Source organism: Mixophyes fleayi, chromosome 1 (genome assembly GCF_038048845.1).
Source record: "Mixophyes fleayi isolate aMixFle1 chromosome 1, aMixFle1.hap1, whole genome shotgun sequence".
Lineage (NCBI taxonomy): Eukaryota > Metazoa > Chordata > Amphibia > Anura > Limnodynastidae > Mixophyes > Mixophyes fleayi.
In genome coordinates this window covers 346,264,019-346,408,197 of record NC_134402.1, presented here as the reverse complement: position 1 = coordinate 346,408,197, position 144,179 = coordinate 346,264,019, and the positions used below count along the sequence as shown (strand labels likewise).

At 38.9% G+C, this 144,179-nt stretch overlaps 1 pseudogene; it reads right to left on the bottom strand.

Annotated features, from left to right (window-relative positions):
* Window positions 1-69,323: 69,323 nt before the first annotated feature.
* Window positions 69,324-124,498, bottom strand: LOC142110012 (uncharacterized; annotated as a pseudogene).
* Window positions 124,499-144,179: the final 19,681 nt, after the last annotated feature.

The window sequence follows — 144,179 nt, the reverse complement described above, 5'->3', positions numbered from 1 at the left end:
TACACACAAAACAGATTGTCTTCCTCTCCATCTATGCATATTGGCAATGCAGCCATCGTCTTTGAATGTATATTACACCCTACACTTATAGTTAAATATGTAAAGAAATGGAAAAAGCCAGTTTGGTTTCTGTCTCTCAAGGCCCCCCTCCACTTGTATAAAATACCAAAAAATTCAGCCATTATAGACTGTACAATATTAATTGACATGGAGAAAGCCAGTTTGGTTTCTGTCTCTCAAGGCCCCCCTCCACTTGTATAAAATACCAAAAAATTCAGCCATTATAGACTGTACAATATTAATTGACATGGAGAAAGCCAGTTTGGTTTCTGTCTCTCTAGGCCCCCCTCCACTTGTATAAAATACTAAAAAATTCAGCCATTATAGACTGTACAATATTAATTGACATGGAGAAAGACAGTTTGGGGTCACTCTGTCTCTCTAGGCCCCCCTCCACTTGTATAAAATACCAAAAAATCCAGCCGTTATAGACTGTACAATATTAATTGACATGGAGAAAGCCAGTTTGGTTTCTGTCTCTCTAGGCCCCCCTCCACTTGTATAAAATACTAATAAATTCAGCCGTTATATACTGTACAATATAAATTGAAATGGACAAAGGCAGTTTGGTATCTGTCTGCATCAGATCCTCTCTCCACTAGGAGTAAAATAGAAAACTATTCAGCCGTTATATAATCTAGAATATAAATAGAAATTGAGAAAGGCAATTTGGTATCTGTCTGCATCATAATCATCAACATCATCATTAGCGCCCTCGTCGCCTACACAAATCTCCCCCTCATCCTCTTCTAATTCCAAAGTGGCATCCTCAATTTGGGTATCACGGGCTACACTCGGGCTATTAAGGCACACATCAGCAGAATGCTCACGATTAGACATCCCACTGTTGGATGGACTCTCCACAGGGATTGTTGTCATTTGTGAATCAGAGCAAATATTCTCCTGTAATGCCTCACTGTTATCTTGCAGCTCGGCTTTGACGCGTAACAGTAGTTGTGCACCAATTGTAGGCTGGGTAACTTTTTGGGATCTGCCACTAATAGCCAAAGGTGAAGGCCTCATTCTCTCTTTGCCACTGCGTGTGTAGAATGGCATGCTTGCAATTTTTTTTTTATCGTCACTTAACTTTTGCTCAGTTACACTTCTTTTTCGCTTCAATACAGTAAATTTTTTTTGGGTTTTTGTTTTTTGCACTAATTTGAAAACACTCTGTTGTTTGACATCGCCTTGGCCAGATGACGTACTGGGAACACTGACATCAGGACTGCTGACAGAACCTGGTTGCTCATTTAGATCATATGTGGACTGCTTTGAATCCATTCTGAGCGCAAACCACTGGGGAGTGCTAAAAATTATTTAGTAGATACTGCTGACAGATATGACTTTTGACAGCCAGAAATATTAATGCACAATTAGGGAGGACACCCCAAAAGCACTGAGGAGTGCTAAAAATTATTTAGTAGATACTGCTGACAGATATGACTTTTGACAGCCAGAAATATTAATGCACAATTAGGGAGGACACCCCAAAAACACTGAGGAGTGCTAAAAATTATTTAGTAGATACTGCTGACAGATATGACTTTTGACAGCCAGAAATATTAATGCACAATTAGGGAGGACACCCCAAAAACACTGAGGAGTGCTAAAAATTATTTAGTAGATACTGCTGACAGATATGACTTTTGACAGCCAGAAATATTAATGCACAATTAGGGAGGACACCCCAAAAGCACTGAGGAGTGCTAAAAATTATTTAGTAGATACTGCTGACAGATATGACTTTTGACAGCCAGAAATATTAATGCACAATTAGGGAGGACACCCCAAAAACACTGAGGAGTGCTAAAAATTATTTAGTAGATACTGCTGACAGATATGACTTTTGACAGCCAGAAATATTAATGCACAATTAGGGAGGACACCCCAAAAACACTGAGGAGTGCTAAAAATTATTTAGTAGATACTGCTGACAGATATGACTTTTGACAGCCAGAAATATTAATGCACAATTAGGGAGGACACCCCAAAAACACTGAGGAGTGCTAAAAATTATTTAGTAGATACTGCTGACAGATATGACTTTTGACAGCCAGAAATATTAATGCACAATTAGGGAGGACACCCCAAAAACACTGAGGAGTGCTAAAAATTATTTAGTAGATACTGCTGACAGATATGACTTTTGACAGCCAGAAATATTAATGCACAATTAGGGAGGACACCCCAAAAGCACTGAGGAGTGCTAAAAATTATTTAGTAGATACTGCTGACAGATATGACTTTTGACAGCCAGAAATATTAATGCACAATTAGGGAGGACACCCCAAAAACACTGAGGAGTGCTAAAAATTATTTAGTAGATTCTGCTGACAGTTATGACTTTTGACAGCCAGAAATATTAATGCACAATTAGGGAGGACACCCCAAAAACACTGAGGAGTGCTAAAAATTATTTAGTAGATACTGCTGACAGAAATGACTTTTGACAGCCAGAAATATTAATGCACAATTAGGGAGGACACCCCAAAAGCACTGAGGAGTGCTAAAAATTATTTAGTAGATACTGCTGACAGATATGACTTTTGACAGCCAGAAATATTAATGCACAATTAGGGAGGACACCCCAAAAGCACTGAGGAGTGCTAAAAATTATTTAGTAGATACTGCTGACAGATATGACTTTTGACAGCCAGAAATATTAATGCACAATTAGGGAGGACACCCCAAAAACACTGAGGAGTGCTAAAAATTATTTAGTAGATTCTGCTGACAGTTATGACTTTTGACAGCCAGAAATATTAATGCACAATTAGGGAGGACACCCCAAAAACACTGAGGAGTGCTAAAAATTATTTAGTAGATACTGCTGACAGAAATGACTTTTGACAGCCAGAAATATTAATGCACAATTAGGGAGGACACCCCAAAAGCACTGAGGAGTGCTAAAAATTATTTAGTAGATACTGCTGACAGATATGACTTTTGACAGCCAGAAATATTATTGCACAATTAGGGAGGACACCCCAAAAGCACTGAGGAGTGCTAAAAATTATTTAGTAGATACTGCTGACAGATATGACTTTTGACAGCCAGAAATATTAATGCACAATTAGGGAGGACACCCTAAAAACACTGAGGAGTGCTAAAAATTATTTAGTAGATACTGCTGACAGATATGACTTTTGACAGCCAGAAATATTAATGCACAATTAGGGAGGACACCCCAAAAACACTGAGGAGTGCTAAAAATTATTTAGTAGATTCTGCTGACAGTTATGACTTTTGACAGCCAGAAATATTAATGCACAATTAGGGAGGACACCCCAAAAACACTGAGGAGTGCTAAAAATTATTTAGTAGATACTGCTGACAGAAATGACTTTTGACAGCCAGAAATATTAATGCACAATTAGGGAGGACACCCCAAAAGCACTGAGGAGTGCTAAAAATTATTTAGTAGATACTGCTGACAGATATGACTTTTGACAGCCAGAAATATTAATGCACAATTAGGGAGGACACCCCAAAAACACTGAGGAGTGCTAAAAATTATTTAGTAGATTCTGCTGACAGTTATGACTTTTGACAGCCAGAAATATTAATGCACAATTAGGGAGGACACCCCAAAAACACTGAGGAGTGCTAAAAATTATTTAGTAGATACTGCTGACAGAAATGACTTTTGACAGCCAGAAATATTAATGCACAATTAGGGAGGACACCCCAAAAGCACTGAGGAGTGCTAAAAATTATTTAGTAGATACTGCTGACAGATATGACTTTTGACAGCCAGAAATATTAATGCACAATTAGGGAGGACACCCCAAAAACACTGAGGAGTGCTAAAAATTATTTAGTAGATACTGCTGACAGATATGACTTTTGACAGCCAGAAATATTAATGCAAAATTAGGGAGAACACCCCAAAAGCACTGAGGAGTGCTAAAAATTATTTAGTAGATACTGCTGACAGATATGACTTTTGACAGCCAGAAATATTAATGCACAATTAGGGAGGACACCCCAAAAACACTGAGGAGTGCTAAAAATTATTTAGTAGATACTGCTGACAGATATGACTTTTGACAGCCAGAAATATTAATGCACAATTAGGGAGGACACCCCAAAAACACTGAGGAGTGCTAAAAATTATTTAGTAGATATTGCTGACAGATATGACTTTTGACAGCCAGAAATATTAATGCACAATTAGGGAGGACACCCCAAAAACACTGAGGAGTGCTAAAAATTATTTAGTAGATACTGCTGACAGATATGACTTTTGACAGCCAGAAATATTAATGCACAATTAGGGAGGACACCCCAAAAACACTGAGGAGTGCTAAAAATTATTTAGTAGATACTGCTGACAGATATGACTTTTGACAGCCAGAAATATTAATGCACAATTAGGGAGGACACCCCAAAAACACTGAGGAGTGCTAAAAATTATTTAGTAGATACTGCTGACAGATATGACTTTTGACAGCCAGAAATATTAATGCACAATTAGGGAGGACACCCCAAAAGCACTGAGGAGTGCTACAAATTATTTAGTAGATACTGCTGACAGATATGACTTTTGACAGCCAGAAATATTAATGCACAATTAGGGAGGACACCCCAAAAGCACTGAGGAGTGCTACAAATTATTTAGTAGATACTGCTGACAGATATGACTTTTGACAGCCAGAAATATTAATGCACAATTATGGGGGACACCCCAAAAGCGCTGGGGAGTGCCAAATATGAAGAAAAAATAATAAACCTCTATCCTCCTCTCTGCACTAGCGATTTTGGTTAGAGCAATTGCAAGAACAATATTGTATTCTCTGTCCCTGCTCTAATTAGCCTATGACTACACCCTGCTCTCTCCCTCTGTCAAATGGCGATGGATTGCTGTGGAGGCGTGTATTTATAAAGTTGAAGTATCGCGAGAACCGAGTCCCGAGATCCGACGACGTCACAATGACGTTCGGCCTCGATTTGGATTCGGAATGGGCGGGAGAGTACCGAGCTGCTCAGCTCGGTACTCGGATACCCAAAGTTCGGGTGGGTTCGGTTCTCGGAGAACCGGACCCGCCCATCTCTAGTTTTCACAGACAACTTTTAACTCTTCTCAACTCATCATATATGCAGCAAATCTGTATAGACAGCATTGCACAGTAGAGTTTATTACTCACATCCACATGGTTCTCTGAATCCACTGTTGCTGTGCATAAACAATCCAATATTTAGCTGCTTTTCTCCATATGACAAGACATACATGTATTTCTCAACGGTGTTTGTCCCCTTTAAACTTTCCAAGCACACACACAGAGCTGGTTTCTGTAAGTATCTCCAAGACTGCTGCTATTCTTGATCTGCGCAGATCTTTGCAAGCCAATTCTCCACCATATGTAGCATAATCAGGGGAACAGGTGTCATCTCCTGGGTAAACAGCAGCAGTAAGACACACGAGTCCAGGAGTTTCTGAATAACAGCCACTGCCAGTTTATTCACCAGCTTGAAAATAGTCTCGGGAGGCACTCACCTCTCCCAGGTCTGAGACACTGGCTGCATATTCCAGCTGCCTTATTACAAGCACCTCACAGGTGCATCCCTTGATCAGTCTGTTAGAGACTGATAGAACAGAAGACCCGGACTGGGCCTTATGTATACAATGCTAGAAGCCTAGGACACATACCTCTATATCTAGCCTCCTTCCAGTGAGTCTGTCACAATATATATATATAATTTACTCCTGATGAAGTTCATTGACTGAACGAAACGCGTTGAGCCTCTATACCATATCTGGAAGACTACTGGCTATACTGCTACACCCTGAGACACATACCTTTAGAATATCTTGCACCGAGCTTCTGTGTGGAGCCTGCTGAGAGATTTCTACTACCTAAGGGGATGAGACTGCAGACCAGTTACTTACAGATAAGCCTACTTAAAGCATATATATTGTGAGTTTGCACTCTAAATGCTATACTTGATTAAAATGTTAATATAAAATACTACACCATATGGCTCTTTATATATTTCCTTTTTATGATGAGCGGATAAGTTTGGTGTTGCGGTTGTTTTAGAACATACATTTTATCCATCGCTAAGGAGATTTGGTTGCAGATCATACTCCGGGATTTCTAAGGAGCTACTATACAGATAAGCGTTTTGATTTTATATATCTGGTACGCACACCACCTATTATAATTCTGCACGATCAATATACAGATCAACTTGATGCTTTTATCCTGCACTTCAGTTTTATGAGTCACTTGCGGTGCATTTATACAGACACCGTCCTGTCAGGCCCGGCGCTCCCATTAGGCAAGGTTAGGCACTTGTCTATGGCGCCGGGCTCTGGAGGGCGCCTGGAGGGCGCCACAGTATTCTAAAATACTTTAAAACTGTGCGGCGACCGCTGACCATACCTGTCACGGCCGCCGCACAGCATTCAGATGGACGGGGAGGGGGGGGAAGAGGCTATTTTGTCACCACCGCCGCCTCTCTGCTCCGTCTCCTCCCCTCCACTTACTAGTGTCAGTGAGTGGAGGGGAGGAGACAGAGCAGAGAGGCGGCGGTGGTGAGACAAGGTAAGGAGAGGAGGGAGGAGGGAGGAGGGCGGCTTTTTTAAAAATGCCTAGGGCGCCGTGGACCCTAGCACCGGCCCAGCGTCCTGTTATAACTACTCTTGACTATTTTGTGTACATTTGTGTTTATATATATTGTATACACCTGAAGGTGCCGCCCTTCCCTATATATACTTTACTATGTTTTTCGGACTAACCATCCGTTTCTGAGGGTTGGCTGCCACACGCACGTTTGTGGAGGTGTTACTTTTATTATTTTTATATATTATACTATTTGAGTACCTTATACATTGTATACACATATGCAAATTTGTATTTGTATTATCATCCATACATTGGGTTAAGCGCCACTTGTAGATATCTGGTTTGTTTTTCTATATATATATATATATATATATATGTATATATATGTATATATATATATATATATATATATATATATATATATATATATGTATATATATATTAAGAACATTTTCAGAAAAGGAAAGCCCTAATGCGTGGGCAGTCTGGACTATTCACACTGCGAGATAAACCCTGCATTGACCATTCTATTCGTCGGAACAAGGATATTTCTGCTGCACATGCACAGCACTGCTGAACACAGCTCCCAAGTACCCACGGACATCTACATTCATTGCCCCTGCTTACAAAGGGGAGGTAAGAGGACAATCCAGCAGGGAAGTGACAGCGCTATGTTAACAGCAAATATGTATGTCAAGCACCGCTCATTGACTTTTATTTTATCAGCATTAGAATACTTTCCAGCATTTGAATATCAAATCAGCATTGGAGTACATTTCAGAACTGATTATCAACCAGACTTATATACCTATACACAGAGATATGAAAACAGACAATTCTTTTATTTGATACTGGACTGTAATACTTCCAATATTTTCTGGACAATATAAGTAATATATCAACAGCTATACCCAAGTAAGAAACATTGATTACATATGGACTATTGATCTATATCACATCACACCAGGATTTCTTGATAAGTACAGTTGAAAAAAGTGAGCAAGTGTGGTATACATTTATAATTTGCAGACTATTTAATTGGTCTTCATGTATTTTTATCATTTACTGAATGCAGTTTGCATTACAAATATTTGTGTTCTGGCAGGAACAATCATGATTGATTAAACTCTGCTAGTAAATGTATTGTATTTATATCACAAAACGGCTATTCATACTAATACTGAATAATAAGCCATAACCATTTCGTATTGAGGATAGGGATACTATCCGTTTTTCATAGGCAGCACCAATAGTTTTCACTCTCAAGACTTATTACATAGGACAGAGCTGGGTCTTTGCTTTATAGAGACTATTTGAAAGGCTGGCCCATCCCTTGTGACCAGCCACTTTATTGCTGCAGATCTATAGACCTGTTCCTCCCCTCCCTTATACACTGTCCATCCTGTCCCCCTATTTCATGGGGTGGGCAGCAAACAGTGCACAGGAAATAAGAAATGCAGAAAGAAGAGTCTACCTCTGAAATCTATAGAGTTGAATGGTAAAAAGTAAGTGTTGGGGGAGGGCACATACTGTAATAAGGGTGGAAGCTGGTATTAATGTAATGATGAGGGTGGGAAATATATTGTTTTTGATGGTGGCAATCACTTTGATGGTGTAGACTGTTTAGTTTAATAGTGGGTAATAACAATGACTATTAATTTAAGGTGATGCAATGGCATTATTTAATTAACGCTAGGGTGGTTTGGGATTATTAATTTAATGTGAGACTGAGTTTTGGGAGGAGGACTATTTATTATTTGTGTACACCAAATTTTTCATATTGGGGTAATTTAGGGGAAATCATTTTAATTGCACTGGTTAACAATGGTTTTGTTAAATGGATTATTTAGACCAGGCCTGTCCAACCTGCGGCCCTCCAGATGTTGTGAAACTACAAGTCCCAGCATGCCCTTCTAGCTATCAACTGGTTGTCTACCAGCAAAGCATGCTGGGGCTTGTAGTTTCACAACATCTGGAGGGCCGCAGGTTGGACAGGCCTGATTTAGACTGATTGTTATGTATTTTCTGGTGCTGATTCCAAAAATTAGGTCAGAATTTGTCCTTAGGGCTCCATTTTTTTTTAAACCAACATACTTGATTTCTAAAATTATATATTTTGCTCAACACAACCTAGTGTATAATTAATTTTTTAAAATGATTTATTTTTGTTTCATGACTTTCATACTGAGCAAACAATCATGTTAAATGCATTAGTCATTCCCTATGAATCATTTATTTATGTATAAGCAGAAAAAAAGAAAGATAAATCTGCTGCGTACAAGAAACTTATGAGTCACTCCTATATTTTCAGTTTCAGTTTATAAATATACGGCATGCATACATCCACAAAATGCCTTGTAGTTGTATAAGTCATCCAAACAATTTTTGTTACATGTGGTGAATTAACTTTCAAGACGCAAGAACAAAGAAACATTACACCTTTGGTTAGCAAATCTTATGAGCACTACTTTGGGTGTAAAATTGGAATTTGGGACCCCCATATTTGTTGTGCTTCATGTGTAGCTTTGCTTAATATTTGGCTGAATGAAACTTGTCACATGCCATTTGCAGTTCCCATGGTATGGAGAGAACTGATGGACCGTTCCACAGACTGTTAGTTTTGTATCACACAAATTAGTAGAATCACAAGCAAGTTTAAGAATTCAGTTAAATATCTTGATATTCCTTCAGCCATCAGGCCTGTTCTTCACAGGGCAGAGCTACCAATTTCAGTGCCACCAGAAGCATGGAGCTTAGATTCAGAAGATGTTGGTGATGTAGAGTTTTCTAGGATAAGTGATGCAAAAATCAAAGAGGGGATATTTGTTGGGCCACAAATACGAGAGCTCATGAAGGATAAAGATTTTGAGTGAAACTTGAACGAGTCTGAGGAAGCTGCATTAGGATAATTCCAAAAAGTTGTGAAAAACTTCCTGGGAAACAAGAAGGCTGAGAACTGCAAAAAACTGGTTAGTGAATTTCTTAATAACTACAGAGCTCTGGGATGCACTATGTCTTTGAAAATTCATTTTTTTAGATTCGCATTTGGACTTTTTCCCAGAAAATCTTGGAGATTTAAGTAACGAACATGGTGAACATTTCCTTTAGGATATGTCAACGATGGAAACTCGGTACCAAGGAAAATGAAATCCAAATATGCTTACAGGTTACTGGTAGACACTAAAAAGTGATGTTCCTCAAGCTAAATACAGCAGAAAAAGCACTAAACGTTCATTTTATTTGAGTTAACTGCATATGTATTATATTGTGAATATTAAAGGAACATTTAAGTTCAAATTATTTTTAAAAGTATGTAAATTTGGCAAGCAGATTTGAAACAAGCACATAAAATGCTATAAGAACCACCCTATCAGATCAATTTAACATTTGAAAAGTAAAGTTTTGTAGACCAGTGTTATTAAATGGGAATACTAATTATTTAATATTTGGGCTGTTTACGGGTGAACAGATGTATGGGAGGCCTAATAATTAAACGTAGCTGCTATTGCATGAATGTCAGATCTGGTTGATTGGAGGTAGACCTAAATGGTTCACTCACTGTTAGACTTTTCATAATTTATGTACCTATCCCTTTTTTTCCAAATAGGGACCCAATATTCCAGGATCTAGACAAGCAGCAATTGAGCTTAAAAGACAAACAGCCCAGTTAGTGAAAGTTTCAAGAACAGATTGGAGACAACAGGACAGTCTGCCAACTGTCCTGACTCTGGTAGGGCAGTCCCGAATTTGTGTGACTGCCCCACTCAGTCAGGACCTTGTCCTGACTATAACAATAGTTGGGAGGTATGTCACCCTTCACACTGTTCTGCTCTTTAAGAACAAGCTGCATGCACTACAGTTATATGCAAGCAGCTCACTCTTAATAAGCAATAAAGTGTGAAGCAGAACAAATATCCCAACTATCCTTGCAAATGGAACAAATTCCTGATTGAGCTGGACAATCACACAAACTCGGACTACCCAACCAGAATCAGGACAGTTGGCTACCATTACCTGTATATTTAAAGGGGATGGAAGAGTGGGAGAGCAGTCTAGCATGGTTTCAAATCATAGCCAAGCCCCTTGCGTACACTCTGGACACATGGCATGAAAATCCCCCTCTAGAAACCATGTGTTTGACTCTGCATAATAAGATATGCAGTGCTAAAACATACCTGCATAATGTATTTTATGTACAGTAGAAATTAAGAAAATCTTGATTTATGCACTTCATCTAAAAAAAGACATTTTTTTTTAAAACAAAACATATTTTTAGTAATGATTATAGTATTAAGAGTTCTGATGGGACTATGTTGCAAATATGCATGTGCGTATCCTGCAGTCTGTTCTGTCTGTCTACATACGACAAGAAATGTATAGCTAGAGTGTACTTACCCAGATTCCAGTTGAGACGTATCTTGAGATTGGCTTGTATTTGAATACAAGCTTATGTGCGTACAAGTTACTTGTAGGTTTTTCAAACGAAAGTTGACTTTACATAGCTTTCAAAGAAGAATCAGACCCTTTGCGTTCTAGAATGCTGGGATGTACGCTGTTGTCTGTAGAAAAAACACACAAAAAGGTGACCACACACTAATATATATGGAACAATTAAGTATAATATCTACAAAATCATCCAGCAGCAAAATTTGCAGGAGATTTTACTATTGTCCTGTATATTCATTGACGTTTAGGTGCACTCATTCATTACAATTGTTAATTTTAACAAAGACTCTGGGATTTGGTAATTTTTGTTTATTTATATTGTTCAATTAAATATATGCATGTGTAGATATATAATAAATACAGATAAGCATTGTATATTTTCAATACACGTGATTTAAGATTTAATTAATAGACAGTGTATTCCTGATTGGTATATCAAATAACATTGCTTCATTAGTAGCAACATCTTCGAAAAAGTCCGCCTGCATAGGATGAAACACATTAGAGAAACAACAACAACCGATTGGGAAATCTATTTAATTGATGGACAGAGTGATGCCGCTCATATGACTGCTTTGTCAGAGAACCGCTCATTACAAACACAGAACATCGGAGAAAACATAAACTAAATGAGAGGATGCCATAAGGTTTGATATTTTTATTCTCATAGTAAGCTCCCCACTTCCGTAAGAGACTTCCTACTTGCTTAACTTAGCAGTCCCATCTATAATGGACAGACCCGCTATAAACAGACACAGGTAATTATAAAGCTGACATCTACAGCTGACTATCAGTGCAATCTAATTTATTAATCTTATTTTTCATTAAAATCCCCCTGAACATGGCAGGTTTCGGGGGACAGGCGCATATTTAAGGATTGTTTTAATTTATTATTAGGGCCTCACAGCAGATATCTTCAATATCTGCTGCAGTCCCACTGTCTTTGAACGCAACAGTTCCCATAGCTTTCTATGGGGATTGCAATTTTGCACTATTTAACAAGTTCCGAAAATCAAAGATTTGTGCCCAATGGCTAATGCCATCAGAAAATGGTGTTAGCCATTGAAGCCTATGGGGTGAACATTGCAGTAGAAGGATCTTCAGTGCTAATTTATACACATACACTTTGTAAATATAGTGGAAGATTACTTGCATTTTTCTGTTGTGCAGTACACTATCACAGTAATGAAAGACTTCATAATGACAGCTTAAAATACAGCTCCACCTACTGTCCCTCCAGTATAATCACTCAAGTAATACTTAGCTTGTAGCCATTGTTATACTCCAACAGCATTAAACTATTAAATCTTTATGGGCCTACAGGCTTTAGATGCAAACTTGCATTGCAGAAGCCCAACGCAAGCAATTACCATTTGGATTTGATCAATCTACTGCTTGAAAAAAAAAATGTTACTATGAGTCACTGCACTATGTAAGATTTCAACTATGTTGGTAAATAACTTGTATTGTATTTGAGAACATAAGACTAAAAATAATTTAGTACAAAAAAAATGAGAAAGCAGAAACTCTGACATTTTTTTGTTAAGGTTTGTCAGTTTTGTTTATGACAGTCACCATACCCAAATCAGTACCTTTTATCTCAAACAGTCCCATTTTACTGGAAAATAGGCATGACACAAATATTTTCATCTTAAACAAGCTAGATTGTGGGCATGTCCACTTGGATCAGGACAAACCCTGTGATGTTCTCTTATTTGTTCTGATTTGTTTCTGGAATTTGGCAGGTACTATATGCATTTATTCCAAAAAACAAACATCCCAGAAAGGAGGATAAAATACATAAGACTCTTCTTTCTATTTCTGTTTCTTGTGTCAGGATTGGGTTGCCTAATGGTGATGTTTCTAAAAGCAGAATTACATTCTGTTTGCTAAGAGTGCTGTATAAACAATGTACTGGAAATAGTGTAACATCCATGTCCAAATCCAGTGCAGCTCCAGCATTATAAACACAGCACATTTCCTAAAAAAAATACAGTTAACCGTACTAGTGCAGTGTGATATAAGAAACAGCGAGCACTAATAACAGCAGTATAAAGCTATGACACACTCTAGTAATACACAATTGCGTAAGTATGATATGCTGTTTTCAGATTCAATTGTAGGTATATCATTAGGCGCCAATGGTTAAAGGTGCCTAAAACATTAAATGAGTGACTTAATGTCACTCATCCAGTGATTTTAATGCACTTGTGGTGCCCCCAAATGGATGCTCCATGTCATGTTACGCTGGGAGTGTAGTGCTTGGTTAAGCACCATACTCCCAATCTGAGGAGCCTCCACCTGCCAAGGAAGCAACAGGGGTGGGGGCGCTGCTTCCAAGTGGGGGTGGGGTGCTGCCACCAGCCCTGGGTATAGCTAACTATTTTCATAATGTCTATTTTACCAGATATGTTTATTTTTTAATCAACTTTTCATAAACCTTCCTCTTTTTCTGAGAAATTGAGTTACCTTCTGTTAGTTCTGATCTTACTTGGCCTATCCTGCTGCTCATAGATAAAAGATCAAGGAAACTATCTTCTTAAACATATTTCCTACCCAGGATTGCTATTAATTTCGCTCTGTATTCACTATTTATGTAATTTTAGATTTTGGGGCTTATTAGAGGGCTCCCATAATTTTGAACTGAACCCATGGACCCCTTAAAGTTTTTTTAGGCCCCAGCTAAACTAAATCAGTTATAGGAACCAAGTCCCTCTTGCTCTGTTAGGTTAATCAGGGTTTTAAATTATAGAAATATAAATATTGCGAGTTAAAGAGTTTTGTTAAAAAAATGTAGATTTCATGAGAAAACCTAGGCACATGGAAGCCCTATTTATATTTTCTTGCCAAATAAGGGCAGATACCAGGCCTCATTCTGAGGGGGTACTATGCCAGCTAGCATGGCGCAACTTGTGTGATTTAAATTTGTGCATGCTCGGAAAGTGAACACAAGCAAACGCACACATCCAGGCTTGGGCAAATCTGACGAAGGGAAAGGGCTAACATAGGAGAAGTACAGTAAGGACATGTTCATGCAAATGCGGCAAAAACAAACCAACACTTTTGCCTATATGAGCCTGTTAGGAGGCATAGATTTTGCACCTGCTACAAGGCAGGTGCAAATCCACAATGCTGCTGCTGCTGATGATGATGAATGGCAACATTACCTCATCGCTTCTGATTGGATGATTGCAGAACATCTCAACAGCTGATATTATATTACCTGACAGTCAAAACAAACTCAAGGTTCAAAGGTGAGAGAATCTGATTATGTGGTGAATGTATAGTGACCAACATACGGTCAATCATAAAATTTGTATTTTATTGGGTTAGTACCCAGAATTGAAAAAAGCATCTAATTAAACACACAATGCAATGTTATGGAATGCAAATAAATAAAACCTCAATTTCTGTACACAGATATCATAATTAAGATATTAAATAGGCCATAAATATCAAAATTTGAATAACACTAAAAGAGTGTCAACATTCCTATGCAAAGTTCAATGTAGAGTCCGGCAGTGACTGCAAACCAATATTCCATTATCTCTAAAATCTGGTAATAATAAATAAGGGTCTCAAAAGGCTATCCAGATCTTCTGTGTACAAGTGAAGGATATGGCAAATTCCAGAGGCTCAGAGGTCTTTTCTTATTCTCCTATAGGCTACATTCTCTCTTACACAGATAAGGATTCCTACATCCAGGGCCAGACTGGGACTAAAAATCAGCCCTGGCATTTAAAGCACATAGGCCCAGCTCTGTTCCAGATTAATAATAATTACAGTACATTTTGCAAAGCTCATTGTTATACGGTGTCCCGTGAGATATTAATGTATTGCGTGCAGCTTGACTCTCTATTTGCAGCATAGGGCGCACCAGTATCGGATAATGGTATGCACAGGACTGGCAAGAGAAATTTGGGGCTGGGGTACAGTGAAATTTTGCCCTCCCCACCCCCACAGGTGCACAGGAAGAGAGATGTATACCAACGCGCAGCGGTGTCGGTGAAGGGGTGTGGTCGCATAATGTTGGGCACGTGGTCAATATGGAGCGTGGCATAACATATTGGGGGAGACTCAATTGCTGGTGATGTGATACATGGGTATCGCGCAGCCCACATTGCTGGCAATTACGGTAGAAATCTCTGCTTATTTTTCCTTAAACGGAAAAATGAACAGTGATTTCTGTCAAATTTCAGCCGCAAAGTGTGTCACGGATGTGCACTTTGCAGCTAATTGAATTCCCATTATGTATTAAAATGGTGTTGCTCTCACCTACCGGCTATTGCAGCTTTCACAACCTGGTACTGGATTCTTGCATAGATCCTGGAATGTTGGGACCTGTTGGAAAATGTATATATGGAAAACCGAGCAATAAGTGAACATCGTACATGACACAGATCACACAGTATAAGATACATACATTATAATAAAATATTACATTTATCACCAGCTACATAACGCCACCCCTCAGACACATCACGCCACATCCTGCATCACGCTACCCCATGCCACATCACCCATCACAACACAACACCCCCCCAGACAAATCACACCATGCCACCCCGCAGACAAATCAGGCTACCACCCAGTCACATTATCATGCCACCCCCAAGGCACATCATCATGCCACACAAGACATATTATAACCCCCCGAGACACATTATGACACCCCCCCAGCCTGCTGTACTTACCTATGCAGCTGACATCAGAGTAAAAAAGAACGCCTTGCAGAGTGAGCAGGTAACTCTTGTCTTGTGAGATTTGGAGCTCCAGGTCTGCTCTGCAGGCTGCTGGACAGTATATGATGACATGCGCTGTCACCACACACTGTCCGTAGACAGCTCCCCCAGAGTTGGATTAAGACTTTGGGGGGCCTGGGGCACTTAAGACAGGGGGCACTATGGTCTAAAATTAAGAGCATAGTATCATAATTCACAAAAGAGAGTGTTACTAACTAATACACAATGTAGAAAAATGTACCATTCAGTCGCTTATCAAAAATTATTAAAATCAGAATTTTGAGGTTCAGGTTCAGTTAGGTGGCATCAATATTATTATTTATTATCGTAGATTTCTAAGGCACCACAGTGCTCCACAGAGCCATACAGTAGGGAAAATAGTACATTCATAAAACAGGTACATACTAGGTAGACTAAATAAATGAAGACTTGAAAACAAAGGTTATGGAGGACCCTGCTCATTAGAGAGGAACAAGAGGAGCGAGTGTTGTTCAGATTGGAGATTATGTCAGTTGTGAGGGTGCATTAGTGTGAATAGTGTTTTCGAGGATAAGGTCACCTCTAAAAAAAGATAGGTTTTCAGAGAGTTGTATGTAAAAATGGATAGAAACAACAGCGCTGATAAAGATATATGGCAGCCTGTATGTGACTACTCCTATCCACAAAGGAGTAAGAAAAGGTACAATATGTATGGTATAATGTCACAACCAACGGCGCCTAATATCATACACAAACTGTTCACAATACAAAAGTCTAAATAAAATCAGCTCTCCAAATCGTGTAATCTCAAATATGTGACTTTTTGGTAATAATACATTTCATCCGGATCCAAACGGGAAAAATTCCCCTCAGGGAGATGTACTCACCAAAAGTAGGTAGTACATCAGCGTATATCACTCTCCTACGGACCCTCCGTTTATGCCGTGAGCTTCTCCACAAACTGTGATCAGGATGACGGCCTCTGTTATAAATCCAATCATCGGACAAGGGCAGAAGGTAGAGGGAGTGGTCACGTCTCCCGTTCTTTAATCGATCCACGATCCTCTATTATAAAACCGCTGTTTTCTTTTAGTGTCCTCAGCAGATGTAATGTGTATATATCTCTCCCGCAATCACTTGCCTCAGTTCGGGTACAAATCCACCGAATATAACGTGAAAACGGGGAATACAAAAAAATGCTAATAGTGCATTAACTCTTACATAAAAAGGTTTATTTAATAAAAATGGACATGACATAAAATGTGTGATACAATCAACACTCCTCTCATCCAATGTACCCTTACCAGCACAAGATAGTATATATGCAATGTATATGTGTCCTCGGAATCACCGGCAACTCACGGGAACAGCTATATCAGGTAAGGGACATGTACCATGAACCTCCAGCCAACGCGTTTCGATTCGATCTGAATCTTTCTCAAGGCTTCTGGAGGGTGGGTTCTTCCTTGTTATTTATACTAATAGATAATCTTATCTGCAGGTGTGATATATAGTCTGCATAGAGGTAATTCTCACAGAGCCCATGAATCAGGGCGGCTCAGCTGACACACGCTATCAGTCTATTAAATAGTCCATTAAACAGTCAAAACAGCACATAAAAAGATAATATATAAAAAGGACCATATCCAGAGAGATTGCGGGAGAGATATATACACATTACATCTGCTGAGGACACTAAAAGAAAACAGCGGTTTTATAATAGAGGATCGTGGATCGATTAAAGAACGGGAGACGTGACCACTCCCTCTACCTTCTGCCCTTGTCCGATGATTGGATTTATAACAGAGGCCGTCATCCTGATCACAGTTTGTGGAGAAGCTCACGGCATAAACGGAGGGTCCGTAGGAGAGTGATATACGCTGATGTACTACCTACTTTTGGTGAGTACATCTCCCTGAGGGGAATTTTTCCCGTTTGGATCCGGATGAAATGTATTATTACCAAAAAGTCACATATTTGAGATTACACGATTTGGAGAGCTGATTTTATTTAGACTTTTGTATTGTGAACAGTTTGTGTATGATATTAGGCGCCGTTGGTTGTGACATTATACCATACATATTGTACCTTTTCTTACTCCTTTGTGGATAGGAGTAGTCACATACAGGCTGCCATATATCTTTATCAGCGCTGTTGTTTCTATCCATTTTTACATACATCTCTACATTTGTCCACAAAGATAGAACTAGCTGCAGATATTAAGATGTTTAATTACAGAGAAAATAGGAAGAAGAAATTAGATAATTTATTTAATCATCAGTCTTATGGAGAAAACTCCGAATTTTTTGAAGAAGACTTAGAAGGAATAATGCTGAGATTAGAACGTAAATTAATTAAAGAAAGTAAAGTCTGGTGGGAGGTAGCTACGCTAGAAAAATATCTGGCAGAGAAACTGATACCCAGAGGTTTAAGAATGAATAAGATCCCGGCTTTTGAAACAGAGGCAGTGGAATTTACCACAAAATGGCAGAGAATCTTAGACCAATGTTCCTTCTCCCTTATGGAACTGATCATCAATGAAAGACAGAAAGCACTCAATGGAGTGGCTCGGGAGATAGAAGACCTTAAATCCCTTGTTGTCCCATTCTCAAATTTGGAGGATTTCAAGTATATGGAGCAGGAAATTGTATATAAAATTAACAAACAGGAGAACATGATTATAGAAAGGAAGCAGAAGAAATACAGGAGAGATAAAGATGATAAGAACAAGGGAATCACTCATGATTTTAAATCTAATACAGATAAAAAAGAAGACAAGAGAGGTCAGGAGAATTATAGGTATGAAAGAAATACTAATAGGTGGAAATATAATACATATCAGAATGATATTAGTAAAAGAAGAGAGATGACCCCTGACTTTAGAGATGTCCCCAAATATCAAGATTACTCAGAAAGAGGAAGTAGATATGATGATTGGCAGGAGGTCAAGAGAAATAAACGTAACACCAGAAGGAGTCCTGGACAAAATTTCAGACAGGTGGATTATAACGATAGAAATAGATATCCGACACAAACTAGGAACAGATTTGAGGTCCTGAAACAGCAAAATGTTTTTTTAGGAGAATCAGATTGATTAATAAGAAATGTAACAGAAAAAGAGGTAAAAGAGCAGGGAACCATGTTAAGAATAAGAATAAAAATATAAACAATGAAGAGGCAGCTGGAACGAAGGAGAAAAATATTACTCACTATAATCAAGAAAAGAAAGAAGTTGTTTTGGATAAAGGGGTCAAAATATTTAATTTAAGCAAATACGTTATATCAGAGGCTGAAAATAGAATATTAACTAAAGGATTAAAGTTCGCTCCCTCTAATGTACCGAATAAATTTAATATTTTTGTAGACCTCCAGAAATTTATTAGGAAAATTTCGTTAAAGAAATTCTTTAAGAAACAGATTGACCTACAAGAAATAGAGAATAAGGATACAAAGGGACATATTTTTAAGAAAAAATCTACATTTTATCCACATCAGTGTAAAGGACCATTAGTAGAAACATTTGAGACCCTGGTGAAAGAGGATCTGAGAAATATGAAATATAAAAAAGGTAGATGTAATGTCACAAAAGCAGAACGGGTAGCACTTAAAGAACTAAGTAATAACGAATCTATAGTAATAAAACCAGCCGATAAGGGTGGGAGTATAGTCATTTTAAACCTGGAAGATTATAATCAGGAAAACTACAGACAACTTAATGACCCCCAAACTTACAAAAAGCTGAGAATGGATCCCACTGATGGGATCACAAAAAAGTTTGATCAGTTATTGTTCAAATATGAGAGTAATAATATCATATCACCTGAAGTTAAAGGATTCTTGAAAATTGAAAATCCATCTATCCCTGTGTTCTATACTTTGCCCAAAGTACATAAAAGTTTAACATCTCCTCCAGGGAGACCCATAGTCGCCGGGATAAATGGAATAACTTCCAACTTATCCCATTTGTTGGATCATCATCTACAACCTTTTATGTCCCATATTAGATCATATCTAAGGGACACTATGGATATACTCAATAAATTAAGAGAGATAGAATGGCATGATTCTTACATCCTAGTGACAGCGGATGTAAGTGCCTTGTATACAATTATAGAGCACGAGAAAGGTATACAGGCAGTGAGATATTTCTTAAATAAAACAGATATGGATGAAACTTTAAAAATGTTTATTTTGGAAGGTATAGAGTTTATTCTTAAGAATAATTTTTTCTGGTATGATGGAGGTTTCTATTTACAAAATCGTGGTACAGCCATGGGGACCAGATTCGCTCCCAGTTATGCCAATATTTTTATGGGCTGGTGGGAAGACACCCATGTGTGGAACCACGCAGCCATGGGGGCGAGTCTGGTCTCATGGTTTAGATATATCGATGATATATTCTTTATTTGGAGAGGGGATCAAGAATCTTTAAAAGAGTTCTGCGAAGAGCTGAATTCCAATATGTTTAATATTGTATTAACATATGAGATTAGCAATAGTACTGTCCACTTTCTAGATTTGGAAATTAAAAATATGGACGGTAAACTAATTACAGATATATATAGAAAACCTACGGATTCTAACTCATTTATTCCTATGGATAGTAATCATTATCATAAATGGCTTGAAAATATACCAATGGGCCAGTTCAAAAGAATTAAAAGGAACTGTACAGAACCCCAAAGGTTTCAGGAAAGATCACAGGAATTAAAAGTCAAGTTTATAGAAAAAGGGTACAATGGGGAGGAATTAGAACAAATAATTGAAAAAGTCAGGAAGATTAATAGAGATCATTTACTTATCCCTAGAACAAAAGGTAAAAACCCCAAACAAAAGGACTTGGGAATTCCATTTATATCTCAACACTGCTCCCATTCAAAGGAGTTTGAAAAAATCATAAAACGTCACTGGCCTATCCTTATAAGAGACCCTGGGCTAAATGGGGTCATTCAACAGTATCCCAAGTTTATATATAGAAGAGCTCCTACCATAAAGAACCATGTAGTAAAAAGTTGTTTGAAACAAAAACAGAAAATGACCATTAAATCACAGGGTTTCTATAGGTGCGGAACATGCTTATCCTGCCGGACAGTTAAGGGAAACGGGAAAAAATGTGAAGAAGTAAGATCTTCCGTTGCGGATTATGTGCATAATATAAAAGATTTTATTACGTGCAATACTACGAATTGTATCTATGTGGTGGAATGCACTTGTAATAGACAGTATGTTGGGAGAACATCTAGAAAACTCAAAGAACGATGGAGTGAGCACATTAGAAATATTAAAAAAGGTTATGAACAACATTCATTATCGCTACATTTTAAGGAACAGCATAACTGCGACACGAAAGATATAAAATATTTCTGTGGGATACAAAAGGTATGGGGAGATTGGAGAAAAAAAGATTCAGCAGTACAGTTAGCACAAACAGAAATGAGAATTATATATCATATGGATTCTCTTATGCCGAGGGGTCTTAATAAAGATTTTGAGACTAAATGGTTCTTAATGTAATTTTGATATACAGATCTCTCCCTACCATATGTTTGTGATTTTATGGATTCTGTATATCTTCTATATATTTGCTGTGAATTGTTGGTCCATGTATATGTATTCGTTTACACATAATACATGCCCGTTCAGATATACCATCTTATAGATCTTCATGGACACTAATTACCATATCTGTGGATTTACTTAGTTTTATGAGTACTAGCATGTTTTTAGGGACATAGTCCTTTTATATGTGCCGTTTAGACTATTCAGAAGATTATCCCGAGGGTTTTTTTAAAGAACTAGAGACTGTACGGTTCTTTATATAATTTTGATATATAGATCTTTCTTTATTATCTATAGAGTCTGTACATTTCCCGTATTCTCTGTTAAGTATTTGTTTTCACTATGTATAGGATGCATTTTATGTTTAACTTTTATGCTGTTGGTTTGCATACATTTATCCGTGTGGATATACCGCTCCACAGATCTTTACGGATATCTGTAGATATATTTAGGTTTATGATCATTAGGATTTATAGAACATCTCTCTGGATATGGTCCTTTTTATATATTATCTTTTTATGTGCTGTTTTGACTGTTTAATGGACTATTTAATAGACTGATAGCGTGTGTCAGCTGAGCCGCCCTGATTCATGGGCTCTGTGAGAATTACCTCTATGCAGACTATATATCACACCTGCAGATAAGATTATCTATTAGTATAAATAACAAGGAAGAACCCACCCTCCAGAAGCCTTGAGAAAGATTCAGATCGAATCGAAACGCGTTGGCTGGAGGTTCATGGTACATGTCCCTTACCTGATATAGCTGTTCCCGTGAGTTGCCGGTGATTCCGAGGACACATATACATTGCATATATACTATCTTGTGCTGGTAAGGGTACATTGGATGAGAGGAGTGTTGATTGTATCACACATTTTATGTCATGTCCATTTTTATTAAATAAACCTTTTTATGTAAGAGTTAATGCACTATTAGCATTTTTTTGTATTCCCCGTTTTCACGTTATATTCGGTGGATTTGTACCCGAACTGAGGCAAGTGATTGCGGGAGAGATATATACACATTACATCTGCTGAGGACACTAAAAGAAAACAGCGGTTTTATAATAGAGGATCGTGGATCGATTAAAGAACGGGAGACGTGACCACTCCCTCTACCTTCTGCCCTTGTCCGATGATTGGATTTATAACAGAGGCCGTCATCCTGATCACAGTTTGTGGAGAAGCTCACGGCATAAACGGAGGGTCCGTAGGAGAGTGATATACGCTGATGTACTACCTACTTTTGGTGAGTACATCTCCCTGAGGGGAATTTTTCCCGTTTGGATCCGGATGAAATGTATTATTACCAAAAAGTCACATATTTGAGATTACACGATTTGGAGAGCTGATTTTATTTAGACTTTTGTATTGTGAACAGTTTGTGTATGATATTAGGCGCCGTTGGTTGTGACATTATACCATACATATTGTAGGTTTTCAGAGAGTGTCTAAAGATTTGAAGACTGTGGAAAAGCTGGATTGAGCGTAGTAAGGAATTCCATAAGTGGGGAGCAGCACAAGAGAAGCCTTGTAGGCGGGAGTGAGAGGTGGCATTGGACATGGTTGTGCACAGGGGAAAAATAAATACTGGGAAATGGTAGAAAAAAGTGAGGAGATACATGTGATAATAGGGGCAAAGACAGACAGACACACAAAGGGGGCGAAGGAAAGGTCAGACACCCACAATGTGAAGACAAAGAGACACAAACACAAAGGGCATAGAGGTGGGGTTAGAGGGTGCACATCATATGTATACAATAAGGCTGTGCACTGTCTATATATAGCATTGTGCAATCCTTTGGGCAGAGGAATGGAGGTGGTCCTGCTGGAGCTACCTATGCGGTCATCCTGACTGACTGTGCCTTGAGCAGTTAGTGTGTTTTACAGAACTGGCAGAGCCCCAGAAACAAAAATATACATATAGCAACCCTGGCTGGTAGTGCAGCTCTAAAACCAACATTTTAAGAATATCACTAACCCCAGCTTACAAACAACCCTGACGGATTATACAGATCATATACAGCTTTAAATACTGGAGACCAATAACTTCATAATAATCAATATCAATAACAAGTTTATTCTGACTTATAAAGTAAAGCAAAATAGATATAACTGTATATTTCAATATCTCAATATATCAGTTAAGTTCAGTGCTAAATAACCATTATAAAAATGAGCTAATCAGTTAATTCTATTCCTTAGTGTTTGCTCATATATAAAAAGAATGCCATTTCCAGATGTTTTTTGTGCAGGGAATAACTGTTAAGTTTTTACATTGTTCATAAAGGCAATAGGGTAAAGATTGGAATATGTTTATTTCTATCCTCATTTATATATGGCTAAAACATAATCTTATGAAATCTTTTTAATGGAGAGGAGTGAAGCTGTGGTAATATCAGAGAGTGTGAAGTTCTAACAATATGATTCTCAAGTTCTGCCTTTGCTTTGCCAGTCCCCATGTATAGTGTCAGGAAACAAAAGTAATAATCAAAGACTTCTCTTTGTAGTCGACCAATCAAAAGTGAGAAAAGTATGAGAAAACCCATGTACTAACCAGGAGAGGGGTCCCATGCTTAGAATTTCCCTGTTATAGTGGAAACAAGTCCAGGCTGCCTAGCTCAGGGGCGAATTGAGAATTTGAAAGGGAGCATGTCGCCCATATATAAGTATATATTTTTTTCATTTTTATCAAACAGTGCACTGTGTATGGAAAGGGTTTCCTCTTTAAATGTATAGGTGAAAGTCTGATGTCCACCAGCTTAAAGCTGCTTTAGAATTCAAGTGATTTTTGTAGAGAGGGAAAAGCAATAGAATATTCCTGAAAATGCTCCTTCTTCACTTATTTCATTACAATACTCTCGATCTGCAAAATTAATGATAAATTTCTGCACTGTTCTGCATTATGAGACACATTTGTGCACCTCTTCCATACTTCAGTAGGTATGACTTGAGTTATTAGTGTTAGTAAATAGGTGGGTAGGATAATGAAGAGTATCAATTACAATAAATAATTGTACATAGCTGTAAAAAGGAAAAATGATTGTTACAAAACAAAAATATATCATTAGAGATGTTTGAATTGTTGAATCTGTGTTATTTTGGGAATTGATGACTTGTGCAGAACTGAGATGTGAAGTGTATATATACACTATTTTTTTTTTTTTTAAACAAAGCTGTAACCCAAATTACTCAGGCACTAAACAATCCCTAAATCTTCCATTTAAGCATCCTCTCTAGCTCTCACTTGCTGTATTGTGTTGCCTAATGCTCCCCCAGAGATTACTGATGGCTGATAGGAAGTGAGCGGTTCAAATCAGAGCTGGGATCTCACAAATTGGTGCTAATGATGATTTTCAAGTAAAATTAAAAAACAAAAAAGAATATTTCTGCAATTTGAAAACTTTGAGAATTTTTACAGTATACTACAGTCCTCTTTTTTTTAAGTTACCTTACCTGTTGTATGCTGCAGGCTTCCTCCTTCAGACACTGGAGGCGGTCCTCAGGAGCATATAGTTACACCCTGCCATGTACTTGGCACTGGAACGCCGGCTCATTCAAGTTCCTGGACCGTGCCCCCTGTAACTCTGCCCTCCCCCCACTCCCACTCGCGGGTGCACGCGCGATCGCGGGTGCGCCACCTGCTGGAGAAAAAAAAAGTACTTTTTCTTTTTAAACACTGCTTGCCCCGGACCATTTAGCCATCGGCCCTTCTGGCATTTGCCAGAAGTGCCAGATGGCCAGTCCGGCCCTGCCTACATCATTCATATTACCTGATAAAACTGACACACACCTGTTGGTGACACTGTCTGCAGTAGGAGTGCTGTCAGGTTAGGTATGTAAATTTGAGTTGTTTTGTGCACAGCAATTAGCAAATGTGTGTCTCACTAGCAAAGCCAGTGTCCGCAAATGTATATGTTAATGGAATTTGAATTATGTTTGCTTTGGCTAATGCAACTCTATTGCATAATCTGTTTTTTTTGCACTTTTCAATTTACTACTATAAACATATAACTATAGTTTGAAATTAAATTCCCAGCACCACCATCACAGATATTTGCAGATTTATGAAAACAACAGTTTGCCATTAATTTAACTATAAAATTGTATTAATTTAGCCTCTGTATAATAGTATTTTTTTTACATATCAGTTGTATTTTTATTATGACATTTATTTGAATTTGCTTTTTTAAGTAACCTTATGGTGTTTTTTTTCTCCTTTTGTTAATAATATAATAATGTCAGATCTATACATTATTAGTTTTAGAGGCATATTTCTCTTTCTACTTTCTGACATATAGAACCTTCTGACAATCATGGCCATTTCATTATAGCAATGATGTCATCCGCCTCAGCTGCCAGGAACTGCAATAACATCTCCAGCCCAGTGGGCATGTCTACAGGTCAAGTATAAGCCTCTTTGGGACACTAGATGTAGAGGTAATACACCATTTTTGACTACCACCTCACATCACCATGGACACTTTGCAGATTGTGTAGAGTGACCTAGAGCCTATGAGCAATACCACCACTGACTAAATTGTTGGCCATATTACATGTCTGTGCATATGGGGCATTCCAGACCACAGTGGCTATCATCAGGACAGGCATATTCCAGACTGCTTTCAGTTGGGCACTCAAATGGGTACTGCATTCCAGTTGAGAATCATTCAGTTTATTCTTCTGTTATTGGATGAGGAGTCCCTTGTTTTTCTAAAAGAGAAGTTTCATAACAATACTGGTTTTCCGCACGTCATAGAGGCAGTGCATGGTACTCATGTGGCACTAGTAGCATCAAGACGAAATTAATAAATTTTTCAGATCAGAAACATTTTATTTCATCAATGTCCAGGCAATATGTACTACATACCTTCTCTTCTTTAGTCTGGTTGCCAAATTCCCAGGAAGTGCCCATGACTCCTTTGTGATGAGGCATTCAGTCAAAGTGGATATGCATGTCTATTAAGTAAGAATGTTTATTGTCATAATATTGGAAATCATAACTTTGGCCATATCAGTATTATTAGCCATACAGCACCATAGTTTTTCCAATGCTCTATGTACGTTTCTATCACTTTCACTATGCAGGTGATCTTTATAGAAACATGGAATTTTCCAGGTATACTTTGACATCTGTAATTCATCAGAAAGGAGACAGTACCCACCCTTTCCATCCTTGCCCCCCTCACTCCTGTTTTACAATTAGCCACAGAACAAGAATTTGCATGCAGTTCTGCACATGGCTCTACCAGTATTGTTACTGACCGGACTTTTGGGCTTTTCAAATTATGTTTCTGTTGCCTTGACCAGTCTGGAGAAGTCCTCATATATGCACTGGACATTGAGTGCAACATTATTGCTCTGTGTGCCATTTTTCATAACATTGCTATTAGGAATGGGGTGTTTTTTGAGGTGCTGGACTCAACACACATTTTACTACGCAGCACATATTTTTAATCTGAGCTTTTGCTCCTCACACAAGTAAAGGATGCTGAGCTTAGAAAATCTAAAAAAGAAAATATATGTAGAAAATATAAAAAAGAAAAAAGTTTTCGAGAGTGCTTCAACACAACTACAGCTGCCCTGTCACACCAAATAGGACTCACACTAGTCCAAAGAATTCAAAAATATACAAAAATGGTGGATGCCTAGGCGCTTTAATCTGTCATAAAGTCAGTCTTCAAGAATAACCTAAGAGCTATCATCCAATATCCAAATAGTAAAATATTCTCTTCTTCTATTATTACTAGTCTTCAAACTTTCAAGTGTTGTTTCCATATAGAAGGGAAAAGGAGATGACCACATATAATGAAATATGTCATAAACTTCCAATATTGTTTCACCATGTGACCTCATCAACACCACACCCCCAGTGTTAGCATCACACTTATTCTCCATGCAATAGTATAAAACCTCCTTCCACCCCTAGTGGTAATGCGCTTACATTAATTGTCCACTGGGGGTTAGCTCTTAATGTACAATCTTTTGATGAAATGACACCTTTACAATATGTTCTCATGGATAAAATCCAGCAGTTGATTGTATAAATTCTAATTAACCCTCAAGTACCTTTTTCTTAAAATAACAGAGGCATTACAATGTGTAATGAACAAGGTCTGGAGTTTAGAACTATTCAATAAGGTGGACCTATGACAGAATTTATTTAAACAAGTCTTATGATACAAGAGTAGCCCCGCGGCTAGACAACTAATCATTGTCTATCTTAACTGAATCTCTGTTTATATCAATGTATGTTTCCATCATCATTTTTTTAATATTTCGCTACTAGACAACTGTTTTTAACCTGATACTAATAAAGATTTATTTTATTAATACCTTACATATCAATATAATAACAATATATATGTTTACACCCATTAATAAGTGCCCCATTCGGTCATTTCCCCTTTTCTTTTTTCTGATAATAAAGGTTACTAAAACTTCATGATCGGGTGCACCCCTCCTTATTAGTTATTTACACCGTATTGGTGAAAGAAGGATTTATATAATTGGAGGAGGTTTAATGGTATACCTGGTGCAGTCAACTCTTTTCTTCAATTATATTAATGAATTAGAAACATAGGTGCATTGGGGGACGGGTGATCGGCAGGAAACCTGGAAATGGATGCTAACTCCTAAAATCTCTTGCTTGAAATCTGTGTATGTGGACTGAAAAGTGGTATGTATAGCTTAAGGGTTTTAAATGATACCTTTAATACAATACAACAATGCATCCCTTGTTGTGGTTTGGATTCTGTGTACTCTGGCAGATGGTGCATTAATCATTGAGCTGTACATGAGGGGCCCTCACAAAACTTTGAATATGGGGCCCACAAATATCTAGCTACACACTTGATACCCCATTCTCTAACTCCATATGAACTATTACTATGTAACAATATATTGCACTTTGGGAAGCTGTACACCGCACTTGTGTGAAGAGTGCATTATCTTTTTTCTCTGATTCATAGCCATATTTTTAAATTAACTGCATTTGCATCTTAATGAAATGCCAATTTAATTAAGTTTATTCTTTTTATGATGCTTTTTCTCCTGCCTTTGTATAAAAGTTGGTGAACAATGTTTCATCTTTTTCATTCCTATTTTCTTTTCTTCTCTATTGAGCAACAAAAAGAACATTGACTTACTAAATTATGTGAAGACCATGCAGGGATAAATGATTTTGTAAAATCTTACAGGATATATGGTAAACACTTTGCTCTAATTAACTAGCAGAATTAATTCTGGAGCTGCCTATGTACACGTAGTGATATTAATTATCACAACAATAATGGAACGGGTAATGGACTGCAATGTGTAAAAAGGCAATTGTCCGCACTTACTCTAACAAATAGCATTCATACTGGATTATCTAAAGCAAGCACTGACTTTAGATTTGTTTTAGAAGTTAATGCTGTTGCATTAATTAATTATATTAATCAAAGTAAATTGAATTGACTTTGCTTCCAGATCCTAGATTTGTTTGTAATACAATGTGAAACTACCATTTTTCATCACACTACTTTTGCCAATATTACAGTCCAGCCTTGCCGGGCTGTGTATACAACCTAGATATTTTTCATGACCATCAATAGTGCCTTGAATCTGAATGTATTGAGACTGGAATTTATAGTAATTAATTTATATTGTCATTTATTAGGAGGAATTGTTCTTATTTTTCTGTTCTGCATACAGTGTATACCTATGTTCGAGCCCACAAACACACTGGGAAGTATGTATGCTCTGGCCCCCACTCCAAATGTGAGATAGTCTGCTAAAAGCTGCTCTCTCATACAGCGGGTGTTGAATCAACATTTTTCTCCGTAATATTTATTTAATGTGGCTTTTGTAATGAAATTTACACCAAATGTCAGCAGCAACCCTTGCAATCCACACATACAAAGAAATCAAACCATAGATGCCCATCATTTAAGTTTTGTGTAATACTGTGAAATGAGACAGGGAAAAAGTATTGAACACGTTTCCTGAAATTTATTTAATACTTTGTACAAAAGGGTTGGTAATGACAGCTTCAAGATGCCTCCTGTATGGAGAAACTAGTCACATGCATTGCTCAGGTGTGATTTTGCCCCATTCTTCAACTCAAATTGTCTTCAAATTTTAAAGGTTCCGTGGGCTTCTTTTATGAACTCTGACCTTTAATTCTTTCATAGATTTTCAATTGAATTCAAGTCAATGACCCTGCTAGAATGGCTGGGCCATTCTAGCAGATTTATTTTCTTTCTCTGAAACCAATTGAGAGTGTCCTTGGCTGTGTGTTTTGGGATCATTGTCTTGCTGAAATGTCCACCCTCGTTTCATCTTCAGCATCCTGGTAGATGGCAGCAGATGTTTATCAAGAATGTCTCGGTGCATTTTTCCTTTCATCCTTCCTTCAAACATATGCAGTATGCCAGTACCATGTGCAGAAAAACAGCCCCACACCATGATCTTCCCACCTCCTAACTTCACTGTTGGTATGGTGTTTTTGGGGTGATGAGCAGTGCTAATCTTCCTCCAAACATGGTGCATATTATGGCATACAAAGAGTTCAGTTTTGCTCTCATCTGGCCAAACTATATTCTCCCAGTATTTCACAGACTTGTCTAAATGTTGTGCAGCAAACTTTAAACGAGCTTCAATGTGTTTAAGTTTCAGCAAAGGAGTCTTGCGTGCTGAGCATGTATACAGGCCATGGCGGTTGAGTGCATTACTTATTGTTTCGTTTGAAACAATTGTACCTGCTAATTCCAAATCTTTCTGAAGGTCTCCACAAGTGGTTCTTGGACAACTCTTCTGATAATTTTTTTCATTCCTCTGTCAGAAATCTTGCGAGGTGCACCTGGTTGTGGCCGGTTTATGGTGAAATGATGTTCTTTCCATTTCCGGATTATGGCCCCAACATTCCTCACTGGAACATTCAGAAGTTTAGAGATCCTTCTGTAACCAATGCCATCAGTATGTTTTGCAACAATAAGGTAGCGAAGGTCTTGAGAGAATTCTTTGCTTATACCCATCATGAGATGTTTCTTGTGTGACACCTTCATAATGAGACACCTTTTTATAGGCTATCAGTTGCAGATGAACCAGCTGGAAGGATTGCTTTCTAATTGCTGATAGATTTCAGCTGGTGTCTTGGCTTTCCATGCCTTTTTGCACCTCCCTTTCTTCATGTGTTCAATACTTTTTCCCTGTGTCATTTAACATTATTAAACAAAACTTAAATTATGGACATCTATGGTTTGATTTCTTTGCATGTGTGGATTGCAAGGGTTGTTGCTGACATCTGGTGTAAATTTCATTACAATAGCCACATTAAGTATATGTTTACTAAGAAAAATGTTCATGTGTTCAATACTTTTTTCACCTGCTGTATCTGTTTCTAAATATGTATTTACTTGCCGCTGCTTATGTTTTCACGTTTGTTGCATAGCACCTACATTTAATAAATAGTATATACAAATACAACATCACTCGGGCTACTAACGACACACAATTAATCGATCTGTGGATGTAATCAAAGAAAATCTCTTTATATAATAAAACGTTATCTGCATAAATATGACACATAAATACAACACATATGAGCTCACATGCATCTAAACATTTAAGATAAACTGATAATCAATTAAGCAGTGCAAATTTAATCAAACAAAGTCAATTGTCTTTTGTATGGAGTGAGTGCTGAAAACAGCATTGTGCAAACTGTCCACAATGGCAAGTATTGATTTCTATTAGGCAAAAAGTCTCAGGAAGCTCATAAGAATATGATCTGCCAATAGCATCTGTGGTCCATAAATTAATTGGCTGGATTCCAAATATTTTACAAGGATAGACCTCTGTATTGATGAAATAAAACATTGTATCACAGTAACCATTCCATTAAAAATTCAAATGTCTGTTTCAATTGATTAGCCTATGGCAATCAGCTAGTAACTTTTTACTTTTCCACAACTAGCCAAACTAGCAGTAGGCTTCTCATCAGTGGAAGATGGTAAAAGATGTGGGATCCATATCCAAGTCATGTAAATGGACCATTCTAATATTCAATTCTGCTTTAGACTGTTGAAACGTATTACTTGTTGCTTGATTCAAAAAAATGTGAAGCTCATAAAACAATGAATAGTGATATATCACTCCATCTTCATCATCATCACCATTTATATATATAGCGCCACTAATTCCACAGCGCTGTACAGAGAACTCACTCACATCAGTCCCTGCCCCATTGGAGCTTACAGTCTAAGTTTCCTAACACACATACCTATACAGACAGACATAGAGAGAGACTAGGGTCAATATGATAGCAGCCAATTAACCTACTAGTGTGTTTTTGGAGTGTGGGAGGAAACTGGAGCACCCAGAGGAAACCCACGTAAACACAGGGAGAACATACAACCACCATCCTATGCGTTTCAATGCCCCCCACATTACATTGACACACCACCACAATTATATGCTCTGCAGATGTTTGAATGCTGTAGGAGGCATATGTCTCTGTCTGCCTCCTACATGGTTTCTCCAAGCCAGCACCCCCCCACCCACCCATGTACTGAAAGATGTGGCTGGAGCTAGCAATATGCAGAGGATGGAAAGGCAGGAACTGAGGTGTATGATATGGGAGGAATGGAGGGCAAAGGAAGGTGACCCTGGGTGCCAGCTAGACCATCAGAGAAGAGGGAGGAAGAAGCCAGCCAGTGGCAGAACTACAATTGATGCAGCAGTGCAGTGCACATGCTCATGCAGAAATGGGGCCTTCTGCATGGGGAACTGGTAAGTTTGTGGGCCCAGTTCCCTCAATTCCCGCTTCCCTGCACCGGGGCCAACAGCTCGCTAGTTCCACCTTTTAAGCTAGCCATCATGAATAGCCAGGGTAGGACCCCTGTAGACCAAGGCCAACCCTGGTAAGACTGGGCCTGGCCAGACTAAGGTACACTTGGCTCCACCCCTTCATGCCATTTAACAAAAATTTAAACATCAGTGGACAGGAAATAAAGTTGTAAAATAAACAGAGGATGGTGGTAGGTCCCTGAATGCCCTGATCTTCAGGTGGTTGCCCCATTTGCCTCACTGCTACATGCTGTATGTGTTCAAATTACACTCCTACTAGCTCCTTCAAACTTCTTGTTTAGTAACATGAGAACAGTTCTGTATGGCTCTTACATATAGTTAGAAGTATCATCCCCCTGTGCGACAGAAACATCCATGATCCTTTCATCATCCTATTCAAAATGTAGTCACTAAGCATATATATATATATATAAATAGGTGCATGATCCTCTAATAGAATGTCATTATGTCCTTACTTTGATTCATAAGGAACCTTTACTGACTAAAATACTGCATATATCACAATATACTGCTAACTATGGCAACTAATGGAATATTTCAATTTGTTTACCCTACACTAGACTCAACAATACAAGCATCTGATTGTGGCTTTATCAATGTATTAATAAAGAAACATTTACATCTGGTGCAGTCATGATTTACCATAGTCTATGTGCAGAGTCCCTACAGATCCTGAGCATAAAAACTTATTTACATGTTATTAGAGAAATTCTTATTATTATACTTGCAGTACCGCCATTATCATTAAATCTTTGCAATTTTTTTCTCGAACAGCTCTTACTATGTTTTTGTTTCTATATTTATGCATCTGTTGATGTGTAATAACATCAAACTGTGTGTGCAAACTACATTTTGTATTATACATCAGGGAATATAAATGTAAACCATACATTTTTTCCCACAAAGGGGATTATGCTAGTCACTTTCTTTCTATACATACAAGCTATTTTAAAGCACTAACTTCTCATTAAATAATTCAACTTTTTTATAAATAGTAATATACCATATGATATAAATCTACTTATTTAGAACCTACAAATATTAAAATACATATTAATTGGAGATCATTTACTCTCTGCACAAATGCAGTGAGTTTGATTTAGCAAATATCATTTTTTTAGGTGTCATGTCTTAAATACCTCCCCCAGGAAGGGGCCATCAGTTCCACCTTTATTTAGAATGTTACAACTAATAAATGTAAATTTTAGATTAACATTGGTTTATTTTTCCATATTAAAGTGCACCCTTGATAAAAGATGCCTATTTGAAGTAACATAGAATGTAATGCTTTCACTGGATACTTAGTTAGCCTCAGATCTTGTACTTTTACTTTAGCTGACCAACATGGCTATAACTAATGACTACCAAAGGGAAAGTGAGGTCAGATAGGCCAAGTGATGTGTAGCAAATAAAATGTTGCAAACTTAGCAACCAAAAAACAGTTTTTTTTCTTTTGCAGGATTATTTATTCTAATTAAGAGCCCTGCCTATGGGGCCCCCTTGCCCGTGGGGCCCCAGGCACCTGCCCATCATGCCCAATGGAAAAGATGGCCCTGCTATGGGTATTTAACAAGCATTCTTAAGGAGACAAACACAAAGAAGGGTTACCGCTGTTACAGCTATGGGTACTGTTTCTCAGCACCATGTCATGAAAAGTACAAGGGTTCTTCCTAATCTACCTGGACTGTGGGGCCAGGGTAATGGGTCCCTAAAATCTCTACCAATGTTACCAAAAATGTTTGAAATTGTACTAATCTATATAGAGGATAGACTCTAGAGGATAAACTACAGTCATGGCCAAAAGTTTTGAGAATGACACAAATATTTATTTTCACAAAGTGTGCTGCCTCAGTTTTTATGATGGCAATTTGCATATACTCCAGAATGTCATGAAGAGTGATCAGATGAATTGCAATTAAAGTCCCTCTTTGCCATGACCATGAACTTTAACCCAAAAGCAACATTTCCACTGCATTTCAGCCCTGCCACAAAAGGACCAGCTGACATCAAGTCAGTGATTCTCTCGTTAACACAGGTGAGAGAGTTGACGAGGACAAGGCCGGAGATCACTCTGTCATGCTGTTTGAGTTAGAATAACAGATTGGAAGCTTTAAAAGGAGGGTGGTGCTTGAAATAATTTTTCTTCCTCTGTTAACCATGGTTAGTTGCAAAGAAACATGTTCAGTCATCATTGCACAACCATTTATCGGATCATCAAGAACTTCAAGGTGAGAGGTTCAATAGTTGTGATCAAGGCTTCAGAGCGCCCAGGAACGTCCAGCAAGCACCAGGACAGTCTCTTAAAGTTGATTCAGCTGCAGGGGAGTACCACCAGTGCAGAGCTTGCTCAGAAACAGGGCCAGATTAAGTAGGCCCCTGGGCTAAGAGAACTTTGAGGCCCCCAGTAATTTGTAAAGGCCCCCACCCTCCCTGCAGCCAATTCATCCACCCCTCAGTCATGTTTTCCTTTCTCAGCCCCAATGTATTACCTCCTTTCCCTTAGATATAAGGAAAAATACCTGACCCTCTCCTCTTCGCTGCAGCCTGTAGTTTATGGGCGACAACTCTTCTTTCTTTTTGCCCTGCTGTCAGTGTGGATGCAGATTTGCTGTTCGCTGCGTCTGCCTAACAAGAATGAATGGGAGGCAATGACAGCTAAAGTCGGGGGGGGGGGGGGTGGGGGGGGGGGAGGGTCGCTCCCGACTCGATCATCCTCATTATTAAGTAAAAAGCTTTGTTAGGCCCCCAGCTGCCCGAGGCCTCTGGGCTATAGCCCAGAGAGCTCACTACATTAATCCAGCTCTGCTCAGAAATGGCAGCAAGCCGATGTGAGTTAATCTGCACGCACAATGAGGCGAAGACTTTTGGAGGATGGCTTGGTGTCAAGAAGGCCAGCAAAGAAACCACTTCTCTCCAGGAAAAACATCAGGGACAGACTGTTATTCTGCAAAAGGTACAGGAATTGGACTGCTGAGGACTGGGGTAAAGTAATTTTCTCTGATGAATCCCCTTTCAAATTGTTTGGGGCATCTGGAAAAATGCCTGTCCGGAGAAGGAAAGGTGAGCGCTACCATCCAAGAACAGTTTGGTGACGAACAATGCCTTTTCCAGCATGATGGAACACCTTGTCATAAGGCAAAAGTGATAACTAAGTTGCTCGGGAATCAAAACTAGAGATGGGCGGGTCCGGTTCTCCGAGAACCGAACCCACCCGAACTTTGGGTATCCGAGTACCGAGCTGAGCAGCTCGGTACTCTCCCGCCCATTCCGAATCCAAATCGAGGCCGAACGTCATTGTGACGTCGTCGGATCTCGGGACTCGGTTCTCGCGATACTTCAACTTTATAAATACACGCCTCCACAGCAATCCATCGCCATTTGACAGAGGGAGAGAGCAGGGTGTAGTCATAGGCTAATTAGAGCAGGGACAGAGAATACCATATTGTTCTTGCAATTGCTCTAACCAAAATCGCTAGTGCAGAGAGGAGGATAGAGGTTTATTATTTTTTCTTCATATTTGGCACTCCCCAGCGCTTTTGGGGTGTCCCCCATAATTGTGCATTAATATTTCTGGCTGTCAAAAGTCATATCTGTCAGCAGTATCTACTCAATAATTTGTAGCACACCTCAGTGTTTTTGGGGTGTCCTCCCTAATTGTGCATTAATATTTCTGGCTGTCAAAAGTCATATCTGTCAGCAGTATCTACTCAATAATTTTTAGCACTCCTCAGTGTTTTTGGGGTGTCCTCCCTAATTGTGCATTAATATTTCTGGCTGTCAAAAGTCATATCTGTCAGCAGTATCTACTCAATAATTTGTAGCACACCTCAGTGTTTTTGGGGTGTCCTCCCTAATTGTGCATTAATATTTCTGGCTGTCAAAAGTCATATCTGTCAGCAGTATCTACTCAATAATTTTTAGCACTCCTCAGTGTTTTTGGGGTGTCCTCCCTAATTGTGCATTAATATTTCTGGCTGTCAAAAGTCATATCTGTCAGCAGTATCTACTCAATAATTTGTAGCACACCTCAGTGTTTTTGGGGTGTCCTCCCTAATTGTGCATTAATATTTCTGGCTGTCAAAAGTCATATCTGTCAGCAGTATCTACTCAATAATTTTTAGCACTCCTCAGTGTTTTTGGGGTGTCCTCCCTAATTGTGCATTAATATTTCTGGCTGTCAAAAGTCATATCTGTCAGCAGTATCTACTCAATAATTTGTAGCACACCTCAGTGTTTTTGGGGTGTCCTCCCTAATTGTGCATTAATATTTCTGGCTGTCAAAAGTCATATCTGTCAGCAGTATCTACTCAATAATTTTTAGCACTCCTCAGTGTTTTTGGGGTGTCCTCCCTAATTGTGCATTAATATTTCTGGCTGTCAAAAGTCATATCTGTCAGCAGTATCTACTCAATAATTTGTAGCACACCTCAGTGTTTTTGGGGTGTCCTCCCTAATTGTGCATTAATATTTCTGGCTGTCAAAAGTCATATCTGTCAGCAGTATCTACTCAATAATTTTTAGCACTCCTCAGTGTTTTTGGGGTGTCCTCCCTAATTGTGCATTAATATTTCTGGCTGTCAAAAGTCATATCTGTCAGCAGTATCTACTCAATAATTTGTAGCACACCTCAGTGTTTTTGGGGTGTCCTCCCTAATTGTGCATTAATATTTCTGGCTGTCAAAAGTCATATCTGTCAGCAGTATCTACTCAATAATTTTTAGCACTCCTCAGTGTTTTTGGGGTGTCCTCCCTAATTGTGCATTAATATTTCTGGCTGTCAAAAGTCATATCTGTCAGCAGTATCTACTCAATAATTTTTAGCACTCCTCAGTGTTTTTGGGGTGTCCTCCCTAATTGTGCATTAATATTTCTGGCTGTCAAAAGTCATATCTGTCAGCAGTATCTACTCAATAATTTGTAGCACACCTCAGTGTTTTTGGGGTGTCCTCCCTAATTGTGCATTAATATTTCTGGCTGTCAAAAGTCATATCTGTCAGCAGTATCTACTCAATAATTTTTAGCACTCCTCAGTGTTTTTGGGGTGTCCTCCCTAATTGTGCATTAATATTTCTGGCTGTCAAAAGTCATATCTGTCAGCAGTATCTACTCAATAATTTGTAGCACACCTCAGTGTTTTTGGGGTGTCCTCCCTAATTGTGCATTAATATTTCTGGCTGTCAAAAGTCATATCTGTCAGCAGTATCTACTCAATAATTTTTAGCACTCCTCAGTGTTTTTGGGGTGTCCTCCCTAATTGTGCATTAATATTTCTGGCTGTCAAAAGTCATATCTGTCAGCAGTATCTACTCAATAATTTTTAGCACTCCTCAGTGTTTTTGGGGTGTCCTCCCTAATTGTGCATTAATATTTCTGGCTGTCAAAAGTCATATCTGTCAGCAGTATCTACTCAATAATTTGTAGCACACCTCAGTGTTTTTGGGGTGTCCTCCCTAATTGTGCATTAATATTTCTGGCTGTCAAAAGTCATATCTGTCAGCAGTATCTACTCAATAATTTTTAGCACTCCTCAGTGTTTTTGGGGTGTCCTCCCTAATTGTGCATTAATATTTCTGGCTGTCAAAAGTCATATCTGTCAGCAGTATCTACTCAATAATTTGTAGCACACCTCAGTGTTTTTGGGGTGTCCTCCCTAATTGTGCATTAATATTTCTGGCTGTCAAAAGTCATAACTGTCAGCAGAATCTACTAAATAATTTTTAGCACTCCCCAGTGGTTTGCGCTCAGAATGGATTCAAAGCAGTCCACATATGATCTAAATGAGCAACCAGGTTCTGTCACCAGTCCTGATGTTAGTGTTCCCAGTACGTCATCTGGCCAAGGCGATGTCAAACAACAGAGTGTTTTCAAATTAGTGCAAAAAACAAAAACCCAAAAAAATTTTACTGTATTGAAGCGAAAAAGAAGTGTAACTGAGCAAAAGTTAAGTGACGATAAAAAAAAAATTGCAAGCATGCCATTCTACACACGCAGTGGCAAAGAGAGAATGAGGCCTTCACCTTTAGCTATTAGTGGCAAATCCCAAAAAGTTACCCAGCCTACAATTGGTGCACAACTACTGTTACGCGTCAAAGCCGAGCTGCAAGATAACAGTGAGGCATTACAGGAGAATATTTGCTCTGATTCACAAATGACAACAATCCCTGTGGAGAGTCCATCCAACAGTGGGATGTCTAATCGTGACCATTCTGTTAGTCTACCCATAAAGAAGGGCCCTTTCAGCAGTTCTGCTGATGTGTGCCTGAACAGCCCGAGTGTAGCCGGTGATACACCAAGTGAGGATGACACTTTGTCTTTAGAAGAGGATGTGGGGGAGATTTGGGTATCCGACGATGAGGATGCGGTTGATTGTGTAAGTCCTGCAGCAGTGTGGCACCAGTGGGAGCAGTTCTGGCATGTGAGGTTCTGGCACCAATATGCACTTTCCAAACACAAGCAGGGATGACGCAGGGGGCAGACCACAACAGTTTGACATCTGGGCTGGTTTGAAGGATTTGTCAAAAAAATGTGTGACCTTGACCATAATTCCAACCAATCCTACTATTAACATGCAAAGGATGGTGGAGGGCCTATCAGGGATTAAACTGTATTTTTCATAATTTTCACTAATAATGTTTGGGTGTAATATACACCCAAAGACGAGTGCTCAATTGCTAAGAGTCATTGATGGAGAGGAAGACAAGCAGGCTTGTCTGTAGAATTTGCAGGCAAATTGTGCTGCGTTATATAGGTAACACCCAAAGAGAAGAGCTCCATTGCTCCATTGCTAATTGTAATTGCTGAAATAGAAATAATAGGGCTGACAGTCTTGGTCTAAATCTGCAGTTACATTTTATTGTACCATAGCTCATTGCGAAACTGGAGAGGTGGCAGGGTTTAGTGATAATCTTCCTCCAACAATACTAATTCATCCCAATATCCCAATATCATAGAAGTCTGTGTAGTATGATGTAATTGCTGATAATGGCCTTCCAAAGGGAATGACTAGTTGATTTTAGGGCAGAGCTGTCACGGTTTTTGGGCAATTCTTTTACAGCACAGCAAATATCAAAATGTTTAGCGGACTCATCTGCATCACCACTGGGTGTCTTGGGAAAGCAATTTCTTTTATTACAAGCAGTTGCCAGAGAAACTGAAGGAGAAGACGTCCCAACAAGATGTTGATAAGTCTGGGATCCTTGCAAAGAAAATTAAGTATTTCATCTACAATTAAAATATAGTTAGCACATTTACTTTGTTTTATTGCACACTATAATTTTATGTAGCACCTTTTCAAAATCTATTATTAAGGCAATCACTTGACTCAAGCTAACTGTGTCTGCACTTTCTTCACAGGTAACTACTTCGCTGGACTAAAGTATATTCCCCTCAAATGCTAGTCTTCTTGCAGCTGCTGTATTCTCCTACATGCTGTTGCAGAAACCACAAATTGACCCTAAATGTTTATGGACACAAACAGCATCTCCTGCATGTCATTTTTCAAAAGTTCTGTAACACCAAGTTGATAGTGTGTGCAAAACAGGAAATGTGATGGAATTCAGCCCCGCTGTAATGCTGGACCAATATTGGGGTCGTAATCAGAAATGACATATCCTCAGGAGACTCCAAGCAGGATTAGCCATCTTTCAATGACATCCCTTAGTTTTTGGAACAGTTTGTCAGCTGTATGCCTCTTAGTGAAGCTGCTGATACACAGAGTAGCCTACTTCTCAAAAATGTGATGCACCTGGGTACATGCTGCTGCTGTCCATGCTGGGGAAGGCGAAAGACCAACCCAGTGGGCTTTCACAGTCATATAATCTTTTGTTTGCCCAGTTCCGCTTGTACACATATCTGTGGTTAAGTGTACAGTGGGTAGAATACCATTTTGTCACCCAATAATGACATTTTTAGGAACTTTCCGGTACAGGAGAGAATAAGCTTTTCTAGTAAAATGGTATAGTGATGACATTTGCTAACAGGGACATAACACCTCAATTAAATGTCTTAAACCAACTGTATTAATAGTGGACATTGGACACAGATCTAACGCTAGCATAGTACCCAGGGCGTCTGTGATCCGCATTGCGACTGGGTGACAGGTTTCATTCTTGCTTCCTCTTGCAGAGGATTGTTTACTTGCCAATTGTTGGGGGGGAAGATTGCAGGTGCTGGGATGTAGATGAGAGAAGGGAGGTAGATTATGCTGGAATGCTTGTTGTTAATTTTTTTTTAACCAAAGTTTCTGATTTTCCCAACAGTTTGCCAATAACTCGCTGAAAAATGACGAAACATGGATGAGGATCCCAGATGGTTAAGGTCCCTACCTCTACTGAGTGTGGCTTTCAAAATGTTACAAATGGATAGACAACTCTTGCCAGGATTCGTGTAAAAATAATTCCACACTTAAGAGGTGGATTTTTGGTCTTATGCCCAGGCATGACAATGGCCTTTTTGTTATCACTGGCAAGAACTGCAGCAATTTTTCTTTTCAAGTGTATGAAAATCATATTGTGACATAGGAGGTGTTCAAAATTGAATAAAAAATGACTGGAAATTAGTGTTACTGAGGTTAATAATAATGTAGCTACAAAATAATACCTAAATTATGTTATTTTAGCACCAATAAATGTAATTTTTATAACAAATTGCAAAACAAAACCAAACAAAACCAAAACCAAAACCAAAACACGCAATGGCGGTTTTGCAAAACCAAAACCAAAACCAAAACACGACGGTAATCCAGATCCAAAACCGAATCCAAAACCAAAACACGGGGGTCAGTGACCATCTCTAATCAAAACATAGAAATTTTGAGTCCATGGCCTGGAAACTCCCCAGACCTTAATTGCATTGAGAACTTGTGGTCAATCCTCAAGAAGCTGGTGGACAAGCAAAAACCTGCAAACTCCAAGCATTGATTAGGCAAGAATGGGAGGCCATCACTCAGTATGTGGCCCAGAACTTAATTGACAGTATGCCAGGGCGAATTGCAGAGGTCTTCAAAAAGAAGGGTCAGCACTGCAAATTTTGACTCTTTGGATAAACATAATGTAATTGTCAGTAAAAGCCTTTGACACTAATGAAATGCACTTCAATATGCCATAGCAACATCTGACAAAAAGGTCTAAAACCAGTGAAGCAACAAACTTTGTGAAAACCATTACTTGTTTCATTCTCAAAACTTTTGGCTATGACTGTATGCTGAATTAATTGCCATATACATACATTTTACATAAGCTACTGTAAGTATCATCTAACAGTGCACCAAACAACATGTTAATCTTTATTCCACACATCATCATCATCATAAGTTATTTATATAGCGCCACTAATTCCGCAGCGCTGTACAGAGAACTCATTCCCATCAGTCCCTGCCCCATTGGAGCCTAGAGTCTAAATTCCCTAACACACACAGACACACACACACACACACACACACACACACATCATGACAAAGAGTGGATTTAGTGCCCTTCAATACTGTAATATAGTTGCCTTGATTTAAATTGTACAACCTGCTACTATAACAATAAAACATTTGTTATGCATTATTTTATATATGAGAATTTCAAGATGTATAATAGAGTAAATATATTCAAGTAAGCTATAGAATATGGTAATTTGTTTGTAAATGTAGAATAATATATACCAAGTCTACATTGTTGTGTATAAGGATTGACTTAAAGAAATCAATTTAGTTTACAATATACAATGCAAATGAATTGCATTTTGTTTGCTCCATTTATTAATGTTCCATTAACTTTTTTTGCGCACCACAATACTGATTTCTATTGTCTTGTATAAAAGCTCTTGCTTAAGAAAATATACATTTAGAGGCCACTTTATTAGGTACATCTGTATTAATGCAAATATGTAAAAAGCCAATTGTTAGGCAGCAACTCATAGTATAAAACCTGCAGACATGGTCAAGAAGTTCAGCTGTTGCTCAGACCAAACACTAGAATGGGAAAGAATTGTAATACTTTATCTGTGGAATGTTGTCGGTGCCAGACAGGGTGATTTGAGTATCTCAGAAACTGCTGATCTGTTGGGGTTTTCACATACAACAGTATCTAGAGTTTACTGAGAATAGTGCATAAAACAATAAGCATCAATTGAGCAGCAGTGCTGTGTACAAAAATGCCTTGTTTAATGATCAAAGTCAGTGGAGAATGAACAGACACATTCAAGATGGACAGGAAGGCAACAGTAACTAAAATAACTCAAACAACCATGTAGAAAAACGTCTCTGAATGCATACCATGTCAAACTTTGAAGTGAACATTGCAGAGGTTAACAGTCAGCTAATAACAGTAAACAGGAAGCCAAGGCTACAATGGGCACCATCACTGGACAGTTGAAGATTGAAAGAACATTGGCTGGTCTAAGGTATCTCAATTTGTGCTGTGAAATGCTGAAAGTAGGGTTAGAATTTGGCACAAAACAACATTAAAATTCTCAACTAAACTCTGGGACTCATATCCGTTGAAACTGAACATCACCTGCCCCGTCTCCAACATATCCTTTCCTGTCAGGGACATCTATGGTTCCAAGATGATCTTAAATTTCCCACCAAGTTTTGTAAGCAGGATCTCCATTGCTGGCGTCCAACAGGGGTCTCCATCTTACACAGTAAGACCATTTGAATTCAAATACAATATTTATTGCACTCTCTAGCTCAAGTCCACACTTTTCTGGACCTCTCCCCATTTGAACGCTTTTGCAGACTCCATCCCACATGCAAGGGAATAATATAATACATTTACAGCATTCTGCCTGAGAGTGCCCCACCTACAAGAAAATACCATGAAGCAGAGAGGGAGAGGGACCTTCTCCCCCTACCAGAAAATGAGGTCTGGAAAGTCAAGGAAACCTGCTAAAAAGTAAGCTATAGGTGGTATTATACGTCATTGAGACTTAGCAAAATGTTTCCTTCCACTTCACCCAACTGTTGGAGAATTTGCAGCCACGGGGGCACCGTAGTCCACATCTGGTGGTAATGCCCCATAATAACCCACTTGTGGGACAAAATCCACACACAACAGTGTATTTGAGGCCCTGTTAACAAATGACCCATGCATATTTCTTTTAAATTCCCCCCTCCCCAAGGATCTTAGCAACAGCAACAGCTAAGAGGCTCCTCTTCACACATACCTCCCCTTAGCGCAAAGAAGCTTGCCCTCTTCTAGACATGACAGCAACAGGCACCTTACTAATCCACTAATGTAAGATGTTAGGGACATCGCTCCGTCTCTATTAGTCCTCTGTACCTCCCGATCCCATCCAACCATTCTCTCCCTTTCCCTTTTTTTAGAATTGGTAACTTTCATTTTTATGTTATTTTTTTAATTATATTTGACCTTGAATATTGGTCTATACCCATTGTTCTGTTGCGCCTTTCTCAACAATTGAAAATAATGAAATAAAAAATAATTATAATAGTTTATTTTTTCAGCAGAACCATCATAATATATGTTGCATTGTAAAATTAGCAGTTGAGATATATAATTACAGACTAAAAACAGACCAGATCTGTAATCACTTCTTTCAAATAATGGTATCACACAGAGAAAAAATAGATTCCTTAATGAAAGTTTAAAAATTTGTCTATTTCAAAACTTGTTTCTTCTGAAAATATTATCAACACAGCCCTTAAAAAAAGAGTGCCTTTTAATAGGAATTTCTAAAATCAGCAGTAATCAAGGGTTCCCCTTTTCACAATACAGTTTAACAGTACATTGTCACACGTCACGCCGGGCTCCTGATCAGGTCCCGGCATACATACCCACCCCAAGGAGGTCTTCCTTCCAGCACCGGGTGTCGCAGTCATCTGATGGTGGACGCCATCTTGGATTCAGGTCCGCACATGCAGATCCCTTTTATAATATTTCTCCTCCTCTTCTATTGGCGTCCTCTGCCTCCATGATATATTTAAGGCACCTGACACTGCAGTCAGGTGCCTGTTCTTTGTGTCATTTCTCTGGCCCGATTCAGACGTGGCTTCTTGTGCTCAGTTCTCCTACTGCTGATTCTTCTATTTGCTGTTCAGTGGAACTCATAAACAGACTATCACCTCCTCGTGTTCAGCATGCTGCCTAATGGTAACCTCACCACATACTGTCACCGCTTGTGTTCAGCTTACTGTTGCAGTGATTTCTCAGTTTGCTGTTCAGTAGAACTCATCCGCAGAATATCACCTCCTCGTGTTCAGCTCGCTGTCTAGTGTAAACCTCTCTGCAGACTATCACCTTCTGTTCTCAGCTCGCTGTTCCAGTGATTCCTCAGTTCCTGCATTCTCCTAAATGGGTCTCTTCTTGCACACTCTCAGAGGATCGCAACCTGCGGGGCAGAGGCTACAAAGTCCATACCTCCTTGCGGAGGTCACTGGCGAAGACAATCTGCCTTGTTAGACTCCACGCCTTTGGGTAGAGTAGAGTTAAGTTAGACAGATCTGTGCATCCTAATCTCTGCTGCGGTTCATGACATAGATTCACTCTGTCCTCTCTATATTTTTAGACTGGCTAACAATCATTCAATGCTGATGATGGACAGCTATTCTTAACTGTCACTGATTGTCCCCCTCTTAGTTTTTGATGGCTATGATCTGTGCCAAATGTTTAGGCATTACCTAATATATTTTCTTTCTTGAAGGTTATGTGACATGTTGTAACTTTTTGTCAAAGAAAAAAGACAATACCCAAACCAACAGGTGTTTCCCAAATAATCTGGACACTTTGAAAATATTGATAAGAAAGAACTGGGGATTATTAATAATAACAATAATCACAACAACTAATTATGTATTCTCTAAGCTATCAGTTAAGTTACTCTGAAAAGGTCTGCAATAATAATAAATTGCTGAAAAAAATAGATCAACATGTTGTTAATATAATTCTCTATAATGTAAAAAAATAAATGGACCAATTGAATTAATAATTTCAATAAATCACAATATGGCATTATATACCTTATTTACTATAATAATCACTGTGCTATAATGTTAAATCTTAACCATTGAGTTTTATCAGCTCAATTCTCTATGAGCAAAATTATGCTATTTATAAACTGGGACCATATTCCTTCAAGTAGTCCATAATCAGTTTTCTTCTTAATTTTGTTTAGCTGCTATCACCATTCCTTGTTATTACTAGTTGTACTGTGGATGAAAGGGCCTTACCCTTATCCTGTAGTCCAGATTATTGCTTTATTACTAGTTTACTGACTAAATGACTAGTAATATTTCACGGACAATTATCATTCTGTCTAACTAGCTGACCTGTCTTTCTCTTTGTGTCAATGTACTATTTTCTTTCACATATAATAATTCCCCACTATACTCTATTGGTTTATTTATGCACTGTTTTTTTGCAATTGAATATTATGCATCTTTTGACCCTTCTATGCATTCTATCTCTTTACATTTTGTGCTTAGTGTTGACCCAAACCCCTTTGACTTATTTATAGAGCTAAACCATTATAATTGCACACATATAAGAAATGCTGTTTTGTGTATAATATATTAAACATAAGGGGTATAGAAACAATCCCTATAGTTCTAGACAGAAATTATTTCATGTGTCAAATAAAAAATATTAAAACTTTATGCACTAATAATAATCATTTATATAATTATTATTATATAATAATTTATAATAATATTTATTAGGACAAAAAGTACACTCCTATTAAATGAGAACAACTGCTCCTGGGGGAATAGAAAGAGAATTTGCTGATAGTAATAAAACCTGCAGATAAAGTGGAAGTGTATTGATAAGAAATGAAGAGGAATAGGTGATGGAGAATATCAGACAATTTGAGAGATACTAGTTTTATAAGCCTCTTTTGAGCGATCCAATAAAACATTTCAATATAAATTTAAACACTCTTTATACCAAGTTCTGCAGAAAGTGATCTCGTGAGAGGAACATTATCTTTTGTTTATTAAGCACCTAATCACACTCATTTTCTAACACTTTCCCAAAATCAACTAAACACTACAATTTTTTCTTTATATTTGCTTCTCTAAGATCCCAAGTGAAAGATACTACTCATATTCTCAATTTACTAAATATTTATTTATGAAAATTTAGTATGTAGACATACAATTTTTTTCCTGACAACTATTGTGCAGACACTATGCATTCATATAACTAATAAAACTGGAGTAGTAGATTTAGGAATCTCAGATAGGCAATATGAATATCTTCTTTACTCTACTGAATTTATACTCCCTCACAATTTTTTATTTGACAATCACTTTTATTTGCTGATACTTGGGATGGCCATGGAAATCTGGTTCACTCTGAGTTTTACCAACTAGTATATGGGCAAGTTTGAGCAGGTGTTTGTTTAGGGAGGCCCATTCAAAGAGAACCTGGGTCTCTATTTCCATTACATTGAAGATCTGTTTATCATTTGGGATGGGGATTCCACTTCAGCACTTCAGTTTGTTTCCTATTTTTAATTCTCATCACTGTAATTTAAAATTTGCTCACACTTTTAACCAGTTTTCAGTAAGCTTATCGGTGCAGGGCTCAAATAATACTTCTTACAATTATTGTAAGAATGTTGACTCCAATAATTATCTGCACTATCCTTGTTGCTATTATAGATCATGGGTCACTAACATACTAGAGCCAATTAAACAGACTAAACCAGAACTGTTCATTACAAACAATTGTTGATTCTTAGTGAAGAAAATGTAATGTTCATTGTCTTTAAATTTAACAATTGAAAATATGTCATTTTAAGACATTCACTCATTGCAAAAACCTACTATAATCTGTCAAAAGAATAATTTAAAAAAAAAATTACACCAAATTATTTTAAAACATAATCCGAGAGGGCCCTCCCTGGTATTGAAAATGCTGTAGAGGTGTATATTGTATTTTGTTGGATCAGAAGAGAGATCCAAAGTACATTCCCATAAAATGCAAAAACATTGCAGGTATGGAAGTCTAGGGCTCCCAAACATTCAAAAGTATTATAAAGCAACTCATCTTATACACCTAGTATTACTCTATACAAATGATCATACAAAATTTTGGACAAAAATAGAAGCTACCATCAGAGTTATTTTTTTCTCCCTATACGTTACTCTGGATCTCACCTAAGGAGAGACCACCATCTAAATAATCATCTCTGGTGTTATGCTTCTTTTTAAAATTGTGGGATAATAGTAAACAAAAATATCATATTTTATCGAACCCCCTAATTTGGTTCCACTTTGGAATCTAGTACTTCTTTCTTTGTAATGTCATTAAATCGTGGAGTTTTCAAAACATCACATTTCTATGAAATATAGCACTTCTTTCCCAAGATATAAGAGTGGTTTCACCTCTTTATCTCAAATTAGTTGCTAAGTACAATAACCCTATTTTCTCCACTAGCGGCATTTTGTAAACTCAAATCCAAGAGGCTTCAGATAATCTCTATAAATTATTATTTGCTCATGGTCAATTTAAAAGTATAACCGTGAATTGAAACAGGAGGAGGACATGAGAGAGAGCCTGGAGAATGAATAGTGGGTTAAATTCAGAGAATTGTACACACCCTTATTGAAATTATAGGTGTTTGTGATGTAAAGGCTGAAATCCAAATAAATAATGTTAGGTCTATTTCCACCTTAATGTGACCTTGCAACCAACAAAATTCAAGTGAAAAATAAATAGTATATTTTTAGGAAAAGTGAAAATAAAAATCTACAATATGCTGGTTGCATAGGTGTACACATCCCTTTATTTTAATGTCAGCCTTTACATCTCAATCACCTGCAATTTCAATAAGGACATGTACACTCTTTACATTCACTGTATAAAAAAGAAATATGGTTTATTTCGAAGAGGTTAAGGGGAGTATGAGAATAGAGGGCTTTTCCGTGGGATTACAATATTGCAAATCCTTATTATCATTCTGTATTTTCACGGCAAGGTTTTGCCTGACTTAAAGTGAGTATTTATTGCATATATGTCTGCTAGATATTAGGTTTCAATATGATTGAGTAATTTTATTATTTTTATTTATTATTATTTATTATTATTCTCCTTCCCCATTTTACTTTGATTAAATAAATGAAGGTGGCTTTGTTTCAATGTCTTATGTGGTTAAATTGTGTACAAATAGACAGAATTATTTTGTAACAAGTGAAATCACATAGTCTGGCTTTTTTTAACATTCAAATACTGTGTGATGCAGGTGCATGTTGATTACAGGCTTCATTCTTGAATCCATTTTCCTCCGTCTCTATGTTTAACTATTCATGCTTTTAAAGGATTTCATCATTATTGGAACACATAAATGTATTTCAGATTATCTCTTCTTTGGTTTGTTTGTTTTTTGCTGTACCTTTGTTTACAATATATATGAGCAGTTAAAAAAGAACTTATGAGGATGCATTTCTCAAATTAAGCTTATTTAAGAGATCAATTTTATTAGTAGTGGAGTCTCTTCTTAAATATGATTGTATTATTATGTCGTAGAGAGTCTCAGCGATATATGAACTTGCCCTCCTAGAACATGCTAATCTAACTATAAAGTCATGCACAACACTCAATCCTGCAACTCGACTTCACACTTCACTGTATAGGGAGATACATACTACAGATGATGATTGTCATCAAGTTGTTCATACTGTAGCTACACCACATTCAGATTTTTTAGACACACCCACACCAAAAGCAGATCTAGAATATTGGTTGGATGTGTCTTGTTTTTGTCATAATTTATGTACTTTGCATGCAGGCTACACAGTTGTTAATCATAGGTGTTATGTCATTCAAGAGCAATCACTTGACAATGCTACTACCATTGCTCCAGTAGCTGAACTTATAGCGTTGATCAATACTTGCAAGCTGATGATAGCCAGATTGTTAATATCGACACAGCTTTGCGCTATTCCTTTGGTGTAATCCATGATTATGGGTAGCTCTGGAAACTGATAAATTTCAAACCCCTGCTGGTGTGCCTATCAAAATATCCCAGCAAATTGAAAATTGCCTAAAGCTACAGCAATTTGTATTAAATGTTAAGCCCACACAGGCTTTCGAAACCCCTTTAGCCTTGCAAATCATAGCACAGAGCAAGATAAAAAAAAAGAAGCAGCTATATAGATCCCCAAGACCTTGTATCCATATTTGTAACACTTGAGCAAGTTGCACTCAATGATTTTACCTTTTAAGCATAATTACAAGAAGTGTCACAGAATAATTGTCATGGTAACAAATAAAATAAACTATGTTACCTTACTCTGGCAGATGGATTCGATGGCTGCAAGCCGGCTAACTACAGAGGAGTTCCTGAAGAAGCTGGCTGGGAAGTGATCCGAGAAGCTGCTGAGATGGTGGTTCCAGAAGAGTTGTTTATACTATTGCAGAAGGTCAGTCAGGAGCTTTCCAAGGTGTTTAAGCTTTAGTGAGTCCAATTGTCTAGAGCTAGGACAGTGCATGGTATAGCAATGTCAGTAAGCAAAGTTCCAAGGGGTTAAACAATAGCGAGTCCAATTGTCCAGAGCTAGGTTGGTAAATGGTTTAGCAGAAGTTAGTAAGCAAAGCTCCAGAGAGTTAAATTGTAGAAAGTAAGTCCAATTGCTTAAATTGAGCCAATTGAGCCAGGTCAGTCCACAGTATAGCAACTCAGTAAGTAATGTTCAAAGGGGTTAATCAGTAGCTAGTCCAAGAAGTCCAAAAGCAAAGTCAAAACACAGAAGTAAGTATCAGATACAGAGGCTGGATAGTAACACAATCACCTAACAGTGCCTGCAACCTGGAGGTGCTTCTTGATGAGGTCAGCAGGAATCTTTCAGAATGAATGAATGGAAAAATCTGCACATGCTCAGAACTGCTATCAATATTTGCTAGGCAACGCAGGAAGCTGGAAGCATATTTTGACGGAGGAGACCCTGGGCAAGACAGGCGAAGGCTGAAGATTCGCAGCAAGCTGTAGGCAGAGGATTCCCCTAGCAGGTAAGGAGGCATGCCTGTCTCAGGGATGGACATGCTGTTACTGTAGTCCCTGTCAGTGGTGACAGTATTCCCCTCTTCAGTGAGCAACTTCTTGATGCTCCAGTCTTGCTTGGGTGCTGTGGAAAGAATGTTTGTACCAATTTGGGAGCGTGAATATTTTCTGCCAGTTCTCATGAGCGTTTTTCTAGGCTGTAACCTTTTAATTTGATCTGTCTGTCTGTGTGTGTGTGTGTGTGTGTGTGTGTGTGTTAGGGAAGTTAGACTGTAAGCTCCACTGGGGCAGGGACTGATGTGAGTGAGTTCTCTGTACAGCGCTGCGGAATCATTGGCGCTATATAAATAAATGGTGATGATGATGATGAAGTGACCTTGATGAATGTGGGAATCCAATATATATATTTTTTTATTTAACAATTTCTTATTGAACAATATAAATACAAAAATGTTCACATATTGACAAATTGACAAATATGTAATGGTGTCTTTCAAATAAAAAAATATAAAACATAATATAAAAAGAAAAAGGATATCTGAACACACAGCATATAATCACTTCGACATGTTCCTTATATCCCAAAAATATATAAATGCCTATCAAAACCAAATATCTGTATTATTTATCAATAGGAGGATCCTCCACTAATACTCTAGTCTCATACCATTTTGTAAATTGAAAACATTTATGAATTTGAAATTTAATATTAGGTTCACTCCCCATAATTGGCATGCGTGATAGGCAGCAATAGTACAGGCTGATTTGTTCACAGCTATATATATATATAGGGAGTTGACTGCATGCACCCGGACCTATAGTTAATTATAGAAGAATTTCTATGTCAGACTTCTAGGCTCTTTAAATCCAGAGCTAGTATGGAGCAATCAGGAGGCAGCTAGTAATTCACTCCTCGCAATTGACATGCTAAATAGTCAGCAATAACCTAAGTTGATCTGCTCACACCTACATATAAGGAGTAGACTGCCTTACAGAAGCATATTTTACTTATTAAGGGCTCATCACTATACAGGGATTTGACTACTTGATAGAAACCCATCCCAGCTCCTCTAACATAGACTACCTACCCTCAATTATACTGGTATTTAGGACTTATAAAGTGAGTGCATCCAGCAATTTTTATTATCACCCTTTTTTCACTTATATTCACTAAACACTTATATTTAGCTATTTTTAGACTATTTTGTTTTTAATGAAGTTAATATAAATTATATTTTAATATTTATGATGTCCACTTAATAACTATGTTCAATGGTAGCCTGATGACAGATCCAAATGTATATGTAATGAGTTGCAGAAGGCTCTTCAGAAACTAAACGAAAATTGTATTCCTCTGTCTGACACAATAGATTTAGGGCACCCATGTAATTTTGAAAATGTGTCTAAGAAACTAATCGCCTGTTTGTGGAGCTGACAGAAGTTTGGTGAGAGGAACAAAATGTGCACAATGAAGATAGCAGTAAATCCATGTGATGGAGATAAAGTCCATTGATACATTTTTCCATGGGCCTGCAGATATAGGTAATGGTTTGTGTAACCTGGTGGGTGGAGAAGCGCATGTTGTATAGGCAGAGATTTGAAGCCTGACATCTTTAGAGAGCTGGGACCACCAAAAATATCTAGAGATGAGATTTAAAGTCTTATCAATTTCAAGGTAACCTGCCAATTTGGAGTCATGACACAATTTTAAGACTTCTAAGCATAAAACAGAAGTTGGTATAAAGATTTGAAGGAATCGGGTCAGATACCCATCGTGGTGTTTTTATAATTCAAGGTGCATTAGTCTGAATTTATGAATACTTCAGAATTTTTGGGTTGCGATGGTGATTTTACTTTTCAGAGACTGAGGAGAAATGACAGTTAGAATCTTTTCTACAGGGGGGGTTAGGCAATTCCCCTTGTAAATGTTGGAGGCATAAATCTCGAGGATAAATGCTTTGGCAGGGTCAGGATAAGCCAAAATGAGAGCAGTTTGAATGATCCTTTTAGCTTATCAAAGGCCTTTTGAGCAGAGGCGAACCAATGGGAGATTTTCCTTGGTCAGAGAGGAAATGGAATAATTGACTTTAGAAATTTTCTTAGAAAAGCGTCTATAATAATTTGAGAACCGCAAGTATTGCTGGACCACTTTTAAATCTGATAGTACTGGTGATTGTTCTATTGCCTTAGTTTTATTGGGATCCATCTTCATTTCTTGGTTAGAGATGATGTGTCCTAGGAATTCAATATGTGTATTCTAGAGCAAACATTTTTTGAGTTCAGCATAAGTTCTAAGGCGCTGTAGAATGATTTTTACATGTCCAAAAGAGTATATAAGCATTTTGTCAAGATAAATTATAATACATTTATCTAGAATATCTCAAAAAATATCATTAACAAAATGCTGAAAAGTAGCCAAAGCATTAGCAAGTTCAAAGGGCATAACGAGATAGTCTAAATGGCCATAGCGGGTACATAAAGTAGTTTTTCACTTGTCCCCTGGGTAAATTATAAAGAGGTTGTAGGAAGCGGAACGTGAGCTGTAGGGAGAAGCTTGCTGAATAGGTAAGAAGCAGCATAAGGGGCGTCCGGGTCTAAAGGGGGTATGATAGCATTGGCTCAAAAATGTTGGTTTAGTACTTTTTTCTGATGTAGCATTTCTATTTTGTAAAGCTTGAAATATTTTTCAACAATATAATGCTAGTAAAGCTATTGAAGTAACTCAAACACACATGCTTGCCTTTTCCGAATGTAGTTTGATTTCATAACAATGCGAAAATGGCAAACATTTGAGTATGCACTGGTTTGCGCAAAATATATACCACCTCTGTTGCACAGAAGTTATCTATAGATCTTGTAAGTTGGTTTGGGATAAAAACCAACTCAGCATTCACGTAATGTAGAAAGAACTTATTATTTACCCAAGAACATAATATGTGTTCAGACAGGTTTAAAATGGGCAAATGCAATATACTGCTTGGGGCACTCATGCCAATCAGAATACTCCCTGTACAAACTAACTTTTACACGGAGTATTCCCTGTGAGAGAAGCACAGTCTAAAGCTGTTGAGGGTGGTATGCATACCCTGCAACCAAGTGATTGAGTCTTTATCAAGACACATTAGAGAATGAATTCCTTATCTCCAAGGTGGAAAGGCCCATATCAGTTGCTCCTCTTCACGGTCAAACCAAAAGGGATTGCAGACTGTCTCACTGCACAAGTTGAGCATCCTGTAATAAACAACTGACGGCTTTATGGTTTTTATGGCCTCTCTCCCTGCACTTATTTAACCAGTCAAGAGGTCTAAAACTAAATGAAACATAGGGAAGAGGTCAGAATAAAAGCCTCTCTGTCCCAATCCCAGTCCTGGTGTGCACAATATTACAAAAATAAATGTAGGGTGCTGGAGGCAGATTAGTGCTTGTTAAGTGTTAGACACCCTCCCACCATTGGATTTCAGAAAGTTATACAATTGTTCTCTTTAACTGCAGCAAACCAGCTATGTATTTCTTCTATAAATAGTCACTGCTTAATTTCAGCTAGGTTTGTATTTTACAAAAATTTGGTACAATTAATGCCTTGCAGAACCCCCAAAGGTGGTTTAAGTATTTCTGACTTCAACTGCTTTCAAGACTAGATTTTGGAAGCAACTAATTTGACAGGGTTCTTGTAATCACATACAAGAGAATATTAAGTTTTTAACTAATGAGCAAGAGCAGTGAAGCTTGCTGAGTTACTGCCATTAAGTAAAACCAATGTAGCATGGAGCAATTGAAAATTTAAACTTCAGTTGTAAAAGACACATGATGACAATTCCTGACTAAGAATGTGCTGGATACATTTTAGAAGCTTATATTTGCTGAGAGATAGTTCTTTAATATCATAGACCTACATAAAAAGCACATACATATAAACTGCAGGACAAGGAAGACCCTTGTTTATAGTCTCCACCAGTCTTCTGCTGCCAGTCAGAGACATAACTAAATATTTATTGCTCTGCTTAAGAAAGGAAATTTTTGGCAGGAGAGATAGTAAGCACCGACGGAGGACCTGTGTCCAACTCACTAAGCGGTTTTGTGTAGCTCATACAGGCCATGGTTAGCCCTTTTTAAGCACTAGATCCCCCTCCAACCCTTCTATGGTCTTCATGCATTCTACACCGATATGACTTTTTATTGAACTTGTGCAATGCACTACATAGAATCAAAGGTCTTTAATAGAGCCATCACATGCCAGCCATAAAAACAAATTAACTGGTTATTGAAATAAAATTCACCTAAACACACTGTACTTCCATGTATATGCATAGCTCTATAACTACAAAAAAATAGTTAATTATCAATAAAACCTAAAACCTATTCTAAATACGTGCCTATTAGTTTATAATGGTGCCGTCCTAGCCTTCAAACTTGCAAGACTAACAGCATCATAGCCTAGAAAGTTACTTGATACTGTACATTGGGAGCATCACCAAGTTGGATTTGAATACCTAAATTAATAATTCACTAGTTTCAGTTTAGTGAAGCTCTGTTCACAAGATGCTACTGTGACACGGACACTCATAAAAATTTACAGAGCTAGATTAATATTTGGGATACACAGCACTGAGTCACCACCATGGGCTGGCTGGCAAATTTTAGCCTGAGGGAGTGAGACTCAACAAAGGAAGGTAGCCCAGTGACTGAGCCCAATATAGGTCACTATGGGACTGGCCTGGGTAGCAGATGCCCCCTAGCCCAGCGAGCTCCTGGTCACCATACAGGTATGAAGTTAAAATTAGTCTATGGTGCTGCTGTTCTACAATCTGTGAGGCTGTAAACTACATGAAACTTGAATCTCTGTCACAATTTCACAATCATTAGAGTATTTTATTGCCAAGTCAGTAACACAATTTTTCATATCAGCTAGAGGCATATTTGACAGGGCAAGCCAAATAAGGAAATCAAAGTCTGAGTACATTTCCAACAGTGTTTAGTAGCATCACTTGCATTTAGAGTGTAAAGTACATAGAGGAAAACTTCCAGAAAACCAGCTCAGTGATCATATGAAAAACTTAATCTTAAACTTTCTCAGATTTTAATATTTCTTTTCCTCTTATGAAATATGAAATTATGGAGGAAGGTCCATTAATTGATCATATATAACTGCATCCTTCTTTATTGTGTTAAACATATGTTGTAGTCATCATCATCATCATCATTTATTTATATAGTGCCACTAATTCTGCAGCGCTGTACAGAGAACGCACTCACATCAGTCCCTACCCCAATAGAGCTTACAGTCTCAATACTCTAACACACACACACAGACCAAGGGTCAATTTGATGACAGCCCATCCTGAAGCTAAGTTTTTGGTTTCCCAGATTGGTCAATCTCTTTTTTTTTTGCGAAAGTTGATTAGGACAACCAATATTATTTAAAATGTGGTCCTACATAAAAAGAATGCATATTAAGTTACAGTTTATTCGCAGCATTAGGTTCTCAGTTGAAAAAAAACAACAACAGTTTCTGCACATGTTCTTTGCAATGTTTTGAGAACTGTTGGCAGTTGCTTACTATATGATGAATACCTGGTCCTCTGGGCGCCAGCCGGCCTGTTGGCCGCCCAAATGACACCAATCTATTACCTGCCCTATGACCAATCTATTACCTGCTCCGCTGTGAGTCTGAGCAGGTGCTTTGTTATAGTAATCTACTAGGCTCTCTACATCTCATACAGGAACTGGTTCTAGAGAGGAAGATGAATGGAAAACTGCATTTAATGGACATTATGAATACTACATGCCCTTCAGACTATACAATGATCCAGTAGTTTTTCAAGATCTTATTAACTAACATTATATATGAGATTTTTAGAGATTTTCTAGATAGATTTGCTGCTGTATATATTGATGATATTCCCATTTTTCCCCTTCCCTTTCTGAGCACCGCAGGCATGTTGAAATTATTTTAATTAAGTTAAGTCTTAGCACCGTATTTGAACTGTTATATTTTAAATTTACAGAATGATTGGTTTGGGGTTTTGCAATAGGCAGAGTTTGCTTGCAATATGTTTCATGTCTCTATTAATATTTCACATTTCTATTGTGTCTATGGACTTCATCCTGAGACATTCTCTTTCTCTGTTGTACATTTGTCCAATGTACCTGAGGTTAAACAAACTGTTAAAATTTATATGGTGAAAGGTTAAATTATCATTGTCACTGATCATCATTATAGGCATCTAAATCTTAGTGTTATTGATAACGTTTGTCTTTTCCATAAAGAATATAGATGCTTGGTCAGCCTGTATTTGAAATTGAGAAGATATTACATTCTTAATATCTTAGAGGTTGCATTCATTATCTTGTTCGTTGGGAGATATATGGTCCTGAGTTCATTCTATTGATGTTCACAGTGAAACTGCTGAAAATATTGTGGCTCTTCCTACACTGTGTCACGATCTGCCTCCTGCAGCTCCTGTTTGCCATGAGCTATGTTTGACCTTCTGGATATATATAGCCTGCAGTACCACCATGCCACCAAAGGGGCCATTGTGGTGCTTGAACTGTTTCCCTTCCTGCTGAACTAAGCTTGTTTTCTCAGGATGGTTTACACCTGCTGCTACTCCTTAAAAGTCAGCCTCTCCCAGCAGTCTGAGCCAGCTCATCAGGTCACTCAACCTGATAGGAAGCATTCTCCTTTGACTCCTGTTCCTGGTTATACTTTCCTGTTCCTATATGGATCTCTGTGCTTTTGCTCTCTGCAACTCATTGCTTCTCAGTGTAACATGTTCAGCTTACTTCCACCTTTACCTGCTGTCTGCTCTCAAGTATTTCAGTATTACCAGGCTACACATCTCTCCACCTTTCCAGAGGTATCCAATCCTGCAACCCACAGGCTACTCATCTGTCCAGCTTTCCAGAGGTATCCAATCCTGCAACCCGCAGGCTACTCACCTCACCGCCCCACAGTAGAATGTCAGTACATGTAAATATGGTTAAACTCATTGCTCCTTAGCAGCTGGAGATCCACAGTCTGACTGTTCTGGCATCTAATTGTCTTATAATTTGTGTGGTTATTTGTGTATTGCAGCTGGACATAGAGTGTACCGCTGAAAATGAAACACATAAAAGAAAATTTAGCTCTTGTACAGTAGTGTTTGTGCACAACAATGTGTTTACCTGGTTATATTTCTGGTTTACACTTCCCTGATGCAGCAGCTTGCCATGTGCAGGAGGTGAACAGTCGCAGCTGGCAGCCAGTGCGTTGCTGCCTCTTTACTACTTGGTAGCTCATCACAGGCTTAATCTATCAACTCTGAAAAAGTGTCTCTTGGTTACATGTAGCAGCAGCCATATTTTTAGATCAATTCAAGTAAACACTATGATCTTGGCACAACTAAAATTGCGCCTGTATTGGAGACAGACTAGAAGAATTTATTGGTATATTACAGTGAGTCTTGTGACTTGGTAATGCGTACCCCCCCAAGTGAGCCCCTGGGTTCAATCACCCTCTACTGTGTGACATTTGCTGTCAGCGTTCCTTAATTCTGGTTCTGGCCTTTGCTTTGGACTTGCTATACGGATTATAGCTTGCCTTGAACTTTGCTTTGACCTTACAACACTCAAAATTGCTGCCTTTTCAGACATTTGCATTGAACCTAACTATTCTCTGAATAGCTGCCAGCCCTAAACTTTATTTTGGACTTTGATTTCTCCATGGAGGATGTCTGATGAGCATATATAACACTAGTCCTGTGTGATTACCTGAATTTTTTTGTCCAGTACTGTACCAGTTAGTTCTGGAATAAGAGTGTTCAACTTTACGGGGGCAGTCAAGAACCGGTGAGTACCGCTCACTCTAAAGGAAAGGGGATTGCTAAAGGTTAAAAACACATTTAACTTGTGGTTCCTTCCAGGAATGTTTACATCTGGTCTCACAAGATTATATGGCACATTACTGGGCACATTTTACTGTTTATTACATGACATACAGTTCCTTGCTTGATATAACACTTATAAGTTTACAGCTTGTGGAGAATATATATGCCTTACAAAATCTTATTAAGAATATTATTAGAGACAATATTAGTAGAAAAATTGCATCTTATTGGAAACGTCACCTGTCATATTAATGGTAGATACAGAAGTGAGCTCCACAACTCGTTCAGCTGTTTGCATAGTGATGGCTGTTCTTTCCTCACTGTAAACTTCCGTTTGGTCTGAATATAATCAGACATGCGGTATTACCACTCCTACTTGAATAATCCAATCTAGATGTCAAGATGTGAAGAATGATGTGTATTTTAGTAAAAAAGAACATGTGAATTTGAGTAGTAAAACAATAACATACACATGGTGGAATGCAATCAGAATATGTACAGATATTATGCAATGGAAACATGAAAACATGCAATAAATGCATAAATTGACAAAAAATCTTACCACCAAAGCAGTGCTAAATGGAGAATATACTGCATCTCTGACTGACCATGTGAATAGCGATGGAGCCCTCCTGTCATTTACCCAATGTGCATTGAGAATTAACTATGGAGGCCTGAGTTGCTTAGTTAAACTGATACTAGGCTTGCAATTAGGTGGAGTTTATACATAAATAAATGCATATGTAAAACAACAATAATGAAAGCATAACAATGGCATCCAATGACTCCAAGCCAATCAACAGTGATTGGCACTGCCTCACTCTCAGCTAATTGCCTAGCAATGACAACTAGTGTTCCTGCTCTGCTATTACTATTCTTACATTGTCTGCCACGGTGGCTAAGTGCTTAGCACTTCTGCCTCACAGCGCTGGGGTCATGCGTTTATTAAAATAATTGTATCGTTTTCAAATAAGCATTGCCCAAGCGATTGTATTGTGTTTCTAACGCACAAAGTGATTTATTTTAGCAGATGTAACAAGTTAACAATTCAATACATGATTGTAATATAATACAGTACAGTACAGCCAATACCAAAAGATAAATACATACCGCTGCAATCGCTGCGCTTCCACGGGTCCCAGTGAACAGTATATCTGTTTAGATAACTGTGGTCAGAGTAGACTGAACACTACATGAGAGCTACTGCTTATATGCAAACAGAGATACAGTGAAACAATGCAGGTGGTATAGCTTGCTTCTATTGGTCCAGGCATCAGGAGGGTCCAGGGGGTTACACATCATAGGCTGATTCAATCCAAGGAATCCAAAGGTGGGGGTCTCTCCAGAGGATGAGCTCTGTTCTTCCCGCCATTTTCCAGCCAAACTCCAATTACAATCAGTCCATTAGCATTTGACAGTTAATATCATATTAAAGGTTTATTCCCTAACATCAATAACTAGAGTATGCAATGTGCGATCTCTTCGCCGAATGCACCGAACAGCTGCTGATGTAAAGGAGATTAATATGATATTAGACATGACACCTTTCCTATAAGCTGAACCTTAAATAACACTGAAGTGTACAAATAATCATATTATAGAAACTAATAATAAACCAAATACTATCTGCTCTTAAATTACAGTGTAACGGACTAGCATGAATATGAATTATATAAATAACTAAATGTTGTAATGCGAGTGTGTACGTGCGTATTTTACCGTACGATCGCACCACGCGCTGTGTTAGGTGGCGTACAGATCTGTGTTACGTGGCGTACGAATCGCAATCGCACGGCAAAACAATATTAACCAATATACTTTCGTTCATCCAATTATACGACTTCGACAGTTCCACCCTTTGATATTATAATAAACTATCACCTTAAAGATGTTATATGCAGCATCTCAGTACCACATTTCATTGTTATGTAATGCAAGTCCCCCTTGGGGTATGACCACGCTGTTTGTAGATCTAAACAAGTTATCATAAAAGAGAGTCTTAATCTTCAAAACGATTTCTTCTTTTACTATAGACTGTACACTTCTGGAGCTTGGAGATAACATTTTGTATGCCCTTCAAGGGTGCAGTAAAACACGTAATACATTATTTGGAAAAGGTACAGAGTACAATAGAACACGTATCAGCTATACAGAATACTCTACTGCAGTTCTTCAAGTTTTACATATTCATCTGTCCTACGCATGTCCTTAAGCTCAGAATACATTTAAACACTTCATGTTCATCAATAGCATCATCCTATGTCTATCAATAAATGCCATTTACAATCTCCTTCAGCTTGCGTTAATATACACTCTTCTAATAATGTCATCAGTTCTTTTCATCAACACTTGTGGGCGGGCTATTGTCTGTTCGTTCTTCCCAGTCTCCCAATACTCAGGTTTAATATTGGGAGACTCCAGACTAAGGGACCTAGGTGTTGTACTTTTCCCCTAGTGACCTCCCACCCATAATTCGGGTACCTCAAGAATATTTAGTGGAAAGAGAACTAATCCTACTTAATATAATCACTGAGGCTCGTTAGAGCACGCCCAGCACTCTGATTGGTCTAAAACCTTACCCTCCCAAGAATGATAATCATTCTCAAGGATGCCTTCTCAAGTCCGAATATTACTGGACTGGCATCGCTGGGTGTACCTCCTTTTAACTATGTGGTCAACGTACTTACAGACGTATTGCTACTCAGACAATAGCCCCTCGCACTTTCTTCAAACTCCAGAGTTTCCAAATTTTCCTTTACCCCTGACTTGAATAGAGTAATTGGCTGGACCGATTATGCTACTAACTTTTCCTTCATCCCTAACTCCTCAATATCATTACCTGAACCAGCCTCTGTCACCTGTCAATAATCAAAAGAATTGACCGTCCTGAAAAGTAAATGTGATGAGAGAAAAACAGAACAGGAAAACTACAACTTCATGATGGACAGCTGTCTTAGCCTTTGGCTCAGGTGCTACTAACTGCATTTGAGGCCTTCCAGAACAGATTCATGAGTGCCCTTGGACGCTTCTCTGAGTGTTGGCTCTTCTGCATTGGGTGGAATGGGTACCAGTGTCTCTGCCACTTTTGGTGCTGGTAGCTTACACCTGGTACCTGTCTGTCAAATAACCTGAGCCTAAGAACTTTACTGTTCCACAACTTTATCTCTCAGTCCAACATCCTGAAAGTTAATGTAACCCTTCAGGAAACAGTGTTCTGAACGTTCTCGGTTGCTGTCTCACTATTTACCTTCCCTCTCAAGGTCTAAACTAGTCTCTCAGTTACAAATTCATCTCAAGAGGGGTCAAGAACATTTCAAAAATCGACAGGTTAAGAGGCAGCTCAGGAGTGGCATTGATAGTGTGGAGGACTAGTGGCTCAAGCTATCAGCCACTTCAATCAAGTTCCAACTCTCATTCTATTCAATTTGTTCTAATTAGTACTGTTACTTTATGTTCACACTGGTTTGTGGCTAATCAAATGCATGTAATTTGTTACCACTACTCATACGTTATACATTTATTATCAATAACATGAATACCCCTATCACCTATTATAACTCTAGGGCTATCACCTAGAATAACAAAAGCTTTGAGTATGACATAGTAATATATTATTAGACACATTTCAATACACCTCTACCTAGCTATATTTTATCGGTACACCAGTGTATACTTGAGGATCCTGCATGGTGGCAATTGGATGACGTGGTTTTGTTTCACCTGGAGAAATTCTTCAGGTAACCCAAATCTTCATATATTAACTAATATGTGTATGTGTGCATGCGTGTGTGTGTTCACATTTTAAAACTAAAACAATACAACGAAAAACAAAACAAAACATAGATTTGTTAGCTGTCACATAAAATCCTGCTGTCTATTTGACAGCTATGTTCGCCCTGGTGTGACAGCCATGTATAGTCGTGTGTGTAAGTGTGGACTTCACTAGCAGCTACTTCAGTTGGTAACTGTGTCACTGTATAAAGTCCTCTATGTAGTGTCCTACTCATGTGCTGATATTGCTATAAAAAGATTTTTCAGTCAACTCAACATCACCCCCTAGACTAGAAAAATGCTGAAGGCCAATGTATATCAATCGATTTTCCCTCTGCCAACTCACATGCCCTTCTCAGTACCTCACATTCAGCTACTTGAGTAAGTGAGAAAGACAAAGGGGTCTATTTCTATAAAACTTTCTTCAATTATAACAGTACCCAGTACATGTCAGTTTAACAGTAAAAAAAATATAAAACACGAAAATTCTACATTTTCTAGGGTTTCACATTATGTTGTATCTTGTGGTAAAAATCCTACTCCAATGTTCTATACAGAGATGCATATCTGTATGCCTATCCTCTAGCAATCTCCTGCCTCCCCCTTTGTGCATCCATATAAAGGCACATTTTTGTACAGGAGGCACGAACCACAAAAACAAAAAAATAAAACAGATATGCAATCTATAAAACGTGAATCGTATTTACACAACAGAACCTTTCTGCTTAAAATCAGCAGTTTCTATACCCATGAAAACAAAACCCCTGACTGTTTCTGTAACTCATGTCAATCTAGTGTGTGTATCCCTGAATTTGTCTTTTGTAGAAAAAAAAAATATGTCTTAGCCCCATTGATGAGACTGTGTCTGTTTTTATCTCTACCAGAGCAGAGAGAGAGAGAGAGAGAGAGACTAGAGAGATACTAGCATATATGTAAAGAATGAGAAATAAGAAAGCCATGAATAATAGGAATACAAATATTTGAATACAAGGGTTTGAAAACAAACATACATGCAGAAAGGGAGATTTTTACAGCAAAAATGACAGCTGGATTGGACTCTATGGGAAAATGGCTGTATTCATTTCACTAATCCCCTTAGCTATTCACCAAACTATGATCCCTCCCCTACTTGACTAGGGGGTCTTACGCAACCGTGCAATCCAGTGTCGTCCGTCATTTGTTCATTAAGAACTCGGTATCACCATAACTACATACCTTTGCAGCGGACTTTCCTAACTTATGATAGAGGAATGAAAAATTTACTCTTAGTGACTCATATTTTCTCTGAAATACATAAAACGATATTTTGGAGCAAAGTATGTACATACTTCATTTTTGGATAATGATTCTCAGCCAAACAAATTATCATGAGTCACTGCAGCCTGAAACAAAGAGTGTTCCAATGAGCCATTGTTAATTAGTCTTTCAAGAGTGATTTTTCTATTTCTCTATCCCACCCCTTAAGCACTAAGTCTATATTTCTTTTGTGTACCCTTTATCTGTGAGAAGAAAAACAAGATAGTTATCTTAAAACAGCAAACGAAACAAACATTTCCATTCTTTACAATCGACCAGCGATTAGGAAAGCAAGCATGTGACAACATATAACAAACAAGCAAAATCAACGATTACCTTTTAAATCAATTTCTTCCTAAATCTGCACTCTGATACTTACCACAGATTAACATTTACCCCGCCTGGTTGTAGGACTACAGGTCTGACCTGAACTCTAGAGTTGGCTATAGTTCTCCCCCAAAGTATTAGTTGCTATGGGGTGTGCAATCAATTGTTGGGGAACCTCTGAAACTTGTGTACGCCTCCTTTGTGGGTGTCTATGTGATTTCCAACCCAGGTATCCCTTTTTCTCTCTACACAGTTCCTACTCATGTGTCCCTTCTTAAGGCAGTAAAAACACGTCCTTGTCATGTCTGCACAACCTTTTGCTAGGTGTCCTATTTTATTGCATTGAAAACTCTTCCTCAACTCATGTTGTTTCTTTTCCTTAAACCGGGTGCTATTATACTGTGGTCGTGTGTGCAGTCCCTCTAGTGCTGGGATACTTACCATCATTACCCTATTACTCTGCGCTTTTTCCTTCTTACATATATTTTTATCATGTTCTACGGCATGTTCTTTAATGGCATTTACTGTGAGACCTCTAGAATTAGGAAAAGAGGTTTGTATCCAAGTCCTTAGATCATCCCGGAGACCGTCCATTAATACTGCAATGGCTACCTCCCTATAATGTGGATTCTCCCTTATATCTCGTATCCCTGTGTACTTAGTCATGGCTGCTAGAGCCCTGACAAAATAGTCAGTTGTAATCTCACTACCTTTTTGTTTGATTGTGAAAATCTTTTTCCATTCCACTATCACTGGAAAATATATGGCCAACTGTGTGATTATACGTCTAATATTGTCCTGATTATCATCCTCGGTTAAGGATTTATCCTCCTCCAACATACAATCCTTAATGAACTTTTGTATGTCAGTATCGAGAGGAAGACAAGCTCTAAACACCACTCGCCAATCTTTAATAGTAGGCTCAAATGTCTAATAAATTTCTGACACTTGGCCAAATCTTTTCTAGGATCAGGGAAATCAGGCATAATTAAAAACATTTCAGACCTAGTCTATGGATCATGTTTTACTACTTGTTTTAAGGGAACTTCACCATCCTTGTCCACCTTCCCATTGGGAACTGCTGTTGTGCGAACAGGATGTAAGCCTACCAAATCACAATGTTCTGAACTAGTTGCTGAAATTGCTGCTGCAGTACAATGGATGTCTCCCCCTGTGTTAACCTTTACATTATTCTCACCACTTTCAGCCGCTGCCCCTGCTGGTGGGATCGTTCCTTTTCTTTGTCCTGAAACATTACTTTTAACATTACTTAAAACAACATACAAGTTACTAGTTACAGTTTTTACATTTTTGGTATTGGCTGTACTTTCCGTCCCGACCGAATTTGTCGGGGGCGTGTTTGCGCTCAGTTCGCCACGCTTTGCAACGCACACTTCCGGAATGCTTGTTTCCGGTATGCTTACATCCGCTGAACACGCGCTTCCTTGCCACGTGTACCCTTCTTGTTTCCAAAATTTTAAACAGCTATCATGTTCAATTCTTGTTTCTATTGATTTAGTCAACCGCACTTTATCTTTAACATTATTTAACACCTCTGATTCAAAACTACCTATGTTTGGAAAAGGTCTCTCACAATCCGTGGTTATCTTGACCCGCTTGTCGCAATATGCCGTTGCGTACGCACCATATTTATTATGCATAACATGCCTTGCCGAACTAACTGGCCATTCATTAGGCAGCACAACATGAACTATCTCTAGCGTTTGCTTCGCATCCATTGTGAAATCAACCTATTTCTCAACGCTACGCAAAAAGACTTTTTACCTGTTCTCTTTTCAAACAGAACCTACTAGAGATTTTTATCCGTGGATGGTTTCACAGGCTACGCCCACACACCTCCTAACACAGAAATATCACTGCGGACTACAGAAATATCAGCTCCTCGATATCCTTGCTCTCCACAAAATCTGTTTTCACCGTATACCCTGTATACTACTTATTCAAATCAAGTACTTCTTCAATACACCGTATGCTACATAAAAATCCACATACTACCATATTATTGTATACCCTGTATACTACCTATTCCCACACCATATACAGCTTAGAATACTGTATATTACCTATAACACCATATCCTACATAAAAATCCACATACTACCATATCACCGTATACCCTGTATACTACCTATTCCCACACCATATACAGCTTAGAATACTATGTATTACCTATAACACCGTATGCTACATAAAAATCCACATACTACCATATCACTGTATACCCTGTATACTACCTATAAAACTGCACCGTATGCTACCTAAAAATCCACATACTACTTATTCAAATACACCGTATGCTACATAAAAATCTACATACTACTTAGAATAGCATTCTTATTTCAAACACAACCTATATATATGTATATATATATATATATATATATATATATATATATTCATATATATATATATATATATATATATATATATATATCTGAGGGAATATATTATTTGCGTGACTATAGGATATATAAGTGGATTTAACAGGGATTTTTAGTAAATTGTACTGTGGGCATCGTGATTCCAGCAATAAGCATATTAACTTGGATTGTAGAGGGTGATTTTAGAAATTATAGGAAAAAGAGAGGATTAAATTTTCACTCACAATGAAATAGCCTGGTTTGGTATTTTCCCTGTGGTAAGCTCTATACTTCTTTCTCAAAAGAATAGTAAATTAGCAATATAAAAATCCTTGATAAAGTAACTAATGAAACATTTAAGGACATACATTTTTAAACTGAGAATTAAGACAAGTAAGAAAAGCAACCTTACAAAATAGAGAAAAATTAGATTTGTGTTAATTACAAAGAGAAATGTTTTTGCTCTAATATATTAAGAGTGTTGCACTTACACAGTAGACATGAAAAAAATTCAATAATTAATTAAGAAAGTAAAAGAATATACAATAGTGGTTAAAGAATACTGAATGCTAGTCTATATTTGGATGGTTTAGGAGTATTAGTAAGATAAATAGATAAATATTAATTGCAGTAAGGTTTATGGTCCTAAACCCTAGTAGGAGATATTGATGGGTGTATTCTTATTCATTAAGCAAGTGATTATATGTGTTCCTAAATTGGGTAAAGTCTATAAACATAAATAGAACTTCTATTAAGACTGAAATTTTGATATTAAGAAGAGCTTTAAAAGAACAGTAGGGTCTTGTGATATTGAAGGGCAGCATGAATCATTGCATGTTCAGATGGAAAGGTCACAGACCTGCTTAATGTGAGTCTCAAAAAAGGATTATTTTCTCCTGTATGTTTAGTTCAGTCATGCAATTTTCTGAGTGTTGTTTTTCCAGAAGCTTCTTAAATTATCACTTGCAACTATTTGTTATTGTAGTCATTAATGAAAATTATGTTTAAGGGTCATAATTAAAGGATTGCTGTCTTAATAACAGTATTCAGCAGACGTGGAATCTCTTTTTCAGTTATCTGTGTGTATTGTAACCTCTAAGAGAGAGACATCTGTTTTTAAGTATAAAACCCCCCCTTCAACTGTTTTAACATTGGACAGTAAATTGTTTGTTACTTAAGCTGGGTACACACTACACGGTTTTCGTCCAATAATCGGCTCAACCAGCCGACATACGAACGTCGTTCAAAAGTCGGGTCAGTGTGTGCAGTGACACGATGGTCGAAAGTCTGCCCAAATGGACAATTGTCACCTCATTTGGTTGGTCGTACCGTTCCAATCTCGTTTCCACTGTGTAGTGTGTATAAACTTCCGACCGATCCACGACAATCCTCCGATACTTCCTCGACCTGGGGGGTATGTGTATGTTAATTTTTTATATTTTTTATATCAATCCTTATCCCACGTGGTGCGGAATCCGCACATCACAGACTTGTGTTTTGTATAGATGTGTATTGCACCTGTCTGGCTGCAGACCGTTACACGTGTATAAAGCACGTGGGTTATTAACCTTTGCATGTACGTTGGCAATCATTTCTCATTTAACCTTTATAAAGTTTAAAAACTATGAAAGTTATAAAGTCATATTAGCCTTTACTAAATAATAATTATAAAATACTCTGAATAAACCACACAGTTTTAATACAACAGTTTTATTGCAGGTAAAAAAAATAACAATATAAAATTTGTATAGTACAATATGAAACGTGAAAAAAAAATAGTATTACAGTGAAAGGGTGCTACTGGTTTGTGGCACAACAGTTGCAAACAGCATATACAAGTCATCAAAAGTATTATCAAGGTTTTTGATTTTTTTCTTAATGTTGGCAATATTTCCTTTCATTTCTTTAAAACAATCGTTGAGCTTGGCAACATTTTTTTCTTCTTCCGAACTTTCATCGGATATGACGATGGTATCTATGAAGCAAGAAAATAAAAATGTTTTACCATTTTGTTTCTATATCTGTAATAAAGTTCATACAAGTTTTTTCCAACACCTGAAAGGTGCTCACCTTGCACACTGCTTGAGATCAGTTTGTGTTGTGGTCCCTCTGGCACATTTATTTTTTCTTGTTTTATAACAGGTGTTATTACATCTATGGTATCTACAGTGGCCTTGTCACCGTTAATTCTTCCTTCTGACAAAACAATAATCATACGTTTGCATTGGTTCATGTGACAGTAGAATGAAATACATAAAGTCCTTCAAACAGGTACATTACACGACTACACGGGCTACTCACTTTTTTTTATGTTTTTACGGATTCGCTCCAGTCTCCTAGCCTCTTTATTTTTAAGGTCCGACCACCTCTTCTAGACTTGGAATTTATTTATTTTCTTTCCAAGTTTTTCCTTCAGTAATCACAGTAGTTTGTGCATTATCAATTCCTTTCTATTATTCCCTTTTCTGTATTTTCGCTTTTGACAGTCGTAGTCATACTGGTCCAGTACTTTTACCATCATCTCCATCTCTCCTGGGCTCATTGACTTTGCTCTTTTACCTGCAGTACATTCTTCTTGAGCATCTCCATCCCCCACCTTAACTTTTCCAACATTTGTGGCCCTTCCAGCACCATTTGTGACTGCGTCTCCGTCTCCATTGCCTCAACCCCCACTAACACCTTCTCTTCATTCGCCATCTTCTCACGTTCCTCGGCCCCAGACAGGCTCCTCTATATTTTTATACACTCAGACATGGGTGTTTGTTTAGAGAATGGAGCATTGTGGGTGAAGCCTATTCGTGTATAATAACCTTGTGTATCGATTTTTTTCTATAACTGTAACCCGTTCATGACCATTACATACAATGGGATTTTACGATTCTTCGGAGCTGTACATTCGTTCACATATACGGTAAGTTCTTTGTGATTGGTGCACACATGTGTACTTGCATTGGTTTATTATACAGCACAGATGGGACTTATGTTTCTTTTTATTATACCCAAACAGAACAAAATGGCTTACAAAAGAAATGCTGACCTAATGAAGGATTTTATTGAGACCTACAGGGCTCACCCATGTTTGTGGAAAGCCAAATCCAAAGAGTATTCTAACAGAATGATGCGAAACATGGCGATGCAAGAGCTTGTAAAAGCATGTCTGCCATATCACCCTGGAGCAACTGTTGAATGGGCAAAAAGCAAGATCCAGAACCTTAGGACTGTGTATAAAAAAGAATTAAATAAAGTGGAAGCAGCAAAAAAATCTGGAGCTGCAGCTGAAGACGTGTATGTGCCAAAGCTATGGTACTTTGATATGTTACACTTTGTGAGGGACCAAGAAACACCACGTACGTCCACTAGCAGCATGCCCACAGACAGCAGTTTATCCACAGAAGTAGAGAAAGCATATGATATGCCTGCAAGCGGCACAGTAAGTACAGTACATTATGATGTTGCCATGTAACAGATTTATTCAAGTTCAAACAATCAACAACACAATAACAATTTATAACATGTATATAAACAGTCATAAGCAATCATTCTGCCATTGCACGACACCATCACCGTTGAAATACGTAAGGTACGCCTCACGATATAATTTTGTCAATGCACTACTGTTTTTAGAGTGTTCACACTCTAATGGTGTCAAGCCCACTACCTCCATGTCCTCGGCATTACTTTCCACATTGACCTGAGTGGTACGTCCACTGTTGCTTTTACGCCGCAGAAAGTTATGCAGAACACAACAGGCCATTACTACTTTGTCGACTTTGTCCAAACTAAGGTTTATTGAAGAATGAAAAACTCGGAACCTGTTGCTTAGAATCCCAAAGGCATTTTCAACTACACGCCGAGCACGTGACAGTCTGTAATTAAATATACATCTTTCAATGGTCAGATTTCTTTGAGGGTACGGTTTTAAAACATTGTTGTGCAATGCAAAGGCGTCATCTGCCACAAACACAAAGTTTAGTCCATATTTTGGGCTACTCCGCGATGGAAGGTTTAGGGCATTGTTTTGCAGTTTTTTATGGAAGGTAGTATGCTCCAATGCACCACCATCTGAGACTCTTCCATTTTTTCCAATGTCCACAAATAGGAATTCATAGTTCGCATCTACTATGGCCATTAAAATAATGCTAAAAAACACTTTGTAGTTATAGTAGAAAGATCCACTGTTTCATGGTGGCATGATTCGGACATGTTTGCCATCAATAGCACCACCGCAATTTGGGAAATTCCATAGTCTCTCAAAATCTTCCGCTATCACTTTCCAGCCTTCCTCTGTCAATGGAAACTGAAACATAAAACTGTGTAAATAGTTAACATTTGAACATGCATGCAATTGCATTCCCTCATTTGTTTGCTCTTTTTCAGCCTGCACTATTGTCTGATGGGCTCTTGCTGGAAGTTGAAGACCAGGATGCTACAACAATTAATAGCACTCCACGTGAAAGCCAGCTAACTGCTGACAGGCAAGATGTGACCCAAGCTGATACACCAGCAAAAAAAAAAAATCAGAAGCGAAAGAGACGCTGAATAAATGAAATACAAGAAACTGATGTACTAGCAGAAAAGATGATTGATTTCGCTAACAGTCTGATAACACAAAGAAAGGAACAGGACATATTTGATTTCCTTGCAGCAACAATAGCTAGCAAAATGAGAAGTAGTAGCAAGTGCATACAAGCTGAAATGGAGCGGCTGCTGTGCAACCTCATGTATAAGGCTACCGCTGAAGATTTGTGGCCAGACACATTTATTAGCACAACTAACCATAGACGCAAACAAGCATACACTTTTCAGACAGCACAGTTGCAGCATGGTACCATGGGTGGACAAGGCGGCATGTCTAAACCTTGTATGACATCCACGCCATTACCATCAGAAGGGATGCCACATTACGCAGGGGACACATCTGGTATGGACTCAAGCGAAATTTTGCACTACCAACAATTATAATCTATTGCTCTGGTCCAAACTATGTATGAATTGCACATTACAAGTTAAAAGTATTTTTGCAATGTTCTATATGTTAATATGTAAACCGCTATTTTTACAATAAATACTATTGCTTTTCACCAACCTTCATATACTGGTCACTGAGAACTTCGATGATAGCATCACAGGTGTCAGGTATTATCATGCCGAAAGCTTGGGGTGAAATAGCCGTACTATATTTAAGATCTGAAAATGTTCTCCCTGTTGCCAAAAATCGTAGTGTTGCCACCAGTCTTTGCTCTGGCGGTATGGGTCTCCTTAAATGGGTGTTCTCCCTCTGGATGAGAGGGGTTACTAGTTGGAGCAGTTACTGAAAAGTTGAATCATTCATACGAAGAAAATTCTTGAAATCATCTGGGTTGTTGTCCCGTATCTCCTGCAGCAGGGGCATATGAGAGAACGTGTCTCTCCTCTTGAACCAATCTTTGCTCCAACAAGATCTATTCTTTCTCCTTCTTTCTCTTTGGTTCCGTACAAGCAGTCTTCTTGCCACTAGAGATGTGCACCGGCCACTTTTGGTGTCTCGTGTTTTGTGTTTTGGGTACGGATTTGCTTGATGTTTTGGGTTCGGATTTGTTTCGCAAAACACCTGTCGAAAGGTTTTGGTTCGGATTTAAGGTTTTGGATTCGGATTTATTTTGAAAAAAGCATAAAAAGTTCCAAAATTAAGTTTTTGGGCTTATTTTCACTCCTACGCTATTATTAACCTCAATAACATTCAATAACAATCATTTCCACTAATTCCCAGTCTATTCTGAACACCCTCACACCTCACAATATTGTTTTTAGTCCAAAACGTTTCACCGAGGTAGCTTTCTGGACTGCATATTGGAGTGGTCCCGGTACCCAATTTGGTACCGGGGCCACAATATATCACCCTCAACTGGTCTCAATTCCACCAAAAAAGTATCTGGACTGCGTAGTGGAGTGGTCCCCACAATATAATAAAAAAAAAACCAATTGTTCTGAATTCCACCAAAAAAGTATCTGGACTGCATAGTGGAGTGGTCCCCACAATATAAAAAAACCCTCAACTGGTCTGAATTCCACCAAAAAAGTATCTGGACTGCGTAGTGGAGTGGTCCCCACAATATAATAAAAAAAAGCCCAATTGTTCTGAATTCCACCAAACAAGTATCTGGACTGCGTAGTGTAATGGTCCCCACAATATAATAAAAAAAAAACAATTGTTCTGAATTCCACCAAAAAAGTATCTGGACTGCGTAGTGGAGTGGGCCCGGTACCCAATTTGATACCGGGGCCACAATATAATAAAAAAAACCTCAATTTTTCTGAATTCCACCAAACAAGTATCTGCACTGCGTAGTGGAGTGGCCCCGGTACCCAATTTGATACCGGGGCCACAATATAATAAAAAAAACTCAATTGTTCTGAATTCCACCACACAAGTATCTGGACTGCGTAGTGGAGTGGCCCCAGTACCCAATTTGATACCGGGGCCACAATATAATAAAAAAAACCTCAATTGTTCTGAATTCCACCAAAAAAGTATCTGGACTGCGTAGTGGAGTGGTCCCCACAATATAATAAAAAAACCCTCAACTGGTCTGAATTCCACCAAAAAAGTATCTGGACTGCGTAATGGAGTGGTCCCCACAATATAATAAAAAAAACCTCAACTGGTCTGAATTCCACCAAAAAAGTATCTGGACTGCGTAGTGGAGTGGTCCCCACAATATAATAAAAAAACCTCAACTGGTCTGAATTCCACCAAAAAAGTATCTGGACTGCGTAGTGGAGTGGTCCCCACAATATAATAAAAAAACCCTCAACTGGTCTGAATTCCACCAAACAAGTATCTGGACTGCGTAGTGGAGTGGCCCCGGTACTCAATTTGATACCGGGGCCACAATATAATAAAAAAAACCTCAATTGTTCTGAATTCCACCAAAAAAGTATCTGGACTGCGTAGTGGAGAGGTCCCCACAATATAATAAAAAATCCCTCAGCTGGTCTGAATTCCACCAAAAAAGTATCTGGACTGCGTAGTGGAGTGGTCCCCACAATATAATAAAAAAACCTCAATTGTTCTGAATTCCACCAAAAAAGTATCTGGACTGCGTAGTGGAGTGGTCCCCACAATATAATAAAAAAACCCTCAACTGGTCTGAATTCCACCAAACAAGTATCTGGACTGCGTAGTGGAGTGGCCCCGGTACTCAATTTGATACCGGGGCCACAATATAATAAAAAAAACCTCAATTTTTCTGAATTCCACCAAACAAGTATCTGCACTGCGTAGTGGAGTGGCCCCGGTACCCAATTTGATACCGGGGCCACAATATAATAAAAAAAACTCAATTGTTCTGAATTCCACCACACAAGTATCTGGACTGCGTAGTGGAGTGGCCCCAGTACCCAATTTGATACCGGGGCCACAATATAATAAAAAAAACCTCAATTGTTCTGAATTCCACCAAAAAAGTATCTGGACTGCGTAGTGGAGTGGTCCCCACAATATAATAAAAAAACCCTCAACTGGTCTGAATTCCACCAAAAAAGTATCTGGACTGCGTAATGGAGTGGTCCCCACAATATAATAAAAAAAACCTCAACTGGTCTGAATTCCACCAAAAAAGTATCTGGACTGCGTAGTGGAGTGGTCCCCACAATATAATAAAAAAACCTCAACTGGTCTGAATTCCACCAAAAAAGTATCTGGACTGCGTAGTGGAGTGGTCCCCACAATATAATAAAAAAACCCTCAACTGGTCTGAATTCCACCAAACAAGTATCTGGACTGCGTAGTGGAGTGGCCCCGGTACTCAATTTGATACCGGGGCCACAATATAATAAAAAAAACCTCAATTGTTCTGAATTCCACCAAAAAAGTATCTGGACTGCGTAGTGGAGAGGTCCCCACAATATAATAAAAAATCCCTCAGCTGGTCTGAATTCCACCAAAAAAGTATCTGGACTGCGTAGTGGAGTGGTCCCCACAATATAATAAAAAAACCTCAATTGTTCTGAATTCCACCAAAAAAGTATCTGGACTGCGTAGTGGAGTGGTCCCCACAATATAATAAAAAAACCCTCAACTGGTCTGAATTCCACCAAACAAGTATCTGGACTGCGTAGTGGAGTGGCCCCGGTACTCAATTTGATACCGGGGCCACAATATAATAAAAAAAACCTCAATTGTTCTGAATTCCACCAAAAAAGTATCTGGACTGCGTAGTGGAGAGGTCCCCACAATATAATAAAAAATCCCTCAGCTGGTCTGAATTCCACCAAAAAAGTATCTGGACTGCGTAGTGGAGTGGTCCCCACAATATAATAAAAAAACCTCAATTGTTCTGAATTCCACCAAACAAGTATCTGGACTGCGTAGTGGAGTGGCCCCGGTACCCAATTTGGTACCGGGGCCACAATATAATAATAAAACCCTCAACTAGTCTGAATTCCAGTGCACAGATGGCGGACACCGGATGGACGTCTAAAACCAACATAGCACAAACAATTAACGTTGTAATAGAAATGACAGTTTTTTGTTTTTTTAAATAGAGAAAGAAAGAAGGTAGCAATAGAAATGGCAGTTCCTCTTTTTTGGAACTGCACAAACAGTGATGAAAATGAAGGTGGAGCTGGTGGCATGTCACGGTCCTCTTCAGAGGACAATCTCCTGACCAGCAGGTCTTTGCACCACTGTAGACTTGTGTCCGCCGGAAACAGAGAAACAACATACGCTTTAAACCGAGGATCGAGAACGGTGGCCAGAATGTATTCCTCTGACTTTAAAACATTGACCCCCCTCGGACCCTGGCAAAGCGTAGGAAGGGCTTCATCCACAAGAGCTACATGCTTGGTGGAATCGCAATGGTGTACCAGCTGGCAGTGTCGGAACTGACTTCTCGTGTGGCAAGTTCAAATGGCTGCAGAACGTTGCACAACACGGAAATCATTCTCCAGTGCGCATCCCCACTCCTTTTCCTATGTCGTAGGTGGCTGTGTAGACTTGAATGGCCTTTTGTAAATACAGAGTATTCCGCGCTTACACCTAAATAATGGATAATTCGGGAGCTATAAACAAAATGGCCTTTTGATGCTCCTCCATCCTCTGCAGCATATAGAGGGTGGAGTTCTAGCACGTCACTACCTCTTGTTAATTTAGATTGCAAGGCTTGTAAATACTTTGAAGATAAAAAAAGCAGGCTGCACAGACTGTGGAGCTAGAAAGTGAAATTAAATGGACTACGTTACTTTGGTGGCTATCTATGCCCCCCGGCCCTACACTTGTAGTTGAATATAAAAAAAGCAGCCTGCATAGACTGTAGAACTAGAAATTCAAATATACAAAGAAATGGACAAAGGCAGTTTGGTATCTGTCTGCATCAGATCCCCTCTCCACTAGGAGTAAAATAGAAAACTATTCAGCCGTTATATAATCTAGAATATAAATAGAAATTGAGAAAGGCAATTTGGTATCTGTCTGCATCATAGTCATCAACATCCACCTCAGCGCCAGCTACATCAATATCCTCCTCCCGGTGTACAACATTCACACCTTCATTAGCCAAATCTGTAACTGGACTGTGGGTGATCCTTCCAGCATATGCAGAGGGCGTGCTGCAAATGGTGGAAGGAGCCACCTCTTCCCGTACAGTGATGGGAAGGTCAAGCTTCGCAACCACCAACACCCTTGGACACCTTGGGGATTTGTGATAATTTCTCTTTAGAAGGCAGAGTTGTTTGCTGTGTTGTTGCTGACAGCATAACTCTCTTAAATTTTTTGTAGGGGGGGGAGGGCTTAGTTCCTTGGGTGAAGCTGAACCACTAGTCATGAACACGGGCCAGGGCCTAATCCGTTCCTTGCCACTGCGTGTCATAAATGACATATTGGCAACGTTACGCTTCTCGTCAGATGATTTTAAGTTTCTCTTTTTCCTACTTTTACTGAACTTGGGCTTTTTGGATTTTACATGCCCTGTACTAAGAGATTGGACATCGGGCTTGCCAGACGACGTTGATGGCATTTCATCGTCTATGTCATGACTTGTGGCAGCACCTTCAGCATTAGGAGGAAGTGGGACTTGATTTTTCTCTACTTTATCCTCCAAATTTTTGTTCTGCATTATATGTAGCACAAGAGAGTGTACCCCTAAGCCACACACACTCGGCAAAGCCTTAAAAAATGATATGCGGCACAGGAGAGTACCACTGGACTGGAATATGCAGCAGTACCACTGGACTTATACTGCAGAATCAATGACATTTGTAATATGGCAGTAACAACAATGGACTTATACTGCTCAATCAGTGAACTTTGTAATATTGCAGTACCACTGGACTTATACTGCAGATTGAGTGAACTTTGTAATATTGCAGTACCACTGGACTTATACTGCAGAATGAGTGAACTTTTTAATATTGCAGTACCAATGGACTTATACTGCAGAATGAGTGAACTTTGTAATATTGCAGTACCAATGGACTTATACTGCAAAATCAGTGAACTTTGTAATATTGCAGTACCAATGGACTTATACTGCAGAATGAGTGAACTTTGTAATATTGCAGTATCAATGGACTTATACTGCAGAATGAGTGAACTTTGTAATATTGCAGTACCAATGGACTTATACTGCAGAATGAGTGAACTTTGTAATATTGCAGTACCAATGGACTTATACTGCAGAATGAGTGAACTTTGTAATATTGCAGTACCAATGGACTTATACTGCAAAATCAGTGAACTTTGTAATATTGCAGTACCAATGGACTTATACTGCAGAATGAGTGAACTTTGTAATATTGCAGTACCACTGAACTTATACTGCAGAATGTGTGAACTTTGTAATATTGCAGTACCACTGAACTTATACTGCAGAATGAGTGAACTTTGTAATATTGCAGTACCAATGGACTTATACTGCAGAATGAGTGAACTTTGTAATATAGCAGTACCAATGGACTTATACTTAAAAATCAGTGAACTTTGTAATATAGCAGTACCACTAGACTTATACTGCTGAATCAGTGAACTTTGTAATATAGCAGTACCAATGGACTTATACTGCAGGATTGTTTAGGGATATTTATTTATTTTTTATTATTTTTTTTATAATTACTTTTTTTGCAATTTTTTTTATAACTTTTTTTTAAATTTTTTATAATTTGGGAATAATGGGGAAATAACAATGCCCTTAGAAGGACAGAGCACAGAACACAGCACCACTGGACTGAACAGGACACAGCACAGGACCCAGCAGCACCACTGAACTCAGAAGGACAGAGCACAGGACACAGCACCACTGGACTGAGCAGAACACAGAGCACAGCACAGCACAGCACAGAACTGAACAACATGAGATATAGCAGGACAGAGGACTACCTAACACACCCTCCCTCTACCCTGATCAATGCCCGAGTGAAGATGGCGGCGACTAGCGGGGAATTTATAGGATCCGAGTATCGCGAGATCCGACAGCGGGATTATGACTCAGAGCCTCAGTTTCAGTTTTGCAATTGGCGGGAATACCCGGATCTGTCTCGGATCCGGCTCGGATCCGCAACGTTCGGGTGGGCTCGGATTTCAGAAATCCGAGTGCGCTAATCTCTACTTGCCACAGCAAGCAGGAGAAGTGCAGTTGCTTATTCTTGTTCTTTTGTAGCCATTGTAGGTTTACAAATAGGAATGAATGATGAGACAGTGTAGCCTTCTGTTTTTTTGCTGTTTTGGGAGTTTTACTAGAGTGAAAGCTCTGCCCCTTTATGCTAATGTCTTTGGTATCTCGTACATTTCCCGCAAATGTCGCTGCAGTGTGTACGAAATTTAAATCATTGTTCACAACAACATGGCTGTAAAAAGTCGCTAAAGGGACGTCCGCCCTTCCCTTTATCGTCCTAGACAAGGCTAGTGTGTATGCAGTCCATGGACCGAGCATTCGGACCATCGATCGCATGTAAAATCGCTCGGCATAAAAAGTTGGTCGAAATTTCTGTAGTGTGTACCCAGCTTTATATTGTACATAAGTAGATGGTATATATGTTTTGTACTTCTGTGATTCTGGGGCTGTGCCATCTATATTGATGGCCGGCTCTTGCAATAAATGATCAATGCTTCATTGATATTCAATTTCTTTATCACCTGTAACTTGGATTCTACCTTTGACTGCCACCTGTCCTCGGCTTCTACCTGGTTGATGATTCTCTGCCTCTGACCATTGCCTGACTGATCTTGCTTTTGAATCTTGCCTGTCAGTATTCTCAGTTTTAGTGTATTATCACTATTACTAAACTGTGTGTTGCTGGTCTCCTACTGTGTCCTTTCCACTACCTTAAATGCTCCGAAATTTATAAGCCCCTACTACTATGGATGTTGTCCTTGGGGAAACGAGTTTTTGGTGCATATTTAGCGTTCTACAAGAAAGGGGTTTGCTATAGGTGAAGATCAATTATTTGATATGTATTTTCATAACAATTATACTGCATTTTTTGGGAATATTACCTGAGTCATAAAACATCTTGTTTGTGGTAATACTGTATATATCACATCCTGCTGGATATATTTCTATTTTTCTGTATCTGGTGATATATTGACCTATATGGTGGCCATAGAGCTATTAATAATTGCCAAGTGGCTGTTATATTGACCAATGGAATGTACTCATTGAGCACTGGTATTGTGTGCACAGTGTTTAGTTTTTGACATCATTTGCATGCTAAGTATCATCTTTTCTCACTGTATCGTGCGCTATAAGTGTAACTTCGCCACACCACATATGCTATGTATTTGATATTGCAAAGTAGCATGTTCAATAATACTAAAACCACATGATCATGCTTGTTTAAACCGAGTATGGAACAAAGATCCAAAACCTTAAGATGTATCTATAATTGCCTTTCTATGCATAGAGACCAGAAGTAGAATGTTGAGAGAATGATCATATCTCCACAAGCACAAGTTAAATCTTCTCTTCACTTCGTTGAACCTATGCTATTGTCTCTACTTATCTGCTGTCAGTCACATGCAGGAGTATGAAAGCATTTTGGCTGCATGGTGATCTGTCAGAACAATGTCCAGGCGATTTATGATGGCCATTTGCAAATATGCTTTTCTTTCTGAGGCTAAATATAAAAGAGAATAACCACCATTTGTCAACATTTTCAATAATTCCGCAGTCATTATCCTGGTCCCATCAATCAGTTTATCATTAGAATGAATCCAAATAAAAATAGCAGCAACAGTGTTAACCCCACTCTTGCCAGTTGTCAATGCAGCATGTTAATAAAATTGTATTTTCTATCATCATAATTCATTTTAAAATACTTGATACACTACTTTAGAGCTGTTCAGGTGAAGCATATAAAATTGTGGTATATAGCTTCAAATTGACAATATGTATTAAAAGAGGATTGGTGTAAATATATTTGCCCAATCATGACATGCATACCAGTATAAGCTTTGAACAGTCTGTTTATGGTGGTGTGAGATTTAAAATTATTTGCTTACAATTTGCTGCCAGAGGCATGACAAGGCATGAGGGCTACAAATGATTACATATTAACATGATGAACTTTCTGAGACAGAAATTAACTTTAAAAACCTTTTAGGTTCCATGTGTGCTGTGTGTCTTCGTAAAAGGAGTCAAGCTGATTAAGGAGGTTTAAATATGGTTGACATTTTGTCGGTAAGTAATTTATGTTAAATCTCAAAATTTAAAGCACTTACTATAATTGCTATCTCTCTGCAAAATACATACCAGCAGAGAGCTCAACTGTGTGATGCTTCTTACAGGTTATCTCCATTGGAGTGTTGAATGCAAATGTTCATAACATGAAAATCTTATATGGAAGTTACCACTAGAAAGTTTTCTTATCTGGGTGTATCAGCAAATAATAAAGATAACACATAAGTAGTATTATTCTTTTTATTACAATAAAGATTAAGGGGCTCATTTAGCGATGGCCACATTTGCACACCAAACGTATGTAGTATACAACGCATGCAAATTAGCTTGCTTTTATCTAATTTTAAAAATAGTAACATTTATACCAACATTTAGTCAGGCATACAAATGTGTATACTTCCATTATAGCACATTTTCTTTAAAAAATGTAATGAAATACACTGCACATGTCCCGAAAACAGAGTTTAAGCTAAAAAATACAATGCATGCAATTCATGTCTGAGTGCAAATGACTTGAGAGGCAGAATGGGGGAGTGAGGGACGGACTAATGTAGGCCATGTACAGTAAGTTCGTTCTGGCGCAGATGCATCTGATTCAAATCCTAGCTTTGTTGTAAGTTTGCTTTATTTCTGACATATGTTTAGCACCCGCTCCAGGGCAGGTGTTACTGATGGATGATAGTGATGACCAAACGCGGCATTGCCTCTCACAATATTATGGGATGCACACCTGACACCACTCATCTCATCAAACAACACTCTATAAGACAGTTGAAGGGGGGCACCTCATATGCCATCTTGTTTCATAATTGAGACAGTTCTTTTTTAAAGTAGCAATGCATTAGCATTGCTGTTACTTTTTACTGTTTTATGATCCTTTCTAAGCATATGTTAGTATTGCTGCTTTGTATATTATATGTTTTTATTATTCTTTCTAAGCAGTTGCATATGATAGCATTGTTATTTCTTTACATTTCTTCATTATCCTTTCAAACCAGTCACGTATGTTAACATTTTTAATTTTAATAAGTTTTTTAAACACATTCACCCTTGATTATACTGAAATGGCAATTAAATATTTTATTATATAAAATGTATTATATTAAGCTTTTTATTTTTCCCACACAGAACCTTTTTTTAACGTGAAATTTCAAAGAGACAAAACTGCAACACCATCGCCAGCCCAGGAATTGTGTATTCGGGCCATGTGACAGCCTCTTTGGGATGTCAGATGCTGAGGTGATTTATCTATATCGCATGGGGCAAAAGCAGGATTTGTAGAGAGGTGTTTCCATGCCTTGCCACCAGTGGGCATGACCAGCATGCATGAAGGCGTGGCTATAATTGTAGACAGTGCTTGGCTGCTCTCCAACTCTTCCTATCCCTATCACACACATGGGCAATGCTTTACAGTAGTGCATGCAGTTCCCCCTTCACGAGTAGAGCAGTGTGAAGCAAGACATTCCTCCCAATTGTCTATATAGTCGGAATTAAGTCCTAGCTGAGTGTATCAGTCCCCAAACTCAGGACTGATCCACCAGAATTAGGACAGCTGGCATAGTGTACTGCTCTCTCCTACCTGTTCTTGCTGCTTTCACTACTTGTTGCTGGTGCTCATGTCCTAAGCTCAGTTGCTGCTTGTCTAGATCCCTGAATGTTGGGTCCCTGTTTGGAATAAGGACAGGTACATGACATAGAAATCCCAGCACTGAGTGAATTCAGTAGGGCTCCCTCTCCCAAAGCAGCCTGATATTAAATCTCATTTCATTTCAAAGAAGACAATGCTTACACTTTCTGCCCTTGGCTCCTCACTCTGAATTTAGATCCACACATAGAGCAAGAGCTCATATGCAATTCCATGCATATCTCATCCAGATCGGTTATAGAATGAACTTTAGGGCTTTTAAAAGTTCAATTCCATTGAATTGACCATTCTGGTGGAAGAATAAATTAATGTGCCGGATATTGTGTGCAGCTCTGTGTGATATTTCAGAATATTGCCATCCAGAAATGGGGTTCCATGGGTGTTAGAGACTGAGGAAGATTATGTCATTGCTTATCCTCAAGAATCCCAAGACTATGCCACATTCTAGGCATATGTGATTTCTACTTAATTTTCATGTAAATACCTTTTTGATCTATTTACAATTTTATTTTTACAATAGATTTAAAAATAAATTAGGATAGGATATATATTTCAAAACGGTGTATTTAGTGAAATAAACAATTAAAATGTCATAAAATAGAGTCTACTTTTTCTATCTTTGCCATTATATATATAGATTTGCCGAGTAGACAACTTCATTACACACAGTACTACTCCTTTAACAGGTGAAATGCATACACTTTTTCACATGTGTTGTAATGTAGGGTCATTTTAAAGACACCAAAAATAAAATGGATTGAATTCCAAAAAGTTTATATATGCAGCCATTTTAGATGTATTCTACAAGGGATAATCACTGAAAAACAGGCTGACTGGGCTGGGTGACAAGGGGGCATCTGCCCACCTGGGCCAAAACCATAGTGGGCTACCTTGGGCTGGGTCCACCTGAATTTTTTTCCTTTTAGAATAGGTTGGTGAGTTGGGTCTTGCCCCTGAACTAACATTTGCCAGCCCTCCTCTGCTGAAAATACATAGCAAACTTTACAGTGTTTTATGGAAAATGCATTCTAACAACATGACTGTATGTTGTGTTGATAAAATTATAAAGTTTATATGTCATTTTATTTGTAAAAAACTATTAAAATCATGACTTTGCAATGCATAATCACTCGATGACATCAAAGACTATTACATATTGTAACAAGTGCTTACTATTGTAGCTACATTTATTTTTTTTACAGCATTAAAGTTTTGGTAATAGTTAACGCATGTATTATGATATGATTTTTACCTGATGGTGATTGTTGTTTGCTTTGGGAGAACTTTCACTGCTATCGATAAGCTTTACACCCTGCACGAGTTGCTCTTCTATGCAGGTCAATGCTGTGCGCTACAGAGATGTGAGGTCCAATGATGCCATGGGTCCACCACCTGTCCCTCTTGCATGTCTCCGGTTATGACAGATTTTGTGTTTTAGACGCTGTTTAAAATCTTGCCACCTGTGTGAAATATGCAAATGTTAAAATGTTGCTGTGGATAGAGACAAATATATGAAAATTACTGGTGCAGAACTACATAGAGATATATATCATTATTTATTTGCTAAATGTCACACAATATTTAGAGACAGCTACACAGCCATAAAGTTTTTTTAACAAATGAAAGAGGTAATAATTAAAAAAAAAATGTTGTTAGCCTTTGGACTTGTTTTGTGAGTGATTGATGTAAGAGATGTGTGCGCAGACCCACGTGTTTTGGTTTTGGTTCTAAAAGTTATTTGTGATTAGGTTCTGATTTTGCAGAAAAATCCTTAACGGTTTTCGTTTTGGATCTGAATTTAATTCAAAATTGTAAAAAATAGGTGAAATCATGTGATATTGTGCCGTCTTTGCCCCCTACATAACTATTTACAGCATTAACATTAATTTCCAGTCATTTACAGTCTTTTCTCTTCACAACTGTTTTTCACCGATTTTGGCCAACGGCAGCAGCGAACTAGCTGGCTAAAATCAGTGACAGTCAAGTCTGTCCTGGCCTTTTACAGCTGTACCGCCTGTACCCCTCTGAGGGTGACCCTGAGTGCAAGATCTGCGCTGTACAGAGGGAGAGCATGGTTCACCTTTTTATGTGTCTTAGCCTGAACCCGAATCAAAGAAAATGGTTTGAATTGATGGACATGGTGACAGTAGTCGTGGAGGAAGACACCAACAGCTTCTGTGTCAATCTCCAGCCTGTAAGCTTAGCACAGTAAATGTTATATATATATATATATATATATATATATATATATATATATATATCCTGTGCCACTAATCTTACATGATAGTTAAGAGCCAGTATGATGAATCTAGCAGATATTCTACAGTTTGATGGTGTCACAGATGTTTTCACAGGAGCATGATAACATGGACGACTAAACAAAGTCTCCCTTTGGAGTGATTTATGCGGAAAATAAACTTCTGCATAACTTTACCATCATTAAGATAAAAACAGATACGGAAAAAAGACTGTTTTGTTCGAGGAGAATTCAATAACTTCCTGGATACTTTCAAAATGAAAAGACTAAATATGGGTTGACCGCTGAAGTATTTGTGGAATTCTTTAGAAATTAAACTTGTTATCAATAAGGGTTTAGAGCAAAACTTTTTTGAAAAGAGAACAGAGATGAAAGAACATAGAAGAAAACTAGAGGAAAAAGTTCTGCTTCTTGGTTGTAATTATCCACTTTACAGATATTTCTAACTGTGGCTTAATATTGTAAAAAAAAGTGCTGGGCAATCCAAAAATGGGAGCCTATTTGTTCTCACATTTCTATGTTGCACTGAATTTTGCTTACTGGAGAAATAGGGTTTCAAGGTAGAGAATATTATTAAAGTGATGTGAGGCAAAGTTAGTATAATTAACACAAGTTAGTCAATGAAATTAGCCTTGGATCCAACCGCAAATATTGACAGTCATGTATAAAAAAGGGCACCGTTATGGAATGACCCGTTTGATGAACAGGTTGCAAATTCCTTTATATCTTTATATAATTATGATAGCAATTTTAAGCCTGTGAGAAAACCAAGACAATGTCTTCTGATTGCTTCAGCCTATGTAACTTTTGTAGCCCAAAAAACTGTTAAAATATCAGTACCAGTACACCTCTCATTCCCATCTAAGTCCATTTCATCAAGGATCATTTGGAATGATACATTTGCAAGCTGTACATTTGTACAAAGAATTGGAAAAGGTAAATTTTTCACAATTATCTTTAAAAATGTTTACTCAACACTGCTGAAACCTTCCAGGAAATAGGCTTTCCAGAACAGCGGCTCAGAAAAAGAAGAACAGGCTATTCCCTTTACAGATACAGATCAATAAAGGACCTAAGTGAAGAAAATTTTGTGAGCTGTGAAAATACTATCATTAAAATATCCTTGTACTTAAGTTTTGAGGAAATGCATGTATCTGATGACAATTATATGTCTAAAGAACAATTAATGAATGAACTAAAGAAATTTCCACCATTCTTGTCATTAAATTAAATTAAAAAGGACAGAGATGAAAAAGTTATGTAATGAGGAAAAAACAGGACTTTCTAGAAAGTATGCACGTTTGACAAATACTACAGAATGTTTGAAAGTCAATTAGAAATTACAAAATAAGGAAAGCAGGCTAAAATGGCTTTATCTCCTGATAAAAATCCACCTGACTCTACTACTAATGGCAACGAAAATGGTCACCTTCAAAACAAAAGCCAGTTGATTTCTTCATGGACTGATTAGCGGACAAGTTGAAGGTATTGAGAAGAGCTAAAGGGTTGGCCACTGAGATGCGTGGTGTCACTGCTCCACATTTCTGACAAGAATGACTGGGGGCAGGCGACGGCATGTTCCAGACTGCTCTTACTGTTTCATCGTGGCCTGCTTCCAGTCTATTCCCCACAAGTCCACTATCTCCTTGGCTTGGACTAGGGGGTAGGAGGTTAGCCCCAAGCAGCCAGGTAGCCAGTGAATGAAAAAGAATCATCATTCTCTTCTCATCACTATTTTGACAAGGGAGGCCATAAGCCAAGGGCGCTTAAATTCATGTGTTTATGAACATCATGCACTTACCCTTTTGGGGTTAAGTTTTCTGCAAAGCCAGCCATAAGGATCTACAGGGAGGATCATAGTTTTCTCTTTATTTCCCTCCCAAAGAGGGCTGGGTCTCTATTTTCACGCATTTTTCGGATGAAGGATAGATCCAAGAGTGCCGTTAGAATTTCTGTCAGGTTTTTTATTGTTTTCTGTTGTTTCTCATTGTCTGCCTTGTTAGATCTTTGCTTATCCTCACACTCTCCCTTTATTTCACTGTTCTTCTGCTCACTTCCCTATATTTTACCCCCTCTCCACTCCCCCCTTTGTTCACTTCATATACCACTGCTGCTGCAGTTCTTATCCCCAACTCATTATTTTAATACAGTTTGCCACTTTCCTATTTTTCTTGCTTTACCCGTCCTCACCCTCCCCTGTACCTAAAGACATGCCCCATCCATGCCCCCAAGCCATGCCCCCTGTCCATTTCATGGATGCCTCCCATACAGTGCTAGGGAACTGGCCAGCCTCTCACCACTCCCAGTCACCACCAGTCCATGCAGCAGGGGAACAGGTCAACAGCAGCCAGCTTCCGAGCTCTATGTGTTCTTTGGGCGCAGGGAGAGTGTCACTGACATGTTGGTGGCTTGACAAACGCTGGTCAGTCAATCAGTTTGAAGGTCCCAGTCTTCAGAGAGAGCAGCACAGTCATCATGCTCTGGAGTGCTGCAGTTAAATTCAGGCATGAGCTTGGGGCAGAGGAGAGGGATCCCCTTCCCCTCCAACTGCCTTTCCTAGTTCATTTCAGATAGGGGGGCCACACTCTCCCACCAATTACCTCTACCCTCTCAGCACACCTCAAAGAACTGCTTCCAGGGGAATGGCATCTTCACAGCACATCAGGATGTGCATTGCCATACACCCCTGCCAACCCAATTGCCGGTTCCACTACGGTGGAGTGCTTTGGTCGCAAGGTGAATGGATTTAATTTGATTCCTGTTGAATGCAAAGACGTGGACACGTGGATGGTCCTAAAGCGTCCGTCCTGAGTGACCACTCAAGTTTCTGGAAGCAGCAGGTTTCCTGGCATGGGGAGGCGTAGTACTCCCCAGAGCAGCCAAAGCAGTAATTTTGCTTACACCAACACCGTGTGCGATAGGGGCAAAGCTTGTCGGTATCAGCATATCTGCTTCAAATTGCCAGGGCAATCACCCATCCAGGTAATGCACCAGGAATGTGTCAGGTTCTGGAGAAGGTTGTGCTGCCCCAGAAGGTAAAACTTAAACCACCATACAGATGAAGTTACAGGTCTTGCGCACATGGTTCACTTTTTTAGTGGATGCCTCCCAGGCAGTTTTCCTTGTCTAGGGTTTCCTTCACAGCTTCAATCCGCCCCCGACAGGGGAGGTATTGTCTGCCGCTGTACCGAACTTAAGGTCAGTGACCCTGCTTCCAGAGGTTTTGAAGGAAAAAGTTGCAAAGGAAGTTAGCCTTGGATACAAGCTTGGCCCCTTTTCCTAACCTGGAATTCCCAATTTAGACAATTCCCCGCTCGGATGTTGGAGTGGTCCCCAAAAAGACAGCAGTTAAGTACCAGCACTTGTCGCATCTCAGTAAATGATGACATAAACATGAGCAATAGCTCGGTTTCTTACCAATACTTCAAGGATGCGCTGGCAATGGTCAAGTCATTGAGACAAGGTGATCTCTTTGCCAAGCTCAATGTAGAATTCACATTCAAACTACTCCCGCTACATCCGAAATACTTTTGATTCATGAGTTTTAAATTAGAGGACTGCTTTTACATCGACTGCTGCCTTCCCATGGGTTGCTCAGTGTCATGTGCCTTTTTGGAATGGTTTAGCTCTTTCCGGCATTGGTATGTACAATCAGGAATGGCCCACACAGGAACCACTCACTATTTGAATGATTTCTTTTTTATGGGTCCCCCCGTCATCCGGATTTGCGCAGATGCCCTCTTCTCAGCACAGGCATTGTTTGGACTGACGGGGTGCCAGTTACTCATAACAAGACCGAGGGGCCGACAACTTGACTGTCCTTCCTGGGCATTGAAATAGACACCATCGCAGAATGCTGTCCGCTGGCTAAGGAAAAGATCGTAAACCTCGAGGCGTCAGTGACTGAAGCTTTATGATCCCTTACCGGCTCGCTACGTTGGGTTCAGTCCCTTCTTGGTTCATTTAACTTCATGTGTAGGGTGGTACATATGGACACCGCACTTTCTGTAGGAAATTACAACTGGCCACGGCCGGCCTGTGTCGGCCACACTCGCAACTGTGCTTAACGGGCGAATCTGAATTCTTATAGACTTTTAACGAAGTCCAAATCTGGCCCAAGCTGCAGGTCTCTAACTTAGCCATAGAACTGCATACGGATGCCTCTGGGGCTAATGCTTTTGAGCGTTCTTTCAAGTTAAGTGGTGTGTGGACCCTTGGCCTGCACATTGGCAATATAATAGTCTTGGGGCTAATTTACTGGTCCTGGAGCTGTTTCCAATAGTCTTGGCAATAGATCTCTGGTCACTTACCCATCCAGAATGTAATATTCTGGTGTGATAATCTGGGGGTGGTGTAGGCAATTAATTGCCAGAGTGTCACATCATTACTTGTGGTGCACCTTTGGACAAGCTGATGCTGCAATGCTTGGAAAATTACATCATATTTCAGGCTGAGCATGTGCCTGGCACGGAAAATGATGTGGCAGATGTGGTCTCGCAATTTGAATGGCTCCCCTTCAGAGAACTTACACCTTCTGCTCAACTAATTTGTATTCCCTGTCCCTCTTCCGCCTGGCAGATGGTCGACTCAGGATAATGGGTTTGGCAGAAGCGTCCATGGTCTATTCTATAAGAAGGGCGTATCGGGTGCCTTGTCAGCAATGGGGCTCCAGTGGCACAAGCATTCCAGGTCAGGCGGATGAGATGACCTTAAAGACAGAATACAGTTAATTCTGTCAGCAGCCAATCATCCTACTAGTACATTTTTGGAGTATGGGAGGAAACCCACTAAAAACCAGAGAGACCATACAAACTCCACACTGATAAGACCTTTGACAGGAATTGAACAAGTCTCTGGTATCCCCACTTAGAACTTGACTTGTCAAACAGGGTGACCCAGTTTCATTCAGTCACCGAGAAGCTGATACCACTTGGCGTCACTCAGAGAAAACTTAATCTCCTTGGTCTCATTACTTCACAATTGAGGCAAGAATGAATGGGGCTTAGTTAGTGTTACAGACTGCTCTTTCTGTTTTATTATGAGTTGCAATCACTTCACTCCACACTTAAGGGACAGCCATACAGCAACAGTGTTCCTTCACAGAAGAATTTTTTGTCCATGACGGCTGTTCTTTGCAAACTGTACTTGTTTATGGCTACATTTTTCAAATCTGGCATAGTGCTGGCATACTAGATTAATTATTACAATTTCATTTCACAAAAGAAGATATACATCACACAATGTGTAGTCTTTTGGTTGACCAGTACAACTTGTCCACATATATTCAGTTAAGTGGACAGTCAGTACAATGGGACTGAATTACTTTTCCTTTAAGTTACCGGTACAAAAGAACTGCTGTTGAGGAGCAGTGGTATCAAGACTAAATTTGGTTGCATGGACACAGGACTTCAATAAATCTGCTAAAACCTGATGCATTGATAGCAGAAATTTGACGCACATCCAATGATGCCATAATTGTCATGGCTGTAGTAATCCTCTGTGCAACAGGATGCTGGCTGTCCTACTTGGTTCCTCTTGCAAATGCCTGCTTCACAGCAAATGCCTGTTTCACAGCAGGCATTTGCAAGAGTAACCAAGTGTAAAACTATGTTTACACTTCTAAATCCCATACTGTATAGAATTATCACCTCAAGCAGCTGTAGTGTGCAAGGATGTGGCTTGGGAATCATGGATTGCTTTAGGGGAGTCAGTTGGAATTGGAGAATTGGATGCTGTACTACGCACTAATAATGAAGAGGTTGATGATGAAGGTGTTGACACCAGAAGTTCAACAATGCAGACTGACGGCGTTAGGATTGCAACTGTTTATCTATTCCGCTACCACTTGATTCTAGGCTGCTTGTTACTACACCCAATTTGCCACATTTTAAAACACACTGAATTTTAAAGGAAGGAAAACACCAGTTTTTTCACTAATATGTGTAATGAAAATATACTAAATGGAAGTTGAATAATACAGGTTATGATATGCAGGGCCGGATTAAGGGAATGGAGGCCCCTGGGCTAAGGGGGCCTCCATTCCCCCATGAGGGTCCTCCCCCGTGATCCGAGCTGCCTGCGCCGCCCCCCTCCCCCCCTCCCCCGGCACTTACCTCCTTCTCTGGCGCGCTATACGCTCTTTACTGAGGAGATCTCGTGAGAGTGAGACTCACGAGATATCCTCAGTAAGGAGACTACAGCGCGCCGGGGAAGGACCGCAGTGAAAGTGCTCAGCAGCACTGATCGCGCCGGGGGCGCCCCCGCCCCCGACCGATCAATACTGCTGCTGAGCACTTTCAAGGGCCCCCTGGATGCCATAGGCCCCTGGGCTGTAGCCCAGTTAGCCCTATGGTTAATCCGGCCCTGATGATATGCTTAGGATGAAACAAATTGACAATATTAGCTGACAAATTAATATGTAATATTTTAGCATAAGTTAAACACATGCTTACGAAGTAATGTATTAATCTGAGAAAGTGTAAAAAGTGTAAAAAGTGTTGTGAAAAAGTGAAGTTGCGTTGGGACTACTTGGCTTAGGGCCTGTTGCAAAGAGAATTTGAAATGACCTGTAAGTGACCTGTAAATGGGGTAATATTATTGCTTTATATTGTGAAATGATGCATTTATCTATGTATTGCCTTTGTGGTTCGAGTCTGTAAAAGAGATGTGAAATTAACAAATTTTTGCCATTGTTAATTTTTTCTTGAACGATCTGTACTGTATGTACAAAACAAACCAGCATATTCTGAAAAGACTTTATCTCTGAGTTTATCCATAACATTCACCACATAATAATGAAGATGCCACTGACTGCACGCACAAAAATTTCACTAGAAAACAATTTGGATTTTAAAAGAAACAAAAAAAATTGTTTTGAGGTTTGCGGCTGCTCTGTTGCTCACATGCAAACACAACACCCTGTTTATTTTTTTTTACCACTTAATAAAGATGTCCCTGAATGTCCCTCACAAAAATTGCTTTTACTAGAAAATACTTTATATTTTAAAAAGAAGAAATATATTATTTTTTGTGAGGAATACTGGCCAACTCAAACAACACCCTTTTCTTTTACCTGCCTAATAAAGATGTCACTGACACTGCCCCACACAAGATTACTTTCACTAGAAAAGAGTAAACACTTTACATTTTAAAGGAATGAAATATATTGGTATTTTGGGGAATGCTGGTCACACTCAAACAACACCCTGTTTTTTGCCTGCTTAATAAAGATGTCATTGACACTGTCCCACACAAGATTACTTTCACTAAAAACACTTTAGATTTTAAAATAAATAAATCTAATTGTTTATTGGGTTCTGCTGCTAAGAGTCATACAACAAAAAGGAGCAAAAGCACATTTTTTCTCCACTAAATACTAGCTGAGAATGATGTCTAAAGTACAACCAACAGCCACTACTCTAAAATCTCTGATAGACTGAAACCTAATTGATCAGCAAACTATTCTAGCTGTCGGATCCCTACAGAAATAAACTGCATTATAATAATCAGAGTCTTCATGCTCCATGATTCCAGCCCTGTCATCCAACTATAAACCATTCTTACTGATTATTTTGAACAGAACATTACCCCTGAGGTCTCCTTGATGATTTTGTGGGATACCAATAAAACTGTCTTGAGAGGCTGTCTTGTGAGAGCTAAGAAGGAAAGATTGTCCAGAATTACTCGGTTGATGGATACATCCAAACATTGGAAACCCAACACAAGGTATATCCAGACTCTGATACCCTTCGTTGTCTTACCTCCATTCAACCTCATTTCATCTGCCCAAGCAGCCAATAAGTTGTGTTGGTTGCGGAAAACCTTTTATGAGAAGGAGGACAGACTATTGGCATCCAAATTATGTGCCACAACCTATTGCCAGTTAAGGACCCTAACAGAACCTAGATACATGACCCCCAAAAGATTCAGGCCCAGTTTATGTCTTATTATACTGAGCTTTATAAACTTCCGCAACCCCAAACGGCCTTCGCTAAGGATGCCCAAACACAGCTAATCACCCAATTTCTATCTCAAGTGCTTCTCCCTCAACTCTCTACTGCAGCTGCTTCCTGATGGATTTACGGCCACCAATTGCAAAAAAATCACTGCCTCTCTTGTCCCTCACCTCCACACCCTTCTTAGCTTGGTTCTGGGAGGCTCCCCTTGGTCGAGTGGTGTATTGGAAGTCAGGATTTCGATCAGTGCCAGATTATTGTTTCTGACCATGATCTTCTAATTGCTACTTCCAGCAGAATAATGCAACATGTCACAAAGCACACATCATCTTAAGCTATTTCCATGATCAATGATATAGTGTACTCAAATGGCCTCCACAGTCACCGATCTCAATCCAATAGAGCACCTTTGAGATGTGGTAAAATAAGAGATACGCAACATCATTGTGCACCCAACAAGTCTGCAGCAACTGCATGATGCTATCATGTCCACATGGGTCAGAATTTCGAAGGAATGCTTCCATAACTTTGTTAAATCCATGCCATAAAGAATTCAAGCTGGTCTGGGAATAACGGTAGTCCTACCAAGTACAAGAAAGGTGTACCTAATAAAGGGATCACTGAGTGTATATACAGGTCAACGGGTCAACAACTGCTCTGTCTCCAATAAAATATATTAGCCCAACAAACTAGAATAGACAAAACACATTCTGTTTTGTTCAAAGAAAGATATTCTCAGTGCAACTGGTCTTGAGCAAGGGCAATTAATCAAAGCCTGGAGCAAAAAAGACCCTGGACAAAGCTATCATCATTGCACATAGAATGCAGCACATACAACACCAAAAGTGCAAAAGAGTAGAAGAAATAAAGACGTAAAGAAATAAAGAAGAGAATAGGAAGAAGAAAGAAGTCTTGATAAAAAAGTTACAATAAACAAATGTAGTAATAATGTGGGATTTGAGCCCATTCACTTAATAAAGATTTTTAAAATCAGGTGTTGGATTTTTATGTTTAATTTATGATTTTACATGTTTGACTAATGCTGTATTTCTTGGAGTGCCAATAAAATATTTTAGCTACATTGACAATAAAGATGTCCAGGAACAGACCTTGTACGTATCAACATTGGTTCTATTTAGTAGAAAGAGGGCCATGTTCCTCCTTCTACTAAAAACAACTAACGCTCTAATTACTGGCACAGGACATAGTTAAGATCATTAGGAAGACACTAACTGTCAGTCTGTCTGTCTGTCTGTCTGTCTATCTATCTATCTATCTATCTATCTATCTATCTATCTATCTATCTATCTATCTGTCATGTATCAATAAATCTGTTTATTGGGCTTTGATTCTGTATTCCAGTATTCTTAGAAGATTAGTCTGTAGTATTTTGTTATATTTGAAATGAAAAGTTTTGCATATGATGAGATAATCAAGCTTGTGGTTATTTCATTTTGTTTGATTTTTCATCTGAATACAACCTGATCACTGGATGTTACATTTATACTAGAGATGGTCACTGACCCCCGTGTTTTGGTTTTGGATTCGGTTTTGGATCTGGATTACCGTCGTGTTTTGGTTTTGGTTTTGGTTTTGCAAAACCGCCATTGCGTGTTTTGGTTTTGGTTTTGGTTTTGTTTGGTTTTGTTTTGCTATTTTTTGGGAAAATCCATGTTTTTGGGCCTAAATTAACCCAATTTAGTGCTCCAACTGTTTTAGAGACAAGTAATCTAATTGTTGAGGTAATAAATCATCCAAAAAAACAGTTTAATTCTTCGTTGGTAGGCCTATTCTACACACAAAACAGATTGTCTTCCTCTCCATCTATGCATATTGGCAATGCAGCCATCGTCTTTGAATGTATATTACACCCTACACTTATAGTTAAATATGTAAAGAAATGGAAAAAGCCAGTTTGGTTTCTGTCTCTCAAGGCCCCCCTCCACTTGTATAAAATAGCAAAAAATTCAGCCATTATAGACTGTACAATATTAATTGACATGGAGAAAGCCAGTTTGGTTTCTGTCTCTCTAGGCCCCCCTCCACTTGTATAAAATACTAAAAAATTCAGCCATTATAGACTGTACAATATTAATTGACATGGAGAAAGACAGTTTGGGGTCACTCTGTCTCTCTAGGCCCCCCTCCACTTGTATAAAATACCAAAAAATTCAGCCATTATAGACTGTACAATATTAATTGACATGGAGAAAGCCAGTTTGGTTTCTGTCTCTCTAGGCCCCCCTCCACTTGTATAAAATACTAAAAAATTCAGCCATTATAGACTGTACAATATTAATTGACATGGAGAAAGACAGTTTGGGGTCACTCTGTCTCTCTAGGCCCCCCTCCACTTGTATAAAATACCAAAAAATTCAGCCATTATAGACTGTACAATATTAATTGACATGGAGAAAGCCAGTTTGGTTTCTGTCTCTCTAGGCCCCCCTCCACTTGTATAAAATACTAAAAAATTCAGCCATTATAGACTGTACAATATTATGAAAAATGGACAAAGCCAGTTTAGGGTCACTCTGTCTATAACACCCTACCCTTAAGGATAAATTGCCCTAACAGCAGCCTTTCAAGATGGTATGTGATATGGAAATGCCACAAGTCCCTTTCCTCTTTGGGGGTAGATTGCACCCTACACTTACATAGAAAGTTTTAAAAAGATGTTATCGGCATCATCTTCAGCTTCATCCTCACCCTCATCAGTGTGTACGTCATCATCACAGACTATCAATTCATCGCCGCTTGAATCCGCCATTAGAGAACAGTCAGTGCTTGGATGTCTTGGATGGTGAAGGCCTTCCTCGTGGAAGATGTAGTTCATTTTTATAAACATCATTTTCTCCACATTTTTGGGAAGTAACCTTCTACGGCGATCACTGACTAAGTTCCCTGCTGTGCTGAACACTCGTTCAGAGTACACACTGGAGGGTGGGCAGCTTAGGTATTGCAAAGCAAGTTTGTACATGGGTTTCCAAATGGCCTGCTTTTCTTCCCAGTAAGGAAAGGGACTGTCTGACATTTCCATATCAACTACCTCTTGAAAGTAATCCTCCACCATCCTTTGCATGTTTATACTCATATTGGATGGACTTATGGGCAAAGTGACACATTTTTTTGAAAAATCCTTCAAACCAGCCCAGATGTTAAATTGTTCTCGTCTGCCCCCTGTGTCTTCCCTGCTTCTTTTTTGGAAATTTAATTTTTTACGAGCAACAGCTTGAGAAAGTGAAGGAGGACACGTCGTCAAGCCGAGGCCCAGTTCAGCGGCCAACTTGCTGAGCAATAGCTCCTTGCAAAAGTTCACATCTCGCTCATTTACAAGTAAAGACTCAATGTAGGTTTTAAACCTTGGATCAAGCACAGTGGCCAAAACGTACTGATCCGAGTTCAAGATCTTAATAACTCGAGGATCATTGTGAAGCGAATTAAGTACTTGATCGACAAGGCCAACATACTTTGCTGAATTGCTTGCTTTCAGCTCCTCCTTCATTTTCTCAAGCTGCTTTTCCAATAGTCTAATTAAAGGAATGACTTGGCTCAAACTAGCAGAGTCTGCACTGACCTCACATGTCACAACTTCAAATGGTTTCAGCACCTTGCACAGCACTGAAAGGATTCCCCACTGTGCAAGAGTGAAATACATCCCCCCTCCTTTCCCAATGTCATGACTTGTGCAATATGCTTGGATGGCTTTGCGCTGTTCCTCCATCCTCTGAAGCATGTACAGGGTGGAATTCCACCGAGTTACCACCTCTTGCTTAAGTTGGTGGCAGGGCAAGTTAAACTGCTCTTGGAGCTGCTGTAATCTCCTACATGCTGTGGCTGAATGCCTGAAATGGCCTGAAATTTTACGGGCCACCGAAAGCATCTCCTGCACCTCACGGTTATTTCGTAGGAAGCTCTGCACCACCAAGTTGATGGTGTGAGCAAAACAGGGAATATGTTGGAAATCACCCAGCTGTAATGCTCGCACTATATTGTTGGCGTTATCTGAAATGACATACCCTGGGGAGAGTCCGAGTGGTATAAGCCATGCATCAATCACATCTCTCAGTTTGCGTAACAAATTGTCAGCCGTATGCCTGTTAGTGAAGCCGGTGATACAAAGAGTGGCCTGCCTGTGACAAATGTTACGTAGTGGTGTACATGCTGCTGCTGTTCCTGCTGGTGAAGGTGAATGACCAACCCAGTGGGCTGTCACAGTCATATAGTCTTTGGTTTGGCCACTTCCACTTGTCCACATATCTGTGGTTAAGTGAACAGTGGGCAGAATGGCATTTTTCAGCGCAATCTCTACATTTTTACACACTTTTTGGTATAGTTGTGGAATAGCTTTACGGGAGAAATGGTGTCGCGATGGAATTCTGTAACGCGGACACAAAACCTCAATTAACTGTGAAAAACCAGCTGCGTTTATTGTGGAGATTGGACGCAGATCTAACACTAACATTGCAGCCATGGCGTCTGTGATTCGCTTGGCGACTGGGTGACTGCTGTCATATTTGCTTCCCCTCGCAAATGATTGTTTCACAGTTAATTGCTGAAATGTAGGACTGCTCATTTTATTCACCTGCCTCTGGGATGACGATTCACCCCCAGCAGCAGCAACAGCAGCAGCAGGACTAACGCTTTCTTCAGAGGAATCAATAATAGTGCCGGAGTCATCCAGCCTTAAGTGGGATGCCGGGCTAACTCCGAGCGCTACTGAGGATATTGATGAGGATGGTGTGGTGGGTGTATTTTGTAGCCGTCGGTATGTCGGTGAGCGGAGGGTCTTAGCTGATGAGGGAGTGCTTGTATTCTTTTGGGAAGAACTTTCAGCTTTTCCCAACACTTTGCCATGAACTCTCGTTAGATGGCGTAACATAGACGAGGTTCCAAGATGGTTAAGGTCCCTCCCTCGACTGACTGTGGCTTCACATACACTACAAATGGCTATACAATTGTTGTCTGGATTTGGGTAGAAATAATTCCACACATAAGAAGTGGATTTTTTTGTTTTATGCCCAGGCATGACAATGGCCTTTTTCTTGTCACGTGCCAGAACTGCTGCCACTGGTGCAGGACTTACACAAACAACCTCATCCTCATCAACATCCTCATTAGCGCCCTCGTCGCCTACACAAATCTCCCCCTCATCCTCTTCTAATTCCAAAGTGGCATCCTCAATTTGGGTATCACCGGCTACACTCGGGCTATTAAGGCACACATCAGCAGAATGCTCACGATTAGACATCCCACTGTTGGATGGACTCTCCACAGGGATTGTTGTCATTTGTGAATCAGAGCAAATATTCTCCTGTAATGCCTCACTGGTATCTTGCAGCTCAGCTTTGACGCGTAACAGTAGTTGTGCACCAATTGTAGCCTGGGTAACTTTTTGGGATCTGCCACTAATAGCCAAAGGTGAAGGCCTCATTCTCTCTTTGCCACTGCGTGTGTAGAATGGCATGCTTGCAATTTTTTTTTTATCGTCACTTAACTTTTGCTCAGTTACACTTCTTTTTCGCTTCAATACAGTAAATTTTTTTTTGGTTTTTGTTTTTTGCACTAATTTGAAAACACTCTGTTGTTTGACATCGCCTTGGCCAGATGACGTACTGGGAACACTAACATCAGGACTGGTGACAGAACCTGGTTGCTCATTTAGATCATATGTGGACTGCTTTGAATCCATTCTGAGCGCAAACCACTGAGGAGTGCTAAAAATTATTGAGTAGATACTGCTGACAGATATGACTTTTGACAGCCAGAAATATTAATGCACAATTAGGGAGGACACCCCAAAAACACTGAGGAGTGCTAAAAATTATTGAGTAGATACTGCTGACAGATATGACTTTTGACAGCCAGAAATATTAATGCACAATTAGGGAGGACACCCCAAAAACACTGAGGAGTGCTAAAAATTATTGAGTAGATACTGCTGACAGATATGACTTTTGACAGCCAGAAATATTAATGCACAATTAGGGAGGACACCCCAAAAACACTGAGGAGTGCTAAAAATTATTGAGTAGATACTGCTGACAGATATGACTTTTGACAGCCAGAAATATTAATGCACAATTAGGGAGGACACCCCAAAAACACTGAGGAGTGCTAAAAATTATTGAGTAGATACTGCTGACAGATATGACTTTTGACAGCCAGAAATATTAATGCACAATTAGGGAGGACACCCCAAAAACACTGAGGAGTGCTAAAAATTATTGAGTAGATACTGCTGACAGATATGACTTTTGACAGCCAGAAATATTAATGCACAATTAGGGAGGACACCCCAAAAACACTGAGGAGTGCTAAAAATTATTGAGTAGATACTGCTGACAGATATGACTTTTGACAGCCAGAAATATTAATGCACAATTAGGGAGGACACCCCAAAAACACTGAGGTGTGCTACAAATTATTTAGTAGATACTGCTGACAGATATGACTTTTGACAGCCAGAAATATTAATGCACAATTAGGGAGGACACCCCAAAAACACTGAGGAGTGCTAAAAATTATTGAGTAGATACTGCTGACAGATATGACTTTTGACAGCCAGAAATATTAATGCACAATTAGGGAGGACACCCCAAAAACACTGAGGTATGCTACAAATTATTTAGTAGATACTGCTGACAGATATGACTTTTGACAGCCAGAAATATTAATGCACAATTATGGGGGACACCCCAAAAGCGCTGGGGAGTGCCAAATATGAAGAAAAAATAATAAACCTCTATCCTCCTCTCTGCACTAGCGATTTTGGTTAGAGCAATTGCAAGAACAATATGGTATTCTCTGTCCCTGCTCTAATTAGCCTATGACTACACCCTGCTCTCTCCCTCTGTCAAATGGCGATGGATTGCTGTGGAGGCGTGTATTTATAAAGTTGAAGTATCGCGAGAACCGAGTCCCGAGATCCGACGACGTCACAATGACGTTCGGCCTCGATTTGGATTCGGAATGGGCGGGAGAGTACCGAGCTGCTCAGCTCGGTACTCGGATACCCAAAGTTCGGGTGGGTTCGGTTCTCGGAGAACCGGACCCGCCCATCTCTAATTTATACTGACCTCTCATCGTGCATGGTCATATTATGTTATTTGACCCAGCCTTGATAAACATAAGCCTTTTAAACCTATACGTAATATATATATTTTGTAAGTATGCTTGTTGTAAAACATGCATAGTTGTTATAATGGGAAAGAATTTCCATTATTCATGCATGTGGGAAAGGGATCAAAAAGAAAAATTAACAGTGCAATGAGCAGAATTACATTTTGTAAACTTCAATGACTGAGCATTACAGCCAACTGTCTACCTTTAGTTGTTTTTGACTTGTTCCTCCCAACAAGTTATATGATGACAACAACAGCTGGAGAGCAGAAGTTAAGATAAAGTAACATTATAAAGTATATTACAGTTATTTCACAGGTGTATATTAAGATTACCCTAAGGTGCTAAGTCTATTTCATTAAAATACCATATAAATAAAACAATCTTTATGACCTTTAAATAATATAAAATGGGCGATCCTTCAAAAAGGAAAGAACATCAAGAATGTATCAAAACACCAATACTATAATATATATTTATTTATTTTTCAACTCTAAGGACCTGATTCTTCAAGGCGCGTATCTGCCGATTTTGTGTATATCATATGCAAAATCTCTCTGTGCATGCCCAGAAGTGAGACATACAACATTGAGCACCACAATGCTCACTGCATCTTTGTGCATAAAGGACACTTACTACAGTCTAGGATTTCTGGGAGTGAACGGGGTGGGGAAGGGACGTTCACCCATAGTCAATGTACATTAAGAGCGTGCCAAAATCAAGCTTTGTGCATTACAAAGTTACTTGCTTTTCTGCTGTATCTCTTGCTCCAGCTACAGGGCTAGTCTATGTCCTGAGTACCAGTGATGACAGTCTTCTATGCATGCTATAACATGTGTTTGCAGTCAAGAACAGCCTAAAAAATGTATTTTATGTTCAGTAAACATTAAGATCACCTTAATAAATGTATTTCATGGAAAAATAAAAAATATAAAAGCATTTTTTGTTTTTTTAACTGCTTTGTCATTAATGCTTATATTACTAACTGGTGACAGTAAACCTACAGAAACATGGGGATATGCAAAGTCCACACAGATACAGGCATGACTCCGGATTTGAACTCATGACCCTGCTGTAGGCAGCTGGTTTGTCTTACCACTAAGTTAAACTTTAGATTGAAACAAACATACAACACAACACAGGCACTAATGGCAACCTAAAGTATTAATGAGCATAATTAAATAAAAAATTGCACACATCTTCTTAGTAACAGACATGAAGGATCATGTTTTGTTTTATAAAAATTAAAATAAAAAAGTCTATGCAAATGCATCTCAGAATAATTCGCAATCAGAAATAAATGCAAACATTCTTTAATTAGTATAAAACTAAACAACAGATTTCCGTAACCGGCATTGCATAGACACAGCATCATATCTCGTCATCAGATACTACAGTGGGCCATACACCTGCATGTATACACTCCATTGCCCATCTAGACAGTTCTCTCCTGGGTCACTTCCCACCTCTCTAACTGCTCCTGTTGTGTACCCATCTCTGGCACATTCTCTCTTCCAATCTCACTCTCTATTGAGGTCTCACAAGGCTCTATTTTTTTCTAAATGTTGTGCTTTAATTTTGTACATCTCTTGTCTTGGGCTACTAATTTGGTCATTTGGCCTCCAATATCACCTCTACATTGAGGACACCCAAATGTACATTGCTTTCTCACTATCTGTTGAAAACTACTGTCTTTCTGCATTTGCCCCATTGATGTCCCAAAGATAGCTCTATACAGAGCTCATTATTGTCCCCCATGCCAGAATCACCAACTGGCTTTCAATCTCACTCACTGTCAATAACATCACTATACCCTCTGTGTTGTCTAAAATTTAATTTCTCAGGAAATTTGTGAGGGGAGGAGGGCCAGATTCATGAGGCAAATTAGGGCCCCAAAAATGTGTTACTTTGAATCTGATCAAAACCATATCACCAAGTTGTGTTTTAAATTACAGACACATATTTTAAAAATTTCAGTAAATGACTGTATGCTTTTTCTGGTAGTTACCTTAAAATGTTATACTTTATCGCTACACTTACATTTACAACTCAGCTTGGAGAAAAACTACCACACTTCTAAATCCAGTGCCTGTTGCCAGGTGCCTGTAATTGCGAACAGTGGAGTACAATTCCCATCAGTCCACCCCCGTTTGCTAGGATATGAGGGATAAATAACAAGCCGTCATTTTGCACACAGATATGGAAGAGATCCGCGAGTGACGTAAGGTTGTCCCCACACGCGCTCTGAGAACCAATTACAGAGTTGAATACTGGAAAGTATTAAGAGCAGTCACAATGAGGTCTGCCACCTTTGCCCGTAGAGAGCTCTGTGTATTGGCGTAGGGCATGGATAGCATGCCCAGTGGCCAATACGTTTCAAATGAAATGAAGCTGCAGGCGTACCGCATGGTTCGCCACTTCATATGGCTGTGATTTGACCGCCGCAGGACTGTAGTCCAGCTCCAGCAGTGGTGGAGTGATTTACGCCGGCACCAACCATAGCTCTTGGTGGAGCTCAGGGAAGAGATCAGGAGACGTGAGTTCTCTATTAAATCTCTAGTAATCGGAATAAAAACTATACTACAAATACTTATTTCATTTTTAGAATGACTCTCAAAGTTGATCGAGGACATGCCATATTCCAAATAGAAATCTGTCTCCAGATTACAAATGTAACCAAAGCTCCCCCTCCAAAGCAACATGCTTTTGGGCCTGTTTTTTTTTATTTTATTTTGGGTTAACATTTCATTAAGTATCATTACTGATGAACGCCCAATCTCCAGACCAATAAGGAATGTTTGGGATTCAAACTCATGACCCCAGTGCAATGAGGCAGAAGTGCTAGCCACTAAGGCAACGTTTCTAATCTAACTGTGGCAGATGAGGTATATTGCAGATATTTGTGCAGGCAATCTTTGGGGACAATGCTTACAGTAAGCTGATTAAAGCATATTACCAGTCCTTACCCCAAATACCTCCTGCAATATGTCTCCATAATCTGTCACTATTTAGATTCTATAATTATTTTGCAGGAAAAATGCAAAATTAAAGTAGTACTTGTTTTTACATTTTAAAATGTCACCTAAGCCAAATCCAAGATTTGTTACAGGCCATCTAAAAGTGTTGTTTTCTCTAGTTTCTGAGGTTTTTGTTTAAAGGCACTCAATTATCTCTGTTTCTAAATGCATGTTTCATGTCAGCTCACATTATTATATGACTACATGTAGGTAACTATGGAACAGGTAGAATATTTATAAAAATACTAATGTGTTATATTTATTCCAAGATGCCGTCAGAGACGTGGCGGACCAGAGGCCAGGGTTGAGGAGCAGGATCCGGCCAGGGTTGAGGCTGAGGAGGAGCAATAGGTGGAGGAGGCGGCCCTTGTGGAGAAGGTGGCTATTCAGAAGGAGGTGGCGAAAGGTGAATGTAAGTATTGAATAAAAAACCTTTTCATAATTGTATTCCTTTTGAGGCACATTGGGGGGAATTCAATTGACTTCAGGTTCTTTTTTTATACCGTTAAGTCATTTTAACACGGTTTTCACTCATTTTAGACCAGGTTAACTTTACCCGATATTCAATTACATTTTTAACGCAGCATTTTTTTGCAGAAACGGTCCTATCGAGGACAAGTAGAAGATCCATTGAAAGTGTTGTTTTTTAACACGTCACTGTAAACTGTCAAATCTCTCACCTCTCATGACTGTGTAAAAAATATAAGAAAACTATTTGAAATCATGTAATAATGTAAGTAAAAGACAAATTATGTTTATCAGTATTGCATAATATGAAAAAGGTGATTTTCTTTTAAAAAAAGCATGTAAAAAAAAACTCATAAAAATAATATACACGCTAGTTATTAATTAATATATTTATGTATGTTATGTACTAATATGTATGTAATAATGTGTTTTGTCATGGTATAGATAATTGTATAGTAAAAAATGTAAAATGAAAAAATATAGTAAAAAAATTACTGCATGTAGATATTATAAAATAGAAAGGTTGTGTAAAGCAATAAAATATATGCCAATGTATTTTTTTTATTATTGATGACCGTGTTAAACCCATCCCTTCACTCCCCCCAAAATTTGCCAGCACCAATTATTAATGCACAAGGGCTGGCTTACCTGTTTTACAATTGAATTGCACGATTTTTTACGCAGTGGCAGCCATTAAAGGTCGCGTCAGCGGGGCAATACCCGCGTGGGTATTTTTTTTTTTTTTTTAACCCAGTGGAAAAAGAAAAAAAAACATGGTCAATTGAGTTCTCCCCATTGTATTTGAGCAAAAATCATGATTAACCGCATGCAATTTTCCCAATAGCTAGTTATCCATTCCATATCTAAGCTAAACAAAATATTTTGCATGACATCTTAAAATATCGGCGCAAAAATTTAAAAAATTCTAAATTATTTAAAAAAGTTCTATTGCAACAAAATTATTAGTTTTAAAAAAGTTTTATAATGTTGTTGTTTCGAATATTAATGTAAGCAAAATTGTTATAAAAAAACAAAAAAACAAAAATTGTGTGTGTCTTTTGTAATTTAATTACAAGAAATGTGTCAAGGTTATTTTAGCCAATAATGGATGGATATTTAAATCATACCTTAATATTTAAATTACATTGGTCTGTTTGCACTACATCCAGGGGTGGGCTGGACTGGGGGGGCAGGGGGGCAGCGGTCCACCGGGCCGCTCTGCCTAACGGCTGTTTGGGCTGGCCGCCACCCCCGTGGATGCAAAACTGGCCGAATACTACCGTCTGCCGCATCACTTGTCACGAGATGCGGCCGCGTCAGCGCACAGATGGCCACATCACATGACACGCGATGCGGCCGCTTCAATATGACGCAGCCGCATCGCGTGTCATGTGATGCGGCCGCCTGTGCGCTCCCCGGGCTGCAACCTGCCAGCCTGACTACATCAAAATGTCTTTCATCATTTATTTATTTATGGTGGCACCAGCAATTCTGAGGCACTGTACAGAGAACACAGTCCCTGGCCCAATAGAGCTTACAGATTAAAAATCCCCAAACACACACACATGCTCGCGTCAATTTCATATCAGCAAATGCAACTACTAGTATGGATTTGGATTGATGAAGTCAAATGGAGTTCAGGGAGGAAAAATCAAAAAACATGGAGAGAACATACAGGGCAAGAATTATTAAGAAAAGTTGGTCAATAAAAGCAGTAACTTGGTCAAAGCATGTTTGATTGCAGGTATATTGAAAAAGTTGGTATATATTGATAATTGGGGTAAGGCATGTCCTAGGTCAACTTTCAATGTGTCAGTGTGGTACCTGAATAAGAGCCATTAGTTTACTTTGGTGCCCAAAATAAAATATTTTTTTTAACACTTTTACAAATTTCACATTTTTGCCTTTACTTAGCTTAATGGCCCACAAAGTCCATGCAGATTAGGCCATTTTTGGGAAATGAACTCAGGGCTATAAGGTAGAAGTGTGACTCACTAACCCACTGTGCTGCTGAAGTGTTGTCTGTATTGGTTTGTAGGGAAGCTGAGTACATAATATACAAGCGGTAGATGAATAAAAAGAAAAGGTTTGCAGACAATATTTGCATTAAACTCTAAGGAGCATGTCCCCTCAAAATCACACCCCCCCACCCAAAGTCTAAGGGCATTCGTAGTAATAGATGGCAGCATGCAGCATACAAAGTTACAGTTGAGGTCGAGGCAAATGTAAAATACGAGGACAGATTTATAATGGGGATAAAGCATGTTGCGTTACGAGCCGGTCACTTCCGCACTCCGCGTCCCGGTTGCCTGAGCAACAACCGGGATGCTCTGTCTCTCCTGCCGCAGTGCCCGGCCAGCTGTCCTACACCTCGGCGCATGTGCGCAGAAGAAATTAAAACTTCTTGTCCATATCAGTGGCCCTCCAGTAGTTTATATATGCATTTATATTCTTTATTCATACAGGACTTGGAATTGCTAGTATGGCCTTTTATTGAGTAGTGTTATATTAGGGAGGAGTCTTGCTGGCAATCTGCTTCTATTGGTTCCCCTCACTACTTAAAGTAGTGAGGATAGAGCCTCACTGCCAGTTATAGCTCTCAGTGTAGCTAGGCTCCCTGTTCCTGTTTCCTGCTCCTCTGCTGTTTTGCTAGACCTGATTTTGCGTGTATAACCCCTGGCTTGTTGTTTGACCCCGTTGGATTGCCTGTGACCACTGACCTTGGTTTGCTTTCTGGATACGTTGACCGCTGCCGGCCTCCGACCCTTTCCTGGACTTCACGCTGCTGTCTGCTATTGCCCTCTGACCTCGGCCTGACAACTGGACTCCCTTTCTGCCTCCTGTCTGGTCCTCGCCAGTGCTGTGGTGACATCATAAACTTGTACTACTTTGAGTTCAAGTCCTGGGGGCATCTAAGTACCTGTGAGTGCGTCCAGCTCTACGGGAAAGGTGGCTTGCTATAGGTGAAGACCTCTACAGTCTGTTCTACAAGTTTATGGTGCTCCCTGTCAGCCATAACATGTTGTAGTGCAACTTTGAATATTGAGTAAAAATCAAGTGTTTGTGTTTGTGTGTTACATAACAAAAAGCTATTACTTTGCTTATGTGCTAAATAATAGCCAAACACTACCCCTTACTATTTAAAAACATCTGCTGCTTTGGATACAGCCCCTCTTGTATTCCTTTCCTTAATGATTCAGGGCCAAAAGCTGCACACAGATGCTAAGGCCATGTTTGGTATTCAAACTCATGATGCCAATGCTGTGAGACAGAAGTACAAACCACTAAGGTAACCGTGTACATGTTAACTGGCATATATTTTTTCATAAGAAGGGAAGAGTTCCAGTTTTATGTTTATTTTTGTTTGAAAGCACTATTATGTAGCTCTTACATCTGTTGCATTATTGTGTGCTTCTCGCTCTAGTCTATAGAATGTATTTATTTTTCCAACTGAATTTTTCCTTAGTGTTAGCCAATCCACCTTCCAAGAGTGGAGTCGTGAGTTTAATTCCTGACTCATGATCTTTATCTGTGTGGAGGTTATATGTACTCTACTATGTATCGATTATGGAAGATTACGCTACGCATTTTGTAATGTAATGATATAAATTTTTATAATACATTAATGTTTATTTTAATATACATATTTATTTATGCTAGCAAATTATTATGAGATGAATTCACATCCACATTCTTAGTTCAAATCAAACACATTACACAATCATGTAGGTGAAAAAGAAGTTGTATTGATTTAGCTCATTAACACATCAAAGTCATTTGTCAAAGGTTATATAAACATGTAAGTGTTAAAACGAATAATTAGGTTACAACAATCCTGCATAATACACTCTGATTGTGTTTTTATATGTGTAAACAAAGCCTTTGCACCTCCCACATTTGCCATTACGTAACACCTTCTTATCTTTAAATAAGAAGCAGATCTTAAGATGAACTAACTGCTTAAGATCTGTGGTATCTTATTTTCTGTTGCGTAAATGACTTAAGGTGGGCGTGTCTTTGAACTTTCCATTCCTTGTTGAATTGCAAAGTTCTTAATTCATTCCCTGTTTCTTCTTAAAATACTCATCGCAACTTCTGCACAAGATAAGATCAGTAATGAATCAGGCGCATAGAGTCAGAATATAATGTACATAAATTATATAAAATTATACAATTCTAAATAACTAATTTCATTGTGATCTACATATTTTCTATCAATTCCTATATTGTATAATATATATATATATATATATATATATATATATATATATATATATATATTGTATATTATATTGTATATTAGAGAGAATACAATATGGTTTATGCATTTAGTAACTCAGTCCAGTGAACCAAGGAATCTTTCAGTTCACATACTGAGTGTTATACTTAAAGAAAGTGGACAGTAAATTAATGAACCTGTCAATTAGTTATGGAGCTTCAGTAAACTACGTAAATTAAATTCGATTGGAGTCAGAGGGAGAACACTGTCAGCAGGAATGAGCACAATTTATGGGGTTCTTTATTCATCTTCTAGCAAAGGAAAACCTTCATTTGACACTTGATGCATTTGCACGGAGCAGGAATAAGAACCAACTTTTCATTATGCCTTTGATTAGCGCTCTACTTAATATGCAGTTCTGTAAATAAAATATGGTCGTCTGCTTCTCCCGTGATATCACTTTACACATATATATTTTTGTTGATGATGTAGCCAGCGGCAGTGTGTTATGCAAATGGCTTATATCCTAATAATAATTTGCTCTGAGAGAGAGCAAATTATCTGCAAGGGGATTTAAAGTGATATAACCAGCATTGCGCTTACTGGGAGGAATGAAAACATTCCATAATTTAGCATTTAGAGTATATACTTATACATACTTTAGTCATTAACCAAGCATATATTTTTTTAAAGGAAGTTGCAATAATCAATATGTAAATAATAAATAAACTCATAAAAAATGAATTGATTCACGCACATGTCCTACTGCAAATTTTACAAAATACATAGCCTTATCTTTCTAACTTCCTCTTATGTTCTCCACCAAAGCCTTTATATAATCTAAACAAAGTTGTTTATTTCCATTGCCTAGCAACATCACAAAGCTCCGCATTAGATACAACTGTATCAACACAGCAGGTTTTTTTGGTCATTTTCAATGGTAACCAAAATCAGTTATTCTGTCTTAATAATATAAACAGAAAAGAGAATGACTAATCAAAATATTTTATAAAAGTTGAAGGGGGCAATCAATTAAAGTAATCTGTTTATTAAGGTTCTCTTTGCATAGAACATCTTATGCTTGTATCATAATTGAATTATATAATATAACATTTGGTGTACAATTATTGAAAAAACAATTAAACTACATGGAATTTTTTTATTTTTAGGCAGATGGGTGTAAAGTGCATAAATTGGTACATTTGAAAGGATAAAAGAGTGCAGGAATTGGCTTGAAGTAACATAAACGCCAAGGAGTATAGTGGTTAAGGGAGGGGATAAGCTAGGGAAGGCTTATAAAGGCGCGACGTGTTAGCATTCTTTTGCTTGCCTTTTTGATAGTTAAGTGCACTCGATTGTGAATTACTGTGCTTTTTCATTTGTCTTTTTCTCTTATTTTCAAATATTTTTCTCTCTCTCTGACTGTGTGTGTATATATATATATATATATATATATATGTATATATATTGTTATTGTAGATAGATATATATATATATATATATATATATATATATATATATATATATTGTGGCAAGAGCCCGCTACTGCAGAAGCACACACGTACAACTTCTTCCTTTTTATGGTTCTTTATTGTCAGGATGGTAATAATGTTTTGACACCGTATACTTGCACAGCAATTTATGGAGACCCTCAACGCTTACAATACAAAGTCCAGCTCTCTGTCCAGATCAGCCAGCTAGCCCAGCGTTGATCTCCCTGAACAATGAAACAAGCAGGGTTTTATACCTGACACTCCTCCCACAGGCCTAGCTTGATGGACAGGTGACACACCCACCTTCTCTTTAAAAGGAAACGCCCATCCCTGGCTCTGTTTAGACTATCAGACCCACCCTGTCTGTTTGCTGAGAGGAAGCAGCTTTTAAATCATGTAAGTAAACCAATTTTAAACTACACATATGTTTTTACCTGGTTTAATCTCCACCTAGGTACATAACTGTGCCAATGTTTTACTCTACTTCCCTGCTTTCTTCGCATATTGTCAGCTAAATGCCTCCTTTTGTTACAATATATATCTATGATATATAGCCACTCCTTGATTGGCATCAGGAGTGGCTCACGAGGAGTCTTCTTCTATTGTAATTGTTTCCAGTTGTTGTAGTGGTAGAGTTGTGGGGTGACCGCTTGCGGGGTGAGAGCATTGTTTTTTGGTGAGGCAATTTAGGGGTGGTACTAGCCATTTATAATCAGAATGTCACTTCTCCTCCCGCGCTTTGATTGCTAAGACATCTGGTATATAAATATTTATGCTTTAATATTGTTTTTAAAGCAAGCCATGTTACTGGTTCAGCTAATGTGATTGCTGATGCTTTGTCACATTTTGATTGGTTGAAGTTCTGCTCTTTAACGCAAACTGCTAATATTTTAGGGGTCACCTGCCCTGATTCTATTTGGCAAATTATCAGGCCAGTATAAAAGATCTGGTTGGGCACGCAGTAGCTCTGTCTATTTTGAAGAATTATAGGGAGGCAAAGTCATCTTGAACTGGTTTCTGTACTCCAGGTGCTTTTCAAAGTAAGATCTTCCATCTTACCTTGAAAAGCACCTGAAGTACAGAAACCAGTAGCATTTTTGGGCTTTTGTTTGGGATGGTGTGTTACTTCTGGCAAGTACAACGTCTCTATGATGTCAGCCTTGGTGGGCATTTCTTTCTTTTTGTAGTTGAAGGGTTTGTGTGATGTTTCCAAATTTTTCCTGGCTTGCAAAGCCTTAAAAAGTTGGGCCAGGCTCACTCTGGTGGGTGAGGATGAAAGAGGCCTATTGATGGGGGTACTTTTGGTTCTCTTGTTGGGGGTTTTTATCAGATATGGCGATTGATCTGTTTGAGTCTTCTTTGTTTCATTTGGCTTTTTCAATGGCTTGCTTTGATGCTTTAGAATCAGTTTGTTGCTTATTCGAAGTTAACATAAGTTTCAGGTATACTTAACAAGAATCCTGTTGCCATGTGTGATTGTTTAGTTTGTAAGATTCACAGGTCTAAAACTGACCAGCTCGGTAAAGGGTTTTGGATCACTCTACAGAGCAGAGAGGATTCCACAGTTTATCTGGTGCTTTTAGCTTTGGTGTATTTTTGGATAGATCCTGTCCCCTGTAGTAATTGACTGAGGTAATGGGCCTCCTTTAACTAAATTTCAATTTAAGGCGGTGTTACAAAAATATGTGTGTGCAAGCTTGGATTGAATGTTGCTAGCTACAGTACTCACTCTTTTAGGATTGGTGCTGCTACTATGGCAGCCTTAAAGGGTTGTTTGGTTCAGACCATTATGACTTTGGGTAGATGGAAATTGGTTTGTTTTAAGAGGTATATTAATCAGTCTGATTGCTTTGTTTGATATGATTTTTCTTCCACAAAGGTCTAGTTGGTGTAAAAACAGGCCAATCAGCAGCCATAATGACACATTTGGGTGGTGGTTGGGCACTCTCCTTTAACAGGGGAGATTCAATTAGCAATACTACCCTTTGGCGAGTTATGGGGAACTGCCTGGTCAGGCAGGCCTCAGCTAGTGAACCAGCTGGAGGCCTCTTTGATCTTGGTTTTATTTGCCACCACAAAAAAATTGTGACCTTTTATTCACCAAACAAGTGTCTTGTGTCTTTATGAGGTAAGATCGCTTGGTAAGTGTAATAATGTAAAATTTAAAGAGTATCAACCCCTAGTTGACTTATAACATGCTCAAAACAATGAACAAAGACAACCTTGGTCTGAACTTTATTATTGTTATGTTTAAGAAATGTTCTGCTAATAAGGTTTACAGCTGTAAAATCATTGTGAATCCATACTCCACCTGCAGGCTGGACTTCGGTCCCAAGCTTTTTAACTTTAAGGACAAATAGATTTTCTAAAATTGTACTTCATTTTGGAAGTAATAAGACAATATTCCTTGTTGTGAGGTATCAGATGTAATTCTCCAGTTTTTCAGCTGGCCAAATGGTATGTTTCCTTGTAGTTTTCTTTTAAGCCCATATTATTTCATTTCAGTCTTGTAAACATGTACTTACTGTATATTGTTTCCTAATATTTTATCTAAGCATTGTGAACATATTCTCTTAGATGGAATATAAAATTTAAGAAACTCTGTCTTTAACAACCTATACTAACAAATAGCATTGTTCACAAGAAATAAACTTACGTATTGCATCACTGACACCTATAAGAGATATTTTACTAAACATTTAAGTTATTATATAAGTTATGAATCACCTTAAGTCCTTAAGGTGTCTGAATTATCATTCTGTATGAGGTTCAATAATACTGATATTGCATAAACATACTAGGAGTTCTTAGTTTCAGAAATGAACAGAACAGCTTTTCATTCCACTCTAAGGGGTAAATGTATTAAGCTCCGGGTTCTTCAACACCCGCGAGTTCGGCGTCTTCGGCGTTTAAATTTAAAGCGGCACTGCCTTGTAAAGGGAAGTTTCCCTTTACAAGGCAGCGCTGCTTTAAATTTAAATGCCGAAGACGTCAAACTCAAGGGGTGTTGAAGAACCTGGAGCTTAATACATTTACCCCTAAGTCTACACTCTACTTTGTATGTATTTCTATGTCTTGGAAGAAATCAAGTCTGCTCAAAAAGAGATGACTTTGTGTTCTCCAGTCACTTCATTGGAGGGGATAAATTAGAGTCCAGGATTCCAATATTGCACAATAACCTCTCTCTCTTCCTGACTATAACTTGTCCTATACAATCAAGTATTCTACTGGTTTTTCCTTCTGTAACACAGTGGATTGATAAAGTTTCTTTTAAAAGCTTTAGGGCATAAAGCATGAAGAATCACAGCTTCATTAAGAGATGTTACCAAGGCATTTTTACCTGCAAATTAAATTAATTTATACATTGTTACAATGGAATTCATTGCCCCAATGATCTATTGAAGAGTAGCCAAACATAGCAGTTTTCTCACACTCCAGCCAACCAGAGGCCAGCTGCTCTGACTGGCAATTTCTGGTCAGCCCCTTCCTGTTTGGCTATAAGCTAGTTATTCATCATGCAGCAGGACTTTTTTTAAATTATTTTCTTAATCCTTGGGTTACTTTAGAAAAGAAGATTACTAAGAATTTAGGCTATCAGTAAATATGGGAATAAAGAAAATGGTGAGTGTTTATGGTAAAATATGTTTCTACTATTAATTTACTGTGGAAATATGGGTTTCAGTTGTAGTTGTAGTTATACAAGCATCCCCATGCTTTGGCATGTCTCAGTATATGAGAAAGGCTCTGGCCTTTCTAATGTAACAAGACATCTCTTAGAAACACTTTTAACACAATGTGTAGGACTTACACATGCAAAAGTGCAAATATGCAGTAACCTGGGATGATTTTCTGATATCTTATACAGTCAGTTCTGTTTTATAAATAATTAAATATAAAACTTGACTTTGAATGGTCTTTTCAGCATTTATTAGATGGATGGAGCTTCTGCCAAGTGAAATAATGTGATTAGATAAAGCAAACATCATTTTATTAATATTATAGCAAATTGTGCCTAGTGGTGACAGTTTCAGTTGTGCGAGACATGAGCTTTTTACAACAGCACATCAGATGTATAAACAGACCATAACCATGCTAAATCATACTTGCCAACTCTCCCGCATTGTCCGGGAGACTCCCGCATTTTGCGAGAGTCTCCCGGACGAGTGTGGCAATCTCCCTGATAGGAAGGGGGAAAAATTTAGTTTAAACGCCGCGATTCACCCGGAATCGCGGCGTTTAGCCCCGCCCCCACTGTAAAATGACGCGATTTGCGTCATTCCGTCACGGGGGCGGGGCCAAAATGACGCGATTTCGCAGCCCCGCCCCCTGCACGTCCACGTCCCAGCCGGCATCTCCCGGAAGAAAAAAAAAAAAAGTTGGCAAGTATGTGCTAAATATGGAGATGTGCATATGTGTGTATGCAGAACTATAAGACCAGGTTCAATCGTGCTTATATTATGTAGATATGCTATATAATGTAAGTGTTGCTCTTCATAAATGCCCCTTACTACCTCTCAGTTGTCTCCTACTTCTGGTCTACTATCTATAATAATTAATGTTGTTAAAAAGTAAAATCCTGGTGTTCCCACTTTCTATTACATTAAACAGATTGGTACATTTCTGTTAATAACACTATATTCTCTCTCACACCAAAATTTCATTATCTAAGGGGTACATTTATTTTTACTTTGTCACCTTCAACTCCATCCTCTGCCCTGCATCTCCATTACAGCACTACACTTTATAACACATTTTGCCACCAAAATTGACGTCATACAGGAACATATCTCCTCCTATCAGATCTTGCCTACTTTAATGCATCTCTCCCTGTTCCCTATCAACCATCATCAGTCTATGCACAAATTTCTGAAAAAGCCTTTTAACATTCCATAAGGGTCCCATGTGCTTTCAATCTGTATTCCTGCATCTTCTCTTCCTTCTCCCCCAATGCCTGCCTGCACAGAGTCCACCTCTTTAACACGTCTCTCTCCACCACATGTCATCTCACCTATCCTCAAAAAACCTAATCATAACCTTGCCCTTTCTTAAATTACTGTCCAATTTCCTGCTTCCTGTTCAACTCCACACTACAATAGCAGATTGTCTATAACTGCCTCACAAACTTACTCTTCTCTCACTCCCTCCTAGACCAATTGAGTTTCCATCCCCTTCACACCAGCAAAACTGCCCTCACTGAATTCACCAACGATCTTCTCTCTGCTTAGACTATAGGTCACTTTTCCATGCTCATCCTCCTGTACCTTTCCAAAGCTTTCAACAACGTTAACTACACTCTCCTCCTGCATCCCCAATCACTCAAGCATGCCCATATTCACATACAATAGTCGGTAAAAAGCAGGGCCGAATTAACAATTGGTCTAATGGGGTTGCAGTCAAGGCCTTCCAAAACTGATAGGCCCCGGCAGGCCTTTCTGAATAAACTGCATTTTAAATATATTTTCCTTCTAATCTATTGTTTGCTTTTTTGTTGACACTCGGTGCGACACATGTACGGGGGAGGAGGGAGTGTGCAATGCTGCTGGGTTATTGAAAGCCTCCACAGCCCCCACCTCATTCAGCAGCAGGCAGCAAATCGCGAGGCTCTAAGGATATTGCATTAGCTTCCCATCCTGGTGGCTGCTGTGATTGGCCTGATATACCTGTCACACTCTTTACCATCCTGAGTGCAGCCAATCACGGCAGCCACAGTTAAGGAGCAAAAATGAAAACACAGGTTTAGGGGGAGAACATAAATAATTGGGGAATTAAAGAAAAAAGGCGGGAGAATAGAAAGAGCAATAAGGAGGGGGAAAGCATAGAGAACATAGAAAGCTGAAGAAGGTAAAGTACATGAAGGAGAGAATTAAAGGATGAATAATAGAACATATGGAATAAAGGATATAGCTGGGATGAAAAAGGTGAGCTGAGGGGAAAAATTCTGTTTGGTTGGGAGAGGCGTACTGGTGAGTCAATGGTGCCAAAAAGTGCTTAGTTGGCAACAGTTGGATGATCACGTGCACTGGTAGAGAGATTGTAGCAGGAGTGGAGCATCAGACCAAGCACAGCGGAAGAAGAAGGAATTTAATCCGTTGACAGCACTGGAACACGTGCAGCTGACAGCCATGAGGGGTAGTGTGTGTTTGTATGAATGTGTAGAACACCGTAATGTAAATTGTTTTCTAAAAATAAAATATGCTGTTAGTTTGATCTATTTTTTATACATTTCTGATTATTTATCTTTGTATTTGCTATTAAATTGTTGTTTTTTTTGTTGGTTTATACAACTTGTACAACTTGTCATTTTGAAATAAATAAAAAGTATAAAAAAGTGTATATGGTGTTAGTTTTTTAACTTTTTTTTATTAGATTTTAAACTATTTGAATGTTTTCTGGCACAGGCACAATGTATGACAAGGCAAGGGTTTGGGGGCACAATGCCCGAGGAGGGTTCCTACTCTCTGTATTTTATGGCTGGAACTAAAGTACTAAAAATAAAAAATAAATATTAAAAGTATTTAAAAAATAATTAAAATACTATCTGTATTATATGGAGGACAGTAGGATGCTTTTTGTATTGTATATCTGTCACTATGGTGCTCTCTGTATTGTATGGTGGTAAATAGGGTGTTCTCTGTATTGTATGACGGTCACTAGAATGCTCTCTGCAGTTTATATAAATGTATTGATGTATTGATGCTCTCTGAGATGAATAACAATCCCAAAGATGCTCTCTGTAATGTATATTGGTCACTAGGAAGCTCTCTGTAATGTATATCGGTCACTAGTACTGGTCAAACTATTATGCATAAAAATGTAATACCTGCTTTGTCTTACTTGCAATATATCCCTGTCATTTCTACTTGAGAAAAGGAGGAAAAAGGGGGGGGGGGGGGTTAGGGTTGAGCCGTGGGATGACATACATGTTGACAGTTGAGTCTATCTATTTTTATTTTATTTATTTTTATATTATTTTTATTTTGTCATGGGTGGAAAGGAAAAGGAGATTGAGATGGAGGTGGTTGGAGGGAGGTGGTACCCGTGCCCTCCATGTTTCTGGCAGCTCTCCCTCTGGTGGCACAGTGCTACTCACAGCAGTGCTGCTCATAATTTTCAGCTCCAGGCCCGTGTGGCCCTTTATCTGGCCCTGGTAAAAAGTAATAGCATGGTGAGTTTCAGAGTGCAAATCCATAGTGAGTTGGGTACAATCAGACATACTGGGCCTGATTCAGGGTAGAATTCAAGTATAAGTGTAAATTGTGATTGAAAAAGTGGCACACAAGTGTAAGCATATGTATGATATATTCAGAGTTGAAGATGTGTCCAGGGCGAGTAGCAGATGCATCCACTTGACAACAGACACACCCCTCAGACTCTTAGGTCCAATTTGCAAACATGTACAAAAACCTTTATTTTATAAGTGTGAAGCATCATTTAAACTTGAATGACCTAGCTAGTACATCAGGAAATTCCCAACATACATGCATAAAATAATAATTTTTGTATCCTTGCTACAACTTGCTTGGTAAATCCTAATCTAAGTGTCTGTGAACCATCTGAAAATAAGGCTGCTTCATCAGCCATATCTGCAACTATTCTCCAGTCTGAATTTTTAAGCAGTTGCTCGAACATGCCTTTATGGTACATTGCCTATGTTAAAACACCCCTTCCTCTCCATGTCATGCCTCTTCAGTCATAAGGAGTAGTATGTGCCAAAAAGTCGCAGGTCTGAATAACTGCAGTTACATATGTTCACTTTCTGAGCATACACAGTGCGAAAAAAATGCAAAATATGCTGTGCAAATGGAGCGTACATCTCTCTCTGAATCAGGCCCACTGCCTGCAATACCAGTGACATAAGGATGACACTTTTGGGATACTGTGCCTTTGGTTTATAAATTACCTTTAGAAAGCTCTGTTACTTAGTTAAGAGTGTGAGCGATCACATGATAGTGTATAGGTGGTGGTTATCATCAGCATAGAGCTGACACTAATTTAAGCTGATAATTTTCCAAAGATTGAATATTAAGATACTAGAGGACAGCTTCAGATGAGAAGTTTGTCTGGGACGGAACAGCTGTCAAACCATAACAGAGGTGTCCTAAGCTGAGATCAAGGAGGACAGAAACATCTTATGGAGCAGAAGGAGAAAAGTAAATAGAGGAAGTAGAGAAGCAGTAGTGCTTTTGAAAGAGATACTGTAGCTGCAGGAGATGAGAGGGGTAGCTAGAAATTGATAAGGTTCACAAAATATTAAAGTAACTCCTGGCCATCCATGCTCTATTATTATTCGTGGTAGTAGTAGTAGTAGCAGTAGTAGTATTAGTAATAGTGGTAGTAGTAGTATTAAAATCGCTCTTGCCCACTGACAACTGCTCCAGTCAAAAGTAATACAAAGCACATCAACAAACATTATATCTTTTTCATTCTGACACAGGTAAGGGTACTTTATTTACATTCCTATTGCTTTACTTAACTGTCAAAAATGTCCTTGGAGACATACATTTTATTCGGTCCAATGGCCCCATATGAATTGCATGAATTCTTATGGCTATAGTTTTGCCTTTGCTGGACAGCTAGGATGAGAACCAACATTTGGCAGTGCCTCTTATAATACATAGATTAGGTGACAAATTAGTGATTTACTTACTTAAAGGCAATAGAGACTTTCACGGTATCATAAATTATAATGAAATTTAGATTTTACAAGCAGAAGGTTGTGGGACACTAGCTAGAAATGTTTTAATGGAATGGAACTCATGCAAACCATATGAAAGGCGGTAGTGAGAAGTGAGTGACTGAAGAGATATTTATGTATGTGTAGGTCATATAGATCATCAAGATGTTTAGAACCAAATCAATGGATTGCTTCTTTAGAATGATAGGAAACATTGCATTCTTCTAAGGAGAGAGAAAATATATTAGATGTCAAGAAAAATTGGAAGCTCCCATTTACATAACATTCAAAGTCATGTCCGCTAAGCTGACATCTGTGCACATAGATAACAGAGGGCGGGAATTAGCCCGAGGTAACATAAACGCTGAGGGGGCAGGTAAAAGAAAGTACCAGTATAGCAAGAGTTAACTCCACTGGGGGGCAGGGGTCAGCCAATCAGTTGGGACATAGGGGGCAGGATTACAGGAATGTAGTGGGGGAAGCAGGATAAGGTCCAGGTACCAGCAGTCAGCTTCCGCTTTCATTGTCTGGAGAGTTTTCCCACCCACCCAGGCCCTATTTTGGTTTCTCGCTCTGGTTTTCTATATTACTTTTTTCTTTTTTATGGTTCTTAGTGTTGGGTCAGTTGAGTGAAATTTTCACAAATAAAGTTTCGCAGTGGAGGTAAGCAGCCCAGTCAGCGGATAATTTGGTCACATTCAAGACGTTATAGCTCATGGGTGTGACCTAGGGGCTGATTGGTCTGCTTATATTTGCCACCTCTTCTCAATATATTGATAATCTCAATAAATTGCTGACCGTACATTTTAGCCAAAACAAGTCTCTGTGTCTTTATTTCATAGTGGTATATTAACTCTGTCAGTAATACTGTAAAGGTAAGATGTCACCCGATAAGCGGATTAACAGATGTATTGCGCATCAAATTGTCTGTTAATGCTGGTCAGATCTGCTGCCACCACAAAACCCATGCAGCATGAATTCTCCTCAAGTAACGCTAATATTAAGTACCAAACCATTAATGCGTTTTGCCAGAGCCGTAACTAGGGTGGTGCGGGCGGTGCCGTCGCCCCGGGCGCAGCAGCCGTCCGCTACCATCCCCTCCCCGCCGCCATAGTAAAAAAAAAAATTACGGCAGTGTTAATAAGGATTAAAAAAAAAAAAAAAAAAGTCACCTGACCTCCCACTGAATGTCGGGCGTGACGTCATCACGCCCGACGTAATTTTCAGTGAGGATTCAGCGAGGAGCACTGCTGGGGCAGATAGGAGCAGCAGCAGCGCCAGCAGCGCAACACAGGAGAAAGAAGAACTGAAGAGATAATGGCGATGGAAAGGTAAGTTAAATTGTATTTATATTATGTGTGTTTACAGGCTATGTATTGGTAGTGTGTGTGGGCAAGCTATGTATTTGTAGTGTGTGGTTAAGCATTGTAAAGTACAAAAAAGAGCTTGTACTTTTGGGTGGAGTGGTTTATGGTTCTCTCCTGTTTACTTAAGAAGTGTCTACTGTGTGTTGTTTCACAGATCCTGAAAAAAGTCACAATGCCCCATTGTAAGCTGCTGCTAGCAGCAAAAGGGGCACCATGGTCCTGCTATCCCTCTAATGGCTGCATTTGAATTTGAGTGCCGACTGTGCTGAAAGGATGCTTTATATTTTGCTGCTATGTTCTGTAGTGGGATTGAAAAGTGAGGGAGGGTCTGCCTCTGGGTGTTGCTTAGGCTGCTGCTCTCTGCATTAAGGTGTGTTCTGTTTTTGGGTGCAATATTTATATTTGGAAAGGGTTCTGCTTCAGGGTGCAAAGCTGTATAATTCGGGGTGATTTATAAAATGTATCTAATAATTTGTAATTATTTGAGTATTAAGTACATAAAATATTACAATACCTATCGCTATATATTTTTTGCATACATATCAGAATTCTTTCAGTACATTTCTAGCCCCACCCACACATTAGGTTGGCCACACCCACTTGTCATATGCCACTCCCACTTAGATGGGGGGCGCCGGTGCCCTGTCTCGCCCAGGGCACTAAAATGTCTAGTTACGGCACTGCGTTTTGCAATACCTTGTCTGACAGCTCATTTTTGATGTTGAATCATTTTAAATATAAGAGATCACAGTGGGAACCACAGCTTACAATTAATGAAATATGCTGTCAATAATAAATCGTAAAATTGCTTAATTTTAAATTAAAGAGTCACCAGCATCTGTATTTTGAGCTGAGGTTACAGCTGGTCAGTTCCAGAAAAACATACATGGCTGAATAGGAAAGAACTGTTAGTCATTGACAGTTACCGCTGTTTAATACTCCAGTTGTAATAAAAAAAAAAATCAAAAATAGGAACATGTCCCCAGTCAAAATCATTAACAAGTACTGAGCAACTTGGGCTGGTTCCTACTATAATAATGAGAGTGTAGTGCCCCATGCGATGACCAAAGCAGCTCCAGGCTGGTGTACCTATAGGTGGGGGAGGGGTGCAAAAAACAGCACGCCCCTCTCCCAGAGGCTACTATCCCAGCGACCTCCCTGGTCTATGGGGACTGGTTTAATTAGCAAAGTTGACACCCCTGGAGAGGTAACTTTACCACCTTACTGATCCAAATTAATCTCTCATTATATTGAAATTGCAATATTATTGTATTAATACATTATGGAGAAATATGAATGTATACTTTTATATAATAATATTTTAATGCTAGCAGGGCAATAATTATTTATGACAGGCACATTACTTAATTATGGGGGCACAATTTATACTTGTAGCGCCAGCATGCATTAGTGCCCATGTGCATGCTGGCACTTGTAGTGTCAATACACTGTCAAGACACTATTCTGTCTTGAGTATATGACACTATTATTATATTGTGTAGAAATAGGGTACTGCAACTTTTACATTTACTACTAACACTGTCAAACCACATCTATACGCTATCTCTGTGCTATCGTGAGGCATAAATATACACACTTGTTATGCCTAGATGCATATAGAGATGCATACGATTCAACATATGTATGATTATACCATTTTTTTATGCGACTCTTTTCATATGTGCGTTTAGATTACAAATTCGTCCATCTCTAAATGATCTCCAAAGGGAATAAAATGGGGACTCTGGGAGACAAATAACATAGGAATATTGAACTATTGCAGGGAATTTCAATATTTCACTTTGGGAAGTACACTTGACACAATGCATTGTATTTCCTTAATGCGGCAGAGTATAGAAGCTTAATAAAATCACCCACTGTTAGAAGACAATTTGTGCATGCTTTATCTGTAGTCTTGACATGCAAAAGCACAATTATATTATAAAGCGCAAAATCTTGCACAATGTACATAGACCCTCAAAATCATGCTTGAAATTAAATGTATCATTCATTTCATTATTGTGTAGTAAAAGCCATTTAGTATATACTGGAGACCCTCATTAACCCGAAAGTATGAACTGTGGAGCAAACTTCACACATTTTCAGCTTGCTCTATCTCCTGTTGAGTCTTTTTCAAACTGTTATAAATCTTTGCCACTAATGCTGACCAGACCCATGAGCTTTTGTTCTTGTTATTTATAGTATTGATTACTGACTTACTGAATAATTTATAAGCCTCACCATGTAAACTGTTGTGGAACAGATAAGTGTGTTATGGCCTCAATGAGATCAACTATCTCCATTTGTTGTGCACAGGAGATAGGATAACAATTCACAAGACATAGCTTGGACTATATTTCTGTATATCAGAAATGGAGAATCCAATAATTTGGTAAAACTTATTCTGCAAACACAATTCACATATTATTTGTTTATTGCCAATCATTGATTACTTTTTCATTGAGTTAGTGATCCCACTAGGCACACATTACACAGTTTTATTTTTTTAAACAGTATTTCAAATTGCATTTTTATAACCTCCACCTTATCTTCCTTCCCTCAAAAATCCTTCCTTTATTTCACAGCAGTGTTTGTGCATCATAATTGCTTACTGTCACACTATATTTTTATTTTCACTATCTTTTCTTGATTTTTACTATATTCTTTTATACAATAACATATTTAAGTGAATTTTTGTTAGCAAAGTTCAGTTTAACTTAAGTTAAAATCCAAACTACTACTTTTCTGCTGTATTGAGTATTTCATATTATTACATTGATATTTACTGCTGATACTTTATTTTAATTATGCATGTGTTTAATGGGATTAATATAACTTTACTATTATAAATTAGATTCATTACAGTGGTGGTGTATTCTCATTCCTGCATCCTCATAAAGCCATGATCAAAAAGGGTATTACATGCTGCTAATACTTAACTGGCATCTTAGAGCAGGGCTACAGTAGCTAATTTCTTAGATGGATAGATGATTGGAGGATAGATGAGGAAATATATGAGCCTTCCTCCCCCCCCCCCCTCACAATACAGGTTACCTTAATTCTTTAGACTACATCCATACTTTTAACAATAAAAAAATCCCGCACTTGTCGCTACAATCAGTATTGGTAAAATAAATACTGATTCATTAAGAAAAGTAAAGCAAAAAAAGAATAACTTTGAACCTTGGCAAAATCATGTTGCATTGGAGGGAGAGGTAAATTTAAAATGTGAGGACATATTTATAATTGGGTAGGAGCATGTCCTAGATCAACTTTTAATGTCAGTGTGAAAATAAAGTTATCAAGTATTTGCATCCTACATGAAAAAACAGCCAGTATTTTACTTATGTACAAAATAATAAACTGATTTGCACCCCTTGCATTGCAACATGGTTTTGCCAAGGTTCAAATTTATTAATTTTTTAGCTTTCTTTTCCTTAAGGAATCAGGCCCAATGGGTTTCACTGAAACTAGATAAATCCAGGACTGCGTAGTTTGTGGTCTAGAAAACAACACTTGAAATACTGTCCGTCAGTTGCTGTATCTGTTCCAGTGAAAAAATACTGGCTTGCCATGTATGTATTTTTCTTTTCTGTGAAATATAACATCCTATTTATCAATATTTTATCATTTTATTTAGTGAGCATTTATACTCTTTCTTAACAATATTAGATGGGCAAACATATAATCAGGTGGAAAACTGAAACAAAATTATTTATTAATAAAACGGGAATGATCCCGAGGTATTGATTGCAAAAAAAGTAAATTACTGATATCCTCACCTATGAACAAGTCATAGCAAATGGTTCAAAATCCAACTCTGAGACAACAATGTAGAAATTGCATACAGAGTAAACTTTACCAAAAATGTCAGAGAACCCATATTGCTATATTTAGTAAACAAGAATATAACTTATACACTACTTTGCAGTAGGTCATAGTGTCCAATGCTTTAGAACAATCTAGATATAACAAATCCACACTTCTTTTCCATTTCTACTCATGTTTTTATAAAATGTCAGTGGATTTGTTTGACAAGATCGATATATTTCATATATTCAAGTTATTTAGTAAACAATGAAGATAAATGATAAATTACATACCACCTTATCTAATATATAAGTCTGATAAAAAAAATCAGAAGGAATATCTACTTATACTGATATTGCCAGGGTGTACGTTTTGCATTCACAATAACAGTGGAGTTGTGTGACCAAAGAAACATAAAATATAGGTTACATAAATCTGACTTCTAATATGAATATTAATTTACAGTAGAAGAGATTAGGATAGTTGGGAGTGTGTACCTGTGTAAGTAGTATAGCTAGAGATTGTGTAAAAATGTGAAGGCTATGGGAGCATCTAATTAAGAGTGTTAGAGAACTCTGTAGGTGTGCAGCGGCATGGGAGAAGTCTTGGACGCCGGAGTGAGAAGTGATTATCAGAGATGAGGCGAAAGGTCAGAGGTGGATCTAAGTGGCTGAGAGGGAGAGCATTTAGAAATGAGATTTGAGATGAATGAATGGGGAAGTGTTGCTGAGGGCTTTGTAGGTGAGAAATTTGAATTATATTCTGAAGAACACATACAGCCAGTGCAGGGAATTGCAGAGGGGTGTGGCGGATGTGGAGCAGCAAGAGAAAAAAACTTTTTGTCATGGCATTTAAGGCAGCTTGGAGCAGGGATAGATGGATGAGAGGAATGTCAGATGGGAGGGGGTTGCAGTAATCAGTCAGAAAGTAATAACATAAAGTATAATATAATTTATTATTGTGTAATATACTAAAAAATTCTAGTGTTATTGTAACATGAAATGGTTAATTGATAGGTTCACACACATGAGGTTTACGTACTTAAGGCTGCTTGGAGATGTGATCTTCACCTCTGATGAAACCGCCCCCAAAGAGGCGGAGAAACATGTCAGGTTTCCTAATCAACTTGAGAAGGTTCTTGTCCATTACTTTCGGCTGAACATTTTAACAATTGTTTGGAAACAAAGTTTTCTCTACTATATTGTAAGAACAGTCACCTAGATCCTAAGGTACATCTAATATGTATTAAGATGAATATATAAATAACTGATGATGATTATGATGAAGATGAAATACTTTCCTGATGGCTTTCATTGCTGCATATAAAGGATTGAATTGAGAGACATCTGCATCTTTTGCTTTTTAACATCTTTATATGGAGTATACAGGTGGACTACTGTTCTTTGCAAGGACTAATACAGTAAAAGATTTGACTTTATTATTATTATTATTATTATTATTATTATTATTATTATTATTATTTCTATATGCTAAGCAATGTGGATGAGTTGGATGGACACAATATATCACTTGGTTGTTTGATATTTAGGCATATACCTGTCAAATTCATTTTATTAATAGATACTTTTAATCTTATATTATTATTATTTTTATATTAAATATAGAGTTTTAATAAATATTAACTATATTGGTGACCAATACCAGCACTCATCTGTGTTCTTTTGGCTTGTTGATTTTGGTATATAATAGGATACAGTACCTGTTAAAGATTGAGGAACACTTTGGCCAAGCACCCCTATTTACCCATCAGCGCCTGATTTATTTGGTTGGTTTTTCAGAAGATAAAGTACAAGAGTATAAGAGTTTGCTTGCATTCTGGATAAGAAAAAATACATTTTCTGGCAATAATTTGGATGTAGAACGTGACAGGACTGGTAGAGAGACTGAATAAGATGTGTGAAGAGCCTCTTCCTGAAGCCCGGGAAGAGGACAGAAGATAAAGCCAAGAAGACTTACCTGGTCCTGGATTCAGCATGGGTAAGTTTTTGCACTCCTCTGCGGCGAGCTCCGGTTCTGGTGATGCGAATCAGCAATCATTCACCATCAGCCAATCGGCAGCCGGAGACGAGAACTAATCAGAGCTCACCTCTGGCTGTTTGAAATTTTGGCGCCACAGCGAGCCAAATCAGAGCTCATCACAACACCAGAAAAGGAAGGACATTGCCGGAGACCTGAAAAAAAGAATAGCACAGAAGTCAGCAGGGAGCCATTGTCAGGGCTATGAACACCCCTGCCATGAAGAAAAGAAGAGGAGTCGGCAGCAGAGCATTAAGGACGGTGGCAGTGTGTGATACAACTGCAGAAGTGCTGGGACCAACCAGGGAGACAGCCAGAGCCAGGTAAGGACCTTGTGGGCACAATTCTCCCAGGCCTGCACCTTCACTCTTTATATTGCTCTTCTCTCATTTGGCTACAAGGCCCTTGGCTACCTTCGAGCACCAGGCACAAGCAGCACCAGTAGAATTAGGGTTATTCAGGATATCTGTAGTTCCACTCCCAGTCCCCGACACCACAAGGTGATGGCATTCGGAGTAGCGTGAGTTTTCTCTACTCTCTGCTGTCTCCACGGAATTGCCTGGATGCCAACTCCCAACAGCTGTTAAACTTGAATCCCTTTGCGGTAATGGGACTGGCCGTAAGAGAGGCTTGCACTGAACAGTGCATTGTTAATTTAGCAGAATTAATTGAAGAGTGTCCTTTGGTGGTGGCCAGGCTCTAGAACCTGCTACTGGAGGGATTTGGGGGTACAGAGGCCCATACAAAAGGCTCTCCAGTGCGTAACTCAATGGTGTGGGATGGAACGGGAAGAAGCAAGAACTTAACTACTTGCTTCTATCTAGACTAATCATCATCAGGTGCTCGAGATCGCACCTTGGAGGGAGGTAAGGCTCCGGATGGAAGTGGGAAACAGGCGTTGTCTGAAAAGAAGAGAAGACATAGTCGAACCAGTGAGTCCTATGGTATCAGAGGTGGAGTCGTACTGCTTCCCATCATTGGCCATGCCTGGCATTCATCCAGAGTGGAAGAATCCCCATTCACTTCTGCAATGTGGGAGACCTATCTCAAGGGATACATCTGGGTACTCTGTTAGCCACAGTGGCACCCGTGCAGGAGGGAAGTGGGGAAACTCATCAGAAATGGTCTCTCCATGCCGATCAGAGTAATTCCTGGACCATGGTGGTCAACGTGGATCAGGAAGAACAACCCACCCCCAGTTGGAATGGACAAGTAATGTGGGAGAGAATGGACATGTCTTAAGAAGAACTGGATTCATCAGATGTTGAGAAACTTGAGCAAATCCTATGGAGGAGACAGAGGGCTTTCTCCTGTCATGAGGAAGATTTTGAATTCACCACCAAGCTGGAGCATGAGATCCATACTGTTGACACAGCTACTCTGAGGGGCCATTACTGTCAGATTCCACTGAGACTTTACCAGAAGGTAAAATCCATGCTCAGACAGATGCTGAATAATCATGGGTATTGGCAGGTACTGGACGCAGAGAAGAATCAGGATAAGACTGTTTTCATCATGCCTATGGGACAATGCTCCGGCCGTGGTCCAGCAACTGAGGGAGTGATGTTTGGGGGATCTAAGCTTTGAAGCCCTACGGATCTATCTGGATAATATTACACATGGTACATGCAATTGAAATTATTTATCACTATGATCTTTGCACCAACTGTGGAGTAACATCTGTCACAACTGGAACTGGTGTTCTAAAGACTGGAGTATCTGGGACATGTGATGTCCCGAGTAGGAGTGAGACCTACGACAGTTAAGGTAGCTGCAGTCCTGGACTGGCAGGTGCCTGGCATCATGCCCAAACTGCGGGATTTCCTGGGTGTTGATAGCTAATACCAGAGATTTATGAAGGGTTTCTCCAGATTGCTGAACCCTTATATATTTTGCTTAGTGGAGTTTCGACAGGTACAAAGACTAAGATCAAGGCTTGGAGGAAAAACTGACCAGGGCACCAGTACTGGCTTATACTGTCTTCAGTAAACCCTTCATACTATACACAGATTGGAGCCACCAAGGACTAGGAGCTGTGCTGGCGAAAGTGCAGGAGGGCAAGGAGAGAGTCATCGTCTAGGCCAGTCATACACTGAATGAGTCTGAAACTAACTTCGACAACTATAGCTCCTTCAAGCTGGAGCTCTTGGTGGTGGTGTAGGCCATGACAGAAAAATGTACGAAATTATCTGCAGATCATTGCGTATCACTGTGAAGGTGATACAGAAGTACACAGGAGAGCAACAGGCTGCAGAATGGTGAAGAGCTGAGGTCCTGATGAGCAGGATCAAAGGTGATGTGCAAAGATCTGCAGTGTGGTTGCTGAATCCAATGAATATATTGAGGTGGAAGCAATAAAGAGGAGCCAGAGGAGGAGACGTCCTAACAGGTAAGATGACCTGAAGATCTGGCATCTTAGTAGGGAAGCACATGCTTTAAATAGACAGGGCTGACAGGCAATTAGCCAATCAAGTTAAAACAGGAAGTTTTGAAAAGACCAGGTGTGCGCATACTCAGTTCAGACCAGCAAGTGAATGCAGGGAGTGAAAACCAAGGGAAACAGGTATGAGCAGAGAGCAAAATAAATGGTTAACTGGTGCGATATGTGACAGTTCCCCTCCTTTTAAAGGTGGGCACCGCACACCTAAGGTAGGGCTTGTTGGAAAACTTGGAATTTAACTTTCTAACCAAGGAAGAAGCATGAACATCAGTGGAATCTACTCAGGAGAAGAAGCAGTTTTTGTGGAAGAGAATCGATTGACCACCAGAGATTTTAGGAGAGAAACATGAAAGGCATTGGAAATGCGGTGAGAGATAGGGAGCTTGATGAAGACTGGGTTGATGACCCAAAAAATCTTGAAAGGACCAATAAATCAAGGTGCAGACTTCATGGATGGAATTCAAACGTGAATATTCTTAGTAAATAGCCACACCTTGTCCCCAACTTTCAAAGAAGAAATGGCCCGATCGGCAAAGCGTTTGTAACGAAAGGAAGTCTTCTGGGTCCAAATGAAAACAAAATCCAGATGAACATTGTCAACAACCAGGACCTGAGTGGGAGGGTGTTAAGTAAGCCTGGGTAAATTGGGACCATAGACAATAGAAAATGGAGTGCAACCAGTTGACTCGTGATAGAGAATATTATGGGCGAACTTAGCCCAAGGTAACAAATTCGCCCAATTATGCTGAAAAGTGGAAGAATATAGACGAATGAAGGCTTCCAGATCCTGGTTCACTCTTTCGGTTAGAATGTTGGATTGTGTGGATTGTAAGAGGAGGAAAAGTTAAGCTAGATGTTAAAAAGTTTACATAGGGATCTCTAGAAACTAATGGTAAACTGAACTCTGCGATCGGAGATGATCTCAACTGGACATCTGTGAAGTTGGAAGATTTCCTAGACATGCCAGAAGAGAAGCAGAAGGAAGACCAGCAAGGAGAAAAAAATGTGCCATTTTTGAAAATCGGTATATGACAGCCCAAAAGGTGTTAAATGGTGCTTGGAGAGAGGTCAGTAACAAAATCCATGAAGTTATGTGACTATGGCTTGGTTGGCAGAGGAAGTGGAAGAAGAGGTCTAGAAGGAGCTTGACGGGAGGTCTTCTGTTGTGCAAAAGTTTTGCAATCTGCTACAAATTGTTTTGCATCAGAGCTTAGGGTAGGCCACTAACAATTCTGGGAAACGAGTTTGGAGGAACCAGCATGACCGGAAAATCAGTGAAACCAAAGCAAAAGTCTCTTATGTAGATTAGGGGGAACAAAGGTTTTCCCTAGTGGTGGTGAAGGAGCAGGAAACACTGAAGTGGAATGAAAGACATTTCATTCTAAGATGGGACGGTTAGTGGAGTCTGCCAACTTGGAGTCACTGGAAAATGTCCATGAGAAGGCATCAGCCTTCTTGTTCTTCGATCCGGGTCGAAAGGTGACATGCAAATTAAAGCGAGAGAAAAAGAGAGACCAAAAATCTTGTCCTAGATTCAAGCACTGGGTCGACTGAAGATATAACAAGTTTTTGTAATCTTTAAAGATAGTGACCAGGAAACATGTCCCCTCATGGAGGTATCTCCATTCTGCAAGTGTCAATTTCTTAGCCAAGAGTTCTTTGTCACTGATGAAATAGTTTTTCTCCGACGGCAGAAAATTTCGCGAAAAGAAGGCGCACGGATGGAATTGTTTCTCTTGGGGAAACTTCTGGGATAGAACTGCCCCAACTCCTACTGATGAGGCATCTACTTTGGCAAAAAATGTCAGAGATGTGTTGGGTTGTTTAAGAACAGGAGCTGTAGAAAATACCTCCTTAAGAGTGGTGAAGGCAGATTTGGCACTTGGAGACCATGTCTTGGTGTCGGCTCCTTTCCAGGTCAGAGCAATGATGGGAGCCACAATGGAAAAGTAGTTGCGGATAAATTGTCTATAGTAGTTGGCGAACCCCAGAAACCGTTGAAATGCCTTTAGTCCTCAGGGGATAGGCCAATAGATGATAGCTCAAACTTTTTCAGGGTCCATTTGCAGACCATATACGGAGACAATATAACCCAGGAAAGATGTTTGAGCGGTCTCAAATATATAGTTTTCAAGCTTGCAGTACAGTTGGTTAGTCCAGAGTCTGGAAAGTACTTCAGCCACATGTTGACGGTGAGAGGACAAGTCTTGGGAAAAGATTAAAATATCATACAAGTAAACCACCACTGAGTAATAGAGAAGGTCTCTGAAAATTTAATTGACGAAACTCTGAAATAATGCTGGAGCACTATTGAGACCAAAGGGCATTGCCAAGTATTCATAATGTCCGTCTCTGGTGTTGAAGGCGGTCTTCCACTCATCTCCCTCGCAGATTCTGATCAAGTTGTAAGCACCTCTAAGATCAAGTGTAGTGAAAATTTGGGCTCCCTTAATGCGATCAAAGAGTTCCAGCAGCAATGGGATAGGATATTGATTTTTAAGGCTAATGGCGTTAAGACCTCTATAGTCAATGCAATGCAAGAACGTAGGGTACTGTCTTTTTTTTTTACAAAGAAAAACCCAGCATTAGCTGGTGAGGTGAAGGGCCGGATAAAACCCCACTGGAGATTCTCACTGTCATATTGTCACGGAATAGCGACAGTATTAGACAGTCTTAGTCAAACAATCCCAATCAGAGCCAGCAGAGCAGAACGGTACACAGAGAGGATCCACAGAGTAGTCAGGTCAAGTCAATAATCGAACCAACAATAAGGCACCAAATCGTAAAACAGGAGAGTAGTAGAGAACTAGCCAAGTCGGAACCGAAGTATGCAGGGATCAGAAGGAACAGGAGACGCTGAAGCAGGTAGTCAACCAATACTCTGGTACCCTAATGGTGCCAGAGGATCCTATGTAAACAATAAGGTGCACCCAGATTGGGTGAACGAGATTTGGTGGTCAGGTGAGCGGGGGCAGGTGACACATGTCCATCTCCTGCACCTAGTGCTTGTGCGGAGCCGGGGCCTCACACATATCCTGTCATGGCCTCAGTTTCTGGAACGACAGAAATTAAACTCGACCCTTGGGAGGAGTCTTACCGGGAAGAAGGTAAATGGGATAGTCCCAAGGGTGATGCAGAGGCAAAACTTCTGACCTGCCCTTGTCGAACACATCCACGAAGGAAGCATACTGAGCCAAAAGCAATACCTCGGGGGTCTTAGAACAAGTGGAGGAGGCAAGTAGCGGTTTCATCTGTGCGAGACAACGAGAATGGCAGATGGTCCCCAGGCTAGTACTTGAGAATGGTTCCAACCGATCTGTGAATACCAAGGGAAACAGGTATAAACAGAGACCAGAATGAATGGTTATCTGGTGCAATGTGTGACACCAATTTATCCCTGTGATTAATTTCCCTACAATAATAGCATAGAATAATTGCGCAGACTTTTCTATCTGTATACCTCTTCCTCCATTTATACATGGTGGCATATAACATAGTTCAACAAATAATCTTTATACTTACTATTAGATCACTTCTACAGTAAACACAATCTACTGCCTTTTCTATTCATCCAATTATTCCTAAAAGTAGTATAACCATGAACAATAAAAGCCAAGTCATGTGAATTGTCCTGACATGTTTTAGCAACATCAATGAAATTATAATGTACAACTACCAAAAACATGAACTCTCCCATTTTGCTTGCCAGTGATTTGTAAATTGAGCTACTGTTTTCTATGTTTAACTTACAAAGGGACCCCCCTGTCAGTTACGATAACCTATCCCCTCTCACTGCACCCACTGCTAAACGCCATTCCCTATCTGACCTTATTGTCTACTGTCTTCTAACTTACCCTCTTCCTCAAGCATACTTTAAATATATCTTCAGCCTCAAAAATCTATCTCCTAGTAAAGTAGAAGAATATATTTAGATGCAATCCATCCTAGAATAGAGATTGTGTTCCTGCAAAAAATCAACCCAGTGTTTTTGGAACCCAACACTTTCTTAGTATACAAAGACTTTAGATATGAATTTCCTTTCACTCTCCCTCTATTTTGTCTAACTAACTTTGCAGGAAATATCCTTCAGCCTAGTTCAGTAAACTGACTCGATAGGATCTTCCCTCTTCATTTTTATCCTGTTATTGGTGGCAATATGGACTAAAACAGCTGGGTCTTGCCCAAATCTTTTAAATAATCAGTTAACCGGGTTCACCACATGCCGAACCCTAGCACCGTACAGACAGCAAACGTGGTTGAAGTGATCCTGATGACAGATTATCCTATCCATTTTTCATGATAATAAAATCCCATAAAACCACCACCTCTCTAGATGTTTCTGCTATCTCCACTGGTACTAGAAGGGCTATTCAACGGGTAACAGTTCTGTCTAGAAATGCCACTGCTGAGATTGTAAATGCTATATCTTTGCTTATGATGGAAAAATTGTTAGGATGCACAAACCCAGGAGATGCATAGAAACAGTTACCCTTTACATTGCCTCTAGCTCTCTCCCTGTTCATCTTGTGATGTTTCTCAGTCCACACTGCATATCCCACTGACTCATGCAATAAAAATAATGGCGCAAGAAAATGAGTAATCAAACTTTAGATAACACTGATAAACCTGTTTAGATAAAATACAAATATTTGCTGCATTGATAACTTGGATTAATGCTAACCCCAACAATAGAATATAAATGTAAATAATGTATTGAATGCAGATCAACACTGATCCACATTCAGAGTATTATTTATGTTCATATCACGTTGACTGCTAATCGATTAGCAGGAAAATCCTGTCAAGATTATAATTATTGCTCAGTTATCGGCTCTAACACAATTTCAAGAACAACAATACACTCACATCTGCCACAAAGGCATGCATCCTGGAATTTCTACTACAACTGTGCATATATATAACATATTGCAATATAACATTATTCCAGATAAAATTATATTGTTTTGTTTTCTTGCACTATGTATTGGCTGTGCAACTCCTGTTGGTGAAATTTATGTTGGATTAACTCCACGTTTTCACAAGTTACTAAATCCAGGATGCCAAAAATTAGCAACACTGGCACGTATACCCCATGATCATGTTAATTAACCCAACCTGGATAATATAGGTCTTTTAAAAACAAGTCGATAGGAAGTCACATATATTCAATTTCAATTGAATCACTATCACATCACTAAGGATTTCTATTGTAATGCTTTTCATTTGTTCTCATTGTACAACAGGTTTAATTTCATTATGCAATACCCAAACCTCAGATGAATCCTAATTTTGCAGGGATGACCCCAATTATCAGACACCAAATGGGGTGGGACTTTTATAAAAGTGGGCATAACTAGCCATGGAGCGCTGAGTGTGATATATCAATGTCCAGTTGGAGTCACACAGGAGCAAGTTGTTGCTAAGTTGGAGGAGAAGTCAGAAGGTGCACAACAAAAACATATGTGAGAGCTGAAGAGAGAATATTACAATTGGTTAAAGCAGTGTAGACAATGATCTAATGAGAGGTACAAATGAGAATCGTAGGTATGCTAGGAAGAGTGATGAGTGTTAGAGACATATGACTGTGTCATTGGCTGTTTTACCTTGGTAATGAAAACTTGCAGGATTTTGAGGTCTAAGGAGTTAGTTGATAGGAGATGAGCATTTGAGAGTTGATGCCAGTGAGTACTATTGAATTATGAGCTTGTTGAGAGGTGTATTTTATATATTGCAGTCTCTTTTTTTCCCTCTTAAGCATTTTGTGTGCTGTGGAGGGTGTGGAGTTTTCGAACTTGCCGTGGAGGGTGTGGAGGATATAAAAATGATTAGTGTGTGGAAGAGAAAGAGAGCCAGTTAGGGCAGGAAGAGGCAGAGGAAGATATAGATGAGGCAGGGCTGAAGAGGATAGTCACGTTGCTAAAACCAAATCCCTTGATAGCAACAAATACCTAGGAGCCACGCAGCCAGGACACTAATTAGTAGAAAAAAAGCAGTTATGGGGAGGAGTATGTAATGCTGTGAATGCAGTGAGCCCCTAAATAGAACTGTGCATACTGCAGAATAATGTTCTCAGACATAAAGTGATGCCTTAGAGAGAAAATGGGAAAATAAATAAGGACTGCTAGAGGCATAGGTGGTGGGTCACCACTGTTGATACAGTACTCTACATATGAGGAGGAGCTGAGACAAAATTTGCCACTGAAGATATTACAGGGAGTTAACCTGCATGGCAATGACAAACATCAACTACAGCAACATTCTGGTGAGTATAACTAGCCATTTGTAAAGCAAAGTATATTTATCCATCTGAGTATACTGGTGAGTCCTGATTTTTGTTACCAACCTCACCATAGTTCATCTCTGCTCGTTACAACAGTCTCCAATATTTCTGTCTGACTTCTCTTTTAGATCGACCTGTCCCAGCTGTACAACAAACATATGAAATTCAGTTAAAAAATTCTTACAGCTATACCATCTAACTTATTGTAGTGACAAGTAGGTCAAATTTGCACTGCCTAACCTCTATAATTCGATTGAATCCTCACAAGCCACTACCAATGGTCCCTGACTAACTTTTACCTCCTCTAAACAAAAATGTACAATGTCTGTAATGCAGGACCTTTTTCAGGCTAGGTATTATTATTTCTATAGTCCCAACTCGTAATATACCTATACTTCCTATACATAAACCAGGAAAGAATGTTTATAATTATGAACAGGACTTTTGAGCTATAAACAAAGTTGTGTTAAAAGCTTTTAATGTTCCAATTCTAGCAACTATTATATCTTGTTGTCACGGCTCTGAGGGTTTTTTGCAGATCCCTTGCCCCTACTATAGAGAACTTGTCTAGGAGTGCGGAGTCTAATGGATAGGAGGTTTTCACCAGGGATCCCCGCAAGGGAATATGGTCTCCGCTGCTCCTAGTCCGCAGGTCGTGGTCTCCCAGACTAGTACTCAGCAGAGGATGGTGGAGGCAGAACACAATGATATTCTCAGGATAAGTTCACAGCTTACAAGCATCAATAATAACACAGGAGAACATAGTAGTGCTGCAACATAGTGTATTGAATGTTGGTACAACAGGAATGGAAGGAAATATATTTATATATATTGGCAGAGATGAATACACGGCAATTCATCAGAATGCAGACACAAATCACATATGCTACTTCATAGTCGGTAACCCTTGGCAACAGCATGAGATGAGATGATATACAGTTCAACGCAGTGATGATAAACAAGAACACTAGGATCCAATAGAGAACCACACAGCAGATGAATGTGAATCACTGGTACAGCTAACAGTCCAAACAGAGTAGTATATAGAACTTGGCTGATCCGAGAGTAGAGATGACTCAACATAGCAGGTGGTACTGGGATCGCGGTGATTCTTATTAAGTAGAGCAGTAAGCGTTAAACATCACCCAAGGACTTGGATGAACACTGACACATGCAGTAGAATGTTGCCTAGAAGTAGAAGAGATGTGAGTAGTATCTGAACCATGCGTGGAACTACAGGTAGCAGGATTCGCTGTAACTGCAATGGTAAGTTCGCTGTAGTATGGAGCAACTGAACAGAGACACATAACTTGAGCCCAAGTACTAGCCACCGGCACAACAAGTAGTTCACAATAACAGTCCAGTAAACAGGTAACAGCAGAGTGAGGATAGGCCGTGCCAGACGTGGAACTACAGGTGACAGGTAACTTGATAGTAGCTCTAACAGTGAGATGTAGCGGTCTTAGCCAGCCAGACTTAAAGTTGAACCAATAGATAAGGCACAGGTATAGCAACAACTCACGATACTCATTCAGTTTGCAGATGAATAGCGGAGAGGAGTTCCAGCTTGCAGGTGAACAGCGGTGAGGAGTTTGCAGCTTGCAGGTGAACAGCGGTAAGGAGTTACAGCTTGCAGGTGAACAGCGGTGAGGAGTTTGCAGCTTGCAGGTGAACAGCGGTAAGGAGTTACCGCGAGCAGGTAACGGGCACACGGAAGGACAAGGTATACAGCCAGATCCTAATGCAACCAGAGTAACACGAAGAACAGGCAATGAGTCCATAACCATGGGAGGTTAATATAGTGCTCCAGGACCAATGAGGTTCGGGAGGAGGTCCAGATCACAGTAGCCAGGAACACCTGTGAAAGTAATGTCTCTGAGGCATAAGCAAGCAGAATCATGGTTCTTAAAGGGAAAGTCACAGCGCCGGCACCTAACTATGGGACCGGCGTGTGACACTTGTAGACTACTTAATGTAAGTCTACTCATTTCATGGCGATCGAATAATGTTCTGCTTTCTTTTCAATTCTTACAGTATACACCCTTACAGCTGATTTCTGTTTGCTTTCACCTATAAGTTTTGAGAGCATAGCTGGATCAGACTGACTCAAGGCTACACAAAAAAGCCCATCGCTGTTCTTGCAAATCTTTAAGAAAGATGACATTGATGACATTGTTTTTCCAGCAAGATCTGTCCTTGTCCAGTACGTAAATAAGTTGTTGCTATTCTCACTATCTTTGGAAGCATAGATTATTTGCATTTCCTTTCCAGTTGAGGTAAACAAGACCTCTAAGGAAAATCTCCTACTCTGTTTAACTAAAGTATTTTGCTTAGGATGTGACATAGAAGCAATGCTTCCTGCTGAATGAATAGAATCTATGCTCACGTGCCAAGGTCTAGCATAGTCTTACAATTGAGAACCTTTTTGGGTAGGGCCTGCTATTGCTTCCAGTGGATTCTGGATTATAACTCAATTGTCAAACCCCTTCAGGATTTGACTTATATTCCACACCTGGGATATAAAAAGCACGTTCTTCTGTATCTGTTCTGTGTCTTCTATACTACTCTAAACATTCCACTCATGCTGTCATGAAACGTAGAGCATTGTTTCAGAGGTACTTACTTTGTTGCATTTATAAAAACAGCAGCCCATTTCATATAAAATTATACCACTTGAGTCATTAGCCTTTGATCTCCCACCTTGTTTTAGGGCTGCTGTTGCTGCTGCAATTGTTTAAAAACAAAGACACCGCACATATTCCATGGCAGACTGACTAAATTTTAAATAAATATATTGTCGATTGAAAACAGCACTCTGAGGAAGAGCCATATGATTGCATGCAAACACTGACACCACTTTTTCTGCCAAACATAGATTTGCAAGACACATCTTTACACAACTCTGAACTCATGAGTTATATTGATGATTTTTGTCTTTGAAATGACAGAGGACCGCTAGTTGTATCGTATGCTGTCTATTTACAGTATAAAGTAATTGAAAAAGTCATAATTTATCCCTCGTCTACTCAGCAAAGTTACTGAATTAATGACCCACAGAAATTATGTGCACTTTCTAAGACAAAATATCTTTAAATATTTGCACCTAAACTTGGTACACATTTGGTGTAGTAACTGATTATGGGCAGCTATGGAATCAATGTGTGTTCATCAATTCATGTGAGTTATAAATAAAAAAAATGGCTCTTATGTTGCTTAACTTCTAGATGCAGTGCTATTACCGTCAGTTGTTGCTATCATTAAATGCACTGAACAACTCAAAATAAATGCTGTTGTGGGGTATTTGATCCAGTCACAAAGCAATGTTGGTTTCGGAGTCAAAAGGTTTCATGAGAATAGAAAGTGACTAAATTGAATTTTCACTGGGTAGGTGGTGATATAGTTACTTTGAAAGTTTAAGAAGCTGGTTTTGGAATTTCATAAGTTTGTTTAAATTGGTTTTAAAGGAATGTTTATTTTTTTAGGCCTGAGAAAAGTCTTGTTGTATATGGAAAGGAATTCCACAAGGTGGGTGCAGCCTAAAAAAAAATTCTGTAATCAAGACCTAGAGCAAGAAATGACTGTACATGAAAGTTGCAGATCTTGGGCAAAGTGGATGGTCTGAGCTACGAGATATTGTAAGTCAAATGAAGAGAAGTATGTTGGTGCAATTTTGTTAGTGGTGTTAGATAGATAGATAGATAGATAGATAGATAGATAGATAGATAGATAGATAGATAGATAGATAGATAGATTCCTGAGTGGAGATGGGAGATTGGAAGTATATTTGTTTGCCAGTGTCCAGAGTATTTTGGTATGAGTGGTAGATAGCAGTATATTTAAACAAGTCAAAATTTATATAAGACTTTAATCAATGCCAGTCTACATTTAGAGAATGTTTCTCTAGTGTGCCGTGGCTAATGTCATAGTCGAGACAGAGAAGACAAGGGCTTTTGTGAATATGATGTGGGAATTTGTGGAAAATGAATTGATCTGAGATTTCTGCAGGTATGTAGAAGCTTGGTTAAGCTAGAGTGCAAAGATGTTAAAGTGATGGCGTAGAGGTTGCAGGTCACCTACAGATGTATCATCCTTTAAATATCTTCATATTACAACAAATAATGTAAGTCATCTGTTGCTTGAGACAGAGATCTATATGCTCTTGTGCCATGCTGCCCCCCGTCTATGTCCGACAAGCTGCACAAGATAGTGCATTTGCTGGGTATCCTATGTACTGCTGTAGTTTAGTAAAAAAAAACCATTTTTTACAAACTTGGGTCTGGGAAATTCCCCACCATATCACCTATGTGTATTACACCTTTAAAAGGAATGCCTTAGGGGTCAAATAAATAGGAAGTTTGAATCAAATCAAAATTATCTACATCACATAATTAATTAAGGTACATGGCTTTATTTTTTTATTGTTTTGTTTTTATTTTAGTTTGTTTTACTTTCTTATACTATGTCTAGAATTAGAGATGCTCAGGCTCGGTTCCTCGGAAACCGAACACACCTGAACTTACTCTTACTATCTAATTTCATTCACCTATATTTTCCATACCACCGCTTCTAAATTTCCACTTCGATCCTTTGCTCACGACCTGCTCTCTGTCCTATGAATTTCATGCCTTAGAAGGCGTGAACTGCTTATCAACACACACGTGAAAGAAGCTGAAAATGCATTGGAAATTACTTTTTTAACTTCAAAGAGAATTAGGAGTTAAAAATAAATTAGCATACACAATTTTTTTTAAAAAAGAGACAAAGGTAGTGTAACCACTGTGAATTAGCCACATCTAATCAAACATATTCTATAGGTTTTACAGAGATTGTAGCACAACCCCTTCAACTCCCTCAAGATGTTAGTACAATTTAATCTAATTGAAGGTAGGTTTCAAGATTGATTTACAAGTCTTTGTGCTGTAAACGGCAGGCACTCAGTTAATTAACGCACTTTAGCATCATAGAATACAATGCAGAAGTCCATGAACTAAACCTTTTCTATGAAGCACAGTTGAAATTGAATGAGCAAGTTCATTGACATTAATAACAGTAAAAGACAACATAATACAATACAACTTTTGCAGCAAAGAATGATAACTAAACCCCACAATTTCATTTTTCATAATCATGAAGGGACCCTTCATGATTATGAAAAATAACATGTTGGGGTTTTACCTAGATCTTCCACTGCACCTTTCTTAAAAAGGAACAGTAGCTTTAATAATAAATTCTATTATACAATGACTGCATATTTAGACAATTGTAACACTGATTATTAATTTTCAGTGAACTTTTGTGTTTGTAAGCAGCTGTAATGCCATGGCCAATACTGCAGCTCAGTCCAAATTCAGTCATCAGGATTGCCTACCCACCAGCCTCCTCTGGCTACCCACCAGCCCCCTATGCCTACCCCCCAGGGACATCTTTCCCTCCACCTCCTATGCTCACCCTCAAGACATTTTGGCACACCCTCCAGCCACTTCAGCACGCCCTCGGTCACTCTCTGCTGACCCAATGACCTCTGCTTCTTTTACACAGCCTTCCACATCACAGGTAACCAGAAGTCAGGTGTAAAAGCAAACCACACAGCCATGGGGCAAGCGAAAAAGAAAAGGACTCTAATTTTCTTTTTTATTATGTATGATGTGTGGTTTTTCATTTGTTTGTTATTAATTCTAATACACTTATTTGAATATCTACAAAACCAAGTCTCTGTTTTTTACCTAACAGACTTTAAAAGTGACATTTACATCAGATTATAGTAACAATTGCTTATATTAAGTAGGTGGATAACACATACTGCCTGAAACGGGCTTTAACCTTTATAGTTTGCATATACACTAAAGAGTTAAAACATACTTGTACAAAAGTACAAGTGACCTCATCAAGCTCATTACAGATCTGTTTGCGGAATGTAAATAAATAAAAATAAAATGTTAAAAAAGCATACATCTTTTGAAAAATAACTTTAAAAAAAAAAGACTAAGCAATATCTATGTTGCAAGCCTTTGATAAATATACGCCAAAAATAAATCAAAATCAGTGCCAATGTACTGAAGCATGTGGATTATAAATTCTCAAAAGAATGCACAGGAAAGAAAAAGTTGAATTAATGTCACATGGTAATAATAAATGCATTAATGATAAAATAGTTTAAAAATAAAATTTCCCATGAAATGCATTTATTAAAATGTTGTTAAGGTCTACTGAACATAAAATTGCATTTTACAGTTGGGCTTGATTTGCACGTGGCTGCATGCGCACATGAATATTGGTTACATACACAACCGTATCTTTCTGTTTCACGACTGTATTTGCCATTGCTGGTAAGGTTGTTTCTTGTTTCGTAAGGAGTAGGTGAACAGGTGCATCCAAGTCTAGTACAAAAATAATCTTTCATTTTGTGGAGAGTGAATACTAAATAGGATAAAGAGGTGGAGAGTAACAAATTAGGGGTGCTCTTTGTATTGCAAGAGGGTGCACACTTTATTTTGCACCAGCTCAAACCTGGTGGAGATCAGGCTTCAGTCCTAATTTTATGGCACACATTTTGCATATTCGAGTTGTACTTCAGCAGAAAAGTGCATTTCTAGGCATACTATAAGGAATGTAAAAAAAAATACTTAAAGGTGACACATATAGTAAATGAAGATCCATTCTCCTCTCACTCTCAGAATTAGCAGAATTGTAGGAAAAAAATGGAAACATTTTATTTAAAAAAATGGACTTTTCTAAAGTGCTTGGAGATTGGACATTAGTGTAATGTTAACACTATTGCACAGTGTGTCTATGGACACTTCCAGTTTGCTAAATGACCTCCCCAGAAAGTACACTGGGCAGAATATATAGGCATACTGGTGTAAAACCTAAGTGATTTCCAGTGCACCTCCAGGACACTTCATAAATGAGGCTTATTGTGTCTTTCATTTCAGAACAATATTGTCTAATTTTTCTATCTTTTTCATTTCTAATTGAGTGACAGGGAAGGAGGCGCCTCCGGAAGATGGGCTTCAGGTGCTGGAAACTACACCTCCCTGCATGCTGGAGGAGCAAGGACAGAAGTAGGTACATCACAGTCCACCAATGTTTCGTCAACGTCCGTGAGTTGCTGCACAAGCATAGTTTCCTTGATTGTTGCAGGGCGCTGCTTTTGATGTTTCGGTCATTCTCAGCAAAATCACCTGCCTCAATGTCATCAAGGCTGTGTTGACGTGCACTGTTTTTGTCTGATATGGTGGTATCACAATAAGTATATGCTGGTGTGAAATACACAACGCATTTCTAGAAAATATAATGGTTTGGCGCAGATATATTGATGATGTGGTCTGGATATGGGTGCTACCTGGACCGAATCTTATCCTGTGACCCCGATTATCCAGTGTGCTGCCTGGACTGAACTTTAGGCTATGACCTTGATTATTCTGTTTGCTAGGAACATACACACAACATTTTTTCCCCCAGCACACTGCTATAGCCAGCAACAGATCTGCCATTTCTACAGTAGATAAAAATGCAAAAGTCTTTGTTGCACACATTTGCAAAAGCGCCTTGGCGTGGCGGATGGCTTAAACATACATTTGCAAATGTGTGCAACAAAGACTTTTGCATTTTTATCTACAGCAGAAATGGCAGATATGTTGCTGGCTATCGCAGTGTGCTGGGGGAAAAAATGTTGTGTGTATGTTCCATGCAGGATAACCCCACCCTTTCAAGCACCTGTTATGGCCTATAAATTGATTTGAGCAGCTTCCACTTTTGTATTTGTCTGAGAGGCATGTTGGTGTCAGTAGCTGAGAGGGGGTACTGGCACTGAATTGCTGTTTGGAGGCTTCTGGGGTACCTCTTTGGTAAGTTGGCTCTCAATTTAAAAACACATATGTATGGCCCAAATATATGGGACTCTCATTGTTTAGAGTAGGACCATCCTATTAGCAAAAGCGCCTTGGCGTGGCGGATGGCTTAAACATACATTTGCAAATGTGTGCAACAAAGACTTTTGCATTTTTATCTACAGTAGAAATGGCAGATCTGTTGCTGGCTATAGCAGTGTGCTGGGGAAAAAATGTTGTGTGTATGTTCCTTGCAGGATTACCCCACCCTTTCAAGCACCTGTTATGGCCTATAAATTGATTTGAGCAGCTTCCACTTTTGTATTTGTCTGAGAGGCATGTTGGTGTCAGTAGCTGAGAGGGGGTACTGGCACTGAATTGCTGTTTGGAGGCTTCTGGGGTACCTCTTTGGTAAGTTGGCTCTCAATTTAAAAACACATATGTATGGCCCAAATATATGGGACTCTCATTGTTTAGAGTAGAACCATCCTATTAGCAAAAGTGCCTTGGCGTGGCGGATGGCTTAAACATACATTTGCAAATGTGTGCAACAAAGACTTTTGCATTTTTATCTACAGTAGAAATGGCAGATCTGTTGCTGTCTATAGCAGTGTGCTGGGGGAAAAAATGTTGTGTGTATGTTCCTTGCAGCATAACCCCACCCTTTCAAGCACCTGTTATGGCCTATAAATTGATTTGAGCAGCTTTCACTTTTGTATTATTCTGTTTGCTGCCTGGACTGAACATGATAGTCACGGTCAAAAGTCAGAGTCATATATATGAAAGCAGACAGGATTCAGAGCAGTACAGAACAGGAGCATGGAATTTACTAGGAATGCTATAACCTGTAATGTCTGAATTAAACAGGTTGCTATTTTAAGCAGCTGGCACCAATGAGCATCATGATTCTGATTAGATATAGGATTCTAATTAGATAGATTTTTAATGTATGATTTAATGTTTGGTTTAATGTAGAAATCATTCATTATGTTATAATAAAAAAATTCTAAAGTTTGTATTTTTTGTGATCTATTTGCTTAATGTATGGGACTGTCTTCCCTTAAACATTATATGTACTATGGGATAATTAGATAGAACTTTATAAATACATCATATCTGTGATACTTCCTGCTACACAGGTGATGCCGCTTTATGAAGCTCAGCACGTATTATAAAATGGGGAGGTCTCTTCTGGAAACATTTAATTTGATTGATCCCTTTGATAAAGTCACTAAAAGAACATCGAAAACGTCAGGGCATTGACGCTGACAGTGTTTTCTACTAACCTAAGACCTTGACTAAGTGGATCTTGGCTCCACAGAATCAAATCAGTGACAGTCTGCAGTCTCCTTAGGACAGTTGCCATGATATTGCAAGCACCATCAGGACCTTTTTTAAGATTACCCTGTACAAACTGCCAATGGTATCAAAGAAGTCCAGACACAGGGGTCATGGGAGAGTCCAGGTTCAGTCCCAAGGAGCAGTAAGAGTACAGGACCAACCCACAGATACAGAGAGAGTCTGCAATTTATACAGTTGTTTGCAGAGTATCATGCGTCTTTCCATTGTTCCAGCTTCCAGATGCTCTTGTTGCTAATACTACTATACTAACATCTATGGAGGAGAGTCAATGGAGAACCATCCAGAATTACCCAGGCCTTTTATCTATGTTTGAAAAGCTCTCCTGTTCAGTGTACACAATAAGCATGAGTAACCCGCTATATACAGCATAACACCATACACAGGGATATGTTTCAGTACTGCAGTCTATTTGAGCCAGAGGCATGGCCTTGAGCAGCCTTACACTGCCAGACTACTCCAGCCCTTATCCTTTGCATTTATCTCTGCTTATATCCAAGGGGGGTCCCTCATCCCTTGCACTTATCTATACTTTTCTTGTTTAAGGAACAGTATCCTTGGTATCCTTGGTGTTGTTGTATTACAAAGTATTACATGTGCTGAGAATACTACAACTAACATTCAAATTATCTTCTTGAGATTGAGTGTTGTCTTTTTCCTTCTCCTGAATAGTAAGAGACTTGCCATTAATCTTCAGTGGTATTATCTTTTTCTACATAATTTTTGCATAGATTTTCAACAATCTATGTTACTACATCATCTTTTACAAACTTTTAGAGTTATGGTCCAGAATTTACCCTCAGATAGTGTTAGTTTTCCATCACAATCATGGTCACCTGTATTGTGTCATATGTATTTCAGGGTGTGCGTCAGTAATATATTTAAAAGTGATGCCCCTTTTAACTAGAGGTGCTCAGGCTCGGTTCCCGAGAACCAAACACACTCGAACTTAGCAGATCCAAGTATCGAGCCGAGCCAGCTTGGTACTTTCATGCGCCCTCGGAATTGAAAACGAGGCAAAAAGACATCGTTACGTCATCGGATCTTGAGAGTTTTGGATTCTATAAGTACCGCCCTCCACGACGATCCAGCGCCAATTCAAAGAGGGACACAGAAGAGGAAGCACGGTTCTTGGCAGTCTCTAGTGCAGTTGGGCAGCGTCATAGATAGAAAAGAAAGAAGAGGGGTAGCAGTGTTCTTCAAAGTCTCCAGTGACATTCAGGAGAGCTCTATTGCTCCATTGCTAACTGTCATTGCTGAAATACAAATAATAGGCCTGGCAGGCTTGTTCTTCTAAATCTGCAGTCACATTGTACTGTGTTATATAGGTAACACACAAAGGGGAGTGCTCCATTGCTAATTGTCATTGCTGAAATAGAAATAATAGGGCAGGCAGTCTTGGTCTAAATCTGCAGTTACATTTTACTGTACCATAGCTCACTTAACAGGAGAGGTGACAGGGTTCAGTGCTGAAGCAGAAATTGTAATAATAGGGCTGCCAGTGTTCTTAAAAGTCTCCAGTGACATTTTACTGTGCCATAGCTTATACAGAAACAGGAGGGGTGGTATTGTTCTTGTCGCTCTCCAGTCTCAGTCATGATGATCCTAATTCCTCTACCTCATGTGCTAAAGTCTATGTTCAAGTGCATAGTGGTTTTAAGTCAGGGAAACAAAAATGTAAATAAAAAGCTTGTACCTTTGTAAAGAAAAAAACACCTCTCTAATAAAGGTGAAAGTTTACTGTAGAAAAACATAAAATTGCCAACATGCCATTCTGCCCAAAAAATGACCAAGCATACCGGCATCAGCTAGCTCCCTTCTCTCAGCTAGATCTCAGCACCAGCAATCTATACTGCCATCATATACACCCTCATTGGTGTGTACATCATCCTCAAACATTACTAATTCATCCCCGCTGGAATCCACCATCACAGAAGTCTGTGTACTTTGATGTAATTGCCGGTAATAGCCTTCCTCATGGATTTGAAGTTCATTTTACGGAAGAGCTGTCACGATTTGTGGGCAATTCTTTTAGACCAGACCAAATGTCAAAATGTTGTGCTGACTCATCTGCATCACCACTGGGTGTCTTGGGAAAGCTAATATTTTTCCTAGCAGCAATTTCCAGAGAAACTGAAGGAGGAGACGTCATTGTGTCATGTACCACTTGAGCTGTCAGCTTGCTGACCAGGAGCTCATTGCAACTCTTGAAATCTGGGTCAGTTGGAAAGAAAGAAAAGACATAGCTCTTAAACCTAGGATCAAGTACAGTTGCCAAAATGCGATGATCCAATTTCAAGATGTTGATAACTCTTTGATCCTGGCGAAGCGAATACAGTACTTAATCTACAAGTCCAACATAATTAGCGGAATTGCTTTGTTTCATTTCCTCCTTCAATTTCTCTTGCTGCTTTTCAAAAAGTCTAATTAGGCGAATCACTTGACTCAAGCTAACAGTGTCTACACTCTCTTCACAGGTGACTACTTTAAATGGTTTCAGCACCTTGCACAATATGGAAAGTATTTTCCACTGTGCTAGACTAAAGTACATTCCCCCTAAATTCTATTCTTCTTGCAGCTGCTTCATTCTCCTACGTGCTGTTGCAGAATCCCGAAAATTACCCTAAATATTTCAGGACACAAATATCATCTCCTGCATGTCATTGTCATTTTTTAAAAAGTTCTGTACCACCAAGTTGATTGTGTGAGCAAAACAGGGAATATGATGGAATTCCCCCTGCTGTAATGCTCTAACAAT